Source organism: Furipterus horrens, unplaced genomic scaffold, assembly GCF_987537825.1.
Source record: "Furipterus horrens unplaced genomic scaffold, mFurHor1.1.pri manual_scaffold_5, whole genome shotgun sequence".
Classification (NCBI taxonomy): domain Eukaryota; kingdom Metazoa; phylum Chordata; class Mammalia; order Chiroptera; family Furipteridae; genus Furipterus; species Furipterus horrens.
Genome location: NW_028327175.1, coordinates 8,721,912 through 8,843,807, shown reverse-complemented (window position 1 = coordinate 8,843,807; position 121,896 = coordinate 8,721,912). Strand labels below are relative to the sequence as shown.

The 121,896-nt window shown below is 41.0% G+C and overlaps 2 protein-coding genes and 1 long non-coding RNA gene across 3 annotated transcripts in view; 1 reads left to right on the top strand and 2 right to left on the bottom strand.

The window, feature by feature from the left end:
* Positions 1–824: 824 nt before the first annotated feature.
* C9 (complement C9) lies at positions 825–41,704 on the bottom strand. The gene is made up of 11 exons (XM_090276153.1): positions 41,584–41,704; positions 27,153–27,258; positions 26,620–26,764; positions 26,222–26,369; positions 20,590–20,728; positions 16,765–17,046; positions 11,762–12,002; positions 9,404–9,529; positions 7,094–7,272; positions 1,596–1,824; positions 825–1,195 (listed from the first exon to the last, which is right to left on the bottom strand). The coding sequence occupies exons 1-11, from the start codon at positions 41,664–41,666 to the stop codon at positions 1,173–1,175; spliced, it is 1,701 nt and encodes a 566-aa protein (XP_090132279.1). The 5' UTR covers positions 41,667–41,704; the 3' UTR covers positions 825–1,172.
* A 9,608-nt stretch (positions 41,705–51,312) lies between these two features.
* DAB2 (DAB adaptor protein 2) lies at positions 51,313–73,096 on the bottom strand. Its single transcript, XM_090276152.1, has 14 exons — positions 72,963–73,096; positions 71,868–72,007; positions 71,124–71,222; positions 67,227–67,358; positions 66,641–66,721; positions 66,158–66,184; positions 65,870–65,923; positions 65,407–65,469; positions 60,124–60,777; positions 59,010–59,172; positions 54,478–55,113; positions 53,858–53,967; positions 53,199–53,269; positions 51,313–51,692 (listed from the first exon to the last, which is right to left on the bottom strand). Exons 1-13 carry the CDS (start codon positions 73,051–73,053, stop codon positions 53,204–53,206), a joined length of 2,316 nt encoding a protein of 771 aa, XP_090132278.1. The 5' UTR covers positions 73,054–73,096; the 3' UTR covers positions 51,313–51,692; positions 53,199–53,203.
* A 46,923-nt stretch (positions 73,097–120,019) lies between these two features.
* Positions 120,020–121,896, top strand: part of LOC150008171 (uncharacterized) — a 4,359-nt gene continuing 2,482 nt past the window's right edge. Inside the window, exon 1 of the long non-coding RNA XR_016511277.1 lies at positions 120,020–120,174. This is a non-coding gene — a long non-coding RNA (uncharacterized LOC150008171). The remainder of the gene's footprint in view (positions 120,175–121,896) is intronic.

Sequence of the window (121,896 nt, the reverse complement as noted above, 5' to 3'; positions counted from 1 at the left end):
TAATATACTAAAATGTATCCCATATCTAATAATCTTTTTCTTTTTTGTTAAAAAACTTGAAATTTTTTAAATTTTGTCTTTTAATTTATTTGCCAACAAGTAGTTTATTTACTGCGCCCTCTCAGCAATCATGTACGTTCTAGAGAATTTCCACAAAGTGAGAAAAACTAGCTTAAATTTTTAAATAAATGCATGAAATGTTTATTAATAAGGATGACAATTAACGGAGTCAACATGATACATGTTTTTTGACATTTAAACACTTATTAACTTAGATTTTGCATTTTTCCCTTTGTAGTATGAGCCTTTCTTTCTTTTTTCCTTCACTCCCTCCCCCCTTTCTTGCCTGCCTGCCTTCCTTCCTTCCTTCATTCTTTTGAGTTATAATATCTTTTCTAAGATCTCAGGCCTTAACTGCTTTGCTAGCCAACGGATGAAACAGTACCGCCAGCTCCTTAATCAGTTTCTCATGCATAGCCTTATCTTATACAACTTGTAAGGGCAGGTATTAAGTTGGATCGTATAAATTGCTGTTTTCATTTCTCTCTCTCTCTCTCTCTCTTTTGGTAAAATATGACAATGTAATCTATTTGGTTACAAATCCAGTAGACTTTCTCCTGTGGACATGTAGAGTTAAACTGGAGAGCTAAGAATAACACACAGAGGACTGCGCCTTGGTAGGTGCTCAGGAAGGATTTTCTAAATGAATGTATGCACGCATGTACCAACGAAGGACCAAAAAGGATGGAGCTAAGTAACCAGAAATGAAACTGCATGGTACAGACTGTGGTAGTGGACCTGCCAGAACATATCAGTCCCACAGAGCCCTTTGGCAACTTACTTTAATCTTTTAAACCAACATTCTCTTTTTAATTTAATTTTGTTTTGTTCACAAGAGATTGGCATTGCCTGTGGGAGGAACCAGTCCTGGCTTTTCTCAGTGCTGACCCTCCTCCTTAGCAGGAAGAAAAATGGAAATATGATAGGAGTTTAAGGAGGAAAAGAAGCATCATGGATCTAAGAGAGGAGACTGCAGAGGTTCATGGAATCTACGTGAAGCATTGTGCTTTTTTTTCGGCAGAAAGGACTGTCTACATGGGCAGCATCTTCAATGGAAAGTCTTGGTGTTCCTGGTGTTTTTCCTTCCTGGGATCCCAGGGGAGCCAGCAACTCTATCTGTTTTCAGGCATCAATTCTAAAGAAAACAAAGGATTATCAAATCTTACTGATTCATAGAACTCCAACCCCATCCAAACATCCATTTACTCATTTCTTCTGCCTCTTATTCCATGATGTGCCAGATTCTGTCTCGCTGCTGGGGACAGAATAAAATGTAAGATACAAGACACATTTCCAAACTAGAGGGGATATTCATCTTGTATAGGGAAAGTAAATGTGGCTAGTGATAGAAGAGAAAACAGGTAGAAAATAGAAGTCCCACAGTCCAACAGTATTGGTTGGGGGAGAATACAAATGCTTTTTGGATTGCAAAGCGTCAGGTTGACGCCTAAGATAGATGAGATGCAGAATTTGCTGATTAAGTAACCCCCAAATACATATTACTGCCCCTAAAGAGACAAATAACTTGTTCTCACCTAGAGGAACTTTTCTTTTACTGATTTCACAGGCAGTTCCCTCATATATGAGTGGGCAGGTACACACACATTTTCCGTCCAGCAGAACCACAGTACCGCCATTCTGACATGGGTGGCATTTTGTGACACTGTATTCATTGACATAATCTTCTATGGCTCTTTCAAAATTTTCTTTCTTCTGGTGTGCGTTTTTTATTTTCAGTGGAATTAGATTCTGTATAGGGGACAGCTGCAAAAGAGTAAACCATTTAATTTTAGGTCTTTTTCTACCGAGGGAGCTTGTAACATTTTTCACTGAATTATTTGGTCATTAATTAACTAACTTAGCAAAGGCTTATTGAAGGATATGAGGTTAGCCTTTAAGACTATACTAGTGACCGAAATTAGTCATGATCGCTTTGGTCATGGAGATGACATTATGGAAGTAAGGAGACTTATATTGAATTAATCAGACAGATGCATTTAAATGGAAACTATAATATGCACTCTAAAGGATGGGTATATGTGTTTTAAAAATGAACACTCCTGGTTTAAGCTTTTGGCAGTATAATTTTGGGCATCCTATTTTCTGAGGTGTTTTGCTGCCTTGCCCTCTTCTCACCTCTTTCAGAATATAAGCAGGTGCTTGTCTTGTCTAAGAGGAGGTTTGCATGCAAGGCCAAGTCCAGAATGCCCTGACAGTCAACTCTTTATTGACTTTTTTTTTTCTAAAAGCTTGAATTCATTGGGACATTTTTGCTGGGAAAAGTAAAAGAAGAATACCAGTAAAGGAGGAAATTCTGCTAGACCAAGAAGGTGACAGGGTTAGCACGTGCCTGAAGTAGCAGGAAGCTGTAATGAGATCTCTAGCAGTTCTTTTGGAATGGAAGGCTTGGAATGACTTGACTTCAAGTGAACACATGAATGCGGTTGATGAGGTTATTGCATGACCACAGTGGACTAAATCCTTACCCATCTCATATCCCCATTTCCCCAGCAGAGGCATCAGGGTTCTTGTATTAATCTAAGCAACAAGGAAGAACCTCCCTGAACTCCACCCAACAAATGAATGAAGGATACATTTTCCAGCGTCATGGAGGGATGGGATCTCAAGGTCAAATTTAATTAGACTTAAAGAAAATGAAGTAAAATGATTCATTTTGCACACTTAAATTTCTGGAGTAAGATACAAAGTTGCTACAACTGAATCAGGGAAGCTTGGGAAGGCTTTCCTGAGAAAATGACTATTAAGCTGAGATTTGAAGATGTAAAGGAAGAAGGAAGAGTTTTGGAGTCATACACTGCAGAATCTAAAAAGTCTTATAGTGGAGGTACCATTGCTTAGCCTTCTGGCTAAGATCAAGTGCAGAGTGGAGGTACCATAACATACATGAAAATTTGGAACATGTGTCCATTAAATTTAAGCAAACTTAATTATGTGACTATAAATAGCTGTTTGAGTGAAGGAATTGTAACAAATTGAGGCCCTTTGGTGGCATAGCACTTTGAAACAAGAGACCATAGAATTTGAAAGAAATGGGAATCTAAAGATTCAAGGAAGAATATGTAAAATATACACCAGGAATCCTGTAGAAGAGTAATGACAGGTTACATAGTGTCAACTAATCCTCTTACTAGGCGCGCTGAGAAAGCTGAACCAAACCAAACCAAAACAAAGCAGCTTCCTGAAGGCCCTGGAGAACTAACAAGGTGATAAAGAACAGACAAGGTAATAAAGGTCTGGGAAGAGATGGAAATTCAGTGAGGTGGACCCAGTATTTGGGGGCTACCAGTCCCCTTGGCATAGCTCCTATCTGAGGAAGAGGCAGTCAAGTGGCCAAGCGGTAGACAAAACATATTACTGGACTTGGGGGAAGGGTTGGAATTCAGGACTGACAAAGAGTCCCAACCCAAAGGACTAGAGCCCTAGAAGCCAGAGGCAAGTGGAAGCAGGGTAGCCCTGGTAAAGACTGCAATCTGGTTTGGGTTAAAAATAATCCTGAGTTATTAGTACTCTGAAGCTTTCCAGATGTACATATGCATTTCCTTTGGAGGAAAATATGATCATCTCAGGTCTCCTGCTATTCCTATGACAATTTTTAAAGTATAATCTCCAGCCCACAGTAAAAATAACTAGGTACAAAAGGAAACAAAGCAACATGATTGAACACCATAGAAATAATAGAAATTGGAGGAATTAGCCAAAGAACATATAGGCATTACCCACAGACACACACAACAATGTTGTAATAGCCAGAGGGAAGGGAGGATGGGGGCTGGGTGGTGGCAGGCAAAGAGGAGGGGATAATGGGGACATCTGTAATAGTGCCAACAATAAAAATAAAGTAAAAGAAGGAATAATGGAAATGGAAACAGATCAAGGGAGGATGTGAAGACCTGAGTTATCAAACATAGATTGTAAAATAACTGCATAAGCAGGGACATAAGACAAGCATGCAAATGTTAGCAGAGAACAGAAAATTGTTACTTTTAAATGGAAGATTTGAAAAAATAAACACATGGATATATTAGAACTTTATAATAAACAAATTAACAACCTGGTTAAAGAGCAGATGGGACACAACTGAAAAAAAGCTAATGACCTGAAATACAGGTCAGAAGAAAAATTACCGACAATGAAGTATGAAAGGGTAGTTTCGGAAACACAGAACGAAGCAGAAAACATAGAAGAGTGAGAAGGTAAAAAGTGCATATCATTTGAGTCCCAGAAAGAGAAAATATATAAAAAGAAATATTTGAAGACTAGTGGCTGAGAATACTATGGACCGCGTGACAGACATCAAGATACCCCATTAATAAAGAAGAAGGTTAAAAGATTTTCTTTTTGCATCTAGGCACATTAGAGTAAAATTGCTGAAAACACACACACGCACACACACACACACACACACACAATGATAATGGAGAAAATCTTAAAAGCAGCTTAGTAAAAAGCCATCATATTTTGAAAATAGACTGACATTTGATTTTCATAGATATAAAAATTATAGCACCAGTCAGTAATACAATATAAATTGTTCTAGAACAAAGAGGTAATCATAGGGAAAATTTTTTAAAAAGTGACCTTCTAACTTATAACACACACAGCAACTCTAGGTTTATTGTAGATAAAAATATAAAAGCAAAACAATGAAGCTTCCAAAGGTAACATGTAGGAGAGCGTCTTTAAGACCTTGAGGTAGAGAATGACTTTAAACAGGACACAAAAGCACTAACTGTAATGAAAAGAAATATAACATTTAACTACATTAAAATAAAAAAATCAGCATCATAATTCCTAATAGAATGTACTGAGAAGGACACAACATTGCTTTTGTGATATTCTTACCAAAAATGCATGATCCCAATCTACCCTAAGCCTAAACTGAGAGAAAAATGATACAAGTGACTGAGACTCATCAAAAGTGTCAAGGTCACGAAAGACAAGAAAAGTCTGAGGAATTGTCACAGATTGGATGGGACTAAAGGGACATGACTGCTAAATGCAATGTGGGATCCTGATTGGATCCTGGAATAGAAAACAGGACATTAGGGGGAAAACTGGTGACATTTAAATAAAGTCTATGATTTAGTCAATGTGAATTTTTTGATTTTGCTAAATGGCACTAGGGTTATATAAGCTGTTAATATCAGGAGCTTCTGAGTGCAGGATATAAGTGAACTCTGTGCTGTTTTTGTGATTTTATTGTCTGTACTATTTGTGCGATTTTATAATAAGTCTAAACTGTCAAAATAAAAGTAAAAAAGAGGAAATCGATGATCAAAAATACCATTAAAAGGTGAAAGTCCTCGAGTGAGAGAGGATATGTAAAACACGTTTAACTGGGAATAGTCTCCTATCCAGAGAATGTTAAGAACTTCTACAAAGTCAGCACGACTGTCTGCCAGTATAGCCCCTTTATGCATTAGTATGTACGATATGAATTTCAGCTATGTCTTATTTATTTGGAAGAAAAAAAACCACTCACCAACATGGCCACATTGGCACAAACAACATAAGCATGTGGTGGAGTTCTTTTGATTTTTAAGAAAAGAAATTCATCTTGTTTTACCCTTCGAAAGAAAGTCAAGGCCAGATAATCTAAGATACAGGAATAGAGGGTCATGGAGAAAATACAGTTTGGATGAAAGGCATAAACAGTGTTCAAAGAGAGAAACATGAAGGACACGTAATGACAGCAATTTAAGAGGAACCTCAAACCCTAGAGTCAAAAAATCCCCCAGGAAGGCAAACAGCAATGAAACTGTACTTTATAAAGTTTTCCTGAAGAGCTACATCTTTTTCTGATGAACTTTGGCCTTCTGTTAAGCAAGCAAACAGTTATAAATGTTCTCCTATTCTACCTAACTCTATCATTCTACCATTTGGAGATTGATATGTTTTCAGAGGATATAGTCTATCATGAAACTTGCTACAATACCATCTAGTTTAATATTAAGTACTTGGGTTATTATATTAAGTATTATATTATTATGTTAAGTGTTTAGGTTTCTTATAGGCTTCCAAACGAATTAAACTCTATGTATTAAATGTAGTTTGTTGATAGCATGAGTGTTATTTTTATCCCTATACAAGAGAGTCAGGAGTGATTTTCACTATGTGGTTAGAACTATAATGACCACGACAGAGCACACAGCTCTTTAAAATACTGATGCTCTTTGACATCTGGTGCATCACTGCTAAGTCGCACAATGTAACAAAAAATCGTAGGTTAATTATTTGTGATTATTTTAGTTGTTCCAGAAAGAACTTAATATAGGTTGGCATGTGGGTAGATAAGAGTGATTGAGGGAAATTAAAAAAGGAGAACTGAGAACAGAAAAGGCAAGATGAAGGTAAAAGCAACACAAAAGCCCAAAATGCAGGGGAACCCACCCATTTGCACAAGGGGGGGTCACAGATTTGGTTATATTTTCTAGCACATTGAATAAGGCAACTGAATTTAATGATCATATGCATTATAAAAAAATGTACCTGATTCCCAAGAGAAACAAAACGATGCTTGAAACTGAGATTAAGGAGTAATATCTCCCATGAGTTCTCATAAAGGAGACTTAGGAACTTCCCTTAACAAATATGGTGTTCCTGTGTTGGAGGTGGCGGTGTGATGCCGCCCATGGGGAAGGACAGCCAGAGGCAGATTGAAGGGAACTAGCAATTTCTGAGCGCCTGTTCTGGGCCAGTCTGTGCTATAGGCTTTCTGTATGCAACCTTATTAAACCCTTAAAATACACCTGGAGCCCTGGAGAACCTAGGCTTGCAGAAGTCAGAAATTATTACACATCTAGTGAGGGACAGAGGTCCCCACTCAGCCAGGGTTGGCCTGATGCCACGTTCTGGGCCTCTCACCTAAGCCATGCTTCTTCCTGGGGATGAGATGGGAGTGCATTTGAATGCTCACACCTCTTTCAGGTGAAAGTCACTGTCCATTTGAACCAACAGTTATGCTGAAGAAGAGACTGACAAACTCTTCTCTCTGAAGCAAAACACTCCTTACCCTCGGATTTATGAGCACTGGAGCATCACTTAAGGAAGACGCCCAGTTTACAAAGTCAGTCACATCCACCATTTTGGCTCCTTTGACAAGCTTCTCCTTCAGCTGAAGCGCGTATTGTTTGGTCCCTCCTTGGATGAATGAAATAACGTCATCGATGATGTTGTCTCTGGTGATGTTTACTGAGAAGAGGAAGAGAATGTAAGTCAAGGATTTTTAATTCGGTGGTATTTGAGAAACATTTATTGAACCCCTTTTGTAAAGGATAGTCTAATATAGCTATTGAACTTTACTTAGAAGTATTCCTTATGTAACTTTTCACCCCAAATCCCCAAGGGCAATTTTTATTAGTAGCTGATTATAGACTGCAATTGTCTTTTTCTTAAAAAAAAAAAAAGTACCATGATTGAGATACATTGGTAATTCAAAGTTAATCACTTATGAATGTGCACAAATGGGGAACTAAACACAAATTTAAAGGTACTATATAATATTTTTGTTGTAGAATTACCTTCATAATTATATTTCATAAGGGTTTTCCTTAAACTATTTTAATATTATAAAAAATCAAAGGGTACAAAAAAGAATGAAGTGAAAAGCAACATTTATTTCTACCCCCAAAACCTACCCGTTTCTCCTCGGTCTTTGTCTCCAGACTAAACTATTATACTTATATCAAACTTCTGTGAATCTTTTAGACTTGTGAATTTTTTGAACCAGAAAAAGTTTCTGAGGTGTAATTTTTTAATCTTCCTAATTTTTGTGGATGAGAAAACTGAAGACTCAGAGAGTTGGAATGACTAGCCCAAAATTACATAGTTAGTTTAAGGACTAAATATTGAAATTATGAACTTTGATGGAAAGTTCAGTTTTCTTTTCAGTTCATCAGTGGTTTCCAATCATGGCCACATATTAGTGGTTGCTGTGCTTTAAAAAAAATCAGGCTTTTCTATTTTCTGCTTCCCCACTATCTGTAAAGGTGAGGGTTAAGTATTTGTATTTCAGAAAATGGTGTTATGTTTTTCTGATTAGAGTAAAACTTGAGAATTTCCACACTGCCTCATGCTTGTAAATCTGCTAAAGATTAACAATAGAAGTAATAGTTGTACTAAAGATATTTATATTTTTAAAGGGGTTATGCACTGATTTCATGTTAAGGATGGATTAGGGATTTCTTTTTTCAGCTGTATTGAAACTTAATTGTTGCAAAACACTGTGTAAATTTAACATGTATGTCATAATGATTTCACCTGTATATACTATAAAATAATTACCACAATAAGTTTATTTAACACATGTCATATCATTAGTTACAAAAGTTTTTGTGTGATGTGAAATGTTAGCATATACTCTCTTAATAACTTTCAAATATACCAGATAGCATTGTTAATTATGTATAGTCATCATGTTGTACATTACATCCCTAATACTTATTTATCCTATAATTGTAAGTTTGTACCCCTTGGCCAATTGGGTGAAGGTGGGTTAGAGATTTCAAGTCAGGTGGAAGAGTGAGTTAGAGAGTTTTGGTCTTCTCCTTTTTTGATGAACACACACAGTACTGTCTGTCACTAACCCTTTTAGAAGCTTTGTTAAAATTAGGGGAAAAAAAGAAAATTATTTCCTCAAGAGATTATTCTATCATTTCCATCATAAATTATAGATCTATAACGACTATAGTGTGAATGGAACCCTCTAGAACTGTGTACTGCACAGTCTTGACAACGGTGGCACTGATGTGTGCACGTCCATGGGTTTTTATTAACCCTTTGAGTGCCATGTATAATTTGAAATTTGGAAAAAGTTATATCACTATATAACGTGAGCTACAAAAAAAAAGAGAACAAAACATAAAATAGGAATTATTCCATTGCTATTTACATTTATAGCTATCAAAAGAGTCGCTGTGAACGACGCTGGCACTTTTGGGAAAATTTGTCAGCGTTGCTCACAGCGATGTTGGCACTCAAAGTGTTAATAGAGAGGCTAGCTATTAAGTGGGCTCTTAGTGACTGGGCAGTGCTAATTGGCATGCCCTCCACCTGTTTGTTTGTTTGTTTGTTTGTTTATTTATGAGAGACGGGAAGGGAGGGAGAAACAGGGGGAGAGAAACATCGACATGTGAGAGAAACATCTATCAGTTGCCTCTTGCACGCCCCCAACTGGGGACCTGGCCCGCACCCCAGGCACGTGCCCTGACTGGGAATCGAACCAGCAGCCCTTCAGTTCACAGGCCGGCACTCAATCCACTGAGCCACACCAGCCAGTGCCCCCCGCCCCCCTTTTTAACCTAATGAGTTAGGCTGTACTTACCAGAATTACCGTCACCCCTCTTTAAACAATCACTTCCATTAAACTGTCCTTGGATTTCAACTCCAAAATTCCCAGCTAAATCCACATTAAACCCAAGGCATCTCTTTACATCTTCTAATTCAACACCTGTTTAATGTATTTAGTTGAAAATGATTAGATAATATGTCAATAGCATGCATAAATTCCATTTTTGCTCTTTTGTAAAGAAACATACTTGGATTCCTCGACATTATTATTAAACACAAATGCATGGTCCTATCTGTCTTGCTTTGTCCTCGTATTTGATTCTAGAGGCCTCCTTTTGACTTTGCTTGCCAACTTAATGGCCAAGGACATATAAATTTACCCCTTGCTTAAAAAGGGACATAGGTCATACTGGGGTGGTAATGTTAGTGTACGTAATTAGTTAGTTATAAATAAATAAAGGAAGGGTGCAAATGAATCGGACATTAAGCCAAACAAACTAGGGAGCCGAATCAGACATTAAGCCTCATCTACTAGGGACCGGAATTAGACATTAAGCCTCATTTACTAGGAAGCCACAGCATTCACAGTCTCTGTGGGGGGCAGCCACATCCTCCCCTAAGGGTACATGATCCCTGAATTGGGCAGAAAAATCCATTATTGGTCATTAACTGGGATTACCAAGGGAAGGATCACAACAGTGTCGAAATTCCTTTGTTAGGTTGCATGCGCAGTAGAAGCCAGATGCTGCACCAGGACTTGGCGGTATGTGCAGTGGGAGCCAAAATGGAGACAGGAAGGGGCAGAATCTAACCCCTGGGAAAATCTGGGGAAAGGATTGGGTTGAATGAGGGTGCGGAACCCCGGAAGGTCCAGGAAGCAGATTTGCTTGGGGGAGGGCCCAGCACAAGCCTGGGAAAACCCAGGAAGTAGGTGGACAGTTTGAAAGCAAGCCTGCTCGTTCCCCCCAAACCGAGAAATTATATGGAGGATTATCAAGGATCTCGGAGCAGCTGCTACTAAAGCCTGCGGGCCCTCTACAGCTCTGAGAGCCCGTCATTCCCCTTCACCCCAATAAGCCTTGCCACTGTGTTTAAACTTCTCCCACGTGTGTGCCCTCTGAAATTCCTTTCTCGTGCCACGGCAAGAACTTGTTTTCGCCAGCAACAATTGTAGTTCTAAGATTAAAGGTTTCAGCACTTGGAGCTTTTTCACCCCCAGACTCTTAGCCTGAAGGTTTTTGTGTGTTTCGATCACCCCTACGGAGCCTTTTTCTTCTGATTTTCAAGTTACTGGAGACTTAGAGCTCTCGTGCCCCTCCCGCGGTGATATCTATCAATGTAGCTCTCCAGGCAGGGCTCCGAGACCACATAATGCTATTCTGCAGGACTTCCAAGCCAAGAAGCCTCATTTTCACTTCCCCAGGTAAGGTTTCTTCTACCTGTCCAGACTAGACTGTGGCATTAAGATCAACTGGTTCTGGCTGTGTCCTCTTTATTTCATTCAGAGCATGTTTACCAACTGTGGGGACAGTGTTCGGCTTTAAGCTCATAGAGGTATCCCGTTCTGCACTTCCCACTGCCTGAGGCTACAGGGACAGAGCCATGGAAGTGGCTTTTGGCAACACCTCTCTTCCTCAGAGGTGCACCCGAAAACTTTGAGGGCAGAGAGAAGAGATATGCTGACATCTGTCACCTCTTTAAGAAATGTTATAGCTTGCTGTAATTATAAAATAAATAAATAAAACTTATTAACATAGTCTTTTGCATCTACTTTGTTCTTAAAAGCTTTTGATAAAGCCTTTAAGCCAGGATGGCAATTAAACAACACATAGGCCTATCCTGTACATACGGCAAACATGGATGATCAACCATGGCCTTCCTTCTATAATTTCAAGTGTGGTCAGCAACTACCACCATATGATTAGAATCGTCATCATACCAGGTGAAACTAATTTTCTACCCTTGCTGTAAGATGTCAGAGGTATATGGTGTTCATGTTGTCCCTTCCCTCCCAGTATTGCAGAACACTTCGGAAGATAATTATCATGCATATAATTAAGCGAGACTACTGAATAAGACATAGGTTATATAAATTATGTCTCTTGAACTTTCCTTCACCTTTTAAATAGGACTTCACTAAAAGCAACTTTACCAAATAATATTAAATTGCAATACAATTTCTGCTGTTGACTAGTGCATGACCAAGTCCTCTTGTTTGAGGTAGAAGTCAGTTTACTGTGATAGGGTTTTAGATGCCAAAGGGCACAGAGAATGTTCTCTCAAGGAAGGAGGTTACATAACTCTATTCTAGAGCCTTTAACCATTGAAAGAGGTTAGCAGGAGAAATAATTATTGGTTAAAATATTACTAGAAGTTAGACCTCTGGGTATACCTTTTTCCTTCATGGAAGCTTTATCCAAAACATATATTAGTTCATAGAATCCTCCTAGAGACCCAGAGACACTGTAGTGAGTTCCATAGGTTTCCAAAAATGCAAAGTATTCCCCCTTTTCATAGGTGCTTGGCAGATTTTTTAAAGCATCCACGAAAGTTGTTGACAGCATGACATCCCGACTTCTCATCACAAATCTGCCCAGATCAACTTCTCCTTTCACGTGCAGAAGCATTTTTTCCTTTGTTGTAGACCAGAAGAAAATACATGTGAGTTTTATCACCATGATTTCAAATTTAAAAATCACGAAACTTGAAATGTTCACAGGTGATACATCTTTTTAGCAGCGACTGGGAGATAACACTTTAACCCAGTAGAATGGCAAACAAATTATTATCAATACCAACTGTTGATGAAGATGTTCAGCAGCTAGAATCCTCTCATACATTGCTGGCTGAAGTGGAAAATGATGTAACCACTTTAGAAGACTGTTTGATAGTTTCTTATAAATGTAAACACACAGGAACCCTATGGCCAGCAATCGTACTTTTACATATTTACCTAAGGTTTTAAAAAAATTGTCCACAGAAAGACCTGTAGAAGACTTTTATAGAGGCTTTAGTCAGCATAGCTTAAAATTGAAGAGGACTCACATGTCCATCAACAGGGAAATTAATAAACAAATTGTAGTCTATTCACAAAGGAGTACCAGTTAGCAATAAAAAGAAACGAACTACTGATACATGCAACAGCATAAGTAAATCAAAAGTAGTATGCTGACTGAATTAAGTCAGACACAAAAGAATATATACTGTATGGTTCCATTTTTATGACATTCTAGAACAGGTGAAACTAAGTTATGGTCAGAGAAGACTCATCATTTGCTGCCTCTCAGGTGGCAGGGAATTGACTGCAAAGGCAAAAAGGAATTTTCTTGAGGTGGTGAAAATGTGCTCTATCTTGTTTGAGGGGGTGGTAACACAGGTGGATACAATAGTTTTAAAACTCATGGAATTACATGCTTGAAATCTTTGCATTTTATTGTATGCAAATTATACCTCACTAAGTTGATTTTAAAATGTTAACAATGGAAGGAAATGTAGACATTATGTATGAAGCCCAATCTTTTTATTTTACAGACAAAGAAACTCTGATCTAAAGGTATCAAGTTATTTGCTCCAAATGACACGAGTAGCCCATGGCAACAATTCGTACTGAAAACCTAGGTCTGAGGTCTCCCTCTTCCCTTCCACTATGTCTTTGATAACAGAGATGGAATAGACAATATTTTAAGACATGGATCTCAAGCCAACTTAACACAGCTCAACAGTTAAATGTTCCCCGGGATGATGGCTTAAGTTACTAAGAGAAAGCTGGGGCAGTGATAAACTATGTGACTAAATGCTCTAGACTGTCCTAGCCAAAACTAAATTGAAATTGGCACCCATTATTCTGTAGATTATTATTTTGAAATTGTCCTGCTGTAGTTGTTGTTGGTACGTGTTGATTGCATGGGAGTTAAAAACATTTTATTATTTTTTAAAAGGTATATCTTGGTGTATATGAACATCACACCAAAGTTTCTGCATTATAGAAGCATAATTAGTCACACTGCATGATTTAACTGAAGGTGATAGTGTGTGATTCAGTTTCTAACAAAAATCCCAGAGAAACTTACTGCAGATATAATAGTCATATTAGTTCTCCATCTGATGACTTGCATAATATTTCTCAGTGGAGTCTCAGAGATACCCCACATGTATTTGGATTTCTTTGCCTGTCGCTAAAATTGTCAGAAAGATGTTATGTTCTTTGGCTTAACTTATTTTAGAGGTAGACCTTAGGTCATTCTTATTCAAACATACTGTTGTTTATTCCATCTACAGAAATTAAAAAGAATCTCTCGACCTCACTTATCCAAACATCGTTACTTATTTCTTTTTCCTCATTAGAGGCAAAATTCTCTTAAAGAGCTTTCTATATTGACTGTTTCCAATTCTTTTTCCAGTTTCTCTTAAGTCTAATCCAGCTATGCTGCTGTTCTTACAACCCCAGCAAAACTCCTCTGGTCAAGCTCACCAATGACCTTCAGAATGCTAAAGCCAGTTGCTTCTCAGTCTTCATCTTCTTTGACATACATATTAGAATACTGGATACAGTTTACCACTCCTTTCTCCTTGGTAGGGTTTCTTCCCTTGTCTTTTAGAACAGGTCCTCTCAAACTGTAAAGTGTGAACAAATCACCTAGAAGAATCTTGTTATAATGCAATTCTGATACAGTAGGTCTGAAATAGAGTCTGAAATTCTAGTTTCCCAGTGATGTAGGTGCTGCTGGTCTGTGCACTGCACTTTGAGTAACAAGGTTCTAGGACATTACAGTAACTGCATCTTGCTTTCCTCTGCTGGTTCCTGCTCTTTCTCCAGACTTTCTGTTGAACTGTCCTTGGTTTAGTCTTTGATCTTCTATTTTCTATCTATACCAATGGTTCTCAACCTTCCTAATGCCACGACCCTTTAATACAGTTCCTCATGTTGTGGTGACCCCCAACCATAAAATTATTTTTGTTGCTACTTCATAACTGTAATTTTGCTACTGTTATGAATCGTCATGTAAATATCTGATATGCAGGATGTATTTTCATGGTTACAAATTGAACATAATTAAAGCATAGGGATTAATCACAAAAACAATATGTAATTACATATGTGTTTTCCGATGGTCTTAGGCGACCCCTGTGAAAGGGTCATTCGATCCCCAAAGGGGTCGTGATCCACAGGTTGAGAACCGCTGATCTCTACTGTTAGTGGGCTCCCCAAGCCCCTATGACTTTGAACACCTTCTATGTATAACAACCCCCAAATTTATAGCTCAAGCCCAGACCTATTTCCAAACTCTACAATCAAAACACCAACTTTCTGCCTGACATCTCCAGCTGGATGTCCAGTTGGTGTTCTCCTGCAGACTTGCTCTACCTGAAGTTATCTCCACGTTGGTCTTTAGCAAGTCCATTTCTCCAGTTGTTCAGGCCCAAACCTTAGAGTCGTGTTTGACTGCAGCTGTCCTGCCCGAACCGCTCTCATCTCTACCTGCGTTCCTGCAATACCTTTAAACAAGCTTTCTTGCTTTTGCTCTTAATTCTCATAATGTCTTCTTAATAGGGTACCAGGAGTAATCGTTTAAAATCTATTAGGGTCTATCAATATTCTCTGAAAAACATTTCAGTGACCTCTTCTGTCACTCAGAGAAAAAGAAAACATTTAGAATAGGCTGTGAGGCCTCCATGATCTGGTTCAAGGTAACCTCTCTAACTTCTCTCCTTCTGCTTCACTTTGGCCCAATGGGCAGCTATTTTCTGATCTTAGAGTTTTGTCTCTAAAAGTTCCGTCTGCCAGATATATCATCTCAGATATAACTATTTGGCTGTCTATTCTTCTTTAAATATTTCATCAGAACTAATCTCCTTAATGAAGGCTACCTCAAGCTTCCCTCTGAATACCGTCATCTACCTAGCACTCTTGATTTTCCTTATGTTACTCAATTTTTCATTTTGTCCCACAGCACTTATTATTTTCTGAATTCTGGAGAACTTCCTTCTTGTTCTATTGTGTTTATTGTTTTTGTATATCTTCCCTGCTGATCTCTGTCCTGTCCAGGAGGACAGGATGAGGATTCTTTGTTCATCTGTTCACAAATAGATTCAAGCACCTGGAGCAGTACTTGACCACATCGCAAGGCTACAATTAAATACCTGTTGAATGGTTTAGAGAAGTTCTCAACTGCACACTGTAGGTGGGTATTCATGTGAATACAGAGGCAATGTACAGACCCATAAAAAAATCATATCATTAGGCATATTGTAAGTACTGAGGGAATTATTATTATTTTCAAAGTGGAGAAGGGCACCTAAATAGGTGATTGTGACATCAAAAAAGGAAGAATGAGCATATTACAAGCACTATACCTATCATGGCCCTGGCTGGTTTAGCTCAGTGGATTGAGCGTCGGCCTGCGAGCTAAGTGTCGCTGGTTCGATCTTCCAGTCAGGGTACATCAGAGAAGGAAAACTCTGACTCCAAAAAACCTCCGCTGCCTTGCGGCATACCTCTTCAGGGGAAAGGCTAAGGGAGTAAACCCCGACAGAAAATCCGGAGCCGGAGTCCCTAAGGCGGTTTGACGTTGTAGTCAACACCGGCAACTCCTGCGGCGCACCTGAACCCAAGCTGTATCGACTCCGTCTTTCCCTTGGACCCTTCAGCTGCGAAGAGAGGGGGGGTCTGCTGCATGGGCAACAGCAGACCCTCCATATTACCCTGCCCAGGCTCTGTAGCTTCAGCGTCATCGCAAGATGTCGATTCAACACGGGAGGAGACAGATACCATGTCACTCCCGAGTCGGACTGCACAGCCATTCTTGGCGGTGCAGATAGACTCTGAAGAAGCTACACCATCGTCTCTCGAGACGGACGGCTGCCGCCGCCGCCGACCTATCATAGAAAGTATATTCTATGTTTCCAAAGATAATGAAACAAACATTGAAATCTGGCTTAAATATTAAAAAGCAAACACATTTTCAAAGTCTAAAGTTAAAGGCATGATTACAAAGTAAACAGACCAATTCCATATGCAATGTGTATGACTTTAAGGCATTGCAGTGAATTACCAACATTATGCAGTATGATTTTTCATTGTAATTCTGAAGACAGTATACATTGAACAGTCTATTATCACAATCCCAGTCAAAAAGTATGCTCTGAATTCTTCATACACTTTTTCTCTGTTCACTACCACCAAACATCTCTTATTCTTACTAAAGATCCTATATGGGATTTTTCTCCAGTAACCGTTCTTCTTCCCGATCTTTGAGTTATATATTGGAGGATTTGTTGAGTATCAGTTTTTTTCTCTCTTATGAGCTTGATCTGCTCTAAACACTCACGCTTCAAAGAGGAGGTTTGGTTAGTTTGTATCCCGTTGTATTCTCTATATGAAGTGTTCTTTCTTACCTTCTGAGACGAGTGTGACAACAGCAGCTGGTAAATTTCAGTTTTGGAGTAGGTAAATCCAAGGGTACCTTGAGCAGTTGCTCCAGTAGTACCATTCTTTGAGGAGGCTTCTTCTTCAGGACAATGTTCAGGTTTAACGTTAGGCAACCCGCATTTCTCAGTCTTTGTGAATTTTAGAGATGCATGAGCACCCAGCTGTAATGATTTCTCCTGGATGACAGATTTGAATGCTTCAAACTGTTCCTCATAATGTTCAGTTCTGAAATTTTTATCAGCTTTGGTCTAAAAGAGAATAACAAAGTGTTGTTAACACAGAAAAAAACCCCACAATTATTGGAAAGGCAGTAGAGCCTTTAAAGGCGGTGAGTGAAGGCCCTGAAATGAGACTGCAGGGGTTCAAATCCCGGACCCCGACTTGGAGGACGTTGCAGTAACCTCTGTGTCCCCGGGCTGATTCCTACCCTGCGAAACAGCAATGCTCACCACACCGCACCCAAAGAGGGTTGTAAGGATTCGATGAAATAACATGGATGAAAGGTTTAGAACATAGCAAGTTTTCAAAAGTTAATATAGTCATAATTAAGAAGCAAGTTGCATAACAGATGTGCAATAGACTTCCACTTGTATGCAAACAAAAAAAGTAAATAAAACTAACCCTTTTAATGGCCTGTAGGCCAGGAACTTGTTTGTGTATTTTACACATGTTAATTAATTTAAATAGAGAGGCCAGGACTTGAGACTTGAACTGCCTCTTAGCCTTGACACACTACGGCTTGCAAAAATAAAAAATAAAATAAATAAAATAAAATAAAAAAGAAACACGGACATACATGGAAAATTACTGGAAATACACACAAACCACAGACAGTGTTTGCCCTTCAGAAGGAACCATGAAATGAGAATGTGGAGTGGGAACATTCCTCTTTGCATAATCTGTTGTGCTGTTTAGACTTCTTGATTTTTTTTTCCCTCATATTCATTTTTGTGTGAAAAAAAGGACTGAACTAACAGCCTAGTCAAAAAGTAAAACTTGAGATGAAAACATTCCTTGCCAAGTTGTCAATGGGAGGGGTGTTAGTCCCCATGTAAGCTCTTTCCAGACATCCTCAGAAAGAGCTGGTGATAGTGATACTTGTCTGGGAAGGTGACATCCTTCTCTTGTCGGTGGCATAGACTGGATTCCTGTAGCATACTCTGGGTGATTGTTCTGCATAAGGAAATCTATGGTCTGAATATTTGTGCACCCCGCCTCCCCAGATCCGTATGTTAAAATCCCAATGTTCAATGTGATAATATTAGGAGGGGGGGCCTTAGGGAGGAGCCTTCATGGGTGGGCTCAGTGCTCTTACACAAGCAACCCCACAGAGCCCCCTACACCCCCTTCCATGTGGGAGAACGCAAGAAGTCTGTGACCCAGAACAGGGTCCTAACGTGACCATGAGAGCACTCTTATCTCAGATTTCTAGACTCCAGAATTATGAGAACTCGCTTCCCTGTTTAAAATGTTTCAAAGTCTTGCCACTACCTAGGAGGTAAAGTCTAAACTAGACTTATTCCAAGTCATTCTCTTCTGATTGTATTCAAGCCCTCTAGTTATCTTTCTACTTCTATAGCCTACGCTTCTTTCCACTACAGGACCCTTTTATACTTTCTGGAATGTTCTCTAACACACCCACCCACCCCCATTCGCTCATAACACAACATTATACACACGGATACACACTCTCTCACACACTCGCATGCATGCATATTATATCCCTTGCTCTGGTTAATTCTTATGCCTATTTCAAGTCTTAGCTTAAACATCAGGGAGGCTTTTCCTGATCCCACAGACCAAAAATCCATCTTCTGTAAGCTCTCATGGCTCTTCTTTTACAATAAAACAAAATGAAAAACACTTTTCTTGTAAAATTACTCGTTTAATAGGCTTTCAGGTGGTATACTCCATGACGTCAGGGACCATGTCTGTCTTATTCACATGCTACTGTAGTGTCACCATTTGGTAAATTGCCTGGCACATAGTAGATGCGTATACAATTTTATTCAATTTAATATGCAGATTCTCTATACCTGATGATAATAACTAGTATTTATGAAGTGCAAACAAGCTTGGCTATTTACTTTCTAAGATTATACTGGATTAGAATAAGGGGTGGGGCACCAGCCCTAGTAGCACAAAGGAGTCTATTTGGGGACTTTAGCAAATGTTAAGTCACCACCATCAGCACTCTCCCTCAGATGGCACCAAATAAATACTCAGGCCCACAATCCCTACCTGCTTTTTTTTTATAACTTTGATGCCAAAACTCACTTGGTGGTATTAATCTGATCTGAATTTATAAAGTTATTTTTAGTCTTCATTTCTCCCACTTTGTGCAAACATGGGTTAGTTCTGCTGCAGAAATATTGGTGTGTTTGATTATGGGGTGCTTCTCCTAACTCCACTGGGGGTGTAAGTAAAATATACAGAAAGCACCACATCTCCTTTGTCAAATACAAAACATTCTCAATGAGGAAGCGTATCTGTGTCCAGGGTTGTAGGTTAGGGAAAAAACCAGGTGCTCACTCTCTAAATGTAGCTTCAAGATCCATCCTGGGCAGCTCTCCTGCCCTCAGAAGTTACTACCCCTATAGAGAAGCTAAGAGCTTGGTCACAGTGGCTAAGATAGGAAAACTGTATGATGCACGCTGAGAACTAAAAAGAAAATAAAGCAACACAACAAGAACCCTTCTTCCATCAGCAATGACAAAGTCACCTTATCTTTGGTACATATTGTTTTTAAGAAAGAACATGTGTAATACTTTTTTGGAATATTATCATTTTTTTCTTCAGAAAGTCGCATAAAGCTGGCAAGATGGGGAAAGATCAATAATTCAAAATGTTCCGTGAGATTTGTGGGTAACTAATTCTCTTCTGAATTTACAGGTACAAAAAATATGACAACGTGGTCACATGTGAGAAAAATGCCAAGCAGTTGAAACATTACAATCTTTAGCATTCATGGGAGAACATGATCATTTCAGGCTACAATGGGGAGGGATTGATTTCCAACATTGTTAGGAATAAAAGGAATACTAAGTATACTCATTTGAAAGTATATATGTTTCTAACACTCATGAGAGTGAAAGCAGTACAAAAGGGCTGTGTCATCAATGGGACTATTTAAAGAAACAGATTACTTTAGCTCCTGGTTTAGAATAAGCTAATTATTGTTCTTTATTGCATCTTGCTTAGACCAAAGAAGGTATCTCTAAAGGGGATAAATATTAATCCTTTGAATGGGTCCAATTTGCAGATGGTTCTAGAGAATTCAGGTGACGTTCAGGAAGGTGGTGAGTTTGGGGTGGCACTGTGGAAAGTAAAACTCACTTTTAGAAATAGTTTCATAAGAGCTGGGGCATTTGAGGTGAGTGAAAATAGCCAATCGTATTAGTCAGGCAAGCTTTACAAAGGGAAGGGTTGAAGGAAAACAAGCGCCAAGTTTTCAGTAATAGGCTAGCAAAAAGTGACCTTAAATGGCATGAAAGCAGTGTGCTCAATGCTAAAATCAGTACTAATTAAATTTTTAGTTTTATTTGAACCTCAGAAGATTCTTTTTATGGCGTCTAGGTATTTGCCAAAGCTCTACCACTACGCAGATGCATGTTACTGAGGGTTGATTATAGAATGCTGTATATTTTCTAGAGAGATCCATGTCATACGTCCTCTTCTTTAAGTCAATCTCATATTCACATTACGGAATCTTCCGCATTTTTTAGCATTCACTTATTGAAACCATTTTCAACTAAAAGTGGAATAATGCGTTTCCTTTTGAGGAGACTTACTTCATACACCAGGGTAGCCACGTTCCAGGGTCTGCGGTAGTAGGTCAAGGTGTTTCCATCCCAAACACGGTCACAGAGTCCATTGTAGAACTCGTTGTCGAAAGGCGTGGTTAGGGGAACCATCCCTAAGATGTTGATCCTGAGAATGGACACAGGAACATCAGGTAGGGAGGTTCCAGGAGCAAGTGCAAGGCAATTCTCTGCCTCTGGGGAAAGAGAGAGCTTTGGCTCATGTCCCCATCACCCAACATGGGTGTGATATGGTCAGGAACAGAATAAGAGCCTGTTCACCTCTGCTCTGTGTTTCTGGCACAAAGCACACCTCAGAAACGTCCTGTAGACTCTTTAGGCAACTAAAACACTGTGATGAACACAATGAAAGAAATGCAATCAATGTGGAGCCAGGGGCCATATGGCACATAGAGTCTCTCACCTCATTGCGTTAACTCTTAGCTAACCTCTCTTAGTGTACTAAGACCATCGATTTAAATGACTTGAGAACACAGTACCTCAGAAGGGGGCAGTATAACACATGCCTGTACTTTTTCACCTGTGAATCAACATTGAGGCTCTTTCACTCCTCATTCTCTTGAAACTTAAGCCCTTCTCCGGTGGACTCACGGCCTGTCAAGAACCTCATTCTCTCCAGCCTTATATTTTCCTTATGTTTCTAAGAGGAACCCCCAAATGTCAGCATCCTGGCAAGGCAGTCTCAGAAGTTCTACTTTTTTTCACAAGAAAATATTTTTATTTGGCAAGCTTTAATTCAGAAAGAGGGATCTTGTTTAGCTTTTAAAAAGTTACGTTTGATTCCTAGTTCTAAACACAATAGATAAACGAGAAGCAGTTTGTTTTATGTGAAGCTGATCTTTGTTAATTGAAGGAAGTCAGTGCTGTCTAAGATGTATCTGGAATAAATGGCCCCAGGCCAGGGAGGCCAAAATGGAGGTTTGATCTTCACATCTGTAACTTAGTTTTGCACAAAAGCATAAACTCTTCCATTGCCCTAGACCACACTCCTAACTCCCATGAGTTGGGTTATAAATAGAGACAATGATTTCAAGAACAATTTGTCAAAGGTTATGGTTGCCTTACTATACTCTCGTCGGCAGCCGTCCGTCTCGAGAGACGATGGTGTAGCTTCTTAAGAGTCTATCTGCACCGCCGAGAATGGTTGTGCAGTCCGACTCGGGAGTGACACGGTATCTGTCTCCTCCCGCGTTGAATCGACATCTTGTGATGACACTGGAGTGTCCTCTCCAGTGAAGCTGAAGCTACAGAGCCTGGGCAGGGTGATATGGAGGGTCTGTTGTTGCCCATGCAGCAGACCCCCCCTCTCTTCGCAGCTGAAGGGTCCAAGGGAAAGACGGAGTCAATACAGCTTGGCTTCAGGTGCGCCGCAGGAGTTGCCGGTGTTGACTACAACGTCAAACCGCCTTAGGGACTCCGGCTCCGGATTTTCTGTCGGGGTTTACTCCCTTAGCCTTTCCCCTGAAGAGGTATGCCACAAGGCAGCGGAGATTTTTTGGAGTCAGAGTTTTCCTTCTCTGTTGCCTTACTATAAACCCATTGCTAATGAATGAATGAATGAATGATGATGATGATGATGATGACAGCTTCTATTGCCGGGGGGTTATTAAAAACAACCTCTTTATATAAACAGCACACTCTTAATAAGATTTTAATCTACAAAGGAAGTGAACATTATAGTTCAACTTTAGTGAAAGGCAAATTAAGAAAGTAGTAATTCATGAATATCTTGTTCAAGGCTGACCATATAGTTAAAATGAACCACTTCTCACTTTGTGGGCAAATATTACTTACTGCTTTGCTAGAAAAAAACCAGGATTCATTACCAATTTATTTCTACTTTAATTTTATAGAAGTCAATCCTGAGAAACTTCACTCACATAAATAAGTATATAAGAATATAGAAAATGTTGTCATTGCCATGCCAGTCAGTTCTTTGATCTTCTGAGTTTTAGGCCAAGAAAAGATCACATCGTAGTCTTTCATCAAAAATCATTTTTATAGTCTATTATCTGATAATTAATTAGGGTATCTTTAATGTTATTGATAAAAAACTTGGAGACCACTTGACTTACAAAGGGTTAGGGTCCAATTGAGTATTAGCATTTGGAATTGCTTCTTGTTTTCCTACTCCATTGTGAAATGTGAGCTGGGTCAGCGGCGTAGGCTTCTTTTGGAAAGTGGGAAATAGATTGTAAAGGGGAGGTGAGAAAGGATGATGGGCTTGACCACCGGAATGCCGCTGAGCTGTCCTGCTTATCACTTTATGAAAAATATGTATATACGGAATTGAGGGTTTACCATGAGTTAGATAGATTAATTAAGTAACTAATACTTGAGGAAACCATTATCTTAAAATGTACCAGTCTCCCTCCCCCTTGGAAAGTCTCTTTACAGTTTAGAGGTTATTGCTGTACAGATCAGCAAGTAGACCAGTTGGCTGAATGCATCTGGAAAGTTACAACGAAGCTGATCCAGGGCTTAAGGCACGACTACGGAAGAAATGCTTCAAAACTTTTGACTTGGTTCCACTGCTGCAGAGACAGGCAGTCTAGTCTAGAATGAGCCAATTTTTGTTCTGCCAAGAAACATGAAAACTTCTCACAGAGAGAATGTCATTGCCTGAGAAATTTTTAAAAATGTGTTTTTTTTTTTGTTTTGTTTTTGGCAGCACTTACAGATGCCTGTTTTCACACCTGCATCTAGAACTACAAGCAGCTCCAATTTATCGGGTGAACCGAAGAGCAAGGTCCCTCCACCTAAGTGCTCTTCTGCTTAGATCACGCACAAAAAGTCACTTCTTGCACATCTTACACTGTTAGTCTTTTTCAGTGAATGGAAGATGGGTTGGGGATTTCCCTAAACATCTCTGGAGTATCTCAGATGTCTATCAGGCAGGAGGCTGAAACACCTGTGATGCAAGTGAATTCCCCTGGCGTAAGGATTTAAATGCGAGTCCTTCAAAATAAATAAATAAATAAATCCTTCAAATGGGAAAATAAGAAGAGTAAGTTAATTACTATGAGTACTTGTCCCTTTCATGTGCAAAAGAATCTGACTGGATAGGTCGGTTGATAAGACTTGTTGAGGTTTTCCAGACTGGACGGAGCAGAAGCCGTTTAGAAGCACGTTGCTATCATTGGGATGCTCAGGTCTACCACCTCTATTTCACCGTGGTCCCATCGCCCTGTGTTAGCATGATGGAGATGGCTAATATATAAATACGTAATATGAATGACATGGAAGAATAGTGTAAGTATAATACAACATGCTATTTTGAAACCTCTTCTTAAATATGAACGGCTGGTTTATGCTACTCAGCTATCTATACTCTTCATTCAAATATTTAGGTCAAAAGTGCCACCTGAGTTTCATTTTCTAAAGTTGGTTTTGCTTTCAAGTTAGGGTGTCCACCTGTGTGTTTTGTAGTGATGTGGGCGAGGTGATGAGGTGCTGACGGACATGTGGGAAGAAGAAAAACGGAAGTGACATGGTGGAAAAAATATAGGTTTATGTAAGTCAGAGACACTTGGGTTTATGCTCCCTGTCACCACCCCGACCCTGGTCAAGTATGAGGTATTTAAGGAGCCCTGGCCAACTCTCTGGGATGCCTCAATAATAAACTCTCTGGCAAATGCTATATAACAAATGTTCTTTTCCCTCAACAAAGGAAACCAAAAAATTATAAATAATTGTTTTTCAGCTAAATGGGCCAAGTTTTCTGTAACCTTTTTCTATAAGACACCATGTAAATTTTCATTAAGTAAGAATACATAACATATGTAATTCCCTACTTTAAGCCCTTTTGTTTAGATTAGGGAGAAAACTGTTTCTTGGATCCCAAATCAAGCAAAATAAAGTAATAATGGGCTTTCGACACGCCCACTCTTTCCCTGGGGAAAGCAAGAGTCAGAACTCATTGGAGCATGCAGTGATCTGGTTATAAGTTTTTGGCCAACTACCATACCATTTCTGCCAATTATTAAAAGGGCTGAATTTGGAACCCCAGACCATCCACTTGATTCAAAATTCCTACCTTTGGGCTTAGGGCCAAAGGCACCACATGTAATATTTGAATGCTGCTTGCTTGGGAAGATTTTATAAAGTGAATAAAAGATGTATGAAATGCTTTGTGTGGTGCCTGCCTCTTGGTATCTTGGTGCCCTGGAATTTTTCTCTGATGTGGTTGAAGAAGTGGAAGTTTCCTCTGACAGAGAGAGAGAGGACATCTCCATTTTTACCGAAGTGTTAGGAACTGTCCAGTTTCTTAGTGTAGGGTTTCTTGGCCTCAGTACCCCTGACATTTTGGGGCTTGCTGTCCTGTGCATTGTAGGCCCTCTAACCACTGGACATCACTCCCACAAGCCACCCCATCCTGGCACCCCACAGTTGTGATCATCAAAACAGTCTTCAGACAGCACTCCATATTCCCTAGGAGAATGCCACCTCTGGCTGAGAACCTGTATCTGTCTTGCCCTCACCATCACCCCCATCTTCTTGTCTCACCCTATCCCCAGGACCAAAGTCCTGAACAGGAATTCCTTTCGATGGACCCAATTTAAGTCTCACCTGAGGTCAGTTAATAATATTTTAGAAAGCACTTATTTTCATTAATTTATTCTCTTATTTATCCACTCATCAGTATGTGTTAAGGACCTGATATAAACCAGGCCCTGGGATTATGAGGATGAAAAGACACATTGATTTCAGGGGATGACACAGAACCAAGTGCCATTTCAGTCAATATACTACTTGGTGTGGTACATTTATGTCTTGGTTGGGGATAATTTGTCAACAAAGCCACCTGAAGTTTCTTTACTGCTCAGAACGAGGAATGGAGACTGTGCTGTGGACATCTGTGGAATGTCCTTTAATTATATGAAACAGAACTGTCTAGAACCTCCCACCTGTGTCATTTTCCCAACTTCTAGAGCACACATTTCTGCAAATGGTATCTATTCTGTATAACTCTGAGTTCGAAACTGTCTGAGACTTTTCACCGGGGCTTACCTGGCCATATGTTTTGTATGGAAAATGAGGGAGAGCCCAGCTCCGTGATGGGAACCATAGCCACAGTGCTATCATCAGCTGTCATCAGAAGCACTTTCTCTGGTTTTTCCCTCTTGAGTCAACTCCAGAATGCTGGAACCCCCTGAGAACTTCTGCCCAGGTGTAGGTCCGGGAGAAGTTCCCATGGAAGATAGTCTTCCTTGCAGTTCAGACATTCGAATGGAATTGCAAGACCTACTACTACTGGCAAATCAATTTGCAATGTTAACATGTGATTTCAACATTGCTATGGTCTTCCAGAGGTTCATAAATGAGGTATTCCATCTTCTTCTGGACTCAGAAGTAATCACCTAATATCTTGAGAGTCTAGTCCATTTTATAGATGCCTATTGAGGTTAGGCAGTTTGTCCAAATTATCTTGAGATACTTATTCAGCACTTAACCTTTTTGAAGCTCAAACATAATTCAAGCAGAATGCAGAGCCATGGCTACTCTTTCTACCAATGAAGACCCTGTATCACTTTATTACAGCAAGAGAGACAGACATTATATTCCCTCATCTTCTTCCAGAACATTCAAGGGGAATACTGACCCATAGCCTGCTGTCCGCCCCATCTCAGACTCTTTCACTTCTCTGGTATGGCAGGGTTTCCGGGATTCATGTTCACAGTCGTCCTCATCCGAATAGTCTCCACAGTCATTTTCACCGTTGCATAGAAGTCTCCTCTTTATGCACCTGCCTGCAATCAAGATCAGGAAGACACTGTGTGTCTCATGCCAGAGGTTATCTCTCTCTGAAGTTATCAAATGCAATTTCATGCTGGCGTAGAGGGAACACACATGCATTTGACTGCAGAATATACAGAAGATGTAGATGGCCCACTTGGGGGCCCCTTTCACACTTGGAAACATGAGCACCTAGAGGTGTGTTTCTCTCTTTACCCATGAGCGCACACAGAAACCCGTGAGGAGTCAGAACGCAAGGGTTACCTGATGCACATCTGAAGTCGCGGCCGCAGCCCGCATCAGTCTCTTCACAGATCTCAGTGGGCACACAGTCTTGTGTGTCTCCCAGACTAGCCAGGCACGTCTTCCCCTTAAACTGTCCAAAGGCTTCAATACTCCTGGAGCGAAACTGCACAAAGCCAGCTGGAAACATTAGCATTTCTAATTCCAAAGGGGGTTCTGAGCTAAAACTGTGCATATACCACTGCAGCCCTCCAAAGCCCCACGGTCCATGGTTTTAAGGTGGGAGCCACGAAAGCACTTACGGTTACTTAAAGGAACACCTCCTGTTCTAGGGCTGGCAGTGTCTTCTACAGAGGATGGTTCCTCATGACACTCGCTTAGCATGCGTGCAAAATTCAGATTACCCAGCATGGGTATCTGTATTAGATGTTTCTCCCTCCTTCTCAGTTTGCGACTTGGTCGGAGGCTCCCTGCCTTACAGTCATTTCCCTGGAGATGCTGGCAGTCCAGTCTCCGCCTGGGAATGTCAGCAGGGAACAGCGTTGAATGCTTACCGTTTGATTCAGGCAGGGGTCACATGGCGACCATTCGCTCCAAGGGCTCAGTCTGCAGTCTATGGGCTGTGGAGTGTCAGTCCTTTGTGCTGCCACTAGGACATAACTAAGATAAGAGAACATGTCAGCTTACCATGGCCAACAACAAAAAATAAGGGTGATGAGGAAAAACTAGCCAGGCATCAGGCATCCTGCTGGGTGTCTCACTTTGATGAAACTTATATTTTCAACTAGTTTTTGAGTTCACTGAAGCTCCTACACACTTTGTTTCACTTTGTATCCTATCTCCCACCTCCCACCCCCACCCCCACTCCTGCCAACAGTCTCGCAGAGCATGGAGTTGCCTCGGTCTCCTGCAAATTCAAGCAGCCGGCTCGGTCATTCCAAAAGCAAGTGCCGTATTGATTAGGCTTTCCCACTCCCGCATCCTGCGTTTCCTGAACTGGAAGCCTTACCCCTTCACATTCCACTTCAGAACTCATTCCTCAGCTTTCTACCTCTGAACAGCCTATTCTACCCAACTCTGGGCAGGGCTTTTCTGGCTTTGAACTTGTCGTTCTCTTTGGTTCACCACTTGAATCTCTACTGGTTACAGCACCACCTCTCTCTCATTTAATGACAGAAAGAAAAAAAAAATGTCAAAACAGAAGCCACCAAATAAGAATCCTATCAACGTCCTGCCCACATGTCCCTGAGCTGGCACCTCTTCTTTGGACAATGCAGCCTTTTTACTCCAGGGGGCTGACAAGGAACTTTTAGATCCCAGCTCTTCTTTGAGACATTGACCCATCAAATATCTCCTCCATTTAAAACTCTCCCTCAGTTCCAGTTCTTCTCCATTTGAAATATATTGTGCTCAAGTCTTTGACATGAAACATAAATAAGCAGATGAGCGAGCATATGAAACACTCTTTCTGAACTTTACATTTTCTTTCAGCAACCCTCCTCTCCCTTCACCGTGAGGCTTAAAGAAATTGCCATAAACGTGTGATGCTTAAAGAAATTGCTATAAACATGTTTATGTTTCTCTCACAACCAAAATAAAAATAGTTTCATCTCCTTCTTCAGCAAGACATGTCTTTTATCTACCTCTCAAATTCTCTCATCTTTTTTAGCCAACTTTCTTGAAAAAGTAGGTTGCACCCTGGTCTCTCGTCCCTGACCTCCCAATCACTGCCCAACTCCCCCACCTCAAGGATATTGCCCTGCCGAAGTCAATGATGGCTTTCAGGGGGCTCACTTGGTTCCTTTCAGTACTTATCTCATTGACTTCTTCCAGGAGGTCAATGCAGTTGACCACTCTTGCCATTTAAAACACTCCCTTCCCTTGGACTGAATGGCACTAGACTCCTTTCACTTCTTCTTTCTCTTCTGCCCTCTTTTCCAACTCTTCCTCCTTTGATATTCTCTGAAATACTGTTTTTTCTCGAGATCCTGTGCTTGGATTTTGTTTTCTCTTCACTCTTTCCCCAGGGGTTTGGTTTCCATGTATATGCTAAAGACAGTCACAAGTCTGCCGTTCAAACATCTCTTCTGAATTTTAAACTCTTGGACAGAACACCCAGTTGAACATCTGCAGTTGAATGTCTTTGTGGCTCAAAGAACTCAGAGCATCCCAAAACAATTACTTTCCCTCTTCTCTCAAAGCTGCTCTTCCCTTGCATTTATTATCTGGGTAAACAGAATTTCCATTTAGGCAATCACCCTATGTAGAGACTTGGGTGTTACTTGTCTTTTCGTGAATCCCCCACGCTCATCTCCCATGTCTAATCAACCACTACAGCCTGTTGTTTACAGTCTCTTGAATGGTTCTCAAATCTATCCATCCTTCATTACACCTAGTGTAGATGTTTCTCTTGTCTACACTAACATTACATCTCTCCTAGATGACAAAAGTTTCCTTCGAATACAGTTTCCAGAATTCATTCAGAGAGATATATATTTTTTAATGCAGTGTTTATCACACCATTTCCCTACTGAAAACCTTTTAGTAGCTTTCATTTGCTTTTAAGATAAAGTTCAGATTTTCCAACATGGTGTGATAGACAGAGTAATGACCCCAAAGATGCCCAAATCCCCAGAATTTGTGAATATGTTGTTTTATATGGAAAAGGGACTTCACAGATGTGATTAAGGGGAGATTATCCTGTGTTATTTGGGTGGGCCCATTCCAAACATGTGAGCTCAAAAGCAGAAGAGTGGCTCAGAGGGATGTGAAGACAGAAGACGAGGCAGGCAACATTCAAAGTGTAAAAAGGGACTCCACTGCCTATTGTTGGCTCTGAAGATGGGTGGAGCCCGTGAGCCAAGATATAGAGGCAGCTTCTAAGAGCTGGAAGAAGCAAGAAAACAAGTTGTCCCCTAGAGCCTCCAGATAGCCCCGCTGGACCCATTTCAGACTTCTCATAGAATTGTTAAGATAATAAATTTGTGTTTTTTCAAGTCACTAATATGTGGAAATTTGTTACAGCTGCAATAGGAAATAGACACATGGTCTAGGGCAGGGATCCCCAAACTGGGCCACAAAGCAGGAGGTGAGCTTGAATGTAATGTAATCGAGTCATACTGAAATCATCCCCCACCCCACCACTGGTCCATGGAAAACTTGTCTGCCACGAACTAGTCCCTGGTGCCCAAAAGGTTAGGGACCGCTGGCCCAGAGAACTGTCCACGGCTCTATCTCCTTAATTCTTCAACTTCATTTTCCTTTATTGAAGTTCCAGCCACATTGAACTTGAAATTTCCAAGATGAGCTACTTTTACTCATACCTTCAGGCCTTTAAACTATTACTTCTGATTCCTTATATTAATGTCATCTTGGATATACATTTTTTTTCCTTGAGGATTTTCTTTAACTTCCTGTGTAATTTATTTTTCTCTGTACATATTCTTATAGCATTTTGTCTTTTCCTATATCATCAGCACCTTTGCAATGACATATGTACATGAGTCTATCTAGAATGTATCTGGCCATGTAATATGAAAAATAGAGACATTTATTGAAGAAGACACAAGATACAAGAAACATCGTACATAGGACAATGATGCCACAGTCTCCTTCAAAGTAGGCACCTTGGGACCTCACACAGTTCTCCCAATTGCCATCAGCTGCCCCATTGTATTTCCCTGAATCTCATCATTGGTCTGAAATCTTTTCCTTTTAAAAGGTGATTTTAGTTTTGGGAAAAGCCAGAATTCACAGGGTGCCAAATCTTGGCTGTAGGGGGGTTAAATCTCCTGGGTGATTTGATATTTCGCCAAAAAATTCTCCATGAGATGTGTTGCGTAAGCACATATGTTGTCATGATGAAGTTGCCAATTACCAGTTGCCCAGAGCTGCGGCCTTTGGAATCATCCAAATAGTTTTTCACAGAATAATGTTCAAGCTTAAAGCAAAATTTGATGATTTGTTGCTCTACTTGCTCAGTCATTTTGAATGCTCACTCAATGGCATCTACCGCCCCCACTGACTAGTACAGTGAAGTTGTCATTGTTCATGCAGGCGCCTTCCATTCCACTCTCTTTGGTTACCAGGTTACAGGGATGTCACTCAAACTGTTCTGTTATGTTAACAATGGCTGGACTTTTTCCAGACAGACCTTGTTTTTCATTTAATTAATTTATTTTTCACTCACTTATCCATTTATTTATTGATTCATCAAATGTTTATTATTGTCTATAACTTTCTAGGCATCAAAGATATAATGGCATGCAAAATAGCAAAACAAGATAAAACAAAAACCACAATCCCCAGACTAACAGAGCTCATGTTCTAGATAAAAATATCAGTGAGTTAAGAAACTTTTAAATCTGTTCAGCTTGCATGCATCGAGTGCTTACAATGTAGTAAGTGCTCAGTAAATTTTTTTTAAAAGAAATCAATGAAATGCAAGAAGGGGAAGTCTTTGATCATTTTGTTTTGGATAGTCTTGTGTTTCTTTAGGTTATGCTCTCACAGTGAACCACCCACATTGTATTTGTGCAAAATTGCTTGTCATTAGGGTTGGATTTATGATTGGAGACAACATTTTTGTATGCCTGACTCCTGCCTACACCATCCAGAAACTCAGGAGGCTTGAAGAGCATCAATCTTTTAAAGTATAAGTTAAAATATATGACACAGGCTGCCAAAACTCCTTGAAGAACTTGCTTTCCTGGAAGTCTGAGTATTAGTGTATATCTGAAACCACATGACTAGGAAATTATCTGCTAGAACTTTTCCATAAAACTTAGGTGGCATCTGAAACTGACAGGCTTCATCAAGGGGCAATGGCACCTGTATGACTTATAGCACTGATTATCAATATTGATAGCATTTTATATCCCTCAGATATTAAACATAGGGTTATAAAATTGTGACCCTTACTCCAAATCAATTAAATCAGGCTTTCTGAGGACAGGTTTTAGGCAGCAATGTTTTTTAAAGGTGTGCCAAGTGATTCCCATGTTCACACAATGTTGGGAAACACCAGTTGGCAACATCTGGTGGATACCCATGAAATCTGTTAGGCAGTTATTAAGTGTGGATGTTCATTATATCAAAATAAATCAAGCTTGAGGCCACAATTGATCAGACAATGTCACTGAGCTGGATAGTGATTGGTTTCAGGAATTACTTTAGGCTCTACCTATTAACGTCTCTATAGATTTTTTTCAATATCTTCTAATTTCTTCAGTATAAGTGCTGTTGCCTTCAAGTGGATTATCTGCTCTGTCTTTTTTGTTTTCATAGCTTACTTAGATGATCATATCATTTTGTTTTAACATCTCCCCGTATGTTCATTTTGTCTTTACTCTGTATGTGTCTGTGTTCAATTTCACTCTTCTTAGAAGTCTTTTTTATTTTATTTTATTTTATTTATTTATTTTTAGGGGAAAGGAGGGAGAAAGAAGGGGAGAGAAACATCAATGTGTGGTTGCCTCTTGCACATCTCCAACCAGGGACCCTGCCCACAACTCAGGCATGTGCCCTGACTGGGAATCGAACCAGTGATCCTTTGGCTCCCAGGCCAGTGCTCAATCCACTGAGCTACACCAGCCAGGGCTTCTTAGAAGTCTTATATATGTATATGACTATTGGATTAGAGATGATCCTAGTGACCCCATTTTTAGCTTAGTAACCACTTTAAAGACCCTATCTCCAAATACAGTCACATCCTGAGATACTAGAGATTAGGACTCTAACACATGAATTTATTGAGGGGAAGGACAAAATTCAGCCCATAACACTCAATAAATATTTTTTGATAAAGTAATTTCTTATATTTGCCTACTAGCTTTACTAGACTGAGTTCAAAGCTCATTTTCTGATTAAATCTTTATACCACTGAGGGTATCAGTTCCGTTTTACAGATGAAAAACTGAAACCAGAAAATTATACGACTCACCCAAAGTTGGGCAGTTCGTGGTAGAACAGGATTTAGAATCTGCATCTCTGCCCTCATACTTCACTGCAATTTTGTCTTGTCCCCTATGCTTGTCTTCCGCCCTCCCCAACTCACCCGGACCCTCTTTGAAATACTGTAAAAAGTCATAGCTTACTCAGTAATTTCTGGACGCAACAGTCTCACCGTTTTTAGACATTTTGAGATAATGAGGACAGTTGAGTGAGTAAGGATTTTTTAAAAAATTAGGACAGCTCCAGGTAAAGCACATCTATTGGACAACCTCATTCTTACCTGAATGCATTTTAAGCTTACATCTACATGATGTCAAATAGGCAAAAATAAACTGAAAACTGTATGAATACCTAGCTGGTTTGCCTTTACTGCATGAGGTACCTGGACACATGGAGTTAAAATAAAGTCAGGGCTTGAGGAAATTATTAGGAGGAAATAAAAGATTACGCGAAAGACATGTGTTGCACTCTGTCAATAGCAAGAAAAAAAGATAAATGGTTTGGACATCTCCTTCGGAGCCCAACCCCCCCCCCCCAGCCTCCTTGGCTCACTGTGCAGATAATCTTCTGGAGCACAAAAACTGCACGTGGACAGCACTCGCCATATACTTTCCACCACGCTAAACTATTAGACTGAGTAGAGAAGCATTTGTAAAGCACTTTCTGGATTCTTAGATGAAATGTATTTATCAAGTGAAACCTGTCTCCAAGTGTTGCACACTCAGCCTGATGGTCACTTCCTAGATCAAAGTGATGTGCATCAACATGGCAGGCAGTGTTACTCTGGGCCAGAAATGCATTAAATAAAGGACCACGGATGTATGCCTTGTCCCATCTCCCTGCCATGAAGCTTCTAGCTTTAGAAAAAGAAAAACTCAGAAAAAGCCCACTCTCCAGGATGCTTGGTTGTCGGCAGGAAACACCTGCTCTAAGAAAGAATCTAACTGTCAATAAGTAAGACACTGTAGCTCCTTTGAGTGGAGCAATTTAGGACTGTATTCTTGACCCATAGATCTGCTGGCTTGTTTAATCAAGATGAAAACAGCAATGCCCAACACTCTAATTTTTCTCAAGACCTTTCTCGATGTCCTAAATCTCAGTTCAGAGTCAACATTTAACGATCTTTATGGAGGGTCTACTCTGTATCATGAATTATTCTAGTGGCTGGGACCACAAGACAGTATTCTTACCATCATGGAGCCTACATGCTAGTGGGAGAGATTCTGAGTAATTACTCAGGTGAGATTACATGAGTAATTTGGTGAACAGTGGTACAGGCTGGGTGAGGGCAGGTGGAATCAGTGGGTATGTTTTGGACACCTTATGTTTGTGATGTCTGTTAAATTTTCAAGAAGGCATGTAATCTAAGGATTTAGACATGGGGGTCAGGGTAGAGGTGTGCACCACAGATATAAGTTAGAGAGCTGTTAGAATATAAGTGGTATTTCACACCAGGAGACTGGATGTAAGTGAGTGTGTCTAGAGTTAGGCTAGGATTGAGCTAACTTTTAGTGAAAATGTTACAACATGTCTGTATGCTGACGGTAACAAAGGGAGCTATTGATGATGCAGGAAAGGAGCCAGAAGTCAAGGAACAGAGTCCTTGATGAGGTTAGAGCAGAGCAATCCAGTGCACAGTAGGTGGGTTGGATTTCTGGGAACATGTCTGTCCTAACACCAAGGGCTTCATTCAGAGAACTTAGCTGAGTTGCAATTGCCATTTACTTATTGGTATTTCTCACTAGACTGACTGTAAGCTCGGTGAGGGCAAGGACCCTCATAAGACATTAGGTGTTACGCTGTAGCTACTGATGCAACATCTAACCCATGTTGCAAACTCAGTAACTGTTTGTTGTATTGAATGGATGAATAAACAAATGACCATACTTGGCTGATGGTAGTTGATAAGTATCTGTTCACCTGTACTTAATATGGATAAATCAAACAAATGACCATACATGGACAGTAGTAGTTGATAAATAAATATCTGTTAATGTGTATTAAATATGGATATCACAAACACAGGTGGAACCAACCAAAGAAGAATACCTTCAATTTAATAGTTAAACTCATTATTTTCTATTAATAAGTGTTTACGTACTTTTCACTGTTGTTGAGATAAATTTAATTAAGATAAATTGGAGAAAGCTATCCCGGGACTTCTGGCCAAGGTGGAGGCCTAGACAGACACGCAGCATCTCCCTCCACAACTAAGAAGAAATACAACTACCTCAAAACTTGAGGCAACCAGAACTTCCAGAATGTTGAGCTGTACAAGAAGTCCAATAACAAAGATATAAAGAAGAAATACTCATCTAGACAGCTAAGAGGGACGGAGCCGGGGTGGAGAGGATGCAGTGTGGAGGTGGCAGCAGCTGAGACAACAGCAGGCCAGCAGAAAGAGCAGTCACATATTTTATAAGTCAGGAGGGACACCTGGGGAGCACTCCCAGCACCAGACTGGATTGCACAGCTCACGATCCCAAAGCTGGGGAAACTAAAGCCTCATTGCTTCTGACTGTGAAAACCAGTGGACGTTAGGGCAGAGGAAGAAACTGCCAGTCTATCAGTAGAGCCCACTTGTTTAAAGGGCCCCCACAGTCCTAGTACATTCTCAGACTCACTCACTCTGGGAATGACAGCCAGGGCAACAGCAAGAGGGATGCCAGTCCCATATGAAAGTGGGAGAAGTGCCTGGAAAAGTGGAGAGTGCTAAGCAAGTGGCATTGTTCCCTCTCAGATCACTCCCCACATACAGAGCCACAACGTGATGAAACAGGTTGCCCTGTACTGACAAATACCTAAGGCTCTGCCCCTTACAATACAACAGGTGTAACAGCTCTACGTAAGACACAGAGGCAAACAAACACAGAAGCCTGTAAAGATGAGAAGACAGAGAATTATGGCCCAAAAGAGAGAATGGACCAAAGTTCTTGTTGGAGAACTAAGCAAGGAGGAGATAGCCAACCTAACAGACATAGAGTTCAAAACACTGGTGATAAATATGCTCACAGGCTTGACAGATATGCTTGAGTATGGCAAACACATAAGGGAGGAAATGAAGGTTACACTAAATGAAATGAAGGCAAATCCACACAAAACCAATGATGAAGGGAAGGAAAGTGGTGTTTAAATCAATGATTTGGAACATAAGGAAGAAAAAAAAAAATAAACAGCCAACCAGTACAGAATGAGGAAACAAGAATTGAAAACAATGAGGAGGGGCTTAGGAACCTTTGTGACAAGTTTAAACATACCAACATCTGAACCATAGGGGTGCCAGAAGCAGAAGAGGAAGAGCAAGAAATTGAAACTTTATGCGAAAATATAATGAAGGAAAACTTCCCAAGTCTGGTGAAGGAAATAGATATATAAGTCCAGGAAGCACAGAGAGTCCCAAACAAGCTAGACCCAAGAGGACCACACCAACACACATCATAATTAAAATGCCAAAGTTTCAAGATAAAGAGAGAATCTTAAAAGCAGCATAGAAAAGCAGAGGATTACTTACAAAGGGGTGCCTATAAGACTATCAGCTGATTTCTCAAAAGAAATGTTTCGGGCAAGAAGGGACTGGCAAGAAGTATTCAATGTAATGAAAAGCAAGGACCTACAACCAACACTATTCTATCTAGCAAAGCTGTCCTTTAGAATGGAAGGGCAGATGAAGTGCTTCCCAGACAAGGTGAAGTTAAAGGAGTTCATCATCACTAAGCCATTATTATATAAAATGTCAAAGGGACTTACTTAAGAAAAAGATTAAAATTATGAACATTAAAATGACAACAAACTCACAACTCTCAACAATTGAATCTAAAAAATAAAAACAAAATCCTACTAAGCAAACCAGAATAGGAAGAGAATCATAGGTCTGGGGATCATTTGGAGGGTTACCAGCTGGGAGGGGGAAGGGGGAGAAATGGGGAAATTGTGTAGGCATTAAGAAGCATAATTTCTTGATACAAAATAGACAGGGAGGAAGTTAAGAATAATATAGGAAAGGGTGAATCCAAAGAACTTATACGCACGACCCATGGACATGAACTAAGAGGGGTGGGATTGCTGGAGGGAAGGGGGGTAATGGACAGAGGGGAGCAAAGGGAAGAAAAAAATTGGAACAACTGTAACAACATAATCAATAAAATATACTTAAAAAAAGATAAACCGAACAATAATTGATTGCAATTATGAGTCCTTAGTTTATGTCAGGAATTCTTTGAAGCCTTTATATTCGTTATCTCAATTTTTAAATCAGCCCTATGAGATATCTACTACTAGTAATATTACAGTTTAAAAACAATGAACCGAACTCCAGAGATGGCAAGTAGTTTTCCTCATGTTACCCAGCAGAGTGTACTTGGTGACTAAGTTAGGATTCAAACTCAGACACATATCTGGCCACTGTCAGGATTTCCAACTCCCAGTCTAATACTGCTTCTGAACTATTTGAAAAGTGAAGAATAAAATCAATATGAAAATTTTCACCATACTAAAAACACATCATGTCTACAGCCAAAAGATAAATGACAAACTGGGGAAAACGTGTTTGTAATTCATCTCAGAGACTAATTTATAAAATGGTCATAGAAATCCCTAAGAGAAAGACAAGAGACTGAGCAGGAAAATAAACAAAAGACATGGATAGGTCACAAAAAGGCCTTTAAACAGATGAAAAGATGTGCACCCTCACTTAGTAATAGAAAGGCAAATTAAAACTATTCAAATATACCTTTATTTTTTATTCTAAGATTGGCAAAAATAAAATGGTTGGCCTAGAGATCCTATTCACAGGGTTGTGGGGAAACAGGCATTCTTTAAAAAAAATAAAAAAAATTTCTTTTCCATCATCTACTCCTTCTCCCCTGGCAACCCTCAGCTTGTTCTCTGTATCTATGGATCTGTTTTTGTTTTGTTTTATTTTGCTTAATAATTTATTTCATTTTTAAAAAAGATTCCACATATGAATAAAATCATTTGGTATTTGTCTTTGTCTTATTTCACTCATCATAATACCCTCTAGGTCCATCCATGTTGTTGCAAATCAAGATTTTATTCTTTTTTATTCCTGAATAATATTCCACTGAATGTATCTACCACATCTTCTTTATCCATTCATCTGTTGGTGGACACCTGGGTTACGTCCATATTTTGGCTATTACTAGAAGTTCTGCAATGAACATTTATTTTTGTACGTGGTATAAGAAAGTGGCCCAATTTCATTTTTTGCAGTTTTGCTAACATCACTCATTGAAGAGACTGTCTTTATCTCATTGTATATGTTTGCCTCCTTTGCTGTAGATTGACTATATAAGCAAGGATGTACTTCTGGGCTCTCTATCTTATTCCGTTGATCTGTATATCTGGTTTTATGCCAGCACCACCGTTTTCATTATTGCAGCTTTGTGTATAGTGTCATAGAGGGAATGTGACACCTTTCCCTTTGTTCTTTCCTCAAGATCTCTTTGGCTATTTGGAGTCTTGTGGTTTCATATACATTTTAGGATTACTTGTTCTAATTTTGAGAAGAATGCCATTGGTATTTTAATAAGGATTGCATTGAATCTGTATGCTACATTAAGTAGTAAAGACATTTTTATAATATTAATTCTTCTCATTCTTGAGCATGGTATATTCTTCCACTTATTTGTATTATCATACAATTCTGGCCAAAGTGCAAAATAATACAAATTCCACAGGGCCACGGGGAAATTTTAGAGAGGTCACCAAGGAGATTGGTTACCTTTTGACCCAGTTACATTGCTTCTGGGAATTAGTCCTCAGGTATAATAATCTACTTGCAGAATCATAAATAAATAAGGTTATTCATGGCAAAAGATTGGAAGCAACCCAAATGTTCAGTAAAAGACGGTTATCTGAATGGTATAGCCACACAATGGAAAATTAATCAGGTGTGAGGAGAATGAGGAAGTTCCTTCTCTACTGATACAGATAGGTCCCCAGACTATATCATAAAGTAAAAAGAAAAAAGTAAAGTACGAGGTATTTTATATAATATGATATCTTTAAGAAAGAAAGGGGGAGAGTAAGGTTATAAACTAATAAAGTGGTTCCCTATAGGCAAAGGGTGAGGTGGATGTTGGAAGTGTTCTAGGTACTTTACCTATAATCACACACAGATCTCACGAAAAGTTATGAGTAGGGACATTAAGGCTTCTTAATATATTCCTCATTATAGTTTTTGATCCTTCACGCATGTAAATATATTGTTACTTTAAAATTAAAAAGAAAAAATACAATGATAGCTATACTCATCATACACTTAACCGCTGCCTGTCACTGGGCTGAGCACATTGCATGTACTATCTCAGGGATTTTTTTCCTGCATGTCACAATTTTATTCTCATTTTCCAGGTGAAGAACAGAATTAGAGAAGTTAAGGAATTTGCCTAAGGCCCCATAACTAGTAAACTGTGGACCCTGGAATTAAAATCAGGTCACCTGGCTCCAGGATCTGCGTTATGAGCTATTCTATTAACACAGTGGTTTCTAATATTTCTATTCTGCCTCGAGAAACATAAGAGATCATGGCTCCCTCATGAGCTGCTCTCAAAGGCATGCTCAAGTTTGGGAACAAATGGCCACTGAGAATCTCCCTCAGTGCACTAGCAGCAATAGCTCGCAGTAGCTGTGACTTCAAGATGAAAAGCCTGCAGCAACGTGGATGCGAGCTGCAACGCCATCCCTTCATCTCCTGAACCAGAAGGCGTACCACAGTGAAAGGAGCAGCAATAGTATTATTTTACAGAATACTTCACATTTATAAAATTCCTACCACATGGCAGGCACAGATGTTGCAAGTACAAGACATGGAAATATACTATTGAAGTTTCCCAAAAAGCTTTATTAGGTAGGTGCCATCCCTGTCAAATTGTTGAAATACTAACTCCCTTACCTCAGAATGTGACCTTATTTGGAAAGAGGGTCTTTACAGAGAAAAATCAAGTTAAAATACAGTCATGAGGGTGGGCCCTAATCCAATATGACTGGTGTCCTCATAAAAAGAGGACATTCAGCCTCAGACGGATGTGCACAGAGGGAAGATGACATGAAGATGGCCTTGTGATGACAGAGGCAGAGATTGGAACAATTAGCTGCAAGCCAAGAGATGCCAAGGATAGCTGGCCACCACTGGAAACTAAGAAGGATCCTTCCCAGAGTCTTGGAGGAAGCATGGCCCTGCCCATAACTTAATTTTGGACTTCTAGCCTCCAGAAAGGTGAGGCAATACATTTCTGTTGCTTGAAGCCATTCAGTTTGTGATACTAGGGAATGAATACAATTACCATCTTATAGACAAAAGAACGGAAGTATAGAGTTGGAATAGCTTGCCTAAACCTGCAGCCAGTTTGTAAGCTGTGGCCTTGAACTGAGGTTGGGAAGCCTTGTGCTCCATTCTAATCAAATTGGCATTAAAAAACATTATTTGTAACTTTGGTTTTTTGTTTGAACTGTGCATCTCACTTCAAGACTGATCTGAACACTCTGTTTTGACCTCAAGCCTGTACCAAAGGGCAGAACAGGGAGTGTTCAGAGCAGCGCAGCCCTAAGAAACTCACCAGGGCAATGGCAGTGTGGTGCACAAAGCCAAGTCCAACTGTGCAGTGCAGCTGCTCAGAGCTGGGGGCCAGCCAAGGGGGATTGCTGGTCTTCCCTGAGACAGCTGAGCGGGGCCAGGACCCAGGGGGTACAAACTTCAAAGCAGTTGAAGCTTTCCCCACAGCCTCTCATTTTTAATCAGCAGGACTCACAATCCAGGAATGTGGGTTGCTTAAATTTTTTTTTTTTTTTTAACTTAAGAAAAGGTCAGGATAAGTATAAGGAGCTAAAGCAACTTTCAGGAGCTGGCTTCCCAGCTCCACTTTGTACTTCTGCCCAGCAAATGAGCATACTACCTACCTAAGTGGGACAATGTTTCTTCGATGACGTGGAAAGAGGAAGAGATGGGGTGAAGGAAAGCCTGGGGGAGCACTTGACTCAAGCCCTCACTGGTCTGGGTAGCACCCCTGTGTGCCCACCCCTGGAAGATGAAGCCCTGTGGGCAAACAATGTGCCGAGGGGGCCCAGGCAGAGAGGCAGCCTCCAGTGCAGCCGAGAGGCAGGAAAGACATGCTTACGATGGATACCAGAGTCCCAAATAGAATTTGGTTAAACCAACAGTCAAACGACAGAAGAAGAATTGAATGCAGGTCACAGTTATATCTGGACAGAGGGCAGCGTTTGGGAATATGATTTCCCCCCATTCTCCTGTCAAAGCCCAGATTACTTCAATCCCACCGCCAGATCACATCATGCCATCTGGGGTCAGGCAGCTCTGTTCTCCAGCAATTCTGGGTACAGTGTAGGTGTTCAGCATTGTCTGGTTTATTTATTTTCTTGATTGGCTTGTCATGGGCTTTGTGTTTCCAATTAGGATCAGAGCAAAAGGAGAGAAAGAAAGTTTCTTTGCTGGATGCATGTGCACCAGGTCTGAGCTGTGGTGATTCTTCTTGAATGGAAGAAACTCCACCCTATTCCCAAGGACAAAGCCTTGGGACACAATTTGGGATATCAAGAAAGAGAAGCAAAGATGGTTCCCTTTTGCCTAATGTATGGACACATGGGGAATGGATGCCATGGCTCAGTGGTAGACACTGAGGCAGAGCGTGGGAAAAGTGAATTTCCTTTGCTTTAAGCTTCTTGAGCATTAGACAATGATAAACCCAGCTTTACCATACTCGAGTAAAAATCAGCTTTGTTTTAGAATTCCAGGTACTTAAAGACATCTCAGCCTTAACATTTGAATACCTTGTTTCAAAGAAATCCTTGGGAAGAGCAGCAGGTTTGCTTAGAAAACTCTCAAAGATGCACCCCATGCCTGTTCTTATTCTTTTTCAAAATTTAAATTCTGGGGCTGCATATCTCAATGTGAGTTAAAAAATTTTTTTTTGTTATCCTGCTTTGTTGTTAAGAAGTAGACCTTGAAGTAACAAAGCCCACAGTGAAATTGCAGAGACAAACACAAGAGGGACTCACCTGGGAGTTGGCCCCGCTGTCAGGACACTGATTTCTAATGTGCATATTAATATGGCGAAAACAAGCCCTGGGCCGGCCGACATCTGTCTAGTTAGGCAGCTTTGAGTGGAATGGCTAGCCGGGTCCGTGGTGGCATTTATAAGCAAAGGGCAAGAGTACCAGAGCAGCTGTTTGTTTTTGATCAGGTTTTCTGTTGAATTGCTCTCCTGAGTGCAAAGTCCAATCAGAGAGAAGACATTTCATAATTCTCAGCCTACTGTTTTCTCGTATTAACAAGTATAATCAAGCAAGGAGCCCGCAAATGCTAAATTGGCTAAGATTAGCAGCAATGTTGTGTGAAAAACAAAAACGCACAAACAAAACTAAACCCTAGTGTTGCTCATCTTTGGAGATGCTGAGAGGGAAGCAAAGAGAGCATGTCCTTTGGGATAAAGAGGTCTGTGGATGATTTCCACAGAAGCATCAACTCAAATTGCAGGAGAACCGCACTGCTGGAAAGGGGGTCAGACCCAGGTCCAACGTGGAAGTGAGCTGTGGGGCGCATTTGCACAGATGGCAAAGGCAGAGTGTCAAACGCCCTTAGAGCCTTTCTTTGTAGGCAGAGTGCATCCTCCTGGAGAATTCAGGTAACCCCCTAAGGCATTTACATCATTCTCTAGGAGGATCTGGTCGAGAAACACAGGATCGATTCTGTCAGCACAATAGATTCCGAGATGGAACAATTTGCTCCAACCCATCACAAAGGATGCCTCCCAGCCCTTACTTCCTGATTTTTGCATGTACTCTGGGACTTGTGGGAAGGGTGAGGTGTTTTGGAAAGTACCTGAAAATGTGGTCCTCACAGCTGCCTTTAAAATACTGTTTGCATAATAGAATGACTTGGGGACCTGAGACAAATTCTGAAGAACTCAGGAGGAGTTGATGTAAACCATGTGTGATCAAGACATAGGTTCACTCAGTTCACTGAGAGCATGATACCATTGGATGTTAGATTTTGATGAAACTAGCCTCTTATTAAAGGGGCTTGTGCAGTTGAACTTCCTCATTGACCATGAACGTGCATCTGACCTGATGGTAAGCAGGTGCAGGATGGTTTGCTATCTATAACGCGGAAGAAATTGGGGGAACTTTGCTCATAACCCCTCTTTCATTGTGAGCAGTCCAAGGTTTGCATTAAAAACACTGAAACATGCTGGCAGGTAAAACCTAAGTTAGAATGCACTACACGTGAGGTTAAATTGATGTGTCCCATTGAGAACTAGCAAACTCAAACTTTGACGTGATCATCCATTCTGAAAGTGAGCTCTGGAGAAGCCAAAGGAGGATTAACTCGCTGAATTAAAAGTGAACGAAAGACACTTTCCCTCCATGCTTCTGACAAGCATCTTGATTTTGGGAAGCACAAGAATAGTACTATGGCGAGAAGGAAGTGTTGGTGAATGTAAGATACGCTCCCACAGGGGGATGGTGCCAGTTTGGGAGGCGGCAGAGTGAGTGGTTAAGTGGGCCATCTGAGGTTCAGCACAAGAACAGGGGAGGCGGGGGCGGGACTTCCCTTTAGCCACTCACCAGCTCTATGATGTTGCCCGGTTCATCGAGTTTTTTTGCGTCTCAGTGTCCTCTTCTAGGCAACAGGGGTGATGGTGGTGGTGGCCGCGCACCTCATGGAGTTGATATAACAATTAAACAGCCTATTATAATACACCCAGAACAGAGTCTGCAGGTGACTCCCGCGACGCCTCCCAGAACCCACTGCTGTTTCTCAAACCTGGCAGTATCGTGCTTGTGACGACGTGAAATGGAGAGTGAGGGAGCCCTTCAGGGGGCAGAGCTCAGGAGTCTCGCAGTCCTCCCCTCAGTGTCTTTCCAGCTGAAATGGCACGTCCCTTGGCATGCAGATTAGGAGATGCCAACATGAACGCCGGCTGTGCAGTGGCTTTTTAGTTCCCTGCCTCCTTCTGAACTTTATCCTCTCTGGTAATCCTCATGGTACCAACACACAGAAACCAGTCAGTGCTCTGTGTCCTTTAGCTTCCACTTTCCAGTCAAGGGACCTCACCCCGGGGAGAGGGGGGTTCTGCCCAGAGACTTTTGTGATCTGCATTTGGAGGGGGGCCAACACTGGGTTAAACTGTCATCTGGGCATGTGGGAGTCACACTGGCTCCTCCAGCACCCATCTCCAAGGCCTTCTTGCCAAGGCTGGTGTCACAGGCATGCCACCTGCCCCGTGCACAGGGTTCAGCACTCAGAAGGACCTCGACCTGGTTTAATGCTCTTGAAGTTCTCACTTTTATGTTTGAACTTTTGTTTTGAAAGCAAAGTCTGAGAGAAAAATGAAGTATACCCACGAACAGAGGAAATACACATGGCAAACATCACCCCATTGGTACACAGTGTTTATGTTGCCCCATAAACACAAAATTCAGGCGAACGTACAATCTGTGCAAGTTCTGTAACTCCAAGCTAAAGCAGATGTAAGGTAAGCATGTCATGTCCATGACTGAGTATGTGACAGCTCTGAGAGGCACACTGTTCCTTTGAACTAGAACTTGCTTCCACACAAAAAGAATCATGAATGGCCAAGAAACACTGTCCTACCCTTCTTACTAAGATCACTTTCTTGCACTAGCCATCTACTCATGCTGAATATAATGACATAGAAGAAAAGAAAAGAATAGCACACTCTATAACTTCTCCCCCCTAAATCTTTCTTTACTTATTAGTAAACTAGAGTGAACTGTAGAATGTACATGTGTCAGGAAGTGAATTAAAAACAGCTCAGTTAGTTTTGTGCCGTGTTTCTACCATCTGACTGGAAGGAAATTCACATGAATGTAGGAATTAGGAAATGCAAATTGGGGGATGTCAATGGATCCACTTATGAGTTAAAGATGGGTGGTAAAATTCATGCGAATACTTTGCATTTTAATTGCCCTTTATTTGGAACATTAAGTAGCAGATAAAATACATCATGACATGAGAGAGATTGGAGAAAGAAGAAAGGAAGTTCGTATGTTAATGTCTTTAATGGCACTCCTTTCCTGCTTTTTGCACAGTGGATTTTTTATTTTGTCTTAGGCCTCACAAATTATCCAGCCAGTCATGCCTCTTCCATAACTATCTTCACCATAGAAATTGGTACAACTTTGCACTTGATTTCCCAGCCTCCCTTGCACCTAGCAATGGCCAAGAGACAGAGACTAGACAGAGACGTAGCTGAAGTCTTCTGGGAACCCTCGAGGAAAACTGAAATGCCTAGTGTAAGGAGAAAACATTGAATTAGGCTGCCTTTCTCCTTCCTGCCCTCCTTGAACATTAACATCATGTTTGGATCTAGGCAGCCATTTTGTGACTGGTAAGCAGGAAACACCAGACCAGAGAGCCAAATCTGCAAAGGTTGGAGTGAAAAGCTAGGAAAAGTCTGTATCCTTGAGCCCAAACCAGAAGCCACTAATCTCCATCGTCAAGAAATTTATTTATTTATTTATTTATTTATTTATTTATTTATAGAGACCGGGGAAAGGAGACAGAAAGAGAGGGAAACACTAAGGTGAGAGAGAAACATCGATTGGTGGCCTCTCATATGTGCCCCCTCTGGGGATGAACCCACAACCCAGGCACATGCCCTGACCAGGAATTGAACCAGTGACCCTTTGTTCTGAGGGAACATGCCCAACCAACTGAGCCACACTGGTCAGGGATAATCTAGATTTTTATGTGAGAAAAATACCCCTCAAATAATTTTAGCCACTGTAAGCCTTTCCATTACTGTAGTCAATTTTTACTACTGGGCCTGTGGTTTATAAACTGCCGGCCGGTGCCCAGGATCTTTGATCAAAAGAAGACAATCCTCCTGCCTTTAGCCCCATCATTTCTACCATCAAGGCTCTAACCTAGTCTCTCTGAGATGAAGACTGAAAGGCAAATGTCATATCAACCCTTCCATCCTCCATCTCCTCCTGCTCCATTAGCTCCCCTGTTCCACACAAAAGGTTCTGGGCTGGCCAATCAGTGTGAGTTGGTACTAGGCAGAGGCAGCCTTAGACAGACCTCAGAAACATCCGCAACTGGGTTTCGGCCCAGTCAGGTCACCAGGTAACTTTTAGAATGGCAATAATTTCCCTTGAATAATTTCTGTTGAAATCAATGAGATGAAAAGAGAATTGATATAAAATTTCATGACTAACGACATGAGGAAAATTTGCCATGAAAACTTCCCAAATCAGGGTTTTGTTTTTCTTCTTTTATAACCACCTCATCTTTGGTCACCGCAGAAGCCGTGTTTCTTTGACACTGAGGAGCCCATATTGTTATCTTCTCAGACACTGGTTCTCATGTGATTTCAAGACATGGGAGAGGTTTAGTAATTAAGTGCACAATTCCAGAGCAGTAAGGACAGATAAGGGGCTCGGTCCCTCACTGGGTGAGTTGACACATAGCTGGTCCTTATCTATCAGCATTGAACATATGAACAGGACATGTGAACAGGCTGGGGCCAGTACACAGACCTGTGTGTGTCCATGTTTGACAGATCAGCTCAGAACATGAGTCTTAGTTATTTTTAATGGAAGAGACTTAGTTAAAACCTTTCACAGCAGGAATTAGGTGTGTTATTATTTAGCAATCTCTTCCAGTAGCAATAGCTTAAATATTTGCCACGGACTTTTGGGGAGCTCCCATCTGTCACTAGAAGACTTTGTATTGACCCTATTCCGGGAATTTGGGTCAGAGTCCTCACTCATCGGTTTATTGCAGGGTCAATCAACTCCTGAGTTACCTGTGCTCTGTGCCCCCCCCCCAACCGTGTTGAGCACAAGAAAGACACAGCACTGTGCTCTGTTTAGCTCTCTCTAGACACCACAGTTCACATTTTGATGGAAGAGTTGAAATCACTGACAATGCACAGCGTTACGATAAAATACCATGGAAACCACTTACTCAAGAGTTGGAGCAAGTCACAGCCATTTTGTAGCACAGCTGCCCCTCTCAGACGTGAGAGAAGAGAAGCAGATCCCACCTCACAGGGTAATGAGATCTACAGGGTGAAGTCACACTGTGTAAATGGTAAAGCCCATCACAGATGCAAAGTTACCTTGAGGCGATCAGTATCTGCTCTCTTCGTATCACCTCTATGAGAAAAATATGGGGACATGCTGACAGTTAAAGGTCAGCTTTTAGCTTAGATCTCTCTGATGCCTAACTGAAACCCTCTTCCAGGGAGAATAGGGTTATCACGAAAGCTCAGCTTCTGGCATACAGCTGTGAGTAGCCCCTGTGGCTAAAGAGACCATAAAGAAGAGGTCTGTTTCCTCTTCACTCAGACACTTAAGTAAGCACCTTCCTCTGCCTGGTCAACAGTAGTTCCTACTACTATGCTGAAGTGAATATCCTCCCCTCTATACATGTGCAAGGGTTAACCTCTGGCAAGATTTTAAAGATTAAGCCACCTGGAAATGGCGCATGGGCTTCGTGGGTGAGACACAGTGCAGAGCCTCGGGCTAAGTCAGATAATTTGTGCAACATGCTCTTATCAGCAGCCTTCTCCCTCTGTGGCTCTCAGGAAGCTGCTTTTGTGTGGAGTGTTTGTCTCTGTGTTCTACTCATTGTTGTCAGAAAGAGACCAGATGTTACAGGTAAGTGGAAAGGTAAGGCAGCTGATATCAAACATCCCATAATAGTAAACACCAATCAGTGATCCTCCCTTCCCCAACAGACACACACACCAAGTCTGTCTTATTCCTAGAGGAGTGAAGTTTAACACACAGACTTCTTGGGGTCATCTTCCTCATACATCTAGGTCTTCTTGAAAAGGATGAGAGCCTTACACTTTTATACAGGGGAGAGTTAAACAGAGTGTCTTACTATTAGGCCCTAGTCAGGTAGCTCAATTGGTTAGAGCATAGTACTGATACACCAAGGTTGTGGGTTTGATCTCTGGTCAGGGCACATGTGAGAATCAACCAATGAGTGCATAAATAAGTGGAACAATAAGAATTGATCTCTTGACTTAATGGCCAAGATGGAGGCCTAGACAGACACACTACATCTCCCTCCACAACTAAAGGAACACAACTACCCCAAAACTAGAGAAAACTAGAAGTTCCAGAAAATTGAGCTGCATGGAAGTCCAAGAAACAAAGATATAAAGAAGAAATACTCATCCAGACAGGTAGGAGGGGCGGAGCCAGGGCGGAGAGGACGTGGTGTAGTGGCAGCAGCAGCGGGCCAGCAGAAAGCACAACCACACATTTAAAAAAGTCAGGAGGGACACCTGTGGAGCATTCCCAGCTCCTCACCAGACCTCGAAGCCCATGGTTCCAGCACTGGGGAAAATCAAGCCTCATTGCTTCTGACTGTGGAGATCAGTGGAGGTTGGGGCAGAGGCAGAAACTGCTGGTCTCAGCAGAGTCCTCTTGTTTAAAGGGCCCCCATGGTTCTAGAATGTCCACAGACCCACCCACTCTGGGAACGACGGCCAGGGCAGCAGCTAGAGGGGTGCTAGTTCAGTGCAGAAGTGGGAGAAGTGCCTGGAAAAGGGGCGAGTGCTGGGCAGGCAGCATTGTTCCTTCTCAGACCCCTCCCCCACATACAGCTCAACAACATGGTGAAATGGGTTGGCCTGTACTGACTAATACCTAAGGCTCTGCCCCTCACAATGTAACAGGTGCGACAGCTCTACTTGGGACGTGGAGGCAAACAAACACAGGAGCCTCTCAAGATGAGGAGACAGAGAAGTATGGCCCAAAAGGGGGAATGAATCAAGGTTCCAATGGGAGAACTAAGCAACGAGGAGATAGCCAACCTAACAGATGAGGAGATAGACAACCTAACAGATGCAGAATTCAAAACACTGATGATAAATATGCTCACAGGCTTGACAGATATGCTTGAGTATGGCAAACGCATAAGAGAAGAAGTGCAGGCTATACTAAGTGAAACAAAGGAAAATCCACACAAAACCAATGATGAAGGAAAGAAAACTGGGGTTCAAATCAATGCTTTGGAACATAAGGAAGAAAAAAACAGTCAACCAGTGCAGAATGAGGAAGCAGGAGTTGAAAAAAATGAGGAAAACTTCCCAAATTTTGCAAAGGAGATGGACATACAGGCCCAGGAAGCACAGAGGGTCCCAGGTGAGCTGGATCAAGAGGGGACCACACCAGGATGCGTCATGACTGAGATGCCAAAGGTGAAAGATAAAGACAGAGTCCGGGAGGCAGCAAGAGAGAGGTGGAGCGTTGCGTACAGGGGAGTGCCTATAGGACTATCAGCTGATTTCTCAGAGAACACTTTGTAGGCACAGAGGTAATGGCAAACAATATTCAGTGTGATTCAAGGCAACCTGTGGCCAAGATTACTCTATCCAGCAAAGGTATCATTTAGAATGGAAGGGCAGATGAAGTGCTTCCCAGACAAGGTAAGGCTAAAGGAGTTCATTATCACCAAGCCATTATTATATGAAATGTCAAGGGACTTACTTAGAAAAAGATCAAAACTATGAACACAAAGATAACAACAAATTGACAACTATCAACAACTGAATCTAAAAAATAAAAACAAAATCCACCTAAGCAAAACAGAATAGGAACAGAATCAGAGGTGTGGGGATCATTTGAAGGGTTATCAGCTGGGAGGGGGAGGGAAAGGAATGGGGAAATGGTACAGGGATTAAGAAGTATAATTGGTTGGTACAATATAGACAGGGTGAAGTTAAGAATAATATAGGAAAGGGTGAAGCTATAGAACTTATATGCACGACCCATGGACATGAACTAGGTGGGATTGCTGGAGGGAAGGGAGCACTGGGCAGAGGGAAGCAACGGGGGAAAAAATTGGAACTTGTGTAACAACATAATCAATAAAATATACTTAAAAAGTTGATCTCTCTCTTCCGTCCTTCATCTCTTCCTAAAAAAATAAAATAAAATAAAATAAAAAAAGACTGTCCTACTGCTAAAGATACCTGATCATTATTGGCTAGCCCACCTCATATAGAAGTTCCCCTGAATGGCCTGCACCAGCCTGGGCCAGTCCACAGTTGTGTCTTCATGAGGTCAAGTATGAACAAGAGTAGGCAAAGGGTAAAATACATGAGCCAAGAGTTCACTATTGAATGATTCTTGGTCCTGACATAGGCTGAAGTTGTTCTGGCACAGGGCTTATCCATCGGACGCCCATGAAACTCCCAGGAAGAGGGTCTGTAGGTCTGAGAGAAGAATAAGGCATTGAAAGATGTCACACAATAATCCCCTCATGGATTTCCACTTTCTCTTTGTCTTCGGGACAATCCACAATGCATTGTAACTAACACTCACCTTTGATGGGTGTATTTTATACCTTGACCCTAATACAGCAACCCAAAACAAAAGTCAAATATTAGAATAAACCGATGGAAACACAAGAGATTTTGCCATTCCAGTTTATTGAAATGAGTAAATTTATAGCTTTATTTGCATAAAGAAAAGTGCACAAGTAAACAAGTATGTATAAAACAATTGAGTGGCTGATCATCACTTTAAAAATTTTTTCTACTTTCAAAAATTCAACTACCTAGAAATAATTGCCTCCAGTTTAGCACATTTAGGTATTTGGACATATAAAATACTATTTCAAGTCTGTGTTTGTAGTGACCGAGTAGGAAGTCAGATGGAAAATTATGCCAAACATGATACACTATTTTATTACCATTAAACATAAAACCACAGGACTTTAGCTTGGACTACTTGGGGCTGATTAATAGAAGTTCGTGAAGCCACCATCGTATTTAGATCCTGAGCGATCATCCTTTTTCTACGTAAAGGTTACATTGTATGTGGTCAAATCGCACCCACCAGAACCTGAGCATTAGGGGTCAAGAGACAACATTAAAAACCCAACATAAACAAACATAACTCACTTTGGCAAGAACAAACCCTTCAGAACCGTGCTAACAATAGGACTGAACATGAACTAGGAAAGCTTCCAAGGTTAGGAGGAGAAAAATATTACAGATATTAGATTTTTAATAATAAGAGCAAGTAATTGTTTGCAGGTTTTTTGTTTTTTCTTTTCCTATTTATCTTCTAACTAACTATGACATTGTGGCTTCAAGAAAAGTTTTCCAGTTACTTGATAAAGGTCTAGCATGACCCAAATAAGCACCTAATATGTTTGGCACAATCACATTTAACTTTGTGATGTGTTGTCCTTCACTGCTGAGTTGAGTTCAGGTTTTCTGGTTAACTGCTCAAGAGGATGGCCCCTTATTCCACAGAAAAGATAAAGGTTGTCCCATTTGCAATGATAGTAACTGGGATTAGCAATTACGAGAAGGTCGTGAGGGTTCAGGTCTGTGAATCATTAGACATTTTGTCCCATAAAACTCCATTTCTTGTGAAAGGGAGCTGGTAGTAGATGAACCTGGGAGCAAAACTAATGGAAAACAGAATCAGAAGAAAAAGGAGAGGAGAGACAAAATAATGCTTTTCTCTCACTGACAAGAGCTAGCAAATTGGAAAGAGGATAACCTTGCCCTTGAGGGGAAAAAATGGTCTTCAAAAATAGAAGTTCTACCTTTAAAAAGTTCTTGGGTGTGTTGGGTTCCAACGTGCCTATGGAGAAGTTGGGCTTCCTTTAATTTAACTTTAAAAATTCTCTGGAAGTGGTGGTCAGGAGCAAGATCTAAGAAGGTGCCTTGCCCTACTACAACTTTTAGGTTTTATGCTCTCAAACGAAACCCCCACACAACCTTGAACAGTAAGGATTTTAAAATTTATTCAAAGCAGTCTAATCGGAGGGGTGGTGGTGGCTGCATCACTCAACCAGAGGGTACATGGTAGAATGTTCTAGAAGGTTAGGGACATGATAGGCAAGGGATCAAGTAGGGAAACTACTTCATTTACATTTAAGCTAGAGAGTTTAGGTTCTTAATTTACTTAAAGCCATAGATTTGGTCTAGCTTTAACCTAAACAATAAGTAGGAGGCATTTTACACGTGGAAGAGGCAGCAAGAAATAAGGCAACGAATAATATATCAAAGCTGGAAAAAGGGCAGAGGTCAGGACTTGTCTGGCTATCTGCTTTGTCTGACCATCTTTTCGTTCCTTTGGATAGTCAGCAAGCCTAGTTCCTAGAGAAGTACAGAGAACAAAAAACAAAACAAAACAAAAAAATTGTGGTTAGAATTTTTGGATTGAATATCAATATATTAAATATTATATCATTGTTTAAAATATTAGTAATAGTGTCTCCTAGGGCTGATGCAAGAGACTTCACTAAGATAATATATGTAGAACCTGTAAGAAAGTGATGCACCCAAGTGATCAGTAATGTTAGCTATTTTCTCCCATGATAATTCCCCTCCAAACCGGTAAGTTTAGCAGGGTGACCAAGATTATCCTTCCTTCATGATCTGCCGAGGAAAAGGCCTCCGAAGAGAATGCTAGCCAATTCAACTGAGTGCAAACACTCTTAGCATTGTTTATTATTTTCTATTTTGTTCAATGCCTCTCCTGGAGAGGGGCTGAGAATGAGCCGCTGCTAAGACTTCCAGCGCGTCAGTATATTACACCGCCTTATTAGCATTAGAAATCACATGGGTGCTTGTTAAAAAATCAGCCTTTTCTCCTCAGCACCTGAGGGGGATATTTTTAGGGCTGGGGTGCATCCTGGAATTTGCCTTTTTAGTAATCTCACCCAGTTCTCTGAAGTAGATTTAATGAAAATGCACCGGAAGAAACACTGTAATTGTAGAAACGGATTGGAGGCGAATGGTCCAAATTGCAAATAAACTCAATCTTACTGCTGTCGGGTGGAAGACATTTATCGATTTCAAACAATTAAATTCTAGGTGGGCTAAAACCTAGTTTACAAGTCCACTCGGATGGGGCAAGACTGAAGAAACGGGCTTTGGGTTCTTTTCACTCTTTCTATTGCTCTCCCTGACCAGTTATGCTCCGCCTCCTCTAAAATGCAGATCAGCCTCCTTTCCTGCACTAACTTCGACCTTTTCACTTCACTCAGAGTTGCTTTCACTCACTGTTGAGGAAGAAAGGGTCATGGTGAGCCCTCCCAGGGTCTCAGTCTAAGGTGGTCACACCAATCACTTACTGAGGATGAAATCTCCTAGTGAGAAGAATCAACCTGCAAACTTGTGTGCGCTTGACGCTGCTTTTGAAGGAGGTATCAGCTGTCACCTCGTTTGGACTTAATGTCCTCAGACTACTTCAGACTAACTTGGAAGGCTTTCACAAAGACACGAGTACTGATTCGGGAGGGCCATCACCTGTTTAGCTGGCCTGTTTGGTGGTTTCAGAAGGCCCACAGATTTTGAAGGTTCTGTGGGAACCAAATATTTATAACTATCAGGATGCTTTGCAATCACTTAAATAAGAAGGTAAAAACAAACAAATGAACTGAAATATCAAAAATACAGGATATATGGAAATCCTTATGCCTCTGGGTATATTACTATTTTTGATATAGATAAGAATTGTATCCTTAAATGCCCAGCCTAGTTAATATCAGTGTTGCCATGTATAGATGTCCATGTCTATTACTTGTAAATGACAGATTTAACCTCTTCCCAACTCTAAAATTAAAATTTCACCCCTACCCCCTATGCCACCCTACTTACAGAAGTTAGGCAAAAGGACTTCCAAAAGGATCCCTGTACACATCAGCAGATGCAGGTGGAGGAGTAGCCATCTAGGGAGAGACAACCACCCAGTCAATAGGTATAATTACAATAATAAGGAAAAAGACCTATACTTAAGACTTCTCTAATTTCTTTAAAAATCACTTCGGTAACAGAAGGGTCCACAGTGATTTGTGTTCGCCAGCTTGTAACTGGTGATATGTGTTTATTATTTACATCGAAACCAAGGTCCAAGAAAATTATGTCCGGCTCCCCAGAACAGGAAGTATTATTTTCAGGAGTTAAAGAATCATGGGTAAGAAATCAGGAACTTAAATCTTAGATTATTTTTTTTTAAGATAGCATTTCAGTTTGATTTTTCTCCCAAAATGCTTTCACGAGCCAGGTTTGGTGAGAAACAAAGGGCTTTTTCTATAGGATATGCATTTCTCAAGTTCAGAATAGGAATCCAGATAACAGTAATCTTTCCTCAGTGTAGCAGACGGTTACACTGTGCTGGCTCTTGGTGATAAATGTGCTTCAAATAGCCTTTCCTGTCGAAGAGTTCCTACACCTGCAAGTGGGGCTGACTGAGGAGGCAGCCGTGGCTTTCTGTGGCATGTGTGCTGGGACAATCGCTGGTGGCAGCAGATACTTACAGAGGCCTGGGAGGAACTGAAAGCGTTTTTAGAGAAAGGGTTCTCGGATGCATCGTCAGAAGATTTGGTAACTGGCAGGGCGCCGTGTCTGGGAGCTGGCTTTGGTGGTTCTAGAAGGTGAAAAACCCGAGCAGTCAATGGACAAGCTTTTCCCCGAATACATGCCCAAGTCCCTGGTCAGACTTATTTTAGGGAGTGAAGTTCCATACTTTTGAAATTTACATCCATGGAACTGAAACCACCACCAAATCTGTCCTAGGGCTCCTAATTATCACAGGGAAATTCTGCGCTTCTAGAAGAGAACGCCATGCATAGTTATTTACTGGAGGGGAAGAGGTTCAGAATCCTCTCACGGCAGACCACGGAGTGCCGATAGGGCTTGATCACACTCCAGGGGCCACGCCCCACTGAGTCTCACTAGCTCTTGGCAGCCCTTTTAAGATTCGTCACAAGAGGGCAGCATTGGGCCAGACCTTAGAAAGAGCTAAGGCCAATGGTGAAGTTGAAGCAAGAATAAGTCTCTTGGGTGGGTGGGAGAGAGTTCTCCTGAGGGACTCCTTGGGCCCATGAGACAGAGGAAATAGCTGTTGGTACAGTGGGCAGAGAAGTGGGCAGCTTACCATTGATCTTTTTCAACAGTTGGTTAGCATCAAAGTCATCATGGTCCACATTCTCTTGAGGAATGCCCACTTTGCTGGTGAAATAACTGGAGAAGGCACTCGAAGTCCCGGAGGGAGTCTGGTCTCCCTTCCTCGCGGGTACAAGAGGAGGCTGCCGCAGCTGTAAGTCCTTAAACATTTCTTTCACTTCCTTGACTTCTTTATCCCCGAGTGGGTCCAAGGCCACGAAGGCATCGGTGGGGATGTCCTTTGGAGGACCAGTTCTGGGCGGTGGTTGAGGAGGAGTGCCCAGGAGAGAGGGGAGCATGGATGGGGACTGGGCAGATGTGGCAGCAGGAGCTGGAAAAATATTGCTCTGGAAAGGGTTCCCCAAAGGACTTGCTGATGACCAAGTATTGGTTGGCACAGATGCTGATGGGCCCCAAACAACGGGGCCTGCGGGGGAAGCTGAGGCTGCAAAGGATGAAGGCTGGTTCCAACCTGCAACTGCTGGGCTTGCGGTGAAAACCACCGGCGGGCCGAATCCTGGAGGCTGACCGCCCACCATGGCTCCCGGGACCACGGAGGTGGACTGATTGAACACTAAAGAGGCTGGGCTCCAGGGTCCTGCCTGTGGGGGTGTCATCTGTACACCACCTGAAGGAAGTGAGAGACAGGACCGATCAGGAGACAATCTAGAAGAGGACGCTGAGTTTCAGAGAACGCTACTCCGGGAAGCACATGTAAAGCATCTGCATGGCAAATGCCTTCATTTAGCCTCAAGGCCACCATGGAAATTCATCTCTGAGAAATGAAATCACCTGAAGATTAACTATATTGTATTAGCTTATACAATATAGCCAGCATTCAAATGCAGAGTACATTTTGAAGCTCCCCTTTTTCCTACCTTAAGTACCTAGTCATGAAAAAATGGGCCCTTATTTTACTATAATACACACACTGATGTATTTTATGCAGCTAGAACAGAGCCTGTCAATACAATCAACTTATTTGTTGCATGAATACGTCTACATATACAAACCAGGATGATTATGAAGTAATTAATTAAGATAATCCACAGGGTATCTGAGTCACTGATTCCATCTTTTCATTTGGCTGCTGGCTCCTGTCTGGTCTTATGGAAACCAGCTAGCACACACGTGCCTCAGGCCTCAACAGGCTTGCATCCCAAAGAAACCCTTTCAAAGTTGCCTTGCTTTTAAATGCTGCCAAAGTTGATACAGCTATAGAAAAGGATGATAAAATTTGGTTGGTGCCAAGATCGTTTTAGATTTTTATATACAAACATGGAGGAAAGGTTGGTTATCCTGGGAGAGCTGCTTCAAATAAAAGTGCTTCCTGCCATGTGTCCCTCACTAAACTTTGCCAGAAATTAGACCAGTGTATTCGAAAGAGTGGGGGAGGGAGAAAAGACACGGTGAAGCAGAAAAACCTCCCGAGGTAACTCATAGTCCGCATCTGGGATCTGATCTTGGAGGGGAAAGGGCTCCATGTCTGGGGCCCCTGTCGCGTGGATCAGGAACTGCTGAAACCACTGAAATCCACGTCTCTCCTATGCCTGCCCCCCTCACTCCCCCCGGAGATGCTCATTCCCTGCATCTTACTCAGACACATGGGGCATTTTCTCCCCTGCCTCTTCCCAAGTGTATAGGTGACCCAGTTACATGGTCACCACTAACAGAAAATCCACATTCGGCCTCAGACCGAGATACTCCGCTCTCAAAGCCTACTTGCTCTGAGCTTTGGAGCAGAGCATTCTTTCATCATGAAAGTTTTCTAAGCAAACCGAGGCCCTCGAACTTAACTGAGAAATGTTTTTGTTTCCAGAGTGAGAAATATTTTGAAAATAGTATTCAGGGGCTGATGTAGCAGGATATTGTATCTTGAATTCTCCTAGTATTGGAGATTGGTGTTGATTCAAGTCTATATCAACATGAACACTAGCCATCTGGCCACGAACACATATGGCGTGCTCATGGAGGGCTGTGGGTTTCAGAAAAGGTCATCTTACTAAATTAACATGCTTATTTTTGAGGTGAGGGAACTGGGCACAAGAATATTAATTACTAAAGTTGAGAAAGCCACAGTTTGTGACAGTGGAGACTAAAACTCAGGTGTACTGACTCTGGACCCAGCAGCTTATCCTCCTGTTCTGCCTCTTTGGCATCAAGAAGCCAGACTATTTGTTTTTAATGGAATGTTAATTCAGATGTTCATTTCACAGACAGAGTATTATTAGATGTCAGTTACAAGAAAGCAGATACATAATCCTTCATAACTAAATGAAGGGAACTTTCTCTTAGAGTGTATAATATAGGCTTCTAAAAGTGAGTAGAGTTTAGACAAAGTTATTTCTAGCATTTTAAAACAAATTCATTTAAATTTTATTAACCGAACTCAGAGTCACTCCCTAATAAGTTACACCAACTCTAAGTGCAAATCGGGTAGAATTTTATCATCCTCCCTGTTGAACGACTTGCCTTCCCTCAGGACAATGTGAGGCTTTCGTCATAGATGGTATTACTGGAAGTGGTGGTAATAAAAGAGAAAAATATTAAATAAGCCAGGAAATAAAGGCTTTCTCAGTATATACTTATGCCAGCCTTCATTCCCATCTACCAGATTCTATGTGTAGTGTTTCCAAGATATTTCAGGGCCCTGGAAAAAGTTGAGGCAAGAGGTAAAAAAAGAAAGAAAAGGAGAGTTTTGGTAAAAAAAAGAAATGTTATTTTATTTCCTTCAGATGCTAGGTAAAAGCACAGGGGCGCTAGTAAAGCTGATGGTTCAGCTTTCTACAAGCCCCTCTCCCCAGCCCTCGTCCTCCAGAGGAGAGAGTCTCCCAGCTGGGTTCAGCTGAAGCCAGACCTGCAACCTTCCAGGGCTTGGCCGAGGATCCCCGCGAGTGCACAGGCGCTATACTGTGGAGCTCAGTGTGAGTCCCATGTCTAAACTTGGAAGCAGCATCAGTATTCTGCAGTTGTATACCCAGAGGCCTCCACGGGGGCACCTCGCCAAAAAGCTTCACGTCGTCTGAATAAATTAACAGTTATAGGGTCCAGCTGTATTTCCAGGCTGACTTGTTAAATATTGGCTGTAAAAATTCTTCAGAGCATGATATTAGGCTACAAAGCTCTGTGACGTGATCTGGTCATAGGCCCTGCCTGCCATCTACCCTTCTGCAAGGAAAAGCATCAACCAGCTCCACCTGGGGGTGCAGGGGAAAGGGCAAAGCAGAAAGGGGAGCCCCTCAGGAGACACAGATTGCTCAGGGAGTCTCTTGATGGTACAAATGCAAGCAGATCCCTGGGACATGTTGGCTTCTAACGCGCACGTAGGTTTCATCCATTGAGTGTCTGGGTACCAACTTACCTTTTGCTACACCACACTCCAGATATGACTAAACAGGTGTTATAGGACAGAACCACAATATGTTCCTTTCCAGGAAAAGAGCAAAGAAGACAAAACAGAGTCCTGATGACTGACTCTGCAGGAGGCAGAGAAAGATCCCCGATCAAATTTTACAAAATGAGGAAGGGAGCCCCTGTTCACTCTCTCCCAGGACAAAGTCTGCTTGGAGCTCGCAGTGGTGCCAAGAAGCAGAAATATGAAGAGAACCCGCAGTAGGACAGGAAAGGCTATTGTCAAGGTTTCTGAAGACTGTACCGCGGGGGCAGGAAAGAACTGGAGGCTGTGGGTGAGAAGCAGCAGGGCCAGCCCTCGGCCAGGTGGCCTTCCCCGGAGTCCTGCCACAGAGTGGCTCTGTGGCTCCGTGAGCTAAGGACACATTTATGAATGACAGCAGCAGCACATCTTAGTTCTCCCACAAAATCCCACCTCTTCCCTCATCTCTGTGCTCTTTTCAACTTCAGGTTGCTGGTATTTATCTTATTACTCAATGAAGACAGTCAGCTAGCCAAAATATTGGCAAGGAGCTCCTAAAACTTACATATGCAGAGACTGATACGATATATGCTTGTCCCGCACCCACCATAGGCCGACAGACAGAGCTGAGCTCAGAACCTGGGATTTTTATTCTGTGACTTACACTTGCTTCAGACTTAAATCCTATCCTTCTTGGGGTATATAGCTCTTCCACGGGGAATCAGTTTAATAGGGGGTAGAGCTTTGATCTAGTAACGGCAGCTTACATGGAAGACACGCATGTTGTTCCTTTTCTGACAGAGATGATAGTTAAGACTCTGTCGTCTCAGCCCCGTGTCTCCCACAAAGCTAATCTGAGCTTCAGAATCCCTTACAATTGTCTTCAGGAAGCCATTATCAGTTGATTCAAATAAGAGCAATACTGAAAATGGATTTCTTCTCACATGCCAACTCAAGGAGACAAATTCCACTTACAAGCCAAGGATACCAGATGTGGGTGGGGTTGCAGAGAAGTGAAAGTAGGAGGAAGGGTCCCTAGGATGCTCAAGTGTTCTGTCCCTGAAACCCCTATAGATAGTGCCTTCGTCCTACGCACTGTTGCCTAGGGCTGCAAGTAAAAGAACCAACCTGGAACGATCTTGGGCACTTACCTAGACCTGCAAGGGGTCCCACTGGGGTGGAAGCACTGGTTTTGAAGAGATCCAGAGGGTTGGTCTGCGGGGTGGCAGACTGTCCTGTAGGTGATGTCTGGCCTGGTGCTTCTGAGTCAGGAGGGGCAAAGATGTCTGACGTAAGCAAGTCATTTGCTGGAGACTGACGGCAGAGAGGGAGAGAGAAGGGTTACTCAGAGGCAGGGAGATGCAGCCTTATTCCATCTCCTGCTCTGGCCTTCACGCTGGGGAGCCACACAAAGAAAAACTATTTTCTGTCACAGGTAGGCCACTACAAAAAACCAACCAACCAAATGGAAAAGACAAAGATCCCTGCACTAGAGTCTAGGTTGTGGATGCTCAAGGTGAAATCTAATTTACTTATTTTACACCTTTGGATCTGTCTGCTCTCCTTATCAGCAAAAAGCTTGAAGCTGGCAAAGAAGGGATACCTGCCAGTAAGTAGCTTAAATATTTTTGATCATTCTAGTGGACTTGCATCAATAAAATTGACACAGTAGTCTAATTGTTAGGCCGGCCTATATATTCCAATGAGATTTAAAACAAAATACAGTAAGTGCATTTTAATTGCTTTGGAATGAAACAGTAAGAGTAAATACATGTTTCTTTTAAGACAATGGATTAGTCCATCCACTTTTAACAGAGGAGACACACTCAAGAATTTAACACCACCATCTTGGACATTAAGGCAACGTGGGGCGTGTGCACGGGGCGTGGGTTAGTGTGGGGAAGGTATGAAGGGAATCACAGGGACCCTCGCCCTCCACACCCAGAATGTGACCATCAAACTTACCAGAGGCACGGAAGCAGAGCAGCATTAAAAACAAACAAACAAACAAACTTGTGTTTAGTTAACAATAAGGGGTAAGACATGTGAACGGAAAGCAGGGGGTGACAGACACTGTGAGTGAGGAGCTTTCAAAGGATGGCAATTAGAGGAAGGGATTTCTGGAGGATGAGGAGCTTCACCCCACCTTCTACTGTACAGCCACACAGGAAACCACAACAGCAGCAGAGAAGACAGCTCGCCCCATACCCCCCTTTGACACCGAACATGCAATCTGCCAACGGGCATGCGGAGAAGACAGTTCACCTTAGCAGTCCTTCTGCCTCTTCCTGGTTTGGTACTTTGTGGAGGTGGGATAATGGCTATGGAGTCATGTGCTGAGGACTGGACAGCGCTTTCCAAGTCCTGCTTTACGCCATTTGGTACGGGCAGTCCTTTGGGAGGGCTTCCCACAAAAGGGTTCTGGGAGGATTTGACATGGAAGCCATTCTGTTCTCTTTCAGATACCCCGTTCTGAGTTCTCACTGCTGGCTGTGTCTGAGGACTTGAACGGGGCCACGGGTCTGCCTGAGTTTCCTGTTTGCCAGTCCGGTTAGAGATTTGGTCAAACTGCTGACCAAAGTAATCAACATCCCCATTCAAGGGCCCATTGCTCAGGGGAGTGGACAAGCCCCTCAAATCCTCTGTCTTCTGATCAGCAGATTTGAGAGAATCAAACGAAGAGGGTGGCGATTGGTCTTGCTGTGCAAATGGATCATCACGGAAAGGATCAGGATTAGGGGTGGGAAAGAAATTGAGATTGGCAGAAAAGGCATTTTCGGGCAAGAAAGGTGCCTGAGGCTTTGGTCGAGGAAGAGAGGAGGAGGTGATGCCGTTTGTTAAGAATGAATTTTCTCTTAAAGAATTTTGATTGGTGTTGATTTCAGAGTTTAGATCCACTAACAGGATATCTTTGCTTTCCTATCATATTTGGAAAGAAAAAAAGAAAAAGAAAGAAAGTGTTAGTCCATGTTGTGACTTTAAATGAGAAAGCTACAAATAATGACCAGGAGGATCAAAATTCCCATTAGATTTTGGTCCTGGCTAACTGGTTGGCCATGACCTCTTCCCATCGGATTTTGGGTGCATTTACTAGTTGAATAGGTCCTCCCTGCCCCTCACCCCAACCCTATACCTTTTTATTTATGTCTCAACTTCACTGGCCCCTTATTAAATGAGATCTTACTGTTTACTGTAATCATGTCAGCACCCAGTCTTATAGACTGGCTGACTTCATGATCATCCTTGTTTCAATTCATGTCTTTGAAAGGTTTAGAGGGAATTGAGTGTGAGCCGCTCCAAGTCATTACCTAAGTCTATGGAGCTTGAAAGGAAGACAAGACCTCAGAAGCCCAGCCCACTTCCTACGTGACGCACAGTCCCTTCTCTTGTACCCCGAGTCATGGACCATCACCTCTCGAAATGAGCAAATTTATTGGCTAATGCATTCAGTTTACAGTTCAGGCTGTAATAAAGTTTAAGTTCAAATATATCTCCCTATAATCGGTCTTTCTTTTTGGGGGGGTCAGACTTTCCTCTCACATCACAGCCTGTCAAGTATGCTTTTCAAAAAGATTTAAGGATGTTTTTGAAAGTGCTAGCTGAGTTAAAGCTCACCTCCTCATCATCCTAGCCTCTCCTCTGGACACACCTTTTTGTCTACATCTTTCTAAGAAAGTGATACTCCAGCTAATGATCTCATCTAATAAAACATATTACCTTAACTTCTCATATCTGTGCGTAGTTTAATAATATAGCTTAGAGTTGCCTGTATTGTAACAGTAATCTCATCTATTTAGTGGATAAATTTGACTAATCTTGAATTCATCTTTAATTTATGTATAATCTAATCTTTAATTTATGAATAAAGTGAAGGTACGGGTTTGAGTTAATTTGAAAGACATAACAAATACACACCTCTCCAAATTCTATTCTTTACATTTTCTGGTATGATAATTATTTGGATTCTCAGCTGTTAGATAAGACAAACTTCTCAGCATAAAAGCAGTGAATGTGATCAATGTGACATGTTTTTATGACTAATTAGGATTCACCCTGGGATAGAGCTATCATCCTGATGCACTTTCCTCCTGACTGACTTTGAGCCATTAAATACTGAACTCTGCTCGCCATAGAAAAGTGTAAACAATAAAAGACACCTATGAAATTGACGTTGGAATTCTAGCATTACCCTCAACAGATAACTATTTTGATCCTTGAAACAAAAACAACTTTAAGGGAACATAACATTCTCAAAAGTAAAACGAAGGCCTGAACGGGCCTCTTGGGTTTTCAGAGAAAAGAACACATCATCAGAAAGTTTAGGGCCTAATTGATATTCTGATTTTTGGCTTCCTTTACTGTTACGTAGAAAACACAATTTTTAAAAACCAGCTTTTCTTTATATAACCAAAAGAATTTGTCAAAGAAAGAGCTTGTCATTAAAAATAATTTTTTTTTTAATCAACAAAATAGGCTGGAAGACCTCTTAAGGTAGGGATCTTTAACAATCGAAAGGTAGGGACAAGTGTATTACAAAAGCGCATGATTTCATTATTTATTCATTTCGTATGAGCCACCTCTGGTTAGAACAGTTGGCTGTTCCCAGCTGGTGGAGTTCTCCTTGTCAAATACTTCAGAAGGGGTTCTTAGGACACCAAACAGGAGCCACATGTTAGACTTCTGAATAGTCACCCTATAAGTAAAACGTATAAGGCTCTCCTCAGGGCAGGCTTGCTGTTAATTTAAGATTAAGAGTCCAGTTCACAGACCACAACTGAAAAATGCAAGGCCCCCTCATTCCCTGCCCCACCCCACGTCCAGGTCAGAGCTTCATGGATTCTCTGTCGGAGGTCATTACTGCGTCCACTCAGCCAATGGTGGAGGACCTGAGAGGCAAGCCCTGATGACAGGAAAGTGAAACATAGACCATGCTATTAAGGAGCTCCCGTAAGAGGGGGCAGCAGGCAACCCAACAGCCTGCCAAGTCCTGGATTTCCCTCCTCATAGCTTTTGGGGTCTACCTGCTACTCCTCATATTAAAACAAGCTGCATGAGTTAGACTTGCAAAAATGACCCACAAGGGGACCCAGTTTACTTTTACTCTAACTACTCTCAAGTTTAGATGATTTACAGCATCTTACTTACGTAACACTGTGCCCCTGCACCAGATTTAACCTTCTTGATGGAAGACCATGTCTTATGTTTTCATATAATAACTATGCTTTTGAGTGGTCAAAATTTTCAGTGTAGGCCCTGGCTGGTGTGGCTCAGTGGATTGAATGCCAGCCTGGGAACCAAAGGGTTTCTGGTTCAATCCCCAGTCAGGGCACATGCCTGGGTTGCAGGCCAGGTCCCCAGTTTGGGGCATGTAAGAGGCAATCACACATTGATGTTTCTCTCCCTCTCTTTCTCCCTCCCTTCCTCCCTCTCTAAAAATAAATAAATAAAATCTAAAACAAAAATTGTTTTCAAGGTAGAACATGTTTTTTCTTCTCCTTCTATCTTTTTTTGAGACCAGTATGGAAGAATATTGTCGAAGTGGTTTTTATAATTTAAGGAATGCTTCTTAGTCTGCAACATTAGTTTTATTTGAAATGCATAAAACTATTCTGTATAAATGTTGGGGGAGGGGCAGAGTATGACTAATTAAGTCTAAGTAATTTAGATTTCTTCCTCTCTTCATCTCTTCCAGAGCAACTATTTTAAGACTTGGATATTTTTTAACATGTTGGTTTTATCAAGGAGAGATAAATCTATTTTGTGACTTATGAATATAAAGTCAATCTGTAAGAACATGCCAGCAAAGTCTGACCAGCTCTTTTAGGATTCTCTTACTTATCAGATACCATCTACTTTGATGGTATTTATTCCTCTAACCTATTGTTCGTGTAACTAAAACTTGAATGTTATAGAATGCATGAAGTCTAATATCAATGAGACTCAGGATTACTCATGTTGCTTTTCACTTTCTTTTCCAGAACCTTCTAGAAGGCTGCAGAGACAGAGGAAACCATCAGTGCTTCCTTGCCTATCCCTCTGGAACTCTACTTCACAGCTTGAGTGCTTTGATCTCTTTCAATAAACTTGTTTGAAGGCCAGTTATACTTACAAAGACATCATTCAGACATGAATTTACTTTGAGAAGGGGGCTCCTAATGGATGAAGGGTGAAGTTGGCTAGAAATCAAAAGGACCTCAGAGCTAACAGGGACCTTTCAGGGTGCTTCTATGTCAGTATTTCAAAAAAAATCCTTAGAATGGTAACAAACATGGTGAAGAGTGAGAAGTTCTATAGACAGGTGAGTTAGGCCTTACTGCTTAAAAAAATATTAAACATTAATCTCTATGGCAGGATTTCTAGGGCCTCTGTAATGCTGTTATACAGTATGAATCTCATAGGGTTGAGGGCTGAGAAGAGGGTACCCAGGCCCTGGTCCTTCTCATCTCCTGGGCTTCGGCATTTGACATCAGCTTACATAGGCCTGGCATTCTCTGCAATACTTGGGGGCCAGCAAGACTTACTGGTCCTCAGTCTGCTGTGGCTTTAATTCCAATGACCTTCTTGGTCACATAGGCTTGCTTGCTAATTCCCTGGCATCAGAGGCTCCTAGATAGGCAGTCAGTGAAGCCCTTTTTGTTTGGTTATTGTCTTCTCATCCTTTATGTTCAAGCCCAGAAACTCGCTCAAGAGCTATTAGCTGACCCTAGATAAATATCCCATAATTAACATCCACTAATAAGCTTAATAATTGGTTTTAATGGTGGTCTTCCTGCTAGAGAGTACACTTCATTGACATTGTGCATCTCACTGCCCTGCCTTGCAAAGAGCAGGCATTCAAAAGCCCGTTAAATAAATAACAGAAGTTGTGAAAAGCCATTCAAAATTACATGGGAAATTTCACTTGAGATCTGTTTTGAAAGGTCTGAGACCTGGTTTTCGATGCTGAATTTAAACCTCTTTCTTGGGTAAATGAGCTTTTTCCTGAGTCATCATTTCCTTATCTGTAAAGGAAAATGTTGTTTTATGCTCACAGAGTTCTTACAGATCAATCAATATTAAGATTTGATACATTATAATATCCTATAAAAAATGAGAAACTTTTAAAACATAACTGAGCCTCTTACTTGTTTTAAGTCTTCCTTCATACCAAGCTTATGCTAAATCACAAGAGAAAGAACAGAAAATAAATGGAGAGCCCAGGAGGCGTTACAATTAATCATCTAACAAGCATACTTCCTTCAAGTAGGCCTATACCAAGAATTATTATTCAGCTCCTCCTCTGATCCTAAATAATATCAAGAAGGACTACATTGCCTGACCTGTTGCTCAGATTTAACTAAGCAATATTAATATATCTCAATTGGTGCTGATAGGTTCCCATGGTGACTTAAGATGCAAATTTGTTCTAGTAGCCATTTACACTTTATGCAGAAAAATCAGCAGTCATCTTCCAAGTTTCAATGAGATGCTCAAGATTTCTGGTTAATTGCCAATTTGAGCCAAAGATGTCATTTCCATTACATTGCAAATTTAAAAACAGACACTTACTGTTGGACTATTTAGGTCAGGAGGTGTAGACATGTCCCCAAACAAATCCGTCTGGTCAACAGCCTTAAAAAAGTATTTGGATTAGATTCAGATGTGTCTCCTCAAAAAGATTACTTTGTATATTGTCGTAATTGGTTCCTAAACTTAGTTTAGGAAACAAGCTGTCACAATTGGATTTTCATTTCACTAATACAGATTTGATATTTATTAGGCTATTTAGGTCAGGAAGTGTAGACAGGTCCCAAACAAATCCATCTGGTCCAAACTCTTTAAAAAGTACTCGGGTTAGATTCAGATGTGTTTACTAAAAAGATTACTTTGTATATTGATATCAATGTTATACTAGTGTTTAGGGTAATAATTGTTGCAATTGGATTTTCATACAGATTCTGTATTTGCAACATCTATAGGAAGTAAAACCCACGTTCAGGTAAGTGAGAATCATAAAAAGTTACATACATACCAATTTCAGTTTGTCAGATTGATCATCAAGAGTCATTAGGGCCTCGCTCCCATTCTGAAAAGATGGCAAACGGTTAAGGGTTTAGTTGGTGAGTTTTAATTTCCTAGCGTCCTGGCTTGCTAAGCAGTTACAGTTTTGGCACCAGTCATTCAACTGTATGTCTCCCATGACCAGAGGGTCATGAACAGAGTGATAAGCAGAAGGGGAGCATGCTGGGCAGGTGGCAAATAAAGGCTTCTATGCATCACACACACACACAATGCACAAGAAGAGAAGGTGCAGTGTTACCTCTACGGCATTGGAGGCTTCTTCCATCTACAAAAGAGGACACAGATTCAGTGATCTTAGTAATTACACTTAAAGGGAGTTAAGTCAAAGAACACACACACCTACGGGTTCCCAGGCATAAGCAAGAGTGACTCTTGCTTATTATCTCTGCCCTACATTCCCCTGCCCTTTTTGTCTTAATACTGGGTTTGAATAGGGTTACTGGACTTAAACTTGGTAGTCTTGTATAGTCTTTAGAATTAATGCGAAGCATGTAGGGAGAAAAGGCAGGTGTTGGAGACCGGAAGTCAGAAGTGCCTAAAGATAACACCCATCCATTACTTTATGGGGAATACTGTACCAGACAATACACTTCTCCACTTTCTATCCTTTGGAAAGCCACGTAGAAGCCAACTCCCCAGACAGGCTATATGTTTACATAATGCTCAAGTATGGTCCCGAGCACTGACTTCAGTTTAATAGAACTTGTTGGGGAGCACTTGCCTTTTTCTTTTCTTCTTCCTTCTTCTTTACATTATAGATAACTTGAAAAAGGTCTTTGAGATCAATGACCAACGGCTCAGCCTGAAGCAAGAGAAAGCACATTTATCAGTATTTTAATCTTACTAATTTCTCCCCTTTGTCTCTTATCAGTTCTGATTAGTACTGTTTTCTTCCTTTCTCTTAAAGCTCCTTACTACCCTCCCCTGTTTCATGGGATATCACCACCACCCCTATCCCCACTCCCAGATACAGGACCGACAACAGCAGGGTTAATAAGTACTTAAACAAAAGGAGAAACACTGTGATAATGTTCCAAGTTCCTTCAGCATTGCTAAGAATAATTCACTATTCTTCAAAAATCAGCACTGACCTTATCAGAAAGCCCATTCTAATAATCCATGTGCCATACACTCCATGGAATCAATGACATTTATACAATGATTCCTTAGACCAATAAAGGATTGTTGTTTATTCCTCTTCTTATCTTCAGTCATTTTTAGAAAGCTTTCTAGTTGAGTGACAGACACTCTTACGCTCCACTGAGGACAAGTCCCCCTCCAGGTATATCTCAAAGCTTAGTGCTTACCTGTTGCCCTGTTTTTATGGCAAAAAACTGATGCTGGCCTTCTGCCCCACACACATAACCAAATGCCCGGTTGTCCGTCACATCGCGGGCAATGAAAGAAATCTTATTTACTGGATGTTCATGCTCTATCACCTGCAAAATAAGCGGAAAAAATGTTTTCCTGGGAAAACTAGAATCTATCTGTAGGCTAGCACAACAAGCATCAGATAGATGAAAGATCTAAAACACTGGAAGAAAAAATTTTCACCTCTAGTTGAAGGCTAGAGTTACATTTATCCTGGTTAGAAAGGGCTCCAGAAGAAATGAAGAAGATCAAACAAAAGGGGGTGGGTAATGCTCCTTTCTGAAATAACGACACTTGTCTCTCTCTCCCCCCAAAGTGTGATGGCACATAGCAAGGAAGGGCTGAGGATCAGAAGACAAAGAATTTCTAAAGTGAAAATGGGATATATAACCTATTCCAAGTAAGCATACTCTTCCAACTCAAAGACAAACTCAAGTGGACAGCGTAACTAAGCTAGAGAAGTGTTCAAAGCGTTCCTTTGACAATAGCTCAGAGTGGCCAGAGAACAATTATCTAAGTATTATTAGAACAATTATCCTGGATATATTCTGAAAGCTGCCAAATGCTATCCTTGAGTATTTCTTGACCTCACTTAGATATCCATGGCATTATCCAGGAATTACATTTGGCAGGGTTAGTAGTGCCCTCTCCTATTCTCCCCGCTGCCTCTCTCTTGGTCCTTTCAAGAAAACAGCAGGCCTGGACTCTTCAGGGATATTTGTAGGTAGTCAGAATGTGCCTTAGCTTTTGCTTCTAAACTCCTAAGCCTCTGTAAAGTTTATACTGGGTATCTTAGAAGGGTTGGGAGTGAAAGAATGCTTGTGAGGGAAACCTGCCCCCATTCTCTGATGGACTTGGGAAGATAAGACATGAGAGGTGAGGCAGAATGAAGACAGCAGTGCATGAGGACCAGAGGTGAACAAGCATGTACCAGGGTTCCAGGGTCCTAAGTTTGGCCAATGGATTTTGCATATTAGATAACGGGTATCTCTAGGAAGGGATGGGTAGCAACTGGAGGTCTCCCCATAGTACCTTGAAACAACAGAGTATTTTACAGCAATGAAAATAAGCTACAAATATTTGAAGTAGATGAATCTTGAATAGAGGGGGGGAAAAGGAAGTCCCAGAAGACTTAAAATATGATAGCTTTTTGATAAGATTCAAAAACAAGCAAGCAAGACTCTTCATACATGACATGGGGGAACAATTTTTAACATAATTCCTGTTGAGTTCAAATTTTCAGCTGCTTTAGAGTTAAGTAGGCATGCTGATTTCAAAACTGCAGTTAGTTTTCTCCTAGCACGTTAAGTTTTTTTTGTACAGCTTATCTTAATGCAACAACTCCAGACCAGATCAAGCCTGGATCGAGGGAAGCACTAGTGCTCTCCTATTGGCTGAGAGCAAACCTCCTTTGAGTGGGGAGGTTTGGGGGATGACCTTGGAGACCAGCTACAGGTTCATACTTGTCTAGGCTATTCAGTTACACATGAGACAGTGTGGTGAGAGGTTGTGTGTTGCTCTATATAGTGAATTGCATTCCAAAGTGTAGTCTGAGTTCTTGTCTGTATACAAGGAGTTAGCAGAATTTATTTATTTTTATTTACATATGTACTTATTTCCTTTCCTTTAGATCACATCTGCCTCTGCTATTTCTCATTGTAAGTGGCTAAACAACCCTGATTCGTTTTGTTATACCTGTGGCAGTTTCACCATTCCAAAGGACAAACGTCAGCACATTTGTCAGGCAAGCTTATTTTGCATATTTTAAAGTAAAACTTGGCAATCAACGTAAGTCTTAGGTCCCTCATAAGGTGTGCAAGCAGCGTGTCGGGAGTTTACGGATGTGGATGAAGGGAATACATGATAAATTGCCATTTGGTACACCTGTGGTTTGGAGAGAGCCCAGAGATCATTCAAGTAACTGTTATTTTTGTATAGTGAAGATGTCAGGATATAACAAGAAAAAGAAATGTATAATAGAGTATCCTAGTCTGCCATCAGCTATACGCCCAGTGCCTCATTCAGCTGAATGCCCAGCGCCAGTTTTCATTGAACTACCCTCCTTTGAAAAACAGGAGTATGGTGAAGAACTAAGTGACAGCAACAATGAAGATTTTAAAATTGAAGATGACTCAGTTTGTAAGGGATTTGATCAGCATGAGTTCAATGATTTGGCACGAGATTTTGGGACTATCCAAAAAGGCTTCAGAACTCCTAGCATCAAGACTGCATGAGAAAAACTTGCTTGAAAAAGGAGGGAAGGTATCCTACTTTCGATCAAGGGAAAGTGCATTTCTGCAGAACTTTCGAAGTGATGATGGCTTTGTGTATTGCCATAACATACATGGTTTAATGGAGGAATTGGGAATTCCAATCTATAACGCAACTGAATGGTGACTGTTCATCAATAGCTCAAAGTGGAGTTTGAAGTGTGTCCTCCTCCACAATGGCAATTTATTTGGTGCAGTCCCAATTGGCCATTCAGTTTGTTTTTGTGAAGAATATGAAGACATAAAGAGAGTCATTGAGCTGTTGCAATATCACAAACACAATTGAATCATCTGTGTTGACCTTAAAATGGTCTGCTTCCTTCTTGGTCAGCAATGTGGATACACCAAGTATCCCTGTTTTCTGTGTATGTGGGACGGCAGAGCTCGTGAGAAGCAGTGGGACGGCAGAGCTCGTGAGAAGCATTGGGTGGAGTCAAATTGGCCTCCAAGATCTGACCTCAAAACCGATGATCCAAACATTCTACATGAGCCACTTGCTGACAGAAAGAACGTTATATTCCCACCTCTGCACATAAAAACGGGTCTCATGAAGCAATCTGTTAAAGCTTTGCCAACTGAAGGAGACTGTTTCAAGTATCTCATTTTGGCATTTCCTAGCCTGTCATTTGAAAAGATAAAATACCTTAATATGCATGTTTGGTAGTAGAACTTTACTACTTGTACCCAATTTGACTTACAGTAACAATATATAGCCTTTATATGAAGAAAATAATCTAAATAAATAGTATATTCAGGCAATTTTTTTCTTTATTTTCCTTTGTATGTATGTTTTGCATGATTTTTGGGATAAAGGGAGGGTATCCTGTACCTTACAAAGTTGACGTGATAGAGAAAACTTGGGGTCAGATGCCAAAAGTTAGTCAAAAACAAGTGTCAGATCTAACTCAACAAAAATTGGGTTCCCTGGTATGACAGAAGGACAGCAGCAACCACAAAACATGATCAAAGTTACACCGATGGCGCGAGGAGGAAAGGAAAAGAAAAAAGAAAAGAAAGGGTAGCTGTGTTACAAGTAATATTCTAGCATTTGGTTAGCCAATAAGTTTGCATGTGTTCAATACAGGGGTGGGCAGTGTAGGTTTACAGTTGTGAGTGTGCAAAAGAGTTTATTCTTGGACGATCATGTATTAATTATTTATTATTAATAAAATACAACCAACTGTGAACCTACATTCTCACACCCCTATATATTAAAATGAGACCCACATATAGACCTACAATAGCATCACAAACCAGAGGTCAGGATTACTCTAGTTCTTGTATCCAGGGTCCAAAAAAAATGCTCAGTGATATTTATAGCATACCTGTATCTATAGACTTGAAGTTTCCATCTATTAGAAGAAATAAAATTAAAAATAAAGTGTCTTGACTCCTCACCTGCTACCCTATCTTCTGCCTTTACTTCTGAAGAGGTAATATATACTATTATTTTTCCTACAGATTTTTTTTCTATAAGAAGGGAAAGGGGGGAGCTGAAACTTAGTTGTAAATTATTTGGCAAACTCCAGCATCAGAAAAGTGTCAGTGAAAGTGAATTCTTACCCCGGTTTTCTCATCAATTATTTTTATACCGGAAAGGGAAATGTTGACCCAGATCCTTTGTTTGTGTTGTCCCTGAGACCGGCCAGCTGCTGCCATGCCCTGATGAGGTTGGAAAAACAAGAAAAACTTAGGTAAAAGTACCCCACGATGCTTCTAATAATACAGGTTTAAAGGACAGCTTTGTTTTCAGCTTAGTTTACCACTACAAAAGGCTTAGGCATCCTTCATTAAGACACAGCAGGATGGAAGAGAAGGCATTAGCTCTGCGAACTTGGACAAGCCCTTCTAGTTCTCTTGACCTCAGAACAGCCATTGGTAAAGACAAGAAAACTGGGCAAGACGATATTCAGAGATGTTTGTTCTAGGCCTTGTCTCCTTTAACTAGTATTATTTAATTAGTTCCACCTGGTGACAGTGCTAGACTTCAAAAATTCAGAAAACCAAAGGGCTAACAGGAAAGAACGCCATTTCCAAGTAGAGTCCTGACTTTAACCTGAATACTTTCAGGGCTGGGAATTTGATCTGCCTGCAGGGAAAGGCATGCAGAGTCCTGCTGTACTACAACAACACTCAGGACATGCCAGCAAACTCATGGCTATTCAGAGGTGCCATTGGATCACTAATGTGATTAGAATAGTTTTTCTTTCCGATAACTGAGATACAGGTAAAGACAAACTTCTGATATGATCCCCTCTGTTGGACACTTGCTGAAGACAGAGAAAAAGCATGCTTTCCCCCTTCTACCTTTAGTTTCATCATAGAATCTTGGCTCATTTTATCTCCTCTTGCATCTGGCACGTCATCGATGCCAATCAGCTTGGCCTTGTATTTGACACCATCACCTTTAAATCTGGCCAAAAGATACTCATCTGTCTTTTCTGAGCCTGAGAAAAGAAAGAAATATAGGATAAAGTTTATACATGTCTTTGAGTATCAACCCCATGTATAACCAAATATGTTCCAGAATCTCCAAGTCAGAGTAGTATAAATCTTGATTATACTATGAATGACTAAGCATGCGATATTCTATCCTTATGCTCACTTCCTTTGAGTAAAATCATTCTCTGTAATGCTGTGTATGATGTTGGGGAGGAGAGAAAATAAACTCTTAACAGTGAAAAATGGACTGAATTATGGGAAAGTTATGGAAATAATGAGGCGGGACATGGAGATATTCATTATAGTTTTAAACATATTTTTAAAAAAATATAAAAAGGAAAACGTCTTGTTTTTTAACGAAAGAAAAACAAGTCACCATCCAATTTACTAACATTTTGTATTGTCAATAAGGCAGAAAGGAATTATGGGTAAATTTCTCTGAAAATCATTTAGGAATCATTGCATCTTTACAGCTTCTGCTTCTCTTAAAAAGCCAGTGCGGTCTCAATCCCATTGCTAAAACACAGAAGTAAAAGGCAAGCATGTCACGGGATAATCTCAAACTATGAATGAGCAAGAACTCTGGCACTTTTTAGTGGTACCTCTGGTCAAAAGACAGTCTAATAAAATAAAGATTTTGATTTTTGTAAAACAGCACAGTGATAAATAGGTTATTGAAAGATAACCATATGATAATCAACAGTTGCACTTATCAGCTGAACCAGATGGTATGAGAGTTTCCTGGCAGGACCCAAGCTGGGGCAAGGGGAGGATTCAGAGACATGTCTTCTATGTGGAGTGAACCAAACTCTAGCTCTCCCGTTCAGGAGTACTTGACACTGGGCTGAGGCTGAAGCAAGGCCAGGGCCAGCTCTTCCTTTCCTCTGGACTTCTCATTTCTTCAGAGGTAATGACCGCTAACTCCCTTCATTGGCCTCAGGAGGATTTATTTCTCCATACCTTTCCTTTTTTCCTTCTTCGACAGAGCTTTTGGGGCAGCCTGTTGCTCAGGCTGGCCGTTGCTTGTGCTCGTTTCTGCTTCGTTAGACATGGCAAGAAGGCAGACAGCAAACTCCAGCACCAGCAGAACTGGGTGACGCCAGCAGATCCCCGATGGAGAAGTCTCAGATGCGCATAACCTACCACAGACACCTGCAGGCAGAGTTCAGAGGCGTGATGAGATCACAGCACAGCAGACCCAGACTTTTGGCCACAACAGGCCTACAACTAGTGATTTGCAAGTATGCTGCTTCAGACTCATTTTGTTCCTTCTCCTCTATGAGACAAAATGCTGAAAGCAGGAGAGCAGGTAGGAGTCTTTCCTTTGTAGTCTCCAAAATAGAAAGAAGGTGTTTACCAGATTTTTCTTTAATCAGTTGGTATCTGGTAACATTTAATGATCATCTAGCTAAGTTGTTCATTTGGCGTAAAGATCTAGTATGAAAGATAGAGATCAAAATATAGTACACATGGAAAAATAAGGTTTCAGAGTAAAATAGAAATAGAATGCTGAGCTTGAGAAAATTGCAACTGGCAGGTGAAACTGGGTATTATAAATTCAGATTCTTCAAAAAATCTTTTAACTATAAAGACAGTGTCAAGAGTAGTTATAAAATTTATCTCATCTATATTAATTATTTTAAATGTTGGGATTCTGTATATAATCTCCAGAGCTTAGCACTATATTTTAAAAGACATCCATTTTTTTGACACTTAACACTCGCATGCATCCGGGAAAGAATGAATTTATGGAGTGTCTATTGTCCAATTCATTGAGTATGAATACTTTTATGCTATTATTTAGTATTACTATCCTCAAAACAGTTGTGGCATGTGCTGTCATAAAGCTCCCTCATATATCACAGTATGTAAAACAGAAAAATGCAGAGTCACTGTAAGTACATGGAAGTGAACTAATGTTTTAAAAGGTGTTTTTCATCTCCATGAATTCAAGTTTCTATACAGCTCCTGAGAGAACTAGAGAAATGTTAACTTTCTACATGGACTGAGGACCAAAGGCCAAGAAAAGCTACTCGTAGTTTTGTAATCCTGGTAAGACCACCCTATAGCACACATATATTTGAGCTTTGTAATTCAAGGGCCAAGTCCACCAATGAACTTCAATTGCATTTACTTGCTTCATGAATGTCAACATATTTTCCTGAAGGTCAGTACTTAATCCTGCCCCCCATGAGTTTTTAAATAGTCCTTGTAGTCTTAATAATCTTAAAAAAAAAAAAAAAGATAAATCTGTATATAGTTAATGTTATGTGAATTATTTCATTTGGAGGTTTAGCAGTTAGTTTTGCTCAAAGACACCTGACTAGTAGGTAGCCAGAGAGAAGTCTCTTTGCAGGTGAATGTCTTACATAGTAGAGGACTCAAAGCTCTTTTTACTCAAGACTTCTTTGGAGGCCAAGCACTATTAGCTTTTTACCTGTAGTAACTCTATAACATTTACAGTGACCCTGAATATTATGATACAGAGTTATTTTACTTTTCCTGAGAGAAAGCCAAAGCATACAGATTTTAAACTACACAGATGCAAATAGAACAACTGGGGTCTAGCTCAGGCTGTCTTGCCCCAAGCCAGAGTTCCTCAAACGTGACACTGATAAATCTCATCTCATAAATCTTGTACTAGTGACAGAGATGCTCTATTATACACCTGCAGCGGCCCCCCAAAGATATGTCCAGTTCTAACACCCAAACCTTTCCATGTGGCCCTGTTGTGAAAAGGATATTGGCAGTTGTGATCAAGGATCTTGAGTTGGGATCATCCTCAATTTAGAGAGGGCCCTAAACCCCATAATAGATGGCCTTATAAAAGAAAGGCAAAGAGAGATTTAAGACATAGAGACACACAAAGTAGAAGGCGATAGGAAGACAGAGGTGGAGATGGGATTGAAACTCCTAAAAATTGAGAATGCCAAGGATTGCCAATGGCCACCAGAAGTTACAAGACACACATTATGGCTTCTCTTTCAGAGCCATCCAAATGAAAAACCCTGCTGACATCTCGAACTGGGGGTTCTGGCCTCCAGGACTGTGAGACAATACATTTCTCTGCTTTTAAAACATCCAGGTTTGGGTAATTTGTTATGGCAGCCTTAGGAAAGCAATGCAAGACCTCTATTATTTATGCTTTGATTGGTTTCAGTGGCCCCCACGATTTGTTTCCTGTTGATATGATACATCTTCTAGTTATAGCCACACTTTTCCAATCTCAGGAACCCAAAAATCATTTTCTTAAGTTCAGAAAACATATTCCAATTCAATGGGTACTACCCACATTAACATCAAGAGGTGACACTAAGCTCTGATATAGGGAGATACACATTGACATTCATCTTCCAGCATCTTACCTTCTCCCCAGCTGGCCATTTCCAATACAGAAAAGACACCATGTGTTCCTTTGATCATCATCTCATAATCCTTTTACGATTAAACATCTAAAAGATGGTCTCCTGCCCTGTGTCTTTCCATGTGCCCTTCCCCTCAAATGAATGTTCATCTCAAGTCTAGTCTCAGAAAGTCGGCTCCAACCATGGATGGGTCTCCTGATCAAATCCAGTTACTTTGCTCTTCACCCTTTTGAGGGCATCTTACCACGTGCATCAGACACTTATACCTTTTTGTGAGCTTCGCCTCCCTAAGTTTTGCTCCCATGACAAGCTTGAAGCTCTAGTTCATGTCTTGTGCTTGTTGAATTGGGATGATCTGGATTTCTTTTTAAATAATGAAGTTCTTTTAAATTTTAGAATAATGGCAGAAGCTTTCCTGCTTAGCCTTGTGGTGGGGCACCCCTTGAATTTAGGACAAAGATAACAGACTTTTTGTTTCATCTGAGACTCAAATATTTTGCCCCTCTTTATCTTCCATTCCCTTTCCTTTCATTCTAGTATATCAACCCCAAGTTCTTCATTTCCTTTGCAGCACTTTTTGGTTTTTGACTCCTTACCTTTTCATATTTTTGAGCTCCTTTATCCCCTCACAGCCTCCCATCCAGTCACCTCATTGTCCCTGAATCCCACAGATAAGACCCTTCCTCGAAGATTTTTCCTCCTCCCCCAGTTCCAGTTGAAAAGTAACCTGGGTGTAAGAGCTTGCTGACCATCTTTGAAGCCTGCTGTTGTACTTTTCTGCAGGATATAATTTCTAACAGGAAACGACTGAGCCTATTTTATTGCCAAATTTTATTCTAAAGTTAGAATATTTTAAGGGAATTTGAGATGTGCCACAGAGCACTTGGAGGGGCTTGGTAGAAAGAATGGCAGTATGTGGTTTAGGCCTAAAAATGATATAGGATGTGACAACCCCACCACTCAAGGCCAGGAGTTGAACCTGGTGTTGTCAGACTGGGCTGGGATAGAAAGGGTCTGAAGTGAGTGGTGCTGCTTTGGTTTTAAGCAAAGTTTTTCCTTTCAGACACTTAAGTACCACTTTTCATGACACTGGAATTGTTTTAAAAGTATTTAATGTCTTTTCACACATCCTTTTACTATTTGGGAATGAGTTGGTACAAGGGGCAAGGAAGAAAAAACTAGGCGAAAAAAGTTGTTTTTTAAATATAAACTCCCTGAAGAAAAGGGATGTGTGTGTTGGGTTGCAATAGCCAATGGTAAGTCTCCATTGCAGGTCGTGCAATTTAAAAATGTAGCTCTGCTCCCTGAAATGATCAGAAAGTGGACTTTGCTTCTAGGCCCTATGACTCAAAGATAACTAACTCCTTTCTAAAGAAATGTTGAAGATTTCTTGAAAGATTTTAACAAAAGTGCACATTCGGTCACACATATACCAGAGTGATAAATATCCACCTTTCCTCCAAAGTTCAATGAGAAAATCCCCCATCACAGACTTCCCAAATGCCCAAGTTACCATTTGACATGTGGTAACAGAAGTCTTGCTTCCAGACTTGAGTCCTTCTGTACAGAATAATCAAGTTTAAGTTCAACGTTTAAAATTCAAATATGTAATTCTTTCAACCGTGTTACAGAATTGTCAATTACTTCATAAAATCTTGGCAGGTTTTATAATAAATTGATTTTTGAAAAGGATTTGGGCTGGGAAAAGGGATCTCAGGGCCAACAGATGCCTTCCTTGTTTCCTTTGCTTACTTTCTCAAACTAAAGCAGAGAGCTTAAAAAAAAAAAAGTCTTGATTGCATCAAGCTTTTGAGCCTGTTTTAAAGCTCTAGGAAGGTAAACGATTTTTTATGAGGGGGAACAAGTGGGTGTAGGACAACTAGGAAGTATATAGCTTTCTCATTCATTGGGTTTAGTCCCAGGGACTCTTCTGACCAAGAGCACAACAGTAAAGGGGAGACACATGCAATGAATGTTTTCTTAAGGTAGGACTTACAAAGAAAAGCCCAAGAGATATACAAAGGGTTACATGAACAGCTCCCCAGCTAAACCTAGCTGATTCTAGTTCTTAGGGATAGGTTGTTTCCTTCCTGAGAAGCTTGAGCAGAGAAATAAGGAAATGCATGCAGAACCAAATGAGGATCTAAAGTTATTGTATATCCTTGACTCCTTAAAGCCTGATGGAGAACAGAAAGTTGTAAATGAGGTTTTGCTAAGTTAATAAAATTGGCTTCCATTTGAGTGGAGACATCTAACTTGGATTTTGGACTTTACAAACCTCCCTGAAAGAATGCGGGGACTTCCCCTTTCCAAGGCCTAAGAATCAGATGACCAGGAGAGATTCTGTAGCTTGCAACATCTTTTCTGAGAAGGCCCTGAAAAATGTAAACCAGAAGACTGAGTGAGTCATTTTCAGGCAACTATGTCTTTTGCACTAAAAAAGAAAAATCTGCTATAGTTTGTTTAGCCCTTAAAAGTTATGCATGCAAGACATCTAGTGTTTAGAACCCTGGAATGTTCAGCGTAAGACAAATTTGTGTAGAGACAAACTTGGCTGGCACCTTCTTATCCTTGCTTATCTTTTCCCTGGGCAGGAATGTATTTGGTATTAGCAATAACACATTAATAATTCCCGACGTCTAAAGCCGTATCAGGACACCAGTTTGCTACCTCCCTCCCAGTCTACCTTCTAACCCTAATGACACAGAACGGCAAAGGACTTGCTTGTTCAGTCTCAAAATGTTGGTAAAGAGAGTAACTTGACTTAAGAACTTATTTAATGATAGATCCAATAAAAAATAGTAGCAGATCTGTTTTTAATATTCCGGAGAATGAGACAAACTCCTAACCCACCAAACACTTAAAACATTTATCCTGACAGCTCTATGAAATGGAATGTGTCTGTGTTTCATGAATGATGAAATGGACTCAGTATCGCAAGACCAATTGTTAATAAATCACTGGGCCCAAAACTGAACATGATTTATGTTCCTTTTTCTAGCTTATATGCTGCTAGTCTTTTTTTTTTTTTAAGCTCCTTGATTTTAACCTGTATTTTATAAGCTGCTTTCAAAGTCATAATCCCATGGACCTTAAGATACCAGTAACTTTTCAGGAAGAGCCACATAAAAGACACAGGAAAGGGAGTTAAGGGGACTCAAGGATAAAGCAACATAAACATCTTTAACAAGAGTCCAGTACTTTGTACTGGTCAGAGAACGTGTTTTCTTGTCTCTTAGAACTTGATGCCTGTCTCAGCTGAGCTACTGCATTAGAGGACATGTGAAATATTAACCTCTAAGGCAGGTCTCAGAGTCCAGAGGGCAGCAAACAGCCTTCACCCCTATCTTCCAAGTAGCCTTTGCAGAGTAAGAAGGTGGCCAGAAATGATACAGTGACTGTAGGCTGTTTCTGAAACTGGATGTAACACCTTTCTCCCTTAATTGTTGGATTCCTGTGCTTTTAGGAAGGCTTACTCTACTCTGCAAAGGCCAAACAGAGCAGGAAGATGTGTGCGCCCTGCTTAATTGGGGACATGCGCCTATACTGAAGCACGCTGCAAAGGAGCCTTTACAAGGTTGTCTTGTAAATGCTGACACAGCTGTAGGGGCCTCAGTTACAAAACATGTCCGGATCCGGAATGTATATACACGTTAGTCATTTACAGACAGCACGTAGCATTGCTTTTAACCCTTGGAAGGGACGCTGCAGGGCTTCGAGGACCCGTAAAGCTCTGAACCAAGAAGCTTCTCCTTATCCTTGGAGCCATGCCAGGCCTTCACCATCTTTTAGCTCTCTGGCAGAGACAACTTAACTAATATTTGTTTCTTCACCTTTTGCAGAGCTGTGATAAAAAATCAATGAGAACGTATGTAGAGACCTCAGTGCCTAGCATTTAGAAAGTGTGCACCAAATCGTAGCTGTGATTAAATGAAGGCTAGGTTTCATAGGTCCTATGCGCTGTGTAGTCTTATGCTGCATCCAGCATTGCTTTGCCACAGCAAGTGTTTCAAAGAATCTATATCATTGCTACTGGCAGTTTAGTAGTCTAACTCATAGCCCTTGTGGAAATTTTCCTGGGGAAGGACTCTTAAAATGCTACTGTTCATGTCACACCCAAATCAATTAAATCAGCATCTCTGGGGAAGGGGTGCAGGCCTCAATATATTTTCAGGATTCCCAGATGATTCTAATACACTGACAAGTTTGAGGTCCAATGGTCTACTCTCACAATCCTTGGTCCCCTTAAAGAAATAGCAAGTGGGTTAGACTGTTGAGCTAGAAGAAACCTAGGGAATAATTTGGTCACACCTTGCATTATAAAGCTGAGGGCAAGAAAGAACGTAGGCTTGTCTAATTGTTACATAGCTGATTGGGGACAGAGCTGGTACCAAGAGAAATCTAGATCTTAACATGAGACTCTACTGTCTTATTCTAGAGATTATATGTGTCATTTTTTTAAAGAATGTATTTTAAGAAAGCTGTACAAAACCCATTGTTTAGAGACGAACTTCCAATTAGCAGATACACCTAGCAAAGAACAAGAACATAGCTTAGCAGAATGGTTTGAACATGGAATTTCACAGATGTTTCTGAACCAAAACAGAGAAAGGATTTTATGCGGTCTAATTATACATTGTTGCTGGGTTCTTTCTTGCCTAGGTAGCTGGAGTCCGCCTTGGTCAAACTGGCTTATTAATGTTGATTTGGCTGCAGGGAAGAAAGCATTTGGCTAGGTTTGAGACACAACTTGAAGATCAAAGAATTCAAATTTATTTCAGTACATTCTCTACTATTCAGTGCTTGGCCTTTTATGTTTTTGTTATTGTTTTTTTCTTTTTCAAGCATGATAGGAAGTTTGAGTTCTTGAGTTGGCAAATTTCAGTATTCTTGAGTCATTATGACCTCTCCTAATTATGTACTCACCCACACCCATTTTGCTTTTAAAATAACTTTTTTACTAGAAATACTGTCTACCAGGTCTAAAGAGTGTTTAAGAGCATTTTAGCTTTAAAAATGAGCTAATGCAATCCAAATGAAAGCCCATTCTCTAGACCGGGCAATACAACCAATTCACTAGAAATGTCTCAAAATGGTTCACAGGTTGAACTGAAATATTAAGTTTATGATCAACTCTATAATCATATTGCTCAATTGTTTCAGTACAAGGACAACTTGAACACTTTACTGGGGTAAGAAACAGTAGAACGTATAGATTCATGAGAGTTTGCTCTAGCCTCTTGGGAGAGGACAAGATAATATGCTTATATGAACACAGACATGCAGAGAGGATTGAGTCTAGGATCTTTCCTTACACTTACTCAGATTCTATAAAAGAAAGTAGTGTTGGAATATTCCTGAGGTCTTTTGCCTATGTGGAATTTTTGTGAAGATGGACACACGAGGTTTGGGATTGGATTAATGAAATTAGAGAGTACATGCATGTCAACTTTAACACTCCAGCCAATTAGTCATTCCGTCCCAGTTCTTAAGTGTGGCCACAAGCGATTCCCATTGATTCTGAGGAAAGGCTATTAGGGGTCCACTGCTTTGGGGGAAAGGATAATATGGCTTTTGCGGGTGGGAGGGGTTTGACAAAAGCTATCCTTCCCCATATACCTTGGGCTTTAGGCTCAAAGGTAGCTGACATCCTGGTGAGTTTGTGTCTCAAGCTAAGGCATTTCTGGGAAATGGCCGGTGCACCGAAGTGGCCCAACATGGGGCAGAGGGGTGCAGGAGAGGGGAAAACCCCTTATGGCTGGAGAATGGGTAGAAGGTTAGAAGTCTAGACTAAAAAGTTGGGCTCAAATGTCAGCATTCCCATCTCATGCAGCCAAGAAGACACTTTGGCCCTTTGGGCAGGCCTCTGCCAAGTGGCTGGTGAGGGGTAGGCATGAGCACACTGGAAGAGTTGTGTGACAAGAGGGCCTGTAGGGACATGACAGGACTTGCTGAACATCCACACCTCTTCCAGACACCCCTGCAAGGACCAGTGATGGCAGTGGCTGATTCAATCACCAGAACTCCTGCTTCAGTGGACATCACCCATCATGGTTCAGTGGCGGCACACCAGTGTACCCTGGGTTGCAGTCATGGGCTGGGGGCACAACGTGCTGCAGTGACAAGGACAGAAGGAGCACTCCTAGGGTTTAGTATTTCTAGTTATGAACTGATAGTAACCAGCAGGTATACCAAAAAAGAAGAAGATTTTTTAAAGCTATAATGTTCATAGATAACTGGGTTGAGTGCCTGGAAATCAAAATTTGAATTTAGAAGAGCTCTATTTTGTACAGTGAGATGGTAAAGTAGGGTATTATACTTTATTTATTCTGTTTCCCTCTCATCCTCAATCCAAGGGAAAAGTGTTCTAAAGGATGAGAAATTTACATAAACAATTTCAGGGTTTTAAATGTTTTAAAAAACGCCACTACTACCATGTAGCCTCTAGAACTTTTCTATTGCAGGGTCTTTAGGGCAGTGATTTGAGAAGCATTAGGAAACTGGTACAGAACCACAGTAAACACAGGCTTTTTACTTTGGATTTGGCATCTAAATGCACAATGGATATTATGTTTGATTTTTGCAGAAAAGGGAGTCCAAAAGCTAAGAAGACGAGGTGAAGGAAAATGTACCAACTGATTCCTAGGTCAATACACTGGCACTATTCATGCCCTTTTTAATAATAACCCCTAGAGGCTACATATACTTACCCAGGTTGACCTGCAAATATCTCATGGTTGTCACTTCTACCCTTTCTGAGTCAGGGTAGACACTTCTATCAAAATTAAATCCTCTACCTAGTTCCAAGCTAGTTATTAAATAAATTATCTAAATGAGTCTAAGGAGTTTTTTCTTAGAACGTGTAACATTAAGCTGTGCTTTCTCATTCCCAAATGAAATAATGCTGAATGAAGTCAATATGATGTGCAGTATATGGAGCATGTGGACATGAGAATACAATAGTTTATTCACACGAGTCTCTCTATGATTTCACCTATGATGCTTATACATAAATCTTAACTGTTAACTACATTCCACTTTACTCCAGTGCCATTAGATAGTCCTCTTGAGATCTATGTGGATGTTAAAAGAGTTAAAAAGCAAGTTATTTAGAAGCATCTCCATTTGAAAAGTTGAATCTAAAAACACAAGTAGGATTATTTTATAATATAACCACATCAGGGCACTTTAAAAGAAGGCAGGTAATCTTAAAACTCTTCCTCTTCCAAAAAATGGTTACAAGAGCCACAGCTTGCTATTTGTTTTTTTCTTAAATAGCCTGGCTCAATTATATGAAATCCTAATATGGTTTTCCTTTCAGGTAGAGTCCCACATTTATATAATCCTCTGAACCACTGCTTGAGTATTTCTGTAGCTGGTTGCAACTCACGTTTCAGATCCATGCTGTGTTTCAAAGAGTTTAAAGAAAGAAGAATCCAGCTGCCTTGTAAACATCAGCTCAGAGTAGTCAAACTGAGGGATATAGAATAAGTGGCTAAAGACAGGTGGAACTTCTTTTTTGTTACATTTTTGTATAGAGACCAAATCCATGAACAATGTGTAGACTCTACACATGATCAGTTCAAGTTGTCTGATTCTAAAATATTGTCTTTGGGTTCTAGGTGCCCTTTGCAGTAGAATACACTCTTTGTTTTAGTGTTCAATCTACCCTTTAGAGTTGGCATTACCTTCCATGAGAAACTTGCCCTTGGCTCACATTTCCACATCTGATATGATCTATTCTAGTTGGGCAAGATGTCCAATGCCAACAGGGCATTTAGGCTTCATCTCCAAGAAGAATGGTGCCCCCCCCTCCCCAAACCCCATTAAGAATAGTTTAAAAAAATAACTTAGTATCTTATGTACTTGATATATCAATTACCACTTTAAGGATGATTCTTCATAATTTAGTTCATTTCCCTTCGAGAAGACTTGGTTGCTCTCAAATAAGACAAAAAAAAGAAAAGAAAAAAAAAGAAAAAGAAAAAGGTCATTGGAATCAATTAAAAATTTCAGGTTTACAGAGAACCAGCAACCTGCTAACGAATCCTCTCCCCTTCTGATACCATTGTTCTAGCATGCTGAACGTTAGGAAGTTTCCAGAATGTTATCTAAAAGACCAGGGGAGCTCTCCCAGAAGAAATAAGAATATAGGCTCATTTGCTTTCTTCTCTGTTGCTGGCCAGATTAGACAGGTTAGCAGATTCAAGAAATACCGAGGTAACTTCAGGTTCTGCCATACAAGGCAGAAAGGTGAATCTACCAACTTGTTTTCTTACTTCTTGAGGTGACGTATTAACACTGCTTGAGTCTTAAAAACTTAGGATATAGTATCCAAAAAGTATCCTAAAGTAGCTAGCCCACTTGCTTTGAAATTGTGCATATAGTTATACTCTTCAGTTGCTGTAGAGTGAGTATAGGATGGACAAAGTGGCAGAAGTGCACATATCCTGAAGTTAAGGTTCACGCTCTGTCATGCTTTCCATCTTTGGGAAGTAGTATTGGGCAAAATAATTACATGGGAGTAAATAAATGCATTTTTAAACTGAAGGATGAAAAATTCTCAAGAGCCACACGTTAACCCATGCTAACTGAAACAGCTTTGGGATTTTAATTGCTACACAATTGAAACCACTACCATGAACAATAGTGTTCTGATGTATTGAAATATCTGTGTACAGTTCATTCACTGCAGAGATCAATGAGCACAGGCAGTTCCAATTACAATAAAAACAAAACAAAACAAAGCTACCACTTAATCTCAGACTCTTGCTTAAAAAGTGTAAGTAAGAGAGACAGGTTTTGTCACATAAATTCTGTATATAAATCCAAGTTAACATGATCAAAATTATACCTGTTGAAATCAGGTAAGTCATCACCATTAATTGATCCTCCCTTCTACAAACATGTCTAGACGTTGATCTTAAGGATCGTAAAGCACACTCAGCAAGTTTGGGAGAGTAATTCAAGGACCCTTGTATCTAGTAGAGCTTTCAGGAAAATGCCACTCTTCTGTGATCCCGGGTATTAAAACATTGTTACCAACCTATAGACGCTTTCAGGAAGTCAATGTCTAAATCCCCTTTGGCAAGTCATTTAAGTGACTCTACAAATAAAATTAATATGGATGGTGATATTTCAGAGAACTAAGGTAAGAGTTCTTAGAAAATGAAGGTACAGCTCACTGGTCTTCTTCCTTGGTTATAAGAATCCAAGAACAGAAGGAAAGACGTGAAGTATCATCTTAACCTATACAGATTTCAACTAGTTTATTCTGGGATCTAAGAGTGACTTTGAAGATTTTCTAACATATATATTCCATTGGATTGCTTTCTTAGGTCACCTCTTCTAACTTTAAATCTTTCCAGGGCTGGGGGAAGGGACAACTCAAACCTTGTACCCACTGCATACAAATAGGACATCCAAGAAAGTTGTCCTCGTTATGTCATTAGACAACATTTTCAAATACCCAGTCTTGACTATTTCATCTCCTCCTCTCCTCACCATTTTGTAAAAAAACATGAGCTCCTAAGGTGGCATTAATCAATGACTTTGAGAAGCCTAGAAAAGTGCTATTTTTTCCTCCAAACCCAACACAGTGTTTTTCACTTTTAATCTAGATATTATTCTACAAGATAAAAACTAATTAGCACCTCAACTTTATATTAATATGAAGTAATATTCCACACAATATGTTGTTTCTTATAAATGTTATACCACTAGCCTGATAAGCAAGTCAGTTTGGATATTTTAAAAGGTAATAAATGCATCAGCCAAACAAATCACCGGTTCAGATGGTGCCAAGGAAATCGCTGCTTCCCACAGGGCTTAACTTAAGATGATAAGATTTACATACTAGGACAATCTAGTTTTTCTGGTTTACTAGATTAGTAAGATATTTATTGGATATATGTCTATGTCTCTTAAAATGTGTTATTCAAAATCATCTCCAATTGCAGATAGTTTAAGAGTGAATCAAATGCTGGGTGACCCTTGCTCCTTCCATGTTGAATGAATTTCATTTAAGTTAATGGTGAGGTTATTGTATTGCCTAATAGTTGTGCTAAAAACATGTGAATTATATTCTGTTTTCTATGTCTCAGAGCTTTGGCTAGAAATTGTGTTGAGTACCTGTCCTTTGCATTAAAGTATTATTTATAAGCCTGCCTAGCACTCAAAGTCACAGGTATCTCTAACTGAACAAGGCTTGGCTTTAGGGCCAGAGGTTGGTAAAAATTCTGCTTTACCACGGGAAGACTTTCCAGAATAAGCAGATGAATGAGGGTTCTTTCTCCTCCCAGGCCTGTTGGATGTGGATCATCTCTATAGGATTTCAATTCTTTTTTAAGATGACAAATCATGGAGGGGTCACTTGGGTCTATTCTGCCATCAGATGAATGACTAGAAATGGTTATGTACCCTGTCCCATTTGTTGGACTTCAGCTGAAACCGCCTGGCCCATTATGATATATTCACATTTACACTGAATGACAAAAAGGTTTCCGTTTAGACTACAGAGGAATGTCAAGATCAGTGACTCACTGTAAAGGAAGTTTCCTTGGTTCATTAAAAATGTGTAATATTTAAGCAAGATGCTTCACTAGCTTTCAGAGTAATCTTGTCTGTGCCTGCTAAGTAATTGACACATGAATACTTAAGGAAAATATGGGATGGATATAAGTGATTAGGTAGGGGCTCCATTTGTAGCCTCTCTTTATGATCTCTGTTATGGTCATTAAATAAAAGTAACTTGAGTTGGTCCCTGAAGCTTTAGACAGATTCACTCCACTGTGGCATCTGCTATTTTCTGGTCTTCTTATGTGGGCATTTTTAGCATCAGAGAATGCAATTTGATCATGTGTTTCCTTAGCTGAACTCTAAAGCCCTGTGCAAAGACAAGTCTTCTTTAAAAGTCACTGTTAAATTCCTAATCCAAACTTTATTAAAAAGACTCAATACAGCAGACAAGGAAGTTAAGACAAATCCTCACAAAAGTAATGACCGAGGCCTTCTACACTTGACAGACACCTTCAAGGGCAGCAACATTTGAAATGGGCAGTAAGATTCTAAGCTGTAATGTGTTACGAACTAGCAATGTACTTTATGTGGATAATGAGTTCCACCAAGGAGACTGGTGAGAGCAACACCACTAACAAGTTTTCTTCATCCTTCTAACCTAAGCAAAGTTCTACTTTTTGAGCTAACGATCAGAAGTGGAGTCGGGGGGGTCGATCACGCTGTTTTCCCAGGGTCACTCCCTCCAGGGTTGAGGTTCCCTACCTTCAATGTCACCCTACATGTGCACCTCCATCGAAGACATTCCCTTGAGGGAACAACACCTACCATCCCTCCTTTCACGCAAGAGCACACCACCTGCCTAGCCAGAGTGACGACTCCAACAGTAAGTCACTGACTACCCTACATTTTGCTCGGAAGCCATGCTATTAGAAAACTTAAAACACCTTCAAAGGTTGACAACCCTTTTCTTGTTCACAGCGCAGGGGTCTGGTCATTGATCGCTGCTCAAAGCCATTGATTTGGAGACTGGAAACAAAGTTTGCTTCTGAATGCCAGTGCTCAGCATGCCAGCAAGTTAGTTCATGGAATAAATCGACATCCCTACTATGTGCCAGACACTCACGTAGAGCTTGGGATATGTCAGTGAGAAAATTAAAGATCTATTTTCTTATGCAGTTTATACCCTGGCAGGAGAAACACATACACAGATTATAGTCTTTCAGGAGGTGATAAATGTTCAGGAGAGCAAAGTGGGTTGGGAGGGTAAGGTTGGGAATGGCTTAAACAGATTCTTAGAAACACAGAAGGAATACTATATTTTTAGAAGTTAAATTTATTGAATGCTTATTATAGACCAGGTATGCTGCCAAGACTTTCCCATTAGATCTTATGGGAAAGGTATTATCATCCCTCTTTGACAGGAATAGAAGCTCAAGTACAGTTTTCCAGCCCAGCTAAAAAACTCACAGGCCTAAGACATAAGCTCTTAACTGCGCTGTGTTAGAATAACACATGTGAAAGAGAGAATTAAGCTCGTTCTTCAGACAGGTGAAATGTGCATCCCCCAGAAAAGACATTGGGAAAGAGTGATTGATAGTAATGCCTAGAGGCTATTTATGTCAGCTTGGCCAGAACACAGAACCTGTGATGGGTTATACCAGGAGGAAAGTTGAAAGGCAGGTCAACTGGATTAGACTGCTTTACAAAACTATTTTCTCTCGAGGGTACTGGGACAACTTTGAGGTTTTGAGCAATGGTGTGGTGACAAATCCAAGTACAGAGCCATGCCATCAAAGAGTCAGGTAGCTTTGTAGTGGGACAGTTGCGTCACACTGCCACTTTGAGTGATTCAACACTGCTGGTTTCCTTCATTTAAATACTTGGCTAATCTTTTGGAAGCTAACCCTTTTAATTGAAAGGTTAAGGTCTAAAAATCTCAAATGTCAGATTCAAGGTTATCCAATCTTGCCAAGCTGTGATGCTCAGTGACCTTCAAACTTCAAATAAACAGTATCCTAAAGGTGGCTTTATAAACACGTTAAAGGCCGTTATGTCTCATAACATTCATTCTAAGACTCATTGCATCCTAAAAATAGAACTTCCATGATATCAGTTTTATAAAAACTTATATAACTGAAATGATGTTTTGAAATATGAGCACCTAAAAGGAACCTCTTTGGTAAAAAAAAAAAAAAAAAAAAAAAAAAAAGTCATTATAGCTCCTTGCTTGAAGCAGAATATATAGAATTTTCATGTTGTATACATGTTTCTCCATGTAACTACTGAAAGACTAGAAAGATCAGAACCAAGAAAACACTAAGAAGGGTGGTAGCAGGGTGAGACATATGTCTGTTTCTTAACACATTTAGAACCGATATTAAAGCGACACGTGTTTTCCCGAATGTTAAAAATTAAACTCCTTAGAGATATGCTAATTTTCCAGCAATATTTAAATTGTAGGTCAATCTATAGTCTAATTTTGGCTGAAGGTAAAACCACGAAGGTACTCTAGGTTCAGTTACGTGAAAGTACATGCAACGGCTAAGAGGGTTTGGAAGAACTCTTTTAAGCTAGGATTTTGGAAGTTGATCGGGGTACGGTCTACTGTTGGTTTCCAGCCTGATCTTGGAAACACTGGCCTCTGTGCTGACAGCAATCAGCTGTCACCCTAATTTAAGGGTTTTTAAAAGCCTAGCGGACATCACAGTTTTGCCTATAATACACCTGCACACGGAAAATTTTTAAAAACACAGCTTTCTTTGACTTGGGCAGAAATTATCACAGATTTAAATAAAGCAAATTGTTAAGTCAAAATAATAACCTTACTTATCCAGTATTGAGCCAAAGTTTTCATCTTTTATTCTCAATTTTTATTTAGTTCTTTAGTAGACAGTTTAGCGAGTATCTTTTAAAAGGAGAAACAGAAGGAGGATGAGGAGCTGTCCTTGGATGAAATATCAGGTTGAAACCATTCACCACTATTACTATTAGCCAGGTGATTCTACCATCAGGACAAACAGATGCATGAGCTCTGATGAATACGCCATTGGTAGAAGTTAAACCAAGGACGTGAAAAGTCCACACCGTCTGGAGAATCTCAATAACAGCTTATCTACTTTTCTCAGGCCCTGAGCAGATATAAACTAGAGGAACATACGGATATTATTCATTATAAATAATCTTAAAGCTTTTTTTTTTTACAGAAAAGGACTTAGAACTTTTTTGCTTATAGCAACAGATGATAAGGCAAGCTGAAGTTTCCCATTTTGCTTATTTTATAATAAAAATTCACAGTTAACATTGCAAATGAGTAGCCTGAGACATTCATTCACCTGACCACCTGGTTATTGTTTATTGAACATCTACTGTGTGCCAAGCACTGTATGATGCTGGATATTCCGTGACAAAATGGACATGGTCTTTGCTTTCAGCGGTTTCCAGTCTAGGCAGGGCAGAGAGAAGAAGCAAGGAATACTCACAACCAAGTGCTTTAGAGAAAATGTTTCTGATTAGGGTACAAAGCTTCACTGCCATTAATGACGTCTTGTGAGAACAAAATTGGTGCCCCATATGTCAAGGAATTATATATAAATTACTTTCTTAATAATATCAGTCATGGTGAGATGCAAATTTTGTCTTAAGGGCTCAATTACCCACCTCAACAGTTTTAAAATTATGACATTTACTTGAAAATTCCTTAGACGGGGGACAGGAACACTGAATGTCTGGGAGTCTCTGATAAGCATACCGTAGTCTGGAAGCGTGTATGTGACAGGGCCAGCGGTGGGAGGAGGATTTTACAATACACTAGATTTTGGAAGAAGACCAAGGATGTTTCCTGCAAAGTTACCTTCAAATCCATCTTTTTAAGTCAACACTGTTTTCATAAATACCAGAAAGAAACACGATGCTCATTTGGCATTCAGGTTTCACACTGCAGAAGCGCGAGCCATTCCGAGATGGCACAAGCCTTTATATCCTAGCACCAACCATGTTCTTTGGCATTTTCGATTGCCAGATTTTCTAAGAGAACAATAGTGTTACTTTCAGGCGAGCCAAACTACCGACACGCAGATTTAAATAAAGCAATATGATGAAAATGTAATCCCCACCACCCTGTCATGGCTTTGGTTATTTTAGGAGCACTAGCTAGTTACAAGTGCTTTAGCAAGGGAATATCAGGTAACTCTTAGTGAATATGAACCTTCAAGAGAAAATGGACTTTATTATCACCCCCATTGTAAACCCTCAGCCAGTGTTGGCTGCAGGAGATATTGGGCATCCAAATCCTAAAACAGGACATGGTTGCATGCATCGTTTCTATTGAAGAGGTCTTGTATAGAAAACAGAACATTTGTATCTCTGTATACTATCTGGAAATAGAACTACAGAAGTTATTTTATATATGAATATACCTAAAAGATCCACAACAATATTGTCTACAGGAAGCTAAGATTTTATCTTAGATTATTCACATGCCTTCCGAACCTGACAAACCTCTGACCCTCTATTTCCCAGAATTACTCTTTATTTTCATACCTTTCTTCCTCCTCATCCGTTTTTCTTAGTTATAGCATTCCTGCCCAATCCTGCCTCATTGCCACACCAAGTTCCTGCTTCCAAACAAGCTATACTATCTTGTCCTTCACAATTAGCCAACTCCTATCCCAGTGCTCTTTTGACATTTTCTAGACATATGACGTAAGTACTTTTGAATCTATTTAGAATACTTGAGGTAAAGAAAATACTTGTGGGATAAATTCTTCCTTCATCTTCTCCAAATTGTTCAATGAGAATCTAAGTTGTAAGAGACTCTAGTTGCACCTGGCCTAGAGTGATGGTTGAATCACTGTAGAGATGTCCTAACAGACACCAGTGTTCAATTGCAGATTCACAGTCAACCTGAGACTCAAAGCCCTTCACAAATAGCATGCACAGTATAACAGTATATGTATACATATCTCCCTTTGTTCCCTGGGGAAGTTAATCTCTTCCATCTACTCTGCACACATACACACATTTACACACAGATGATCCTTTCTCATGTTGCCTCCCTATCCTATAACACCTGTACTACTGCCTTCACCTATTTGAATTTCTACCTGTCACTCAAAGTCCATTCAAGGTGTGCTGTCTTAGGGAAATCTTCTCTGACCTCTCACCAGGCCTCCCATTTCCCTATAGTTACCATGACCTATTGCTGTGCTCTGAGTCACATCCAACTCTTTCCCCAACTCAACAAAGTTTTGAGGTCAGGGAATCATTTGCCCTACTTTTCCAAGCCCCACACACTCTGGTAAAGAGCAGTACCCTTAAAACATTGGGGGAAATACATATTTTCCTTTTTTTCTTTCTTATTATTTAGTTAAGCACAACTTTTTTCTACTTTGCTGACTTTTCATGAAATACAGGTTTTCCTTCAACTGCTAAGAAATCTCCACTCAAGCTCATCCTGCCAGGATAGCCAGGTTAATTGATCTGAGTCAGCATTTTGTCTTCCTGATTTAACAAAGAGATCTATTGATCAGCCAATAAAGATCTAAGATGTCTCCCTGACATCCAAGGCTCAGTGTAATCCAGCTCTCCTTTCCAAATGATTTCACCTTATACCTACCTCTCTGCCATCTGTACTTTCTCTTGACCAAAACTGGTAGTGAACACAGTCATTTGTAGTTCAGAGCCCCAGCTTTTAACCTCTAACCTATTTTGCTTCTTCAAAGCCAGATTTCCAATTCTTGAGACACACATTTGTTTATGTGCCTCTCCTTAGAATTCATTTTTCTTCCTGACTTCCACCATTCCTTTCAAGGCCAAGTCCATGATCACACTGGTGTCTGTTGTTTTCCTCTGGACTCTACTTTGTAACACTTAATTATAATATTAACAGAACCATACGCTAGCTGAGTAATTGCCATTGTCTCAAAATTCCCCTAGGTAGCAATTGTTGACATCTATGTGTCAACCAGCAGGTGTTAGGTAAATATTTCCATCCAACTTCCAATTACAACCAGCTTTTAGTCATTGAGAACTTGAGACCAGCTGGAAACTCAGAAATTCCAAAGAAAAAGTTATCAGGCTGTTAAGCAAACATCTATGTGTCAAGATACCCTTCAGAAGACAGCTTGCATACAACAAAATCGCCATTTCAATTCAAGTATGTGTATGTTTCTGAAAAGCCTCAGCTATAGTTGAACCTTGGTCCAGGCAGAAATCAATATTAAATCTCCTTATTATCAACTAGCTAAGGGTGGAAGAGCCTGTTCTATTAGTTATATATTTGTTTTCAACTTCAGAAATGGGGTTGTATTTAAGATACTGACTTTAGAAGCAAAGGTTAAAAAAAAAACAACCCCAAACAAGAAATAATAATACTTCCACCCCCGCCCAATGCTGATTTAACTAATGCACAGCTGAGACTTTCTTTTAAAGGACAGGTATTTGAGCACCTACTCTACTCTGACTTCTGATCCTCTAATCTGGAGGTCAGTGATTCGTTTCTGTCTCAATGAACGTTCTGCTCCAAAGCCAAAATGGTTCAGCACTCTTCATTTGAGTATTCCAGCCTTCTGACAGAGGTTCAAACACACTTGGCTTATTCCTGTTGCACTAAGTGGTAACAAAAAGCACTTTAGTATCTGTATTATATCTCATAGAAGATTCGAACAGGTCTTAGCCCCTTATGAGGATACTTACATATGAAAAATAAATGAGGTTATTTGGGTGAAATATTTAGGATGAGGGCAGCTGCATCCAATACAGACACATTTAGTAAAGTTATTCTTCACTTTCCAGTCATTTGCGTATGGAGTCACTCTAGACCTCAGGAGGACTCAACTATCCTACCCAAAAGGGATGTAAGTGGCACCTTAAGAGCTAACACTTGTGTGCCTGTGCTGATTTATTAAAGCATTGCCACATTCTCCTGCTTGACTCTTATATTTAATAGTTTCAAGATATGTAGGAAAGACGGTCATCTAATTTTCAGCTTGCATGTGCTCATCTCTAGGTTTTAGCTTGCCTAAAGCTCACAGACAATGAAGACAAGACCATTTGTTAACATTAGCTTAGATGCTATACAGAGAATTGTAGTTCTAGAGCAGGTATTTTTCTAAAGCAGCAGCACTGAAGAAGTCTTGTGAATGGCTTCTCCTTTCATTTGAATGTTGAGGCAATTCATTTTACTCATGCATACAATGAAACTCAGATGTTCTACCTCTTGTCTTAAATTGCAAAGCTGGGTTGTGAACATAGTCATTTGTAGTTCAGCGCCCAAGCTTGTGACCCTTAACTTATGTGGCCTCCTCAAAGCCAGACCTTCAATTCTCTCCTTCTACGTGACATCCTTCTGCTTTTCAGTCTATGGTGTGACCTCTGCTAAGCATCAGTCTATGGTTAACATCAGTCATTCTTAGAACTGTTTTGCAAGGTGGGTGAATCATCTAAGTGTCAGAGACATAGAACAGCGTGCCTAAGGAATGGCAGGCCTGTAGTCTACATTCCTGGCTTCACAGGATGTAGACATTCTTCTCGGTTTCTACTCACTGGAAGTTCCTCCACTGCCAATCTAGCACATGATAGAGACTTAGTAAATATTCAGACAAACACCAAGATTCACTTCAGAAAGATCCATGGTTGAATTCTGGCTTGACCACTTAACGACATGACCTTGGACAGCCTGATATCAAGTGGTCGGATGGAGTTAAAAAAGTGGAGTTTTTTTTTTTTTCTATCTTAAGTTATTTAAAGTGAAAATCAAATGGGAGAACAGGACATTACTTCATAAGCTATAAAACTCTATAAGTACTAAACGCAGTAGATTCATTCACCATGATGGGGAGGGCTTCATTTGCACTTTGGGTATAGCACAAAAAACAAAGTAAAAATTTTTATAGGTTAGAGAAAACCATCTGGTTTAAGGGCAATGATCTAGTTTTCTGGAATCTTTTTTTAAAGAAGTAACTGGGACAGTCTCCTAATAAATGGAGATTAATTATGCTCTTTAAAAAACCCAGAGGAGGGAAATGGATTTGGAAGCAGGTGATAATATAAAACTAAGCACTATACTGGTTTTCCTTGGATCAAGAAAGCAATCATTGAGATAGTAGGAAAAATGTCAAGGTCTGTCCTTTTTCCTCCTCCTGCATCCCAAGGTTCAGTTACAATGAGCTATATTTAAATGCTTTGCTTTATTATTTCCGTGACTGAAGGAATTCAGATACTTTGTTATGCTTTCCACTGAACAACTGAATTATAAAACAATTGAATTAAGACAGTTACTCTTAAATCACATGTTGGGCTTGTTGAAATACAGCCAGATGGACCCTATTGCTTAGAGTTTGGTTCTGGGATGGGAACCAAGAATTTGCAGTTTTAACAAGTTCCCAAGTGATGCTGATATAGCTGGTCTGGGGACCACACTGAGAACCCAGTCTTAGATGAGTTCTGGAGCTGTGAAATACACACCATGCCAACCAAGTGTCCAATGTTGAAGAGTGAATTAATTTCATTGTTAAATGAGAGCTTAGGGCAGTTCATCTGGCAGGCAAAGGTCTAAAGCTATTTCATTGTAATTATTTGCACCGCATCGCTAGGGAGACAGAGGGTAGCTTTTTACTCAGAGAAAAACTTACACTACATATCCTCACCCAAACTCCTTCCAGGTTGAACAGTGTTTCAAACCTTGATTTTTAAAGGATGGTTACTTTCTAGGCTACCCGTTCTCTTTACTCAGTGGTTACCTAAAAAGTCAAAATGACAACCCTCAAGCATTCTGCCTCCTGACAACTTCCCGACAGCTAAACACACTCAGCCTGCCCCATTCACTCAGAATTCTTACTGGTTTAAGGCAGTTCAAGGTTACTTGCCCTGAGTTATACATTATGGTAGCTGAGGAAAATGGCCAGGTTGCTTCGATATTGAGGCAATGGCTTTTATGTTCCTGAAATTTCATAAGCCTTAATGTTTTGCTACCTTGATGACGTAAACATTAGTTAAGAATTAAGACAATTAAGTAGTAGGGTTTGAATAAGTTTAGAAGAAGAGGAAAAGGATGAGGTAGGTAGAAGGAAGATTCCACCTCACTTAATAAAAATATAACTTCCATTTTTAGACCAGGAAGCAACTTGTTCAGGTTTTACTCACCCTAGAGTGCCAGGCTTCCTTCCAAGGTAGGAGAAGGATTCAGCAAGGGGAAAAACCATGGCAACCTGCCCAGCTATGTGGGCCACGATGTTATGGTGCCGCCTGCACTCGGAAGACATTTTATTTACAGCCTAGTCACTCGGTTTAGTACGGATGGTCCCTCCCTTCCCACTTCCTTCAGCTATAATGCTGACTTCAGGGGAAAGGGCTGTCCCCTCTCCGCAGGGTGTCGCAGGTGGGGGTGGGGAAGGCTTCAGGGAGACCAGAGGAAGTCAGCTTGATTGAACCAAACTCCAGGCTTCCAGGCAGGGAACAGAGAGTAACTCCCTGTCTGTTCTAGCGTGAGCACAGCAAGCACACTGGTTTTGTTAACATTAAGTGCTTGAATGATTAACATCTTTCAGGTAGACAAGCAGTGTCCGATTTTGACAAAGAAATTCTCCATTTTGTTTTCAGTTCTCATCAAGATAACACAATTCAGTTGTTCAAGAGGCAAAACCAAAACAAAACACATTTCTAAGTCTGACAGAGTCAAGTATTTTAAGCATGTCAGACGAAGTCTTCCCGGCAAACGTAGGGGTAGGGACAATTATTTTCTGAGATAAGAAAGTTTCAGTACGGAGAGGTTATGCCCAAGGTCAGGCAAGAAGCAGCGGTGTAGCTGGGATTTGAACCCAGGGGAGGAGAGGCCATGGGACTCCAGAACCCATGCTCTTAACTACTATGCGATCATACTGGGTGGGAGGGAGAGACCAGCACGGGCCAGCCCTCTGGGTCCATCCGCAGCATCACTTGTTTCCCCCAGCAGAAGTTAGAGTGGTTTTTGAAGAGGAGACTTGACGGCCTGTTTCCCTCCTGATTCACACAACTAGTTGGGTCAGGAAATGCCCCCAGGAGTTGGGCTTCCCTTAAATACACCTACCTGATGCTAGAGCTACTGCAGCTCAATGTGACTTGGGCCTGCCTTTGACCAGCTCAGCCGTACGCTTCAACTTTAGAATTACACGGCAGCCCTGGGGAGAATTTTAAATGACCACAGCCTGTTACTCAGGTGTGTCATGCTGCTAGTCTGCCTCTCATTCTGATTCTGTTTGCAGGGTAGACACCTGATGTGTTTGGTCAGCTACCCAAACTTCCCCAACTGTTGTGCTTTCAGGCCCTGTCACCCAGAGACGCCTGTTCCAAGAACCAGCAGGGCAATTAACCGCCTGGAGAGCCCAGCCTTCAGCACAGCCTTCTCAGAGAGCTCAGCATCAGCTTTAAGAAGAGCCATTAGTGAAATCCTCAAGTCAGAGAGACGGAGGAAGAGAAACCCATGAAGCCTTCAAAACTATCCTGGTAAAAAATACTGGGGGTAGGGGGCTTAGGCTTGCAGACATATGCGGGTAGCAGAATGAGAGATGAAGCAGCTCTACCACACTGGCTGGGCCACCAAGAGCCCATGTCTCCACAAAGCCTCCTGCCAGCCAGGAGTCACTCAGCAAGACATTTGCTGCCCTGCTCTCTTAATCTTCAGGTAACTGCGGCATGCCCAAGTAGGCCAATGACTATCACCTCCGACCAAGTGGCCAGCGGCTTCCAGAGGTCCCTGTACCACCACCTTCATGCTAACAAGTGTCTTAAAAGCAATTCCTTTCAACCCAAATGAAGTGACTGACATCCATCCATTCAACCTTTTGAGCAAGGCAACAAATAGCCTTAATGCACAAGAATCTGGACTTCTGGTTGAATCTAAAACTATACAAAGCCTTGAATGGAAATGCAGGCTCTGGATTATCTTTTAACAAATTAGGCAAATGGCTTTTAACAAGGGCTGTGGCTGCCTTCTGTCCTTAAGTCCCCAGGTGAAGATCAACTATGTCTAAGATCACCAGAATGGCAGCCTCAATATGTGTCACAGTTCAATCTTGGAAGATGTCCCTTACCATCTACTTATTCTAGTCGCAAGTTAAAATGTAGGAGGTCATAGCTTAAGAAGAACTGGTTTCTAGGGCAAGTCATCAGATAAGAAGTGAGAGAGATGGCCGTGGGACAGAAAGGGAGAAGTTCTTCAACAACGACAGGGACAATAATCCGGTTTGCTTTAGGAGGGAACTGATTAAGGATTGAGAAGGAGAAATCTGTCCCAACACAACTCCGGGCTGTGTTGTGTTGTGTGGCACTGTCCTCCCCCAGAGATTAAGGAGAGCTCAGTCCCAAAGATTCCTGAATTGTCAAGATGATAAACTGTCTTCCAGTGTCCTGAGAGTAATCTGCCCTTCAGGCAGGGAGAGACAGAGCCGGGGGCGGGCAGGCACCCCACCCAGAGGAGAGCAGCCCAGTCAAGGTCTGGCTGCTGGTGTGAGAAGCGAGCGTGGAGCCGTCACAGAGCAGAGAGACAAGCCATTTGGTGGCTGCAATGCTCTCCCATCCCAGCTCGTTCCTTCCTCCCCAGCGGCCAGTTCTAGCTCCTGTTCGGGGAGCCAACCTCTGGCCTGTAAGGGAGTTCAGTTATCCACCCCATCAAAGCCATTCCAAGAGCCTTATCAGATGTCTCGAAGGCATTTTCTGTAACTGCCTTCTCTCCTCGCCATTCCTTCCATCTGAGTTACCTCTGGGTCCTTACTTCTCCCCCACTCCCCTGCTTTGCCTGATTAGGACCAGAAATTTTTTCATTAAGTCACTTTATAGTGCAATAACAACATTTACCATTCATGAAGGCCCCCCCTCCATACTTTTTAAGTTTTTCCATGTGTCTGGAAGCTTATTTCTGCTCTGCTCATTTTACAGAGCGACTCTCTTCCTTCCAAATACAAACTAAAGAGAAAGAGGAAAAGGTGGGGGTGGCTAGGGCGGAGATAACATCCAGATTCTTTAAGAGCTTTTAATCCAGTAAAATTTCCCTTTGGACTGAAACAGCTCCCTGCTGAAACTGACTGGGGACCCGAATTCCAGGCTGAGAATTAAGTCAAGAAGAAAGGGCGGCAGAAACAAATAACAGAGTCAGCTCTATGCTTTGGAAACCGCTATGTTCACTGGGGCTCCAAGGCTTTAACCCATTCATTTGTCCGCGTTTCCTAACATCCGTACTTCCATCTCCCCAGCCGCCCGTCTTCCAGCAAGCAGGCTAACTAACACCCTTTAACCGCTCTGGGCTTCGTGGATTTAAAACAAGTTCGTTCAGTCTCTTACTTTCTTAATGCGGGTGTAAGACAAAGTTCACATTTGAATGCCCTGCGTTGTCAGTCACCAGGAAAAAGCTTCTCCTGGGCACGTAGCAGGTCCCCAGCCTTTGTCACAAGGCAAAACATAAACCCCCTTGGAGGAGTTAATGAGGCGGTCAGCAGCCACCCCGGAGTCCGACCGGGGCGCACACACCAGGGAGGCGCTCGGGGAATGTCACAAGCTGGGCCTCCGGAGCCCGACCCCGGCGGTAAGCGCGCTCCGTGGACGCACTCCCGGGGTGTCAGGCCGCGGGTTTCCCCAAGCCCACCGTCCCAGGTTCCCCAAGAGTCCCACGTCCGCGCCCCGGAGCGGGGGGAGAAAAGGCAAAGGAAGGAAAAGGAGGTCGGAAGAAACGGAGCCCCGGGGAAGAAGGGTCGGGAAGCTACTCACAGGCTCGCTAGCGCCGCTGCGGAGCGAGCATGCCGCGCCCGCGCCGAGCCTCCAGGCAGCCGCAGCCCGCACGGCGGCCGCGCTTAAATAGCCGCCGGCCCGGGAGCCTCAGCCGCGCGGCCACTCCCGGCGAGATACGGCTGTAATCAGATGCTGAGGACTCCCCAGGAATGCGCCGGGATGTTTTTGCTGCCCGGGCTCGGCAACTCCCCCTCAACGTGTCTGCTGAGTCTTCCAAACTTAACTGTTTATTAACCCGAGGGGCCGCAGCGCCCAGGACCCGGCCGCGCCCGGCTCGCGAGCCCCGCCAGCGGGGGGCGATCGCAGGGAGCCCAGCGGAGCCGCGGAGGGGCGGGGACAGCGGGGCGCAGTCCGAGCCCCAGACTCCGACGCGCGGGGCTGGGCTGGAGCCAGGGGCGCCCGGGAGGGTGTGAGGAAGGACAGGGAAGGGGGGCTGCTTAGGGGAGCGGTGGGACCCCGACCTTCATCCCGCAAATTCCTTCCTGGATGGCCGCTTGGAGGGATGTGGCGCACGAAGGGATCCTAACCCGTTGGGTCTGCGGGAACAAAGGGCTGCCTTTACTCCTGACTTCCCTGGCAAGAAGCAGCTCCCAGCTCGGATCTGCTGTTTCTGCGGTTGACCCTGTGATGGCCTCCTTTGAAGGGACAGGGGTCTCTTCCTTTACAGATGGGGGTGCACTTCTATTGGTGGGACATCTCTGTGCGTATATGTAACACCTACTGTATTTACGTATGAAATATAACCCTGTATATACATATATAAAAACAGTTCTCTTTCTATGAAATCGATATAAACAAAAATGTTCCTGTCTGGATAACCTGTCTAAATAAGCTATCTATCTGATATAAACTGATTATATACTGGCTTCCCTTGCAGTGTGGATACATCCCTGTGCAGACGTATAACATGACTTTATCTGTCCTAATGTCCATGGTGTTTCCTACACCTCTATGAAAAATGGGAAATATGAGAAATAAAACATTTAAAAATATTGCCGAACAGTGCGGAGCAGCAAAAGGCACTCCGCAACGCGTCTCGGTGACCCTTAACTGTTGGGAATTCATCTTCTCCATATTTTAAAATCATGGGCACTTGCAACACATCCCCCAGAAGCTTCGGTGCTTTTTAAGAATTGTGAAATTATTCTTGTGAAAAGCATGTCTATGTCTCCCCCCACCCCACCCCCCACCTTTAAAAAAAATTAGAGACAGTGTGTGCTACAGTAAATGTAAAATGCCAAACTGTGAGTTGGATGGGAAGGGGTTATTGATTTGCTGGAGGAAGCAACACACAGTAGATTTGTATTTTACCTCTGGAAACGAGGGGTTCAAATCGGGCTCCTGGGACACCAAGGATGTATTTTGTGGTCCAAGTCTGGCCCTGATGGCAAAGCCACTGTGTAATTTGGGGCAGCTCACTGTGAGTGGCAGTCCCTGATCTCAAGTAGGTCAGCCTTGGAACAGCCAGGGTCCAGGGGCATGGAGCAGCTCAGCCTGGTGGCCATGAGAATCCCAGCTCTCCTGGGTCCTCCCGCTTCTGCCCCCTGTCTCATCCCTTCAGGCCTACGGGTGCCCAGGATGAGGAGGGCTTTGCTGACAGTTTTCAATACTTCTGTGTTTAAAAAGACTGTTTGAAGAACAAGAGGCACACAAACTTTCGTCTTAGGATGGTATTTATAACACTTATGCAGAGAACTGAGATCCCAGCACCTCTCAGGACGCAGACCTTCGCTTTCCCAAGGTATGGTCTCACTTCGTAGGCTAAGTAGCTGAAGAAATAAATGACGGCTGATTTTGGGCAAAGGAGGGCTTTGACAATTAAAAACAGAAACAAGAAAAGGTCTCTATTCATTCTTGATGTGCAATGCTTTCTCAACTCAGAAGTGGCCACCCAAACTTATTTTTTTTTTTTTTTTGAATCAAGAAAATAAACTCCTGCTGAGAAATGTTAGCTTGTGTTTGCTCTGCCTCAGCAAATGGAAAGGATTTGTCTCAGAAGGCAGAGGGAGAAAATGATTTCGTCTGCAGTGAGTTCTAGTTTCAAGAGGGCTTTGATGGAAACAGCGCCTTTATGAGCAGTGGGCTCACACATCCATACAGACAGCTTCAAATGCACCGTCTGTCATTTCACACAGAAATCTTAAGAGTCGACAGTGGAGAACTCTATTTGAAGTATATTTTTATTCTCTAAGGTGCTGATATTGCTTCTGGCAGCACTTCAGCATCCTGCTTACATGAGGGAAAAAGGAGAAAATTATTTAACCCTTCTTCTCCCTGGTGGAAGACGGTCCCCAGCTCTATCCATGTTGTTCCCCTTTCTGCAGGTCTCAAATGGCCTTCGCTGCAGCTGAGAGTCCCAGCCAGACCCACCCAGATGTTAACTCTGCCTAAACCATGCTCTTCCCACATCACCAGTGAAATCGATGTTTAAAAAGTTAAAGCGAGGGCCATTTAGTGCAAGGTTTGAAACTTTGGTCCTCGTAGGACTCTTCCCCATGCCCAAAACCTGCCTGGGAGGGAGAAGGGAAAGAAATAAAACTGACGATCGCGTTCCCAGCCTAGGAAAGGGGTAGTTAATCCCGTGATGGCTTGCTGAAGAATGCATGGTTTATTATTAAAGTAATCTCTTAAGATTTTCCTGGAATGTGCTTCTACAGCAACTCTGTCTGTGTGAGCTATCCTCTGTGTGTGTCTTTTCTTCCATAATTAAGCTGGTTTTCCCCCCTTTAGCTCCCAGACCTAATGCTTTCTCTCTCCACGCTCCAGAGCCTCTTCTCCCGGCTTTCCTACTGTTTCTGTCTCCCTTAAACATCCATATTTAATCCTGCCATTTCCCACAAACTGTAAACGGCACTTGGGACTTGGCCACAGGTAAATTGTGCACCTTGATGCCTCACTGGACACTTCCACATGCTCACATCAAACAAGGATTGGCTGAAATCTGTGGATCTAGCAAGGTCACATCCCCCCACCCCACCCCGCCCAGTGTCATAAAAAGGAATGAAGAGAATAGCTATTGTTCTCAGAAAATGTTCTTTGACCTTGACAGGTCCTGCGTAATTATAGATGCAGAGAAACTGGCCCTACCAGCTTCAGTTGTTGATAAGGCAGGACAAATATTGGAGGCTTTTCTCTATCTATCAATCTAAAACCTAAAATATTGGGAGGGTCGTCTCATTGAAGGCAGACCACTTTTTTTAGTTATTAGGTTGTTTTTGTTTGTTTTCTTGGTTCCACCTGTACTGCACCTCAGAACTCAATACTTACTGTTGGTGATAAGAAATATTAGTAAAACTCAGTGGTACTGGAAAGTAGGAATGTTGTAAAGAGAAGAACATTTAAAAATTCAATATGATGCATTTACACAACCAAATACATTTTTTTTAAACCAACATAAATTTTTATAACAAGAAGTGTAAAGTTGAAAAAGAATACTCAGTCCTGGCCAGGTGGCTCAGCTGATTGGAGTGCTGTTCCATACACCAAAAGATTGTGGGTTCAATCCCCAGTCAGGGCACATGCCTAGGTTGTGGGTTCAATCCCCAGCAGTGGAGCATATGGGAGACAACCGATCGATGTTTCTCTCTCACACTGATGTCTCTCTCTTTCTTTCTCTCTCCTTCCTCCCTCCCTCTCTTCCCTTTCTCTAAAAATCAATAAGCATGTCCTCAGGTGAGGATTAAAAAGAATAATAATTAAAAAGAATACTCATATGAATTACTGGTTAAAATATTATCTTACTTGGAAAGCAAGTTGGAAAGAGTTATTGAAAATAAACATACATATACTGTAATCTGCAAAATACTAATATTAATTATTTTAGCAAACGCATGTGGTTCTCTATCCCATGGATAAGAATCTGTCCCCTAAAAATAAACATAGATATATAAAATACAAATATGTTACTTGCTACATTGTCCATTGCAGCAGAGACCTGGGAACAAGTGATGTTTGTCAACAGGAGAATGATCAAATAAGTTATAATTTTTCTGTGCTGTGAAATCATATTCAGTCATTTAAAGGAATAAATTGGAGTTCAACCTTGTAATGTGGAAGGATTTTTATTAGGTATTGTTGAGTGACATAAGCAAGATACAGAAAAAATGTAAACTATGCTTTAATTTTAGTAATATGGAGAGCAACGCCTACCCATACAGCTCTGAGTACATGTGTTCGAGTACGTGCGATTGTAAGAGAGACTGGAGCCTGGACTGTGATAGAGATTCCTGGGACCTGAGGGAGATCAGAGCAGACAGGGGAGAGAAAGGGGTGAACACTGTGCAAAAAGGGAAAAGAAATGAAAATAACCTGTATGGAGAGGTAGATCACATTTATACATCTAAGTGAAATGATACATGTACGGGTTTGCATGATTTTTTAAATGCGCCAAATGATTTTAAGAGAAGAAAAGAGTTGTGAAATCTCATAAAATAGCGTTCATTGTCATGTTTTCTGCAAGGTCTTTCAAAAATGAGTATTCATCAGTGTTCTCGTGTTCTAATTTGTTCTCCAGGACAATAGTTCTTAAGCTTCAGTGTTCAACACAGACATCCTGCGAGCTTGCTACAAGGGCAGATTCCTGGGCCTGGCCTCAGAGACCTGGACTGGAAAGGTGTGGGGGTAGGTTGGTGGGGGGATGGGAAGTGCCTGGGAACCTGTGCTTTTACTCAGCGCCTACAGGAGACTCAGATGTTATAGTCTCAGGGGCCATGTTTTGTGAAACACTGTGTTTCTCCTGCAGTCAGAGGACACTCATTTTTGTCCCCTGCTCAGTGGTGAGAACTGTGGGGAGAGGGAGACGCACCATGTTAGGAGGAAGGAAGCAGATGCCGCTGTCTGTAGACACTGACTGGCCTTTCTCTCTCCCTTGGCTCACTGCAGCCTCGGTGGGCTGGCTTCGGTGCTGCCGTCCATAAGAGCAGCAACAGAATCCCCCCCCACCCCCCTCTATTTTTGAGCAGGTAGAAGAGATTGTCAACCTCAACCTGCACCCAACTTAAAGTTACCCAGAAAAAGAGAAGATTCTAGGACTCCCAACTCTTGGGAGGACCCTCTACAATCCCTGAAGTGATACTACATCTTGGCTTCAAAGGGGCCACTGGAAAATTGAAACTGTATATTATGTACAAGATTGCCTTTATGATATAGCAAAGAACGTGGGATTTAGTATGAGATCCAGGCGAAAGTTCTGGCTCCACCTCTTACTCACTGGAAGATTGAGGGCAAGTCACCTAATTTCTCATGATTCAATTTCCTTATCTGTACAATGGACATTCCTGGTTTCCCCCTCCCATTTTGGCTTTTGGTGGGAAGCGAAGTCATATTTCTGAGAAGTCTTTGGAAAGTTTGAGACTACATAAATACTATAAAGTATGTAAACATTATGCAAAAAGAAAACAAAAACCCATTATAACTAGGAAGGAGTTTTTGTCCCAACTTCTTTCCACTACCAATATCAGAAACCCCATCATTAGTAATTTATGTGCTCAGATAACTATGTTGCTTTGGTTGTAGTGAACTTTCCCAAGGCTGACCCCTTGTGTAAGGCAGCATGAGACCATGATTTTCTAAGATATTGGTGAGGGTCATTTAAGTGGATTAATTTCATCCTGTCAAAGAGAGACCAGTGACTTTCTGCTGAAATGGGGAGATTAAGGGGGGACGGGAGGCAGAAGATGAGAAAATGGGCATTAAAGACCAACCTCTTTTACTTTGAAGATCTGTTTCTATTGCTGTTGCTGAGAAAGGCACCTCCTCATCCACAGACATTCAGTTTAGTCCACAGAATTTTCACTCCGCTTGATCTATGGCCACATGTCGTGCTGGGGTTCCTGGGTGGCTTTAATAGCCTCAGTTCTAAACAGCAACAGCCACTTGCGGATGAAAAAAAGAATACTATTTGCTGAATTCATTTGGTGCTCAGGCTCCAAATTGTTACTTAATTAGATAATGGAGAGAAAACATGCCTGGAGTTGAGGGTAATTTAACTTTCTAATTATTTTGAAGATCATGAATATGTGGGTACCCAAGCTCATATGCATTTTCTGAGGAGGTGCACCACAGATTCCATTGGATTATCAAAGGGCCTCATGACATAAAACAAGGTTAAATACCATTGTCATATGGGTGTAGAGCTAAATTCCTCTTACCAGTTTTTGTCTGAGGATTTTATCTGAGTCTTTTGTACTAATCTGATACTTGTCCTCACAATGTTGTTGCCAAACAGGTTAGGGCAAGTATTCCTTTCTCTAAAGGTTAAGAAATCTAAGCACAGAAATCTTGATTTTGTGTATAGAGGTAGGGGCTGAGCTAAAACTATTTCTCAACTCTCCTAGAATGACCTAGAACAAATGGCTCATGCACTCATGGGCCAACCATAATCATAGTGATTAGTGACGACTCTTAGGGTTTACTGTGTCCTGTATTGGTATGTCCACACCTGGAAAAGAATATCTGTTATGGGTACCCCTTCATGCAAAAGACACTGACAAATGGAAGGGCACCCAGAGCAGGGCCACTTGGGCAGTGAGGGAACTTTCCTGGAGGCTGAGAACTACTGGAGGTTCTGCCCACGAGGAGTGACTCAATTGGACATGCGTAGCCAGGGCAAGAGATGCCTTGGGCATATGAGGTTGGTTAGGGAGGGGAGACCCATGGAGAGCGGAGCTCCTTCCAAATATCCAAAAGCTTATCATGTAGATCAGATTTCTCTCCACCAGCAAATGCCACTTCGACATCACGTACCCCTGATGTGATGCGTTAAGAAAGACACAACATAGTTTTTGTGGTATTTGTGCCAAAAATTGCATAACCTCAATCCAGTCATGAGAGGACATTGGACAAATCCAAATGAATAGACATTTCACATGAGGCCTGATCAGCGCTCTTCACAGATCATAAAAGATGGAAGATTGTCACAGAGAAAACTAAGGAAACTCACACTAAATGTCATGTGGGATTCTGAATCGAATCCTGGAATGGAAAAAGGACATTAGAGGAGAAACTGTTCAAATTGGAATAAGGTCTGTAGTTGAATTAATAGCTCTGTCTTTATGTTATTACCCGGTTTTCCTCATTGTACTTCGGTGCTATAAGCTGTTACCATTAGTGGGAGCTGGGTAAAAGGTGTGAATGAACTCTTGTATTACTTTTGCATCTTCTCTGTTAAGTCTAAAATTATTTTAAAATAAGCAGTTTAAAAAATCAAGTTACAAAAATTAAAAGATTAGACTGCTGTCTTTGGCCATAGATGGTAGAAGGGGATCCTCTACTGGGCTGAAGAGTGTCTCTGCAAGAGTGACTTCCACCTGGAATCTAAGAACGGGACTAATTTGGAAATAAGATCTATGTAGATGTAATCAGTTAAGATGAAGTCATAGCGAGTTACATGAAGTCTCGTCTCCAATGAAAACTTTTTAACTGCCTTACAGTACTTTTTGGTCAACATATCTCAGCTTTTTATTACATCCTATTGTACATTTGGCATACCTCTGGAACCAGTGTGTAAGGTGCAAATCCCAGCTCCACAGCTTGCCAGCTGTGTGAGCTGAGGAAAATTGCTGAACTTGTATAAAGTGAGAAAAATAACAGAACGTCCTTCATAGTGTTGTGAGCTCATCTGTTCACCTGTCTAAAGGACTTGCAGTGGTAGTTAGCACATGATAGAGTGCTGATGATAATGTGAATTTGTCTGAACATCTTAAAAGACTAATCTTTAGAAGTAAATTTGAAAATAAGCATATCTTAAATCTCAGAACTTTCGGTTCTAAATCAGCACATAGAAACGAGAACTCATCTGTCAAGAAATATGTCAAAGGATGCTTAGAATAGGAAAGAGTAGAAGCCAGACAAATGTCCATTAACAGAGAGCAGGAAAGTAATCTGTGGCACATGCACTCCAACAGTAACAGCAGTTATGTGGAGGTGTGCCCTAGGACTGCTGTGCCAATGAGGATGGACTGAGAGGCAGAACAAATGTCAGTTGAATGCATAAGGCATGATGCCATTTAATGGTTTTAAATATGAAAACTAAAATCTTCTCATTACTTAGAGATAGAACTATTCTTAGGAATGAATATAAAGATGAATGGCAATGGCAAATAACAAATTCAAGAAGGTGGTTTCCTTTGAGAGAAGGAAGAGGGCTGAAAAAAAGCTCCCATCATGCTGGTGATGTTTTTTCCCCCTACAGTTTCAAGCAGGGTGCATGGACGCATATTGTCTTACTTGTATGTCTTTTTATATAATGCTCTTCTAAGCGATTTACAGCTCTTAATTTATTTCATCCTCATAACGATCCTGTGAGTTAAAACCTCTTATCATCTCCACTTTACAGAGAAAGAAACCGAGGAAACTGATTAAGTTCCCAGAGCCAGGAAATGGCAGAGCCAGGCTCAAACCCAGGTAGTCTTGTCCCAGCGTCTGTCACTTAACCCCTGCACCATAATGACTCTCATTAGAATGTTATAAAGAAATGACAAGGCTGTAAGCGAGACTGACTCTCCCACACAACATGGGAAGGCACGCTGATCACACGGTCTGTGCGCTTGCTCCCTTGATGCTCTGAGCCTTTCCAGGCCCCTCGTCCTCCTCCATCCCTCTCTGGCCTTTGCTCCTCGGCTCCTGTTCTCTCCTCCTTGCATCAATGGCCTCATTGTGATTCATTTTTTGGCTTTGGTTGTGACCTCAGCACCCTTTTCAGGTGGAATCTGGTGTCTAGACTTTCGACCATAAGGAGGAAGTTCTGTCCTGACCTTAAACTGGGCCTGGTCCTGACTGGGACTGTGGTCAGCGGGAGAGGGGAGAGGACAGGAGAGGCTCGCAGTGAAGAGCTGCTAAAAAAGAGTGCTTCTCTGAGAAAGGTTTTCAGAGAGATTAGGTACAAGGGGATGGGGTAGCAAGTATGTGCATGTGTGTGTGTTGGTTCAAGACATAACCGCTGTTTTACAAGAAATATTGGTGGAAGATACACACTGTGGGAATGATCCAAAAAAAGCAATAATCCATCAATAATTTCTACCTGACTCTCAGATGGAATCAGTCCATCTCAGTGGAGTTATCCTGTTTTTCTCCCATGGCAAGGACATCATGCTTGGTTTGATTAATGTTCGCACTGATTTTCTCCCTCCGTTTCTCTCCTGGGGGAAAGAACATTCATCCAGGTGAGCCCGGGAAGGAAACCTCATCCCTGGCTTCTGTTGGGAGCAAAGCCAAAGCTCCTGAAACTTATGCACCAGGCCTCTGCCTGGATTGCTATGGTTTCAGTCTCCTCTGGAAGAAGAGAGCTCACCAAAAGTGTACAGTCGTCCCTCTCTGTATCGCGGGTCACTTATCGTGGTCTCACTGTATCGCAAGATTTTAAAAAATATTATAGTTAATTATTTATCGCAGATGTTTCTCTATATCAGTACTGTATACATATGTTGTTAAAGTTAAGTAGGTTTAAGAGTGTAGAATATGTTTAAGAACATAAGTAGTGTGTATAAAAGTGTGGAAAAGGTTAATAAGGGAGTGGGAAAGCTTAATAAGGGACTGGGAATGGTTTATAAGTGTGTGGGAAGGGTTTATAAAGCCTTAAAAATATATATAAACACTAACATAAATGTAAGGTTCCTACGTGGCGGATTTTCACCTATCGCGGGGGGAGGGTCTAGAACGTAATACCCATGATAAGTGAGGGATCGCTGTAATTGTGCACTTTCTATGTGCTTACCCAAAATAACTTTCTGTTATTTTGAGGCAACTTAAAAACTAATATTAGACACGAACTGCACCTAGGGATTTGATAACACTCTCTGTCTCTTCTTCTCTCACTCCCTCTCCATCCCACAAACACCCACACACCCCATTATGTTTCGTTGTAAGTTTGAGTTATAGGCAATAGGATGTCGGTAAACTGAGTCTTTGAATAAGAAAGCTCTGATTGATAGCGTTTGCTGATTTGCGCGGGGTAACTATCCCCACCATGAGTTACATCCGGTGTCATGTGATGTCACTGAAAGTGAGATGACAAGACAAGTGCCCAGTTAGTCCTTATGAGCCCTGGTGCCAGCTCTACAAACCCTGGTTCTAGGCCATGTACTAGCATCTTCCCTTCCTGATACATTGACTACTGAGAGGTCTCTTTTTTACAATATTCCTGATCATTAATAATCAGCTCAATTAATTAATTACCTATAAATGAATATCAAATAAAACATCTCTAGAACATGGTGGTTAAAGATCTGAACCATTTCCAGGGAAAAGGAAGGATCAAAAATAAAAGTACTTATTTACCTTAAAAAAAATAAAAAGATATGGCTCACAATGATCAGATACTTACATACAATGATGACTTCTGTTTACCTACTTCACACTATGATTCATCGAAAATCATGCGGGGTTAAGATTAAGCACACATAAATTAGAATCCTGGCTCTGCTATTAACTATTCATATAGCTAGATAAATTGCTTAACTTTGCTGAACCTGAGACTTCTTAGGTGTAAAATGGAGAACAATGCCATGGTGCAGGTTTATTTTGATAATTAAATGATACGATAATGAATGTGAAATAACAAATTCTTGGCAAACAGCATGCCCTCTGGTAGCTATCACTGTTAGTTGCTGAGAAAAAGAAAATTCACAGCCTTTTCTCATTTAAAGATTTCCTCATAAGAAGAATTCTTCAACTTTTGGTTCTCGCCTCCATTGTCTGGGAATGAATACTACCAGGTGACAGAACACTGGCTAATAGAGTGGATAAGTATGGGTGAAGAAAATTTGGGACATCTTTATGCATTATTCTTATTATCTGATCACTTCTAACTGCCCCTTCTGCTGCTAGTGGGCCCAACCCATCATCATTTATCATAAGGATTATTGAAAGGACCTTTAGCCACTTTTGTCCTTATTCCTCCCATAGTCTATTACCCACATAGCAGCCAAAGATTCCCATGAAAATGTATAACAATGTCACACTTTAGTTTAGAAACACTCAATAACTCCATTTCCCTCAGAGTCAATGCCGAAGTTCTTACGAAAGGGCTCCGAGGCTGTATGGATCTGTCTGCCACCGCTGCTGCCTTTGTCACTGCTGCCCTTACTGATTAGGCCCTCACCTCTCACACAAGCCCAGCCACATCTTGGAGCTTCGTACTTGCCATTCTTTGCCTGGACTGTCTTTCTGCAGCTTCACGGCTCATTAGCTCCCTAACTACAAGAGGTAGTGCTCAAATGTCATCTCCCGGAGAGTATTTGTGACCATTGCACCAGGTCTGAACAGCGTCCTCCAAAAATTCACATTTACCTGCAACTTGTAATGGCCTTATTTAGAAACAGGGGTTTTTGCAGATGGACCCAAGGTAAGATGAGGTCATCCTGGGTTAGGATGGGCCTTAAACCCAACAACTGGCACCCTTCAAAGAAAAGGGAAATTTGGGCCTGAATACACAGGGAAGAAGGTAATATGAAGAAAAAGGCAGAGGTTGAAATGATGAAAGCCACAGGCACCAAAGACTGAGGCCGTAACCGAAGTAGGAGAGAAATACGAAACAGAGTCGTCCCTGGAGCCTTCAGAAGGCGCAGGGCCTTGACACCCCCTTGGTTTCAAATTTCTAAACTCTATCACTATACGAGAATATGTTTCTCTTGTTTTAAACCACCTACATTTTGGTAATGTGTTACAGCTAGAAAGCTAACAAAACCAATTCATTTCAAATTGCCGCCCTACTACCTCATTCCCTCCTCTCTGATATATGTGTTCTTCAGAGCATCCATCCCTACCTGACAGAGCCTGGTCACTGGGGTCTCCAAACATGATTTAATTTTCCCTTCTCACCTACTCTTCCAAACTGGAAATGTTTATCCTGGCAGGCACAACATCTTTTCTCTAGTAAGGGCTGTACTTATCCAACTTCTACTACGCCTCTTGTCCGAGTTCCAGAAAATAGTTGTGCATAATTAGTCAGTATGCCAATACAGATTCGTTAAAATAAATTTGAAGTAGACTGAATCTAATCAAGCCTCTAGGTATATTTCCCAGTTTAGGGAAAATACACAGATAGAGGATCAGATTAAATGACATTGCCAGGCATGTCAGCCAAATCCAGAATGCGCCCATTTTACAGGACATAGGACTTGTTTTGTTCAACAAGCCAATGAGGTTCACAAAATGGAGTGGGTTGGGGTGGGAAAGGCTGTCATAGATTTTTAGAGACCTAAAAGACAAAGAAAACATACAATTTTTGTTTGTCTTGTTTGAATTCTGATTCTAAGAAACAAAACATTAAAAGATATTTTTGAGACAGAGATTGGAAATTTAGAAGATATTAAGGAAATACTGTTAACTTTTTCAAGTGTGTACATGGCTTGTTCTTGTGTATTAGAGATGTGAAGTGAAGAATTTATGAGTGAAATTTTATGAAATCTTGGATTTTCTTTAAAATTACCTACTCGATCGCTCAAATTGAAATAAATAAAAAAAGGTTATTGAAGCAAAGTGATGGTTATATGGGGGTTTAATACACAATTCTCTATTTTTTGTTTCCATTTTATAATTTCCATAGTAAACAAAGATCACTACTACCATTTGATGTTCTATGGAACTCACTCATTCATTCATTCATTTTCCATATAGCAGTTATTGCTGAGTTACCATTTGGGTTCCCATGATTTAACCCAGAGAGCTTCCCAGGTGGAGCTACTTTATAGAAAGACCAATATCCTTTCAGTATTTAGAAATTCAGAATTTAGACTCCAGATATGAAAGTGGCCTTTGACTGAGGGAGTAGCTTTGTTTCCCTAATCCCCACCTCCCCTCCCCCAGCGGAGACCCAGATATCTGTCCGTGCTGGAGCAGTGCCTCCTGGGATCAACGACTGAGTCCCATGAACAACTCTCCCGTCAACCTTAGGCCTTATCAGAAGGCCCAGGCCTGGCCCCCTCTTCCATGCCTCTGCGCTCCGGAGTGCTTTTTCCCTGGCTTACCAATATCAGGCTGGAGTCAGATGATTTGCAAAATGACCTTGTCTTTCCTATCTGCTTCACACCACAGGGGTGAGGAGAACAGATAGGTACAAAGTCTGCTTGGCTTCGGAGCCCCAGAGAGAGGCCTGTATTGCTATCATGTGTTTGTCTGGTGAGCTATTCCAGAGTTTGTTTCCCTTTTTTCCTGGCTTCATAAAGTAAATATATTAATCTGCAAAGCTTCAAGTGGCTTTTCTTTCAGGGACATCTTTGGTAGCCAGGATATTGCAACAAAAGGCAATTCTACATTGTGAAGGTGCTAAGGATGTTTTGGGTGTGCAGAGGGGGACTTCGCTTCTCTTCTGTAGTCTTCTGTTGCTCAGGTGTTAGGGGCACCTCTGCCACAGGTCAGAAAAGGAATGTGATAGAATGTGGAAATTAGTTTGACCTTATGAAGATGCTGATTATACATTTTTTTGCATGCAAGCTTAAAACATTTTTAAATGTATTTTCATTCGATCCTCATCTCCATCTTGAAGCCGGACCAGTAAAATTGTCTCCATTTTAAAAATGATAAAGTTGGGTCTTAGAGAAGTCAGGGAATTCCTCCAAGTATATGTAGATTGTTGGTGAAGGTGCCAAGATTCACACCAGTTCTTCTAACTCCTATTACCCTGCCCAGTGATCTTTCAACTACTCTGAAAGACCTCTTAATCATTTGAGGAAGGTGAAGGAAGGAGGAGAGAGATATTAGAGTTTTAAAATTATCCATATTGTCTCCATTATTGCAACTGCTGTGAATTTAGCTACAATTTATTATCTTTTGATAGATGCATACTCTTTTTAACCTCCAAGTATCTCTGAGCATCTTAATGTAAAATCATAGTGTCTTACTATTTTGCCCAAATATTTTAATTAGATCAGAAAATTATCTTGGTCCTACATATAATACCTGGTACAACTCAGAGCTTTCTTCAAACAATTTGTTCTCCAAACAGGTCGACTTCAGCTATGTAGAGTTAGGATCTTCTGGGGTATGTGTGCCTGACATTGAGATAAGACAACTGTCCTTTGTGTTTGGATTAGGGTAAAAATCAGGGTAGTGGTAAGTCAGCACATTCTGTCCCTTGTGGAGAAGGATTGCCCAAGGGAACATTAACGTCGCCCCTTCATGGCCATCTGGTTCTTCTTAGCTGAGGAATGCTCACCGTAATGGCAGTCCTGAGCAAGGCTCCTAGGAGGAGATATGACCTTCAACCCAGGCAAAGAAAATACTGTGAGGGAATAGAGGTAGGGTTGCAAGGAAGTGCTATTCACACAAGAAAGTCAAACCTGACATGAATCGGGTGGCAAACTTAGTCTTTGGTTTGGGAATTGGCACTATTCACTATTCACTATTATTGAATAGTCTCCAAGCTGAATTACCAGGCAAGTCTGGACACACAAAACAATCAAGGACATTTTTTTAAAGCAATAAAGAGATGTTAACTTAAAAAGTAAGTAAATATACTTGTTACTTGTCTGAATGGATCTTCTTAAAATATAATAGAACTATGTAAAGAATGCAAATGCTAATGAGGACACAAACCATTAGATAATTTATCATAATAAGGAAGGCTGAAGTTTGAGATGCTTCAGTAGGGGAGATACTTCTTCCAGTCCAATGGGGGGTATACTGCGCTGGGTATAGGAGACCTGGTGGCTAATACTGGCATAGCCCCCACTTTGTGTACTGAGGCAAATGACTAATCTCTAAATGATATCATTGCATATCATGATAAAACAGATCAAATCAATCATGACAGAAATGTCACAGAAAATATTTCTACAGTATGGTTGAAAGCTTTCATTACACATTTATGTTGTGAAAAGGAGAATTAACCATATCAAGTATTTGCAAATAATTTGGCCAGGCTCTGAATTAGAGATCATCTTACTTTTTAGGGGAGCCTCAATGTGTGTAGTTAGCTAGGTTCATGCTTATTAAGACTTCTTTATGACCCATTTAATAATAATGTTATTAGCTCATTCATAATTGTCTCCTAGCAACCAAATATTATAAATAGCTGAAGAAGTTTTTTGAATATCCTTTATTTTAATTTAATTTAATCTTATTTTTTAGTTGATTTGAGGGAGGGAGACAGAGGAAGAGAGAGAGAGAAACACCGACTTATTCCACTTTATTTATGCATTCATTGGTTGATGTTCTTGACTGGAGATTGAACCCACAACCTTGGCATATCAGGACCATGCTCTAACCAACTGAGCTACCCAGCCAGGGCTGAATATGCCTTTAATCATCGTTATTATTATAACAACATAAATATGTAAAAATTTTAAAAATATATTCATTATTTAATTTCCTTTCAATTATAACAAATATTATGCAGACCCAGCTATTAGATTTGATAGCAGTGAAATCAGATACTCTAATTAAACCTTCTAGGTAGTAATTAAATAGAATAGATTTTGTCTTCCATTAGGTCTACAGGCAGATATGGGATATTGACTAGGCTTTTAAACTCTTCGAAGAGCTGTAGAATTCTTGACAAAAATTTCATTCTGACATGAGTCCCAACTTTCCAATAACAAAAAAAAAAAAACAGAGTTTCTCTTCAAATGGTTAAAGTTCATCATACAACAGTGTAGAAAACTGATTTAATAGAATAAAAACCATTTTGCTGCTTAGGGATATTTTTTGTAACTTCCTGAATACTAATCACTGTGTCAGAATTTACTTTCTCTTCAGCTTAATGTTTTGGGGGGAGGTGGGTGAATGGGGTGCGGTGGGGAAATAATATTCCTTTAAGAGTTACTATAACAGTACAACTTGCTATTGAAACTGAAAACATTAATGATGGCTTAGAAGGTGACACCCTGCAAAAATATTTAAGTCATTCTGAATCCGACTTGAAACAACATTTCTACAACATTTAACTCTGGGTAAAAGCAGGAGGTTTGGGCATTGAAACAATGATTCCTCTATTAGAAAGCAAGCCTAAAATGAAATGAAAGTCATATTTACTTTCATTTCTCTCCTTTCACATTGTCAGAAGAAAGAAGAAAAGAAAAAAAGGAAGAAAGGAAGAAGGAAGAAAGAAAAGGGAGAGAGAAAAGAAGGAGAGAAAGAAAGACAAAAAAGAAAAACAATCTGAAGCAAACAAAAGCTCTCTGCACATATTTTAAGAATGTTGCATGCATATGTGTGTGTTTATGATTGTATGGGCATGTGTATGTTAGATTTCAGCTAGAGACTATTTTCTACATCTCCACAATTTCTGCACCAGCTTGAAACCAAATAATCTTTAATCACTTCCATAAAAATGCCAAAATAAGAAAAACATGCATGAAAAAGGCAGCAATAAGAAGGCATGCTATATATGTTAAAGTTGACCACAAATGTCATTCACAAAACAAGCAAGTGGCCTAACCAGGAATTTTCCAAATGCTTTTTTTGGGAGAAGTTAACTCCCATACAGAAAGCTTCAAAATAGAAGAGGAAAATGACAGGCTAGTGCAGACCCTTTTTACTGATTTATCCCTAAAATTGAGACCACATCTTGAATTAAAATGCAGATCTCCAGAGGGTGCTTATGAGGAAGCATTATGAATACAAATAATAATTTAGCGTGCCAGCCCTTTTCGCAGAAAGGCAAAGTTTGCTCTGACCAGGAGGAGCTCCGTGGAAGAGGCCTCCCCGGCTCTCCCAACCTTGCCTAGGCCTGGCCTCTTTTGGAAGCTTTTCTGCCCTGGACTCTGTTCACTTCCCCTTTTGGTGTTTTTAGAGAATGACAGAGTTTATCCAACAGGAAATACTGGAATAGTTTTTGCAAGACCTCCATTACCCTACCACTGGCTTGTACAAGAGTAAGGACTACCATGTGGCTTTGCTGACCTTTGCAGAGAAGGCTTTGGGCCATTTTACATAACATCGGTTTAACTTTAGTTACATTTGAGAAATATTGAAAGGGTCTGAGTCTGCATAGCTCCTAGAACCACAGACTACAAGGATCTTAAGAACCCTGGGGCATTCACTCCTGCCTCCCATCCAGTACTTCAATTCCACCTACAATATCACTTTTCCCTGCCCCATGAAGTTATGTATCTTACCCTGGAACACTCAGCAGAGGCAATTTCCTGAGGCTTTCTATGGTGTCTTTGCTTCGGTTAAATACCTTCCTGTTTGGCAGGTAACAGTATCAGGTTCAGTCTTCTTCAGCAAGCTACAGGTTTTGCTTGCATTTTTTAAGACCCAGAGACATTGCAGAAAACTAACCCAGATGTCAGCTAATGTCTTGAGAACTTCGAATGGGAACCTTGAGTTCCTGCCTGTCTCTCTGCGGAGTTTCCAGGGGAGATGATTTACAGTTTTCCTGGCCATGCTGGTGTGGACCTCTTGTTTCTGCTCCTTTTTTTTTTTTTTTTGAGTTCACGGTTCACTTTGCTGTTCCTTGTCTGCCATCTCTGTTTTGCATCATGTCAAATTCAACGTCCTACCTTGATGGGTTCACTCCCCCCATATGAATGAAACCCACCTCAATCAAGACCTTTGTGAACGCTGCTGTCCTTTTTGAAAATGTGTGAAAGTAAATGGGGTTTATTTTATTTTGACATAATAGACATCAATTCTATATATTAGATCATATGTTTTGATACTGAAAATACATATTTATTTTGACATAGACGCATATACATATACAAAGGTGTGTCCAGAAAAAGTTCAGCTCTTGTTAATATAACAAGCACACTTTATGTGGCATCAATGTCACCTCGCAGCCAAGGAGAGCGGACCAGAATGCGCATGTGTGAACGATGACGACTTCACTGTACTAGTCAGTGGGGATGGTAGACGCTGTTGAGTGAGCATGTGTACTGTGTGGCTGTCGCATTCAAAATTACTAGGTGAGTGAGCGGAGCACTGAATCTGCATAAAATTTTGCCTTAAGCTTGAACATTATTCCGCAGAAACTATCCAGATGGTTCAGAAGGTTTTCAGGGACGATGCAATGAGTGCAGTGCAAACAGAAGTGTGGCACGAATACTTCAAAGATGGCTGAGAATCTGGGGAAAGTGACCCACGTTCTGGAAGGCCTGCAATGAGCAGAACACCTGAGAATGTTGAACACGTACGAACTGCAATCAACAAAGATCGGCAACTGACAGCGCGAGAACCAGAAGCTGACCTGGGGATTCCAAAAAGTTCTGTGTCCAAGATTTTGACACAGGATCTTGGCACGAAACGTATTGTGGAAAAATTTGTTCTGCGGCTTCTGTTCCCAGAGCAGAGGGAACATCATGCTGCAGTTGCTAATGACTTGACTCAAACCGCTACCAAGGAACCAGATTTCCTTAAGAAACCATAGCTTTGAGGGAGACTGAGGCATCATTGTCCTGTGTACAATGTTTCTTGTATCTTGTATCTTCTTCCATAAATGTTTCTATTTTTCATGTTATGTGGGTGGATACTTTCTGGACAGACATATATGTGTTTAAATATCAGCTATCCTTATTATTAAAAATATTATCCTTTGCTCATTTGCAGAGCCATACTCTTTTCCCATCCTCAAATTTCCATTCTTTGCATATGCAAAGTGATCCAGAAATACCTTTTGTTTGCTCCCACCTGTCTTTGTACGAGTCTACAGTCACCCCTCACTTATCGCAGGTATTACGTTCTAGACCCCCGCGATAGGTGAAAATCTGCGAAGCAGGAACCTTACATTTATTTTAGTATTTACTGTACAGTACCGCAAAATCCCATGATAGAGCGAAAAATTCATGATAAATATTAAATATAATATTTTTAAAAATCCCGCGATACAGTGAGGCCGCGATAAGTTACCACAATATAGAGAGGGACGACTGTACACTTTTGCTGGTGACATGCTGATAAATTTTTATCGCTTTAAACTCAAGCTTTGAATGCCTTCAAATCTCATTCTCCACCACAAAGGCTTATCAAGACATTTTAAACCTACTCCCTCCTTGAGGAGGATACATATGTATATATTTAAAAGTTTTTGGTGTTTGAGGATCTTTTCAGGTTTTTCCACATTTAGAGTGCATTTATAGAGAAGGTTACAAGGAAAAATAAAGATTTTTAAAAAACTTTAGTTGTTTATTTGGTTATACTGTGTCAATTATGAAAAAGTAAAAAAAATGTATGTTTTTCTTTTTTAAAAATTTATGTTTCTTGTGTTTTTTTTTCCATTACCATTTATACCCCCCTCCCCCCAGCAATCACCACACTGTTATCTGTGTCCATGAGCCGTTTTTCCTTTTTCTCAATCCCTCCACCCTCAAGATATGTTTTTCTGAGCTAAGACTGGAAAAGTCGGCCCTTATCTAGATTAAAAAACTGTTTAAGTCTGAATGTATGCATACATGCCTTGAAGTACTGGTGAAGTACTCTGGGAGAACAGAATGAGAAACTTGGGGTTGGCGTGAGAGTTGCCTGGGTTTTCCTGACATATTACTATTCCATTCTGGCTTATGACTTAAAAAAATTTCAGGGAGGCTACACATGGTACAAAAATAGAAGAAAGCAGAGGGTAACTATTAGCTAAGGTGCATGACTGTATGCTTCTGATTTTTTAGGATGGCTCTAACTTCAAATGTCTCTATGTCTCTCATGATGTTCATATTATGCTTATGAATTTATAGTTCAGAAAGTGTTTATTTCACATATGATCCTAAAGAATTATTTGAGCTAAAACATTGCAGATCTAAATTGCAAATAGAGTAGTCAGTTAAAGAAGGCAGATTGAACTCACATGTTTCCTTCCCTCTCTCCCAAGCCCCCACTAAATGGCTATTAAATGAATAAAAGTTTATAGACACAGAAGGACAAAGGGAACAGAACAAGGCTGGAGCAGGCAAACTGTCTGAACAAACCACTGAATGATGGAAAGTGGATGCAAGTGCAGGCATTGATTTATTAGGGCAGAGGACCTCAGACCTCATGAACGCGTGGGTAGTGCAGTAACTCTAGTAGAAGCAGTTCATGCCACAGAACCTTGGAAAGGCTTAGTTCACACCGATAGTGGAACGGTAGATGGAAGATTGAGCCATGGGGCTGGACCAGGGATTAGAGGGTAAGGTTATATACGTTGATCTTCTATTCAAGGAATGGAACACTGACCACCATGTCCTTCCAACTTCTCAAAGCCCACCATACACAGAGCACTAATGCCTATCACGCCCCCACTTCGCCCGTCATTACCACAGGAGACGAGCATTTTCTTTATCACCTGGAGAACTTGAATAAGAGTGGCTGGTGATTCAGAGACCGGGCTTGGTAGAGGGTGAGTGAGGACGAGACTCACAGCTCAACACAAGGAAACTAATAAAAGCCTGCTCTTATTAGAAATTTATAGAATAGTTGGATCGCCCCACCCCCCATCCCAAGTTCTCTTTCCTTCATAGGCACACAATACCGCAACCAGGAAGCTGCCCCCCAAATGAGAGACTAGAATGCTTCCTCCTTAGAAGAACCGAATCACCTGGGAGAAAAACTCCTACAACTAGTGATTGAGAAGCCCTCACGGAGTGACCAGCTCCCTCCACAAACTTCCTGAAGGGAAGTCGGCTAACCATGTTTGTAAGCACCGAGCTTCCATTCAGCCTTCAAAGCTCCACTCATAAATATGAAAGAACAATTCTGGATCACAGAAGGGTAAGGGAAACTATCCCCACAGACAGAGTGACCGAAGTAAGCAGGTGAAAATAGAGAAAGTGAAGAAAGTATATTTCCCCAGGAATCATACAGATGATAAAACCATTTATTAATTAATATCCTTGGGGAGATTTGAAAAGCTATTAAATCCATAAACAATAACAGATTTCTGTTTAAAAAAAGTAGAGTTCTAAGAAACTAAAAATATTATGTACTGTTTCTATCATAAAAGTGAGTAGTAGAGTTGGAAGATAAATTTTAGGAATGCTCCCAAAAGTAGAGCCATAGGCTGAGGAGATGGAAAATTTGAGTAAGAAAAGGAACATAAAGATCAATCTGTGGAGCCAAATACCTTACTAGTGGAAATTTCAGAAAGAAATACTAAAGGAAGAAAATTATAGGGTGCTGAAAAAAAATTATCATAATGGATGGATAGACATGTCCAGAAGAAAAAGACTAAACTGAATATCCATTACAATCATAGTGTATATTCAGAAATCAAGGATACAGAGATCCAAATTATCATCCCCTATTCATTTGATTCTTACACAATAAAGGTTGAACAAATTAAAGGGTCAAACTGATCTTGTCACTTTATGCTTAAGCCCTTCACTGATTCACCAATTTCCTCAGAATCAATTTTCAGCTCCTCAGCACAAGGCCATTCAAGGGCTGGCCTTAATTCACGTTACTTCTTCCTGTCCTGCGGTCTTCTGGGAACCATTTGTACTTGCCAGAACCCGATGCTAAAATTTCTCTTGTTGCCTCCTAGTATTTCCTTTACTTAAATGCTTATCTCTTCTTTTCTCGTCTGCCATGTTCCTTGGACTGGCTAACCTTTCTTACTCATCTTTGAGATGTTGGCTCAGATGATGTCTTTCTGGAGAGTTCTCCCCCACCCCTGCAGGACTCAGGTAAGTCACCTTTCATGGTGCTTCAATGGAGTTCTGTACTTCTGCCTAGTATAGCAATAGTCGCTCTTGTAATTCTTAAGTTTCTTTTGGTAACCACTTCCCTAACGAGAGCTCCTTGATCACAGACTATCTCTTCTTTAGTGCATGCCTCCAGCACCTACAATAGGGCCTGCACATTGGAGACATCACATATATATACACAAATGAAGAGATCAAGCGAAAGAGATAGGCAGGGTAATAGTCAATCAATAAACCAAAAATGAGAGAAGGTCAGTGGTTTAATGAATAACTTCATAAGGACATTTGAAAGTATTCTCTGTTCTTCTTGCCTTAAATTACCGAGTTTATCAATTCTAAGATATTTTTTTTTCACATTTTAGTATATCTGAAGTTAGAATAGGTCATACATTTAATGGCATGCATCTATTTTTATATTAGCCACATTTTCATTCTTTTTGGCAGTAAATAAAATAATGATGCGTCTTGCAATAGAAGGAGTCATGGAGTTAAATGAATTATGGTACATAAAGGCTAAGTTCCTTTGCCACATGCATATCAAGTTGGTGAAGGAATAGATGGAGTTGGAGTCCTGAGGTAACTTGAGAGCGTGAGGGACATAGACTGTCAAACTCTGAGCTATCATAGTCAGAGTTTCTTGGCACGGAGAGAAAAGAGGGAGCAGGGCCAGGAAGAATGGGAGCAATGTAAAAATGTTGTGGTTTTTTTCCCCCCCAAATAAACAAGATCGACTGCAGGTTGGTAAAGCCCCTCACCCACACACACTTACCCAGGTCTACAACCAAGTAAGTTGTAAAAGTTTGATTTTATTGTTTGGTAGTGTTAAAATAACATGTTTTAGCAAGGTTTCACAGGCTACCCTGCCAGAAAAGGGGGAGGGCATTATTGAAAAAAAAAAAAAAAAACACAGAGATTCTTGTTTCAGGATGTGTCACCAGTCAGTTAAGAAAACTTGGAAAGTGAAAATCCTCCATGTTCTTCTAGGCTGAGACGCCAAAACCAAAACCCAAGTTAGCCATTTTTGGGTAAAACCCCTGATTTTGCAAAACCCATTCCCAAACCAACTCTGGCTGGGTACAATCAAGTGAGGGAAACTATTTAGAAAGTATTTTTTTTTAGAAGAATAGCAGAATGTTAAGTCCAAAAGGGAAAAAAAAAAAAAAAACAAAATAAAAGAAAACTCTAACGTTGAACCCCTAGTGAAAACCAGTCAAGGGCAGGTTGCAATAATATTAGAGACTTGATTGTGCTAAAAAATATTAGCTTTGACAATTGGTGAGCAAATTAATAGCATATATTTCCAGATACACACCTCATCCATCAGTGACCTTCTGTAGCGTACTTTGTGGGATACATCAATTAGTCAACCTAACTCAAAATAGGATTTAATTGATATCCTGGCTGCATGTATTCCTCCTTTTCACTGTTGCTTTATTAAGGCTTCTAATAGTTTACATTTTCTCTGGGGTTTTTTTAGTTCTCAATGTACAGTCATGAGTAATTTTACAAAAGTCTCCCTTAAAGGGAAAACAAAGAAGTAACCATAAAAACATTTATTGTTATTATTATTTTTAGTAGTACCCTGTCACTGTATTTTTTTCCATTACCATTCATCCTCCCCATACCTTCTTTCCCCTCCCCCCACCCCTCCTCCCCAAATCACCACATGTTGTCCATGAGTCCTTTTTCTTCTTTTTTGCTGGG

Excerpts from the sequence above, each read along its gene's own strand:
- C9 (XM_090276153.1), bottom strand. The coding sequence starts at position 41,666 with ATGTCGGCCGGCCCAGGGCTTGTTTTCGCCATATTAATATGCACATTA. Across the intron at positions 27,259-41,583 it reads ACAGCGGGGCCAACTCCCAG|TTATGTCCTAGTGGCAGCAC; the intron begins GTGAGTCCCTCT and ends CTCTTATCTTAG. Across the intron at positions 7,273-9,403 it reads GAGGGGTGACGGTAATTCTG|TAAACATCACCAGAGACAAC; the intron begins GTAAGTACAGCC and ends TCCTCTTCTCAG.
- DAB2 (XM_090276152.1), bottom strand. The coding sequence starts at position 73,053 with ATGTCTAACGAAGCAGAAACGAGCACAAGCAACGGCCAGCCTGAGCAA. Across the intron at positions 66,185-66,640 it reads AGGAAGAAGAAAAGAAAAAG|ATGGAAGAAGCCTCCAATGC; the intron begins GCAAGTGCTCCC and ends CCTCTTTTGTAG. Across the intron at positions 59,173-60,123 it reads GAGGCAGAAGGACTGCTAAG|TCTCCAGCAAATGACTTGCT; the intron begins GTGAACTGTCTT and ends CTCTGCCGTCAG.